The 121,896-nt window shown below is 33.4% G+C and overlaps 12 protein-coding genes across 14 annotated transcripts; 5 read left to right on the forward strand and 7 right to left on the reverse strand.

Annotated features, from left to right (window-relative positions):
• The first annotated feature begins 3,017 nt into the window (after nt 1-3,017).
• On the forward strand, nt 3,018-4,427 carry LOC133033960 (putative disease resistance protein RGA3). Its single transcript, XM_061109004.1, has 2 exons — nt 3,018-3,320; nt 3,453-4,427. The coding sequence occupies exons 1-2, from the start codon at nt 3,018-3,020 to the stop codon at nt 4,425-4,427; spliced, it is 1,278 nt and encodes a 425-aa protein (XP_060964987.1).
• Nucleotides 4,428-11,073: 6,646 nt separating this feature from the next.
• Nucleotides 11,074-15,077, forward strand: LOC115720835 (putative disease resistance protein RGA3). The gene is made up of 2 exons (XM_061109755.1): nt 11,074-14,634; nt 14,733-15,077. Exon 1 carries the CDS (start codon nt 11,272-11,274, stop codon nt 13,648-13,650), a length of 2,379 nt encoding a protein of 792 aa, XP_060965738.1. The 5' UTR covers nt 11,074-11,271; the 3' UTR covers nt 13,651-14,634; nt 14,733-15,077.
• A 41,354-nt stretch (nt 15,078-56,431) lies between these two features.
• LOC115718538 (putative disease resistance protein RGA3) lies at nt 56,432-59,972 on the reverse strand. The gene has a single exon (XM_061109756.1). The coding sequence runs from the start codon at nt 59,659-59,661 to the stop codon at nt 57,319-57,321; it is 2,343 nt and encodes a 780-aa protein (XP_060965739.1). The 5' UTR covers nt 59,662-59,972; the 3' UTR covers nt 56,432-57,318.
• A 409-nt stretch (nt 59,973-60,381) lies between these two features.
• Nucleotides 60,382-65,316, reverse strand: LOC115719364 (putative disease resistance protein RGA3). The gene is made up of 5 exons (XM_061109757.1): nt 61,929-65,316; nt 61,655-61,755; nt 61,377-61,450; nt 61,212-61,258; nt 60,382-60,720 (listed from the first exon to the last, which is right to left on the reverse strand). The coding sequence occupies exon 1, from the start codon at nt 65,312-65,314 to the stop codon at nt 61,985-61,987; it is 3,330 nt and encodes a 1,109-aa protein (XP_060965740.1). The 5' UTR covers nt 65,315-65,316; the 3' UTR covers nt 60,382-60,720; nt 61,212-61,258; nt 61,377-61,450; nt 61,655-61,755; nt 61,929-61,984.
• Nucleotides 65,317-67,256: 1,940 nt separating this feature from the next.
• LOC115719128 (putative disease resistance protein RGA3) lies at nt 67,257-70,827 on the reverse strand. The gene has a single exon (XM_061109758.1). The coding sequence runs from the start codon at nt 70,438-70,440 to the stop codon at nt 67,393-67,395; it is 3,048 nt and encodes a 1,015-aa protein (XP_060965741.1). The 5' UTR covers nt 70,441-70,827; the 3' UTR covers nt 67,257-67,392.
• A 333-nt stretch (nt 70,828-71,160) lies between these two features.
• LOC133028995 (putative disease resistance protein RGA3) lies at nt 71,161-76,467 on the reverse strand. The gene is made up of 4 exons (XM_061109760.1): nt 72,706-76,467; nt 72,442-72,542; nt 72,164-72,237; nt 71,161-72,045 (listed from the first exon to the last, which is right to left on the reverse strand). The coding sequence occupies exon 1, from the start codon at nt 76,089-76,091 to the stop codon at nt 72,762-72,764; it is 3,330 nt and encodes a 1,109-aa protein (XP_060965743.1). The 5' UTR covers nt 76,092-76,467; the 3' UTR covers nt 71,161-72,045; nt 72,164-72,237; nt 72,442-72,542; nt 72,706-72,761.
• Nucleotides 76,468-77,341: 874 nt separating this feature from the next.
• LOC115719363 (putative disease resistance protein RGA3) lies at nt 77,342-81,768 on the reverse strand. Its single transcript, XM_061109759.1, has 3 exons — nt 78,110-81,768; nt 77,918-77,985; nt 77,342-77,822 (listed from the first exon to the last, which is right to left on the reverse strand). Exon 1 carries the CDS (start codon nt 81,618-81,620, stop codon nt 78,183-78,185), a length of 3,438 nt encoding a protein of 1,145 aa, XP_060965742.1. The 5' UTR covers nt 81,621-81,768; the 3' UTR covers nt 77,342-77,822; nt 77,918-77,985; nt 78,110-78,182.
• Nucleotides 81,769-84,729: 2,961 nt separating this feature from the next.
• LOC115721424 (GPN-loop GTPase QQT1) lies at nt 84,730-88,454 on the forward strand. Its single transcript, XM_030650717.2, has 11 exons — nt 84,730-84,879; nt 85,385-85,494; nt 85,630-85,674; nt 85,766-85,845; nt 86,250-86,324; nt 86,396-86,499; nt 86,591-86,747; nt 86,849-86,936; nt 87,524-87,596; nt 87,674-87,804; nt 88,135-88,454. The coding sequence occupies exons 2-11, from the start codon at nt 85,403-85,405 to the stop codon at nt 88,193-88,195; spliced, it is 906 nt and encodes a 301-aa protein (XP_030506577.2). The 5' UTR covers nt 84,730-84,879; nt 85,385-85,402; the 3' UTR covers nt 88,196-88,454.
• Nucleotides 88,455-95,070: 6,616 nt separating this feature from the next.
• LOC115721360 (pentatricopeptide repeat-containing protein At4g31850, chloroplastic) lies at nt 95,071-98,651 on the reverse strand. Its single transcript, XM_030650642.2, has 2 exons — nt 98,513-98,651; nt 95,071-97,571 (listed from the first exon to the last, which is right to left on the reverse strand). The coding sequence occupies exon 2, from the start codon at nt 97,375-97,377 to the stop codon at nt 95,293-95,295; it is 2,085 nt and encodes a 694-aa protein (XP_030506502.2). The 5' UTR covers nt 97,378-97,571; nt 98,513-98,651; the 3' UTR covers nt 95,071-95,292.
• Nucleotides 98,652-100,618: 1,967 nt separating this feature from the next.
• On the reverse strand, nt 100,619-106,719 carry LOC115719464 (protein transport protein SEC23 D). Of its 2 annotated transcripts, XM_030648525.2 has the most exons (14): nt 106,265-106,719; nt 106,107-106,163; nt 104,679-104,732; nt 104,405-104,577; nt 104,120-104,306; nt 103,855-104,000; nt 103,610-103,764; nt 103,407-103,488; nt 103,216-103,331; nt 102,748-102,849; nt 102,270-102,393; nt 101,832-102,109; nt 101,440-101,654; nt 100,619-101,342 (listed from the first exon to the last, which is right to left on the reverse strand). In XM_030648525.2, exons 1-14 carry the CDS (start codon nt 106,590-106,592, stop codon nt 101,131-101,133), a joined length of 2,229 nt encoding a protein of 742 aa, XP_030504385.2. In that variant the 5' UTR covers nt 106,593-106,719; the 3' UTR covers nt 100,619-101,130. The 2 variants fall into 2 exon arrangements, with proteins under 2 accessions (XP_030504385.2, XP_060965744.1); XM_061109761.1 differs by having other exon boundaries at nt 103,216-103,488.
• A 1,024-nt stretch (nt 106,720-107,743) lies between these two features.
• LOC115721075 (uncharacterized protein At2g27730, mitochondrial) lies at nt 107,744-110,304 on the forward strand. Of its 2 annotated transcripts, none has more exons than XM_030650319.2 (4): nt 107,744-107,898; nt 108,090-108,202; nt 109,080-109,118; nt 109,854-110,304. In XM_030650319.2, exons 2-4 carry the CDS (start codon nt 108,092-108,094, stop codon nt 110,085-110,087), a joined length of 384 nt encoding a protein of 127 aa, XP_030506179.2. In that variant the 5' UTR covers nt 107,744-107,898; nt 108,090-108,091; the 3' UTR covers nt 110,088-110,304. The 2 variants fall into 2 exon arrangements, with proteins under 2 accessions (XP_030506179.2, XP_030506180.2); XM_030650320.2 differs by having other exon boundaries at nt 107,810-107,898; nt 108,080-108,202.
• A 1,516-nt stretch (nt 110,305-111,820) lies between these two features.
• LOC115721138 (N-carbamoylputrescine amidase) lies at nt 111,821-121,115 on the forward strand. Its single transcript, XM_030650390.2, has 9 exons — nt 111,821-111,981; nt 112,301-112,349; nt 113,014-113,105; nt 113,223-113,374; nt 113,444-113,490; nt 113,603-113,636; nt 113,894-114,060; nt 120,542-120,638; nt 120,721-121,115. The coding sequence occupies exons 1-9, from the start codon at nt 111,890-111,892 to the stop codon at nt 120,894-120,896; spliced, it is 906 nt and encodes a 301-aa protein (XP_030506250.2). The 5' UTR covers nt 111,821-111,889; the 3' UTR covers nt 120,897-121,115.
• The last annotated feature ends 781 nt before the right edge of the window (nt 121,116-121,896 follow it).

The following is a 121,896-nucleotide window of genomic DNA, read 5'->3' on the forward strand; positions in this document are numbered from 1 at the left end:
CATCTTTCCAATTAAAGTCTCATCATGGGCCATTTATTCTAAAGCCTAATGTCCAACTCCATTTCATACTATTATTTGGGCCAAAGTAAGACTTCAATTTGGGCCAATTACATGTCAAGGAAGCTCTTGCCCAACTCCAATTACCATAAAGGTGGTCTTCCTTCATAGTACATAATATGTACTAAGTTGAAGTCAATGAAAGCTTCATTAACTTGCCAAAGTGACAGTCAGACCAAAGGAAACTAATAAAACCACCCACGTATCAACATGCTCTTTTGGTGGGCCTACTCTATTCTCAAATATTAGTAGCGTGGTGAACAAGCTTGTCCAAGCCACGATTTCTACTAATCCAAGTTCCCACTTATGCTTAATTATCTCACCATTTGTGCCAACTTGCCCACTACATACATGATTATATCACAACTACCATCAGATTTTCTCTATAAATAGACCCCAAAGCAAGTGTAAAGATATCAGATTGGAGAGTAGAGAAAATACACTTTGTCATTCTATTTTTATCTCTTATTACTATTTTATCTATACTTACTTTAGTGACAAAAATGAGTGTATTAGAATAGTAATATTGGTGAGGTTAGAGTGTAACTTTTGCAATTCTTATTTCTATTATTGGTATTGATTCTTTTGTGTTTCATCTCCATATCTCATTTTTATTAAATTGTTCTCCATCTTCTAATTTTTCTTCCAAATTTAATAGTATCTTTTATATAAGTTCAGTCATGCTTTTCTTATGTAAGTTAGGCTATTAATATTTTGGTATATTTATTATATTTTATGTCGTTTGCTGCATTCTGCCAATAGTGGTATTTTGTCGATTTATGATATATAATATGATATGCTGTTAAGTTAGAGGTGAGATTCAATTTATTCAAGATTATTTAATTTGTACTCATAATATATATATCTTTCAGTTGTAATTAATGGTGTAGAATTACAACTGTGTTTTGAATTAATATCGGTATTAGAATAGGATTTGCATAACTACATTTCTACCTTACCAAACTCGTTATCTGATCACACTCTTTAACTCATCATTTTATTATTTTTACTTCATTCACATTTCTATCATTTTCTATTTATTCTAATCTTTAGTGGTAATTTACCTCCCTGTGGATACGACATATAGCCCGTTTACTACCGCGACCGCAGTGTAATTAATTGGGCGACATCACCTGGATTGCAATCCATGTTATAAAACTGTGTTTGGGGGTGTTCAACCTCCCCCAAACTTGTTGACTCCGACTAACTTTTTCTTGATTCGGCCACAACAAATGATAACCCTTACCAACATGATAAGGTTGGAAAGAGGAAATCTGACCTGCAGTAAGCTCTTTAAACTGATCTTTCAGCATTACAAGCCTCCTCCAATACAACTACCTTGGTTTGGGGACTTGTAGTGCCACCAGTTTTCATCTCGGATATACACACAATGGATCCATTTCATCCAAAGACTATCTTCCTTATTTGAAATGACCCAAATGTATTTTTCCATAACCGCCTTGTTCCATTCACGCACCTTCCTGAAACCAAGTCCTCTAGTAGCTTTAGGATAACATAATTTATCCCAAGCTACCATGCCAGGACCGGCTGCAACCTACCCTTTCCATAGAAAGTTTCTACATATAGTCTCAATATCATTCACAATTCTTTTAGGTAATATCATTATCTGTGACCAGTAGGCATGAATTGTCAATAAAAAATAAATAAATAAATATTAGTGCTTGATTTGAGTGGGTTAACCCGATCAAATCGAGCACTAATACCAACTAAAATATAACAATTGAATGTAAAATAAATAAATATTAGTGCTCGATTTGGGTGGGTTAACCCGATCAAATCGACTAATTCACTAGGGTGTTGAAGTTTTATTTTTTTTTCTTAATTAAGCATGTTGCACTTAAATTTTCATAACTCAATCTTTATGTTGAGTTGAATAAAATGTAACGTAAATTGACTAAGCTGATCGACATACACATTTAATTTTAGCAAAAGTATGAGCTACTACATTAGTTGATCGTTTAACAAAATAAATAACAGTATTACTTAAACGGTCAAACAAATCTTTACAATCTTAAATGATCAAACCAAATAAAGACATTATTTTAGTGAAGCTTTGAATTGCTTGCACCAATCCATGAAAGTGGCCCCTGTATGCACTATTGTACCTATACCCACACTTCATGGAATTGAAGCATAGTTGGTAAACATTCGGTACAAGTAGTGGTGTGCATCATCCAATCTAATCCAATTAAACCAAACCGATCAATTACAAAAAGTTAGATATTTAATTACAATTGAATTAGATTAGATGCTAAAAGTTAGATTCTAATTGGATTGGATCAGTTATTGGATGTCAATCTCAAAATCCAATTAAAAACTGATCCAATCTAATTACATTTATATATGTTAAAAAATTATTCGTATAATAAAAATATTGAAAAAGATATTCTTGCTATGTGAAATTTTATGATTTTGATATAGTAATGACTGCCAAGTATATATGTGTATCTTGTTTGTTACTTCCATTTTCCGAAAAAAATAAGCATAATAGTATTTATCTTTTCTAGATCTGAGTAGAGAATGGAAAGTTTTGTTGTAATTTAGGCTATGGCCTGTAACTTCTTATGTCTTTTTGCTTGGAATTTTAATGTCTCGGCAACTTGATATTAAGGGGGTTGAGTTGATATGACATCAACAAAATTGTTTTACTTTGAGTTGACAGTGATTGCATGCCTTGTCATTTTGAGTTGTGATAAGAATTAATAAGAGCATGCATGATTGATTATATCAGTACGTAGAGGACAATAAGTCAACTTTGTGGGTTGGGTTATGTAAGTTCCAGGAAGCTAAGGTACAAATATCTCAAAGACTTTGTTTCCAAAACCAGTCCAACTTTTGCTTGCTTCCTCACAAGTCTGAACATTTTGCTTGCTTTACTTGGCTAGCTCGATCTTTTGTGTGTTTAAACTTTGATTTTTCTCAACTGATCATCAAGAATCATGGCTGAAGCTGTTCTCACTGTTGTCCTTGACAATCTGAGCGCACTCATCCAAAAGCAAATTGGATCTATTTTGAGTGTGGAGAAAGAGATGATAACGATGTGTAGCATGCTCTCAACCATTTCTGTTGTGATTGAAGATGCCGAGGAGAGACAATCAACAAATCGTGCTATAAAGGATTGGCTGCAAAAGTTGGAAGATGTTTCTTGTGAGTTGGAGGATGTTTTGGATGATTGTGAAGTTGAGGCCTTCCGAATGGAGCAAAATCATCTACAATATGATCACCATAAGTGGATTCGTAAGGTACAATCTTTTTTGTCTTGTTTGAGTCCTAAGCATCTTTACTTTCGTCACAATATTGCTAAAAAGATGAAAGAGATTGAGGATAGATTAGACCAGATCGAAAATGAGTGAGTTAATTTTCACTTGCGAGAGGTTGATGTTGGGGAGAGACGAAATCAAATTAGAGACAATCGTCAAACTGGTTCTGTTATTACTCAACCACATGTGTATGGGAGAGAAGAGGACAAGGAGAGAGTTGTTGGGGTTCTTGTTAATGATGCCATCAATTCCAATGATACTTCTGTTTACTGTATTGTTGGTTTAGAGGGAATGGGGAAGACAACTCTTGCCCAATGGGTCTTCAATGATGAAAGGATCAATGAGCATTTTGAGCTAAAGATATGGGTTTGTGTTTCTGAAGACTTTGATGTGCATAGATTGATCAAAGCTATCATAGAATCTAAAACTGAACGTGCTTGTGAAGCAATGGAGATGGATCCTTTGCAGAGACAACTTCAGAACATGCTTCAAAGAAAGAGATACTTGATTGTTTTGGATGATGTGTGGAATGAAGATCATGAGGAATGGGACAAGTTGAAATATGTATTGGAATGCGGATCGAAAGGTGCTTCGCTGGTTGTCACTACTCGTTCGAAAAAGGTTGCATCCATTATGGGAACAACACCAATGCATCACTACTTGACTGGTTTATCAGACGATGACTGTTGGTTATTATTCAAGCAATGTGCATTTGGTAACCATAGAGAAGAGCAACTTAATCTTGTGAATATTGGAAAAGAGATAGTGAAGAAGTGGAAGGGAGTTCCATTAGCAACAAAAGCTTTAGGTGGCTTAATGTGTTTCAAAAGTGAAGAGGAGGAGGTGTGGCTTTCTGTTATGTGTAGTGAGCTTTGGAATTTACCGGAGGATAAAGCTTCCATCTTGCCTGCTTTGAAGTTAAGCTACCTTCACCTTCCAATAGAGGAGAAACGATCCTTCTCTTATTGTGCTATATTTCCAAAGGATCATAAAATAATAAAGACACTAGTAATTCACCTTTGGATGGAAGACAGGTTGATTTCTTCGAAGCCAGAATTTGAACTTGAGGTGGAAGACGTTGGAAGCTAAGTTGCTTAAAGACTTTGACAGATTTCATTGTGGATACGAGAAAAGGTTGTCAATTGGATGAATTAAAAGACCTGAACATAGGAGGTGTTCTACACATCAAGAACCTAGAAAATGTGATCATGAGTCCAATTGAAGCTAGATTTGCTAATCTATCAGCCAAAAGAAGTCTAGAAGGACTGTATTTGTGTTGGAATAACAACGAAGATGAATCTGAAGAGAATGCAAAAGAGGTACTCGAAGCTCTTGCTCCTCCCACGAGTTTGAAATGGTTGGAAATCCACTGTTACAAAGGTGCCCACTTCTCGTCTTGGTTCCGTGATGACATCCATAGAAGTGTTGTTCGCATCACTTTATCTTATTGCCATAACTGTAGAGAACCTCCGCCGTTTGGGAAACTAACATCTCTTCGATATCTTGAAGTATGAAGAATGAAGTTAGTCCAGTTCATTCACAGTTATGAAGACTTAAGAAGTAGCTTTGGATGTTTAAAAAGTCTTGAGATTGTGAATTTACCGAATTTGGAAGGATTTTCAAAGCATGAAGTTGGAAATGAAATGTTCCCATGTTTGTCTCCCTTGGAAGTGACTATATGCCCGAAATTGAGCTTACCTAAACTAGGATCTGTTAAATCTCTGAGGGTGGATGATGGGCGACAAGTGTTACTAGAATCCATCTCTAATCTCTGTAACGTCCCCGCTTCAAGCCTCCATTGGGTCCTTACACCCACAGAATGAATGGCTCTTATACACGAGTGCGTCACTCTAGCTGCTTCATGGACTGATGACTGACCCTACAGACCAACACGAGTGTTTTCAGCGTGCTTTGTCCTCACTCACACGCATCCTGGAAAAACTTCCCAGGAGGTCACCCATCCTTGAAATTGCTCTAGGCCAAGCACGCTTAACTGTGGAGTTCTTTCGAGATGGGCTACCGAAAAACAAGATGCACCTTGTTGATATAGGTAGTACCAATCAATCCATTTAAGCCCTCTTCAACTGTGTAGTCCCATACCTACACAAGCCTCGTAATCATCCCACTTGACCTTCCCCAGGCGGTGTGGGATTGCACAGCTTACCCGGTATTTCCCCTTACGGATCACGGGACTACTGACTGTCACAATCACCCCCCCTTACGGGGTCCGACGTCCTCGTCGACCACACTTTCGGCTGGGTCAAGGCTCTGATACCATTTGTAACGTCCCCTCTTCAAGCCTCCATTGGGTCCTTACACCCACAGAATGAATGGTTCTTATACACGAGTGCGTCACTCTAGCTGCTTCATGGACTGATGACTGACCCTACAGACCAACACGAGTGTTTTCAGCGTGCTTTGTCCTCACTCACACGCATCCTGGAAAAACTTCCCAGGAGGTCACCCATCCTTGAAATTGCTCTAGGCCAAGCACGCTTAACTGTGGAGTTCTTTCGAGATGGGCTACCGAAAAACAAGATGCACCTTGTTGATATAGGTAGTACCAATCAATCCATTTAAGCCCTCTTCAACTGTGTAGTCCCATACCTACACAGTCTCAGAATCATCCCACTTGACCTTCCCCAGGCGGTGTGGGATTGCACAGCTTACCCGGTATTTCCCCTTACGGATCACGGGACTACTGACTGTCACAATCACCCCCCTTACGGGGTCCGACGTCCTCGTCGACCACACTTTCGGCTGGGTCAAGGCTCTGATACCATTTGTAACGTCCCCTCTTCAAGCCTCCATTGGGTCCTTACACCCACAGAATGAATGGCTCTTATACACGAGTGCGTCACTCTAGCTGCTTCATGGACTGATGACTGACCCTACAGACCAACACGAGTGTTTTCAGCGTGCTTTGTCCTCACTCACACGCATCCTGGGAAAACTTCCCAGGAGGTCACCCATCCTTGAAATTGCTCCAGGCCAAGCACGCTTAACTGTGGAGTTCTTTCGAGATGGGCTACCGAAAAACAAGATGCACCTTGTTGATATAGGTAGTACCAATCAATCCATTTAAGCCCTCTTCAACTGTGTAGTCCCATACCTACACAGTCTCAGAATCATCCCACTTGACCTTCCCCAGGCGGTGTGGGATTGCACAACTTACCCGGTATTTCCCCTTACGGATCACGGGACTACTGACTGTCACATCTGTATGGTCTTACTCAGCTTCACATGGAGCGTTGTCATTTGACTTCCCTTCCCCAAAATATGCTACACAACCTTAATGCGCTACAGTTTCTAGAAATCAGAAATTGTCCTGAACTCACGTGCCTACCAGAGGGAATGTTCTGAGATTGTTCGTTGCGGAGAATTTGCATCGCTGATTGTGAAAAGTTAAGATCATTATATGAAAGTTTTCAGAATCTTACTATGCGCAACCATCTAGAACTTAATAATTGTCCAGCAATTGAAGAAGGGTTTCCAAGTGGTCCTAATCAACTCATATTTCTCCAACATCTATCTATGGGAGGCTCCTATGATGCTTCTCAAAGGTTGCCTGCTCTGCCCGAAAGCATACAGCACCTCTCCTCACTTGAACATTTGAAAATATTCATGTTCTCGGAGCTTTCATGGAAATTTTACAACTCTTAGGGCTCGTTTGGAACGTCGTATTAAGTCGTATTGTATTGTATTGTATTATATTGAATTGGATTATATATCATAATTTTATATAATATTATGTTAAACTTTAATTTATACTAAAATATTATATATTTAGGTGTCCATAAAAGTTAATACCACATATAGTTTTACATAAAAATATTACATAAAATACAATTTAATATAATACTATACAATACAATACGGTGTAATACTGCGTACCAAACGATACATTAAAGAGTAAACATCATATGTTGTCTAGATATGGAATGTATTCCTACGAGCATGCAAAGGCTGACCAACCTAAAGACATTGTAAATCTCTGTATATATGGTTGATTATATTGCTAACTTTTCATTCCTGGGATTGAGAAGAGATAACTATATGGTTTTCTAACAATAAAGATGAGCTGGGTTTCTTTTGAAATTCAGTATTTGAAAATGGTTTTTGGAATGTTTTGCAGAAAAGCATTGAGAATTATGTTCATGTTCATGTTCTCAGCCTTCTAAGAGAATGAAAACAAATCCTATGTTATCAGGTAAATAAAACTCAAAAGAAATATGTCTTTTCTAAAAGTTGCAGACTCATTATAGTTTAGAATTAAATGATCCAATGGAGCTCAAAGAATTCTAAATATGACATGGTTGTTTCATCTAATACAGGAAATCTCGAATCACCTTCTAAGAGCAACAGAGATGAATTTGCCCCAACTGCTACCACAAAAAAGATGAAATACGGACAATAATTTGAAACTAGGTGATTGTGTGTGTGTGTGTGTTTGTTTTTGCTTATGACCTCTTCTCTTGTTCTCTTTTTCAGCTTATAATGAAGTTGGAACACTAAAATCCTTTGGCATTCCATCATATAATCTTCCAACCCTGTCTTTTCTTGGTAACAGAACAGAATGGTTTGATTGTCCGATAGTGGTACTGAACTGCTACTTTGTAATTCAGTTGGATCCAGAAGGAAAGAAGAAGGCAAAGGGAGATGTGAGAGTAGAGTGAGAATTGAAACAAAGTCATGAGATGCAAATATGATTATGAATGTGTAAATAAGACTTGTTAATAATTTACCTTATATTATTATATACAAAAAGATGCTTCAATGAGTACTGTTTCCAATCTTACACCTTTTTTCTTTAATTAGAAATTATGACTGCTTTCCATTGTTCTATTTCACTTAAAGCTTCCCCTAAAAGGTCAAGAATTAAATATATTAAATATATTACAATATATTATAATTAACAAACTGCTGAATTTATAGACAGACAAAAGACTACTACCAATAGAGATCATCAACACCATCTTAGATATTTGTGGTTTTTAAATACTTGTAGACATGTTTCAAAAAAAAAAAAATACTTGTAGACATGAAAGTTTTAACACTAACATTATAGGTTAGTTGAAATTATCATTAGATAGCTAGCAAACTATAAAAAAAAAAAGAAATAAAAATAAAATCATTGGCCAATTTTATTTTACAAGAGATTCTTCATTAACGCTATAGAATTAAATTGAAATAATTAATAATATCAATGTATAACAATTAAGTAACCAATTACTAAAAAATCAGTTACCTAACAATATCGATCAAATTAAAGACAAAAGAGTTTGATTTGGCGATCAAAATGTGGGACATGATTAATGATTTTGGCAATAAGGAAGTGGAGCTCCGTCCTGTTTAAGTGGCTCACAACAAGGATTTAAACCAAAAGATTGTTGCTTTACATTTTGATATTGAGATATTTGCAGAGAAATTCTCTTAATATTTATAATTGTTACATATGACTCTAATTAAAAAAATTAGTGACAAAAATACTTTATCTTATAATTTTGTTGTAGTCGTATTTTTTTTTTGGCCATTATGACTTATTATTAAACTATGTATTAATAATAAATTAAGAAAATATATCACCATGTGTTTTTGAACTGATACTTAACTGACTTAATTGACATTTAATAATAAAAAAAAGAGTATAATTACAACAAAATCGTAAAATAAAGTAATTTTATCATCATTTTTTTAATTAAGATCATATATGTAATAATTACAAATATTGAAAAAGTTTTGCGGCTTTTGATTTTCTTTCTTATTATGTTAAATGTTGTGATTTTGAAATTGATATTCTAATAGTGGTCATATTTTTTAACTTCCAACTTTTTTATCATTATGATATAGATAGATCTCCTCTTTCAAACTCATGCCCTTGAATGATATCATACCCACTTGCACCAGACCATCATCACATCTAATAATGACAAAAATTAATATTTGTCTTCTAATTTTGTAGTAGAAATTTAATCAAACAATATTTACCCTTTGCATCTACACAATTGAGAATCCAAATTATAAAAACTTTATGGTAAAATTATAAAAATAATCCCTATTAAAATTGCATAACTTACTTGACAAACCATATTCCATAATTAATTGCCAAAAGACATAATTTGAAAAGTGTAAAAATTAAATATAAAATGTAAAGAAGAAGGTGGTCGGCCCCCCACAAAGAAATACATAAATTAATAAATAAATAAAGGATTATTTTACAAATAGACAAAAATAATTAAAAAATTACAAAAATTCGTTTTCAATTTTAAATATTTTTATGATATTTTTTTATTTTATTTACAGAAAATACGGTCTTTTTATGTTATACCCTTGTTAATTTATTGTTAATTTTTTTATTATTATTTATTGTTTTGATGTTATTTAAATATTATTTTCATGTTATTTTTATGTATTTTTTATTGTTTTCGTGTTGTTTCTATGAAAAGTTTTAAAAATATAAAAAAAATTCTTTAAACATAAAAATATAATTTTTTTTATAAAAAATAGTATCTTATATAATTATATATATAGCTGTTAGCTAAAATATACTAGTTTCTACATTCTAGACCCACTTGCTTTAAACTTTGTATAAAATTATAAAAATTAGTGTGAATAATAATAATAATAATAATACAACCTCAATTGATTAATATTTAGAGCAACCTTTCTTATTTTATCTTTTAAATTATATCATTAAAATCTTTTTTTTTTATTTTACAGCACATTTTATATTACACTATACATTAATTTTTTCAAAATCATCACTAAAACCTTATTTTTTTTAAAATTTTATTATATTTACTCATTTCAAATATATAATATTAATATATATACACATATCCACATAAAAAATAATTTTTAAAATTTAAAATAATTAACAAATATATTTAGACCAGTAAGTAGTATTCTATAAATGTAAAAAATAAATAGTGTATTTTAAAAAAACTTAAAAATGAAGAAAGAGTTTAGAACATCTGTTGTAGAGTATTTTTAATATGCTTCTTTAAATTTAATAAAACTTCTCTATTTTAGAGGAACTGTGTTGTGAGTGCTCTTAGATTTACTTTTATGCACTAACCTAATAAAAATAGTGTAAATTAACACTCAGATTAGTTAATAACCTCAATTAAATTATACCATATATTTTTCCTACTGTAATAATAATAATAATAATTTCAAAATAATAATAATAATGATGCTGATAATAATGATTGTTAAAAAAAAATCAAATAATATTAAAAATTAGTGTTTTGTAAAAGTTATCGATTTTTGTTAAATGACAATTTAAGTCTTATATTTTTTTAAAATAGAACATAACACACCTCATAATTATCCAAAGGTGTCATAGACTATAAAATTTAAATGAGATTGATGGTATCGAGATTGTTCAAATATCGTTTTGGTGCATAATTTTTCATCTATTAATTATGCATTTTTTTTTAAAACTTGATTATTTACTTTTACAATGCTTGGCAGCATAAGCAACTAATGTCCTAGTGGAAGACTTGACTTTTGTAATTTTACAGTAAATAAATGTGTTTCAACTTTCCAACAAATTTCACAAACAATTTCCTTGTAATTTCCAATAAATAATTATATATTTAAATAATTTCCAATTCATCATCATAAAAAAAAATAAATTACAAAAATACAAATAAATTGTATTCAGTAGTCAATATTTTTCTATATGAGTATTAGTATTAGTATATATGCATGATTGATAAAAAAGTATAATAAAATATAATTAAATATGTGAAGGAGAATAAATCTAATCTATATATTTGTGTGGATTAGATTACGTACGTAAGGTCCAAGATACAAATATCTCAAAGCAAAGTCTTTTGCTTCCTTCCTCACAAGTCTGTCTCATCACAATTTGGTTGCTTTGCTTGATTTTTGTCATCTGCTTTTTCTCAACTGATCATCACGAATCATGGCTGAAGCTGTTCTCACTGTTGTCCTTGACAATCTCAGCTCACTCATCCAAAAGCAAGTTGGATCTGTTTTGGGTGTGGAGAAAGAGATGGAGAAGATGCGTAGCATGCTCTCAACCATTTCTGCTGTGCTTGAAGATGCTGAGGAGAGACAATCAACTAATCGTGCTATCAAGGATTGGCTGCAAAAGTTGGAGGATGTTTCTCTTGAGTTGGAGGATGTTTTGGATGACTGTGAAGCTGAGGCCTTTCGATTGGAGGAGGGTCTTGCACAAGACTATTCATGGATCCGAAAGGTACAATCTTCTTTATCTTGTTTGAGTCCTAAACATCTTTACTTTCGTCATAATATTGCTAAAAAGATGAAAGAGATTGAGGATAGATTAGATCAGATCGGGAAAGAACGATCCATTTTTCAGCTGCAAGAGATTGATGTTGTGGAGAGAAGAAATCGGGTTAGAGAAAGTCGTCAGAGTATTGGTTCTATTATTACTCAGCCACATGTGTATGGGAGAGAAGAGGACAAGGAGAGAGTTGTTGGGTTTCTTGTTAATGATGCCATCAACTGCAATGGTACTTCTGTTTACTGTATTGTTGGTTTAGGGGGCATGGGAAAGACAACTCTTGCTCAATTGGTCTTCAATGATGAAAGAGTCAGTATTCATTTTGAGCTGAAGATGTGGGTTTGTGTTTCTGAAGACTTTGATGTGCGTAGATTGATCAAAGCTATCATAGAATCTGGAACTGGATGTGCTTGTGAAGCAATGGAGATGGATCCTTTACAGAAACGACTTCGGGACATGCTTCAAAGAAAGAGGTTCTTGATTGTTTTGGACGATGTGTGGAATGAGAAACATGATGAATGGGACAAGTTGAAATATGTGTTGGAATGTGGATCAAAAGGTGCTTCGGTAGTTGTCACTACTCGTTTGAAAAATGTTGCATCCATTATGGGAACAACACCAATGCATCACTACTTGACTGGTTTATCAGACGATGATTGTTGGTCATTATTCAAGCAACGTGCATTTTGTAACCGCAGAGAAGAGCGCCCGAACCTTGTCGAAATTGGAAAAGAGATAGTGAAGAAGTGCAAAGGAGTTCCATTAGCAGCAAAAGCTTTAGGAGGCTTAATGCATTCCAAAAGTGAAGAAGAGGAGGTGTGGCTTTCTGTTATGCGTAGTGAGCTTTGGAATTTACCAGAGGATAAAGCTCCCATCTTGCCTGCTTTGAAGTTAAGCTACCGTCATCTTTCAGTAGAGCAGAGACGTTGCTTCTCTTATTGTGCTATATTTCCAAAGGATCATAAAATAAGAAAGACACTACTAATTCACCTTTGGATGGCAAACGGGTTGATTTCTTCAAAGTCAGAACTTGAGGTGGAAGATGTTGGAAATGAGATGATTAATGATTTATGTTGGAGATCATTTTTCCTAGATATGGAGAAAGGTCCATTTGACAGAACGTATTTTAAGATGCATGATTTGGTTCATGATCTAGCTCAATCTATAATGGGTGACAAATGCCGTAATGTGGAGGCTGATAATCGTACCATTCACTTGCAAAAAAGAGTTCGTCACTTGACGTTAAGTGGACGGGGGCAAATTCCTAACATAGCAAGTACTGAATCCTTAAAGACATTCTTCTCATCATCAAATAATTCAGATCCCAGTGATATTAAATTAAATTTTCGCTCATTACGGGCTTTCGAAAACAATGAGAAACATATTTGTAGAATATCCATGTCATCATTAGTCAATAATTCCCAACATCTTCGCTATTTGAATCTCTCAAGAAGTGATGTTAAAGTCCTTCCCGATTCCATTTGTTTGCTACACCATTTGTTGACTTTAGACCTAAGCTATTGTGATGAACTTCGTAAGCTACCCAAACACATGATTCGCTTGAAAGGTCTCCGCCATCTTTACATTCAAGGCTGTAGCAGATTATCACACCTACCTCCAAACATTGGTAAGCTAAGTTGCTTAAAGACTTTGTCACGTTTCATTGTGGATAAGAGAAAAGGTTGTCAATTGGATGAATTGAAAGACCTGAACATAGGAGGTGATCTAGAGATCAACAACTTAGAAAATGTGATCATGAGTCCAATTGAAGCTAGATTTGCTAATCTATCAGAAAAAACAAACCTCAAAAATCTGAGTTTGTCTTGGAATAACAATGAAGACATATCTGAAGAGAATGCAAAAGACGTACTCGAAGCTCTTGCTCCTCCCACGAGTTTGAAATTGTTGGAGATTGTCAATTACAAGGGTGCCATTTCCCGTCTTGGTTCCGTGATGACATCCTTGGAAGTGTTGTTTACATCAATCTGTCTAATGGTCGTAAATGTAGAGAGCTTCCTCTTTTTGGGAAACTAACATCTCTTCGACACCTTAAAATATATGAAATGTACTTAGTGAAGTACATTGACAATCCTGGAGACCTAAGAAGTAGCTTTGGATGTTTACAAAGTCTTGAGATTAGGGATTTACCAAATTTGGAAGGATTTTCAAGGCATGAAGTTGGAAATGAAATGTTCCCATGCTTGTCTTCATTGTATGTGGATAAATGCCCAAAATTGAGGTTACCTAAACTAGGATCAGTTAAGTCTCTGAGGGTGTATGGTGTTAGCCAACAGTTAGTAGAATCCATCTCTAATCTCTGTGGTCTTAATGAGCTTGAGATGAGTCGTTGTGATTTGACTTCCCTTCCCCAAAATATGCTACATAATCTCACTAGTCTACAACAACTTACAATTCGGGATTTTTGGCGGATTCAGGAGTTGCCGTCTGACTTCCTCAATGGCCTTATTGCGCTACAGTCCTTAGAAATCAGATATTGTTTTAAACTCAAGTGCCTACCAGAGGGAATGTTCGAACATTGTTCATTACGGAGAATTGGCATCGATAATTGTCCAGCACTTGAAGAAGGCTTTCCAAGTGGTCCTAATCAACTCATATCTCTCCAACACCTATCTATAACTTCTCAAAGGTTGCCTGTGCTGCCCGAGGGCTTGCAGCACCTCTCCTCACTTGAATATTTGGAAATATCATATATCTCAGAGCTTGCGTCGTTGCCTGATTGGCTTGGAAATCTTACAACTCTTAAAGAGTTAGCGATCTTATATTGTCGGGATTTGGAATGTATTCCTATGAGCATGCAAAGGCTGACCAACCTAAAGAAATTGCGTATTTGGAAGTGCCCAAAACTGGAGCAGAGATGCGAGAAGGAAGTCGGGGAGGATTGGCACAAGATATCTCATATTCCACATGTGGATATTTGGAGATGAGGGAGAAGGAAGATGAAGATCTAGAAAATGAAAGAATGTTTCAATTTGTCTACTTCCGTTGCAACTAATTAAGGTATGTGATTTTACATCTTTGTATGTCTTTTGAAACACTTAATTTTGTAAATGAATAATTAAGTACTTGACAATAATCATGTTGATTGGTTGTTGAAGGTGGGATGATATGTTGGCAGCAGAGAAATGTGGCAGCTGAGAATGCCGTACTCATTCATTGGCTTCTATAAGGGGATCAGCAAATAATGTGTGCTCGTTCATTGGTGGGATGATATGTTAAGCATTTAAATGCAAAGTTTTGGGTATTTTTGAAAGGCTAGTGCAGTGTCAGTGTGTTGTGTTTGGGTATTTTGGCTCTTGTTTTCCTCATTCTTTATAGTTGGTGTTTGTATGAGGACAAATTAATATTGTATTTGTTTTGGAAAGACTACTCTTACTCAATAGTACTCATAATGTATTTATTTAATTAGCTTCTATAATATAAAGCAAAGCTGCATTTATATATATCAACAATAGGACATTTCTGTTTCGTTTTATATCTACAATTTTGAATAATCTCTGCAACTTGACATTAAGGACATGTAACGCCCCAGTATTTTGCCTTATTTTACAAAAATACTATTTTCATGCATAATTTGAAAAGATAAAAAATAATTTAAATACAACAGTGGATTTTAAAAAAAAATCAAAATGCAACAGAGAAGGATCCTTCATTTGTAAAACAAGATACAGTAAGTAAATAATTTTAAATAATGCATTTCCACTGTGTTAGATTTATCAACTGCTTAAAATAAAACTAAGGCACCATCGGCGTTCTAGATCGTTTGTCCGCCCGTAGCCGCTCACAGTATACGTACCAGAACTGACCATTGCTCACTATACATACTTCCCCGTCTAATACCCGTAGGGAAAGTAAGGGGGGGTGAGCTAAAAGCTCAGTAAGGAAATGCTTATCAAACAATACCATATAATATCACACATACCATTAATGTATTTATTAAGTTTTAGCAATATCATACATGCTCTTTTATAACTATAACCAAATAACTGTACATATGGAAACCTTTATCATACAAGTCTATACTATTTGTTCACACCGTACACATATACAGAGATCATAACTCCAATATCATACTCATAACATAATCATATCAATACTATAAATAATAATGTCATTATCACAACATTGGCATATCATAGCCATTACTTACATAACCCGGGCCTAGCCTGACCCTACAATATCCTGGGCCTAATCTGCCCATATAATAACATGGGCCTATGCAGCCCTACCATTGTTATAGGATAGGGTATCTCTATATTCAACAGTAACATCACTGCATCATACCCACCATAACAATCTCATACACGACTCAGTAAAATGCAGGGTAGGGTATCTCTACATTCAACGGCCTTATCCCGTATCATACCCCACCATGGTCCCCCACTTTACCTGAGACGTTAGCATACAACATACAACATATAACATGCAACATACAAATACATCATACAACACACAACCTGAAACATACAAATACAACATACAACATATGCAAGTCATACAACCATAATCTATGTATCAATTCACAAAGTCATATTGTGTCCATACCACACATTCTCAGTACCATATACATATTCATAAAAACAAATCATAAGTCATATTTCAATACATAAAGAATTTAAATTTATCCAGATAAACACATACAAAACTATCTAATTTCCTTACCTCAAATCCCGCTGCTTAAGAGTTGTTATCTCGTCACTACTACCTATAATAAGACATGGGTCAAGGCCCTAATATTAAAATTCGTACTCTTACAGTACAGCAGAAAAATTACTATTTTTGACCAGCAACTACACTAATTCAGTAAAAGTTGTCTTCATAAAAATTATAGGAAATTCCATTATCTTTCCAACGATATAAAGATCATTAAAAATGGATTAAAACTGAGAGAGTTATGATTGTTTTACTGAAACTATTTCTGAGAAGGAATATGGAGTAACGAATTATACGACTTAGCAAAAATACAAACTTTTTGTATTGAAAGGTTCAGAAATAGAAGATAACATCTTCATGAAAGTTTTAGGAAATTAAATTCCCTTTCCAATGATACCAAAATCTCTGAAATTGGAATTATATTCAAAGAGATATTACAATTTTACTAAAACAGTTTTGGAAGAACAAGATTCAAGAAACGAATTACATGATATAGAAGGAAACTAACTTTTCGACATAGTATAACTCCGAATTCACGAAATGTTTCTTCATAAAACTTATGGAAAATTGAATAAGCTTTGAAACCATATATAGATCATTAAAAATGGACAAGAATTGAGAGAGTTATGGTATTTTAAGTGAAAGTACTTTTTCTGGGAATATGAAAAAAAACGATTTACAACAATATCAGAAAGATGATAATTTTCGACATAGAATATCACCGAACTGGTGAATAATTTCTCGATAAAAATTTTAGATCATCGAATAAGCTTTCTAACGATATAAAAATCGCTGGAAACGGATCAATATTGAGAGAGATATGACTATTTTACTAAGACAATAATTTTCAGAAAAAAATAAAAACGAGATTTCATAGTTTAACCTAAAAGTTCACAACAATAAGTGGAAGAACTCTCTTACCTCTTGATGACTCTTCTTAATCAGTGCTAGATCTTGAAATCTCAAATTTTTAGAATGGTGATGATGATCTCAATGTTATGTTGATGAAAATCATGAGTGTTGTTTGGCGAAGAGAATGAAACAAGAAGGAAAATTATAAATCTTTGATAGGTAGCGAGATGGATAACTTGTAGGATATAGGATTTTATGAGTGTCCTCTCTAAGAATTGTATTCAGGCTGAAAGAAAGAGATTGAGATTGAGTTTTATTTTTCTTAGGGTTAGAGACTCTGCATATTACGTATCAAGAATGTGATAGATTTAGGTTTTATAATCTAATTAAATCTATAAAAGAAAATAATAAAATAACCCCTATAATCTGATGCTAATTTAACTCTAAATAGAATAATTAAATAAAAATCTTGTTGGTTAGATATAAGTTTTAAATTTAAATTTTAAAACTTAGGGTTTCTATACTAAATTTAACAGGTCGTCACTTAGTAACCTAATTTTGACCCCAATAAAGTTAAAATTACGATGAATCTATTTCTACATAATTGATAGATCTTTGAATTATCTTTCCAACGCCACTGAAATCACCTCAATCCGAGCTCTAGAACTCCAGATATGATCATTTTAGTAAAACAGTTTTTAATCCTGCGAATTTATCCAAACCTACGAATTTTTAACATTAATTAATTAAACTCACTAAATATATTATAAAACCCTAATGGACCTTCATATTGGGCTTTAATTAAACGATTACTTACTCTGTAAAAATACCATAATATTTTACTTTCGTAGTTAATACAACTTTAACTCTCTCTAGAAAATTGGTACAACTACTCTAAGCAATAATATCAACTCACTAACAACACAAAGAAACAAGATAATTATCCTCGCTCAATTAATATCCAAAAAAAAAAATTAAATACTATTTTAATCTGGATATTACATTCTACCCTCCTTAAAAGAAATTTCGTCCTCGAAATTTAACTTACCAACACTCGGGGTGTTGAGTCGTCATGTCTTTCACCACTTACTGCATTACCTCATTATCTACCATATATATGGACCCAATAAACATGCATTTAACCTATGTCTTATCGGTCAATCCATAACACATAAAATATACACAACTTAATTAAGTATTATTATTTCTCTATACATTACTTAAATACCAAAATGTACTCCATCATAATAACTTACATATACATGCTTTAAATACTAAGTTTTGCAATCACATGCTCGTAATATATGAAAAGTTTTCTTTCTCTTATGATCATCCTTACATGCCATTAAGAGTGAAATTATTTATTCTTCTATGAGCATCCTTACATGCCATTTAAAGTAACACTAATTATTCTCTAAATGAACATCCTTACATGTCACTTGAGAACACATTATACAATACAAAATTACAAACACAAAGAGTAGGGTAGAAGACCTTATGCAAACTTGTCTTTAATCATTCCCATTCTTTAGTTGAATGTTATTACCTATAAAAATCTTACTTCTCTACTTGATTTTCTACTATAAGGCTACAATGTCATTCTTTCAATTTCATAGGTGTTACCCACTCATCGATAGACACTTGTTCCATGACACTTGGAAATAAACATTTAAGCTCTTTAAAAGGTCTTCTATATATAAATATTTAATGATCCATTTCGACCACCTTTTTGTCTAACATTCACCTCTTGATATCCTTTATCCATGTATTCATTGCACTTGTCACACCTTCCCATTTTCCTAGGTAACCACTGTCGGTTCCTTTTGTAGTCTCTTTCTTGTATCACTATATTGTATTTTCTTTGCTAATCTCTCCTATGGTGCTTGGTCCTCCATTACCCCCTTCAATCAAGTTGACTTGATTATGAGATTAGCTAGTTTTCTATACTAACTTTTATCTACTTTGGTATTATCTTGCTATAGTGGTGAACTTTGAATCTGTAATGCCGATAGATTCTGATAGTTATGCTCAATGATTGCTTCTTCTAATATACTAGCCATCTAAGGTATCACATAATTTCATACTTATCATAGCATTGATTATCCCAGCCATATTCATGCCCTGTATATTGTAGCCTTCTTTAATTCACCAAAAAAATATCTCAACTTCTTAATTGTACTTCTAAAACTTTTAAATCTCTTAAACATACATTCCAATACTGATTATTTACTTAAGACTATACCATATATGTATTAAAACATAGAAAGCCCAATAATAACCCTTTTAAAATAAGTTCAACCCTACCATGGCTTATCGTAGCCTAACTATTTATTATATGTTGACTTTTAACAATAAGTCAACCATACCAATCTCACAATGTATCGATCAGCCAAGTTATCAGGGTAAGAATACTATATATATAATTTGTAAACTATGCCGAACAGACCTTACTCTGTCCATCACTATTATACCTCCTATACCCCTACTTGTATTTGATTTATTACTGGAGACTCACTATTTATAATTCCTTAGTCAGGAATTTTTTATTCTTACTTCCCATACTACCTTTAAGCACAAGTCAATAATTCGTTCAAGCGTCTCATTTTACATCCAAACGCCACCAAATTATCAATACCTATCTTGGTTTTTTTTCTTCTTCTAACTTTTGCACTTTCAATTGGACAAGACTTAGTAGTGTGCAATAAGTTAGTTATTGTCAGCTTGAGAGAGTCCTTCCAAAGATCTCTATTACTGGCTTTTTAGATTGAGAAAAATATCTAATATTTTTCCCTTTTTTTTTTTGCTCTTAACAATTTTAGCTTTTGACAAATCCATAGTCATTTTCTTCTCGGGCACTATAGGGCCTAGAAACACCATCTCTTTTCAGCAGGGCTGGACTTTGTGAGTTTTCCTCTTAGTTTCTCATTAGATGACACTCCAACATACTTATACTATTGCCCATAATATAAGTCGTAATTGGATTGTAGTATCCTTTGCTTACGTTGTGCCTTGAATTCCTTTATGTTGCATGAGTGTATTTACTAATCCCAACACTTATCAAAAACTTGTATAGTCCTTGACATGCCATGACATTCTTCAATATATGTTACTTTGGTCCTAATTGTGTCTCACTTTTCTCCCGTCTCTAAGTGAGGCTTTCCTAACATTTTCTCATTGAGCTATACTCCACACCATTGTTGTTGTATCAGCGAGTATTTGGAATCTAGGGATGTCACCCTTGAATGCTAATTCCTCCTCTTTCTCAAGTTTTTGAATTTGCGATCTACTCTCTATAGTTGTTTGTTGTACACCCGCCACAAAGCTGCATCCACAATCTCTTAGTTGTGTAGTTGTGATCAATTCCGAGTAGTCACCCTCTTAGTTGTCTCTCATTCATGTTGTACCCAAATTGTTAGCCGTGTCTGGACTTTTTTTGTCTTTCTCCTTTGAAAATGTCTCTGTCGAAACCATACACATTTTTCTCTATTATCTCCTCCACCAAGTAGATGACCTTGAGTTTAAAGTTTACAACTTTCCTTCGGTAATCTAATATTTGTTGATGCTCTGCTTATCTCTTAGTGTTTAAGATACCTTCATAAGTTATTACCTCTAGTAATTTTATCATGTCTCTTTCTAACTTCTCATTTTGGATTCTATTCAGCACACTACACTCCTTTCTATATGATGGCATCGTCCTCTCCTGACTCATTTCTATAACATACTTATCTCCAATGTCTTTGCATACAGTACTCATACTTCTTACCATCTAATTTAGGAGTGTGTAACTTATAGAATATCCAACAAGATAGCACCTTCTCCTTAAAGATCTATTATTTCATCCTTCTTAATAAGTAGGTTTCGTAAATTATACTGTCCCAGTCTGGTATAACGTCTACTATTCTAAGTCATCCCTACTTCCTATATGTTAGGCTTCCATTCATGGCTAGGTGTAGAGACCGCTTCTTCAACCATTCATAGATAGGTGAAAATATATGCGTCGGTACTTAGTTGGCTATTGGTACATTTCATTATGTGCTTCAAGTTCCACTACTAGTGTTGGTGATATTTCGCTAAGCCTGTGAAAACTCTTCGACAAATTGTCTTAGTCATGCTCGTAGTCCTTCCAATACCTCTATTAGATCGTTAGCCTTAACTATTATTGGGTTCTCTGGAACATCAACCATCTGTGGGTCAGCGGAACACACATCCTTAGCCCCCACCTCTATTGGTCGTTCCTTTCACATTGATTCTAACTAATCTTCTAGTTTCATGTTTACAAGAAAGGTTGATTTAAAAGAAACAAAATAGTTCAATTATTGGAAGAGAAGATTCTATGTACATATCTAAACTTAATGTTGTCAAGCTTAACTAGTAATATTCTATTTATCAAATAAAGTCTTATGAACTCCTATTATAATTTATTCTAAATTTTCAAGAAAGGAACACGGTCCTTCCTAGTTCAATTCAAGACAATAAAGAAATATAAACCTATACATCTTCTTCTTAAAAAGTGTAATCAATCATAAGAGATAGAGGGTACTATTGATGTCTCTAAGCACCACCTAAGATGAGGCTCTAATTATATGTATCACATATAAGACTATTAATGGCAATACCAAGAAAATTAAAACTAACACTTACATAATAGTGAGAGGGATCTTTTTCAGTCTTCTGTATGTATACCGTGAGTATCCTTCGGGCTAACGGACGATCGGCTCTGATACCAATTGTAACGCCCCAGTATTTTGCCTTATTTTACAAAAATACTATTTTCATGCATAATTTGAAAAGATAAAAAATAATTTAAATACAACAGTGGATTTTAAAAAAAATCAAAATGCAACAGAGAAGGATCCTTCATTTGTAAAACAAGATACAGTAAGTAAATAATTTTAAATAATGCATTTCCACTGTGTTAGATTTATCAACTGCTTAAAATAAAACTAAGGCACCATCGGCGTTCTAGATCGTTTGTCCGCCCGTAGCCGCTCACAGTATACGTACCAGAACTGACCCTGCTCACTATACATACTTCCCTGTCTAATACCTGTAGGGGGAAAGTAAGGGGGGTGAGCTAAAAGCTCAGTAAGGAAATGCTTATCAAACAATACCATATAATATCACACATACCATTAATGTATTTATTAAGTTTTAGCAATATCATACATGCTCTTTTATAACTATAACCAAATAACTGTACATATGGAAACTTTTATCATACAAGTCTATACTATTTGTTCACACCGTACACATATACAGAGATCATAACTCCAATATCATACTCATAACATAATCATATCAATACTATAAATAATAATGTCATTATCACAACATTGGCATATCATAGCCATTACTTACATAACCCGGCCTAGCTCGACCCTACAATATCCTGGGCCTAATCTGCCCATATAATAACATGGGCCTATGCAGCCCTACCATTGTTATAGGATAGGGTATCTCTATATTCAACAGTAACATCACTGCATCATACCCACCATAACAATCTCATACACGACTCAGTAAAATGCAGGGTAGGGTATCTCTACATTCAACGGCCTTATCCCGTATCATACCCCACCATGGTCCCCCACTTTACCTGAGACGTTAGCATACAACATACAACATATAACATGCAACATACAAATACATCATACAACACACAACCTGAAACATACAAATACAACATACAACATATGCAAGTCATACAACCATAATCTATGTATCAATTCACAAAGTCATATTGTGTCCATACCACACATTCTCAGTACCATATACATATTCATAAAAACAAATCATAAGTCATATTTCAATACATAAAGAATTTAAATTTATCCAGATAAACACATACAAAACTATCTAATTTCCTTACCTCAAATCCCGCTGCTTAAGAGTTGTTATCTCGTCACTACTACCTATAATAAGACATGGGTCAAGGCCCTAATATTAAAATTCGTACTCTTACAGTACAGCAGAAAAATTACTATTTTTGACCAGCAACTACACTAATTCAGTAAAAGTTGTCTTCATAAAAATTATAGGAAATTCCATTATCTTTCCAACGATATAAAGATCATTAAAAATGGATTAAAACTGAGAGAGTTATGATTGTTTTACTGAAACTATTTCTGAGAAGGAATATGGAGTAACGAATTATACGACTTAGCAAAAATACAAACTTTTTGTATTGAAAGGTTCAGAAATAGAAGATAACATCTTCATGAAAGTTTTAGGAAATTAAATTCCCTTTCCAATGATACCAAAATCTCTGAAATTGGAATTATATTCAAAGAGATATTACAATTTTACTAAAACAGTTTTGGAAGAACAAGATTCAAGAAACGAATTACATGATATAGAAGGAAACTAACTTTTCGACATAGTATAACTCCGAATTCACGAAATGTTTCTTCATAAAACTTATGGAAAATTGAATAAGCTTTGAAACCATATATAGATCATTAAAAATGGACAAGAATTGAGAGAGTTATGGTATTTTAAGTGAAAGTACTTTTTCTGGGAATATGAAAAAAAACGATTTACAACAATATCAGAAAGATGATAATTTTCGACATAGAATATCACCGAACTGGTGAATAATTTCTCGATAAAAATTTTAGATCATCGAATAAGCTTTCTAACGATATAAAAATCGCTGGAAACGGATCAATATTGAGAGAGATATGACTATTTTACTAAGACAATAATTTTCAGAAAAAAATAAAAACGAGATTTCATAGTTTAACCTAAAAGTTCACAACAATAAGTGGAAGAACTCTCTTACCTCTTGATGACTCTTCTTAATTAGTGCTAGATCTTGAAATCTCAAATTTTTAGAATGGTGATGATGATCTCAATGTTATGTTGATGAAAATCATGAGTGTTGTTTGGCGAAGAGAATGAAACAAGAAGGAAAATTATAAATCTTTGATAGGTAGCGAGATGGATAACTTGTAGGATATAGGATTTTATGAGTGTCCTCTCTAAGAATTGTATTCAGGCTGAAAGAAAGAGATTGAGATTGAGTTTTATTTTTCTTAGGGTTAGAGACTCTGCATATTACGTATCAAGAATGTGATAGATTTAGGTTTTATAATCTAATTAAATCTATAAAAGAAAATAATAAAATAACCCCTATAATCTGATGCTAATTTAACTCTAAATAGAATAATTAAATAAAAATCTTGTTTGTTAGATATAAGTTTTAAATTTAAATTTTAAAACTTAGGGTTTCTATACTAAATTTAACAGGTCGTCACTTAGTAACCTAATTTTGACCCCAATAAAGTTAAAATTACGATAAATCTATTTCTACATAATTGATAGATCTTTGAATTATCTTTCCAACGCCACTGAAATCACCTCAATCCGAGCTCTAGAACTCCAGATATGATCATTTTAGTAAAACAGTTTTTAATCCTGCGAATTTATCCAAACCTACGAATTTTTAACATTAATTAATTAAACTCACTAAATATATTATAAAACCCTAATGGACCTTCATATTGGGCTTTAATTAAACGATTACTTACTCTGTAAAAATACCATAATATTTTACTTTCGTAGTTAATACAACTTTAACTCTCTCTAGAAAATTGGTACAACTACTCTAAGCAATAATATCAACTCACTAACAACACAAAGAAACAAGATAATTATCCTCGCTCAATTAATATCCAAAAAAAAAAAAATTAAATACTATTTTAATCTGGATATTACAGGACATTAAGGGGGTTAGAGTTGAGAGACTAAATCAGAGTCCAAGGAAGGTAACTCATTCTATTCAATCTTTTATTATTATATTACATGTTTTCTTCCAAGATTTTCTTCTTTGATTTGGGTGATGAATAATGATGTTGGCTAAAACTAAAAGAAGCTGAAGCTCTGCTGTCCTGTTTTCCTATTTAAATTACTCACATGATAGCCTGTTAGTCTTGTGAGTTTCTTATATATAATAGGACATTAAGAGGGTTGAGTTAAGTTGACATGTCATCATCATATTTCTCAACCAGACAAGCTTATACAGCTCAACAGGGTGAGAAAGGTTTATATGAACATGTTTCTTTAAAATATTTTGTAATTACTGAGTAGTAAAGAATTTGTATATTCTTTCAAATATTTAGTTTCAAACATTCATTTTCATTCTCAGTTAGTTTTCACTCTTTAGAAGGTAGCAATTATTGAGGAAGAGAAAGGCATGAGACATGGAATTGTTATTGAATCAACTGTTTTAGTATGGAAACAGCACAACACATTGCACATCACTAAGCTAATATTTTGTTTTTTTCCAACATCAAACTTTTTGTTTTCAATTTTTTTTATGATTAAATTGCTCTATATTGCAGCACTGCAACTCATCCTTTGTCCTGAGTGAGTGAGTGAGTCTTTGATTATTATATAATTCTATTCAACACATCTGATGTGGGTTATTTTCTTGAATAAAATATTTTGATGTGGGTTTTCTCTAGACTCCCACATTGCTAATTACACTCTTGTTTGGGGTTTGAGTAATATATAAACTCTATTATGTATATATATTTACTAATATTCATATTTTCTATAATTATTCAACATAATAAATGTAATTAAGTATCTATCAAAAAATTAAATTAAGACAATAACCAAGACAGAGCTCTCCCTCAATCTTAATACCATTTTATTGAACTGCACAGATCACAAAAGACTACTACTAATAAATGTCAGCAACACCACCTTAAACTTTTATGATTTTTAAATACTTATAGTACTTAAAAATCATGAATGTCCAAGGTAGTGTTTAAGTACTTGTAGACATGTTTCAAAAAAAAGTACTTGTAGACTAGCATTACAGGTTGGTTGAAATTATCATTAGCTAACTAGTAAATTAAAAAAATAAAAGATAAAAATAAATTGGCTAATTTTTTTTACAAGAGATTCTTAATTAATTCAATAGAATTAAATCCAAATAATTAATAATATCAATGTATAACAATTATTATTGAATAATTTATATTAAATATCAATTATTCATAGGGAAATTTGAAAAACTATCCATAAAAATCTCTAAAATTATTTCCTTAAATCTATACCTATTAAAATTGCCCATATATGACTCCATTTGATTTTTCCCCATAATACCCCTCCCATTTGAAAAACAAAATCAAAAATCAAAAATTCTCTCTCCCTCTCAGTGACCCCGCAACACCACGCCGCCCTACCACGCCCGGCCACCGACGACCACCCACCACCACCGACAGCAGCCTCCGACCACCGTCCGACCACGCACAACCCAGCCCAGCCCCCCTCTTTCCCAATCGGACCCAGCCCCCTCTCTCTTCCTCTCTTTCAAACTGAAAAAAAAAAAAGAAAAGAACCCAGGGGTCCGATGGTCGGACCATGGGTCTGATAGGGGTCCGAACCATCGGACCCATGGTCCGACCATCAGACCCTTGGGTTCTTTTTTTTTTTTCGATTTGAAAGAGAGGAAGAAAGATGGTGGCTGGGTCCGATTGGGCCGACGGTCGGACCATGGGTCCGATGGTTCGGACTCCTATCGGACCCATGGTCCGACCATCGGCCCAATCGGACCCCTGTGTTCTTTTTTTTTTCAATTTGAAAGAGAGGAAGAGAGAGGGGGCTGGGTCCGCTTGGGAGAGAGGGGGGCTGGGCTGGGTTGTGTGTGGTCGGACGGTGGTCGGAGGCTGCTGTCGGTGGTGGTGGGTGGTCGTCGGTGGCCGGGCGTGGTAGGGCGGCGTGGTGTTGCGTGGTCACCGAGAGGGAGAGAGAGAGAGAATTTTTTATTTTTGATTGGGATTTGTTTTTCAAATGGGAGGGGTATTATGGGGAAAAATCAAATGGAGTCATAAATGGACAATTTTAATAGGTATAGATTTAGGGAAATAAATTTAGAGATTTTTAAGGATAGTTTTTCAAATTTCCCTTATTCATATATGAGGTTGTGGTTTGTAGTTGTACAAAAAACTAAGACCAGTTAACTATGAATAAGACAATCAGCAACATATTAAAGTTATGGAACTTTAATCAAGGGTTGCTAGTAAGGTTCATTGATGTCTGTTCTACGGTGCAAGTAATCTTAGTTCGGATAACTGATGTACAGTGAGATATCTAAGTGAATGTGCTGTATATAATAGAGATTATATATGACAAGAATTAATATGAATAAAGCTATCATTATTAACACGTCGTTTATCATAAAGACCTAATTCATATTATAATGATGATTAATAGTAGATCAACTTAAATCCCGAGTAATCATGAACTCCTATTCATGTTATTAGTTTTTTGATTTACTCGTTAAAGTTTCTCAGAGAAGATGATTCTTACAACTTCTGTTTTAGGAATCTAATAATATAGATGGCTTGGAACATGATCTACAATTTTATAATCCTGACTTTCTTAACAGGTCGAATGTTGGTTCGTGTTTATTTTGGTACTAGAAAGTTACGTGCAAATTTGGATGGGATCTTGAATTATACTTCCACCAGTGAATTAATAGAACTAAAGGATAAAGAAATAATTAGAAGGGTAAAATGGTAATTTGACCAAAACTAATTACGTACCAACACATGGAGGGGTAATCATTGGAATTGATTATATCAATGGACACTACAGTAAAACTCAGTAAATATAATTCTATAATTACTAAGAATTCAATTCCATATTTATAGTGGAGTAATCATGGAATTAATAAACGAGGAATTATTTGGTTGATGAGACTAAATAAATGTATAGTCTAGTTTATTGGAGCTTAAAATTATATGTCCACGGTCCCTGAATCGCCACCTTGAAATACTGTCAAGGGTAGGAATAAAGAGTTGTATAAATATGTTCGGAAAAATTTATTTTGAATTGACAAAATAGTAATTATTTATTTTTACGATAAATAAATAATTTTTTCAAATTAATTAAATATGAAATAGACAAAAATTATTAAGACAAAATTTATCGAGATAAGATTTGTCAGGACAATAGACACCAATCTTATCCTAAAGACAATGGTAGGCACCTATGCTTATTCCTATCCCTATGAGATTTATATTTTTGGGTTAATTAATTATTTAATTAATTTAATTAGGTAAATATCTAATTTGAAAAGTGGTTATACATATTTCAAGGTTGTTGAGATATTCTCTCAAGTGGCTGAGAGATTCCCTCATAAATATCAGTAACCGAATTCAGTTATAGATATTTATTTATTTAAATAATTAATAAACATGATTTAATTAAAGAGATTTAACTACTATAAATACAAGTCTGATTTGAGGAATCAAAAAACACTTCTCACTCCCAGAACATTGCTATTTTTTGAAATATAGAGAGCTGAAAAAATTATTTTCTCTCTCAAATCATTCTTTCTCATGTGTTGAGAACTCAACAAGAACAAATGTTATATACTTAATTCTAATAACCTACACTATTCTTTGTGTGTGGTAGATTGATTTGGAACACACTGATGTGAGTTCATTTGCAATTTTCTCATCATTTGAATTAAGGGATACAACGGCAACATACGAGAAATTTCGAGGATACCCTATAGATTTGAAGAGGTACACTCTAAACTTATTATTTTTATTGTTTTGATTTAATGTACAAAATTCTAGAGATCCAATGGGATATGGTACGATGATAATTAGATAATACGAAACTCTTCTACTAAGTACCTAATTTAGTACCATAAAACCAACACTCTTAGGTTTCCAGGTGTCTGCACGCTAAGATTTATCACCATTGGATCGACTATATCAGTTTGATTCGCCCTTTGAGTTTGCACAACCATCTTGTTTCTTGTAAAAGACTTAAGACAAAAAAATTGGGTGTCTTTGCTCTCAATGAAAGCACCAAAATATTAACCTCGTTTTTAGCCAACAATAGGGAGTCTTAATTAAAGCGATGAGAATAAATAATTGAAAGCAAAGAGCATAAAGTAAAGAAAACACCAAATTTATAGAGGTTTGGCCCCTTATAGTTGGTAATAGCCTACTTCCTTTTTTGCTGTATTAACTTGTGAGAAAGAATGAACTATCCTTTCTCGAAAGTTCTTACAATGATCTTTGGGTAATTCACTTTTAGTTCGAGATTTCACTCTTGAGTGTTTTCTCTTTGAATTAATTTGTGTCACTGAATAGTAAGATGAGACGACTATTTATAGGGGCTAATTACATGAAAAATAGTTTTCCTTAATCTGTAACAAATAAAAAAAGAAACTAGTTAGTATATTTCCATAATTACAAATAAAGAGATTGGAAAATCTAAGCTAATTGCCTTGATTCTTTGCATTAATCTCACAAATATAGGGATTGTCTTCGTAACATGCAAGCTTAGAAATAACGATGTCCATCTCTAAAATTTCTAACTCGTACCCCCTAGTCGGTGCATGCAAGTTACCTACGTGATCAAGCTGGTCGGATGTCCACCAGTAACCTTGTTTAACATCCTGCCATTCATGTATGACTTTGAGCTTCATATCAATCTTTTTGGCTGCTAGGAATAAAACCATCTGCCCATGTTATTATGAAATATAATACACGTGTCACCCAGTCAAGTGCCACGTCATAGTGCAAAATTAGGATAACATACAGATTCTGATTTTCCAAAAAAAAAAAACGTAATTTATATCATAAAGATGATCAATAGTAGATCAGTCTAAATCCTAAGTAATTATGAACTCCTGTTTATGTTATTAGTTTCTTTGATTTACTTGTTAAAGTTTCTCAGAGAAGATGATTCTTACAAATTTTGTTTTGGAAATCTAATAACGAGGATGGCTGGGAACATGATCTACAATAGTGGAATTCTGACTTTTCTAACAGATTGAATGTTAGTTCCCTTTATGTGTTTATTCTGAAACTAGAAATTGGACATTAATTTAGATGGGATCTAAATAATACTTCCACTAGTGAATTAACAATACTAAAGAATAAAGAAGTAATTAGAAGGGTAATATAGTAACTTGAACAAAACTAATTACGAATCAACACTAGGAGGAAAAACTATTGGAATTAATTATATCAATGAACACTGCAGTAAAATTCAAGTAAATATAATTCTATAATGACTAAGAGTTAAATTTTATATTTATAGTAGAGTAATAATAGAATTAATAAACAAGATTATTTAGTGATATGACTCAATAAATAATCTAGTTTATTGGAGCTTAGACTTATATGTCCATGTTCCTCAAATTACCACCTTGAAACACTGTCAAGGGTAGGAATAAAGAGTTGTATAATGTTGTTCGGAAAAATCTATTTTTAATTGGCAAAATAGTAATCATTTATTTTTGTAATAAATAGTTAATTTTTTAAATTAATTATAAATAGGAAAAAAGATAAAAATTGTTAAGACATTTGTGAGGACAAAAGACACCATCATTGCTCTAATCAAGACAAGGGTAGCGCCTACCCTATTGTAGGAAGTCCCTATTGATTTTGTCTTTTTAGGTTAATTAATTCAATTAGATAAATATTGGAATTTGAAAAGTAGTTAAAGATTTTTTCAGTTAATTGAGATATTCCCTCAAAGTAGTTGAGATAGTATCTCAAAATTGGTTGAGATATTCTCTCAAGTGGTTGAGAGATTTTCTCATCAGAAATATCAGTGGCCGAATTCAGTTATAGAGATTTATTTGAATAATCAAATATAATTTAATTAATTGGAAATTAACTTCTATAAATAGAAGCTTGATTTGAAAAATCAGATGATGCGTTTACACTGCTATTTTCAAAATACAAGAGAGGAAAAGGCAAATTATTTTTCTCTCCAAATCTGTTCTTGCTCATGTGTTGAGAATTCAACAAGAAAAAATTATACACTTTATCCTAGTAGCCCACACTACTCTTTGTGTGTGGTGGATCGATTTAGAAAATAACGATGTGAGATTGATTGGATCTAAATTATAAGAAGTTTCGAAGATACCCTGATAATCATCAAGAAGTATTTATTTCTTTCACGTAATTTATATTTTAGATTTAATATCTATACATATGGTGATCCTTGGAGGCATGGTATATAATGATAATAAGATAATAATACTTCTGATGCGTACCTAATATAGTAACATAAAATTAACAAATGATTTTTTTCTCTTATATGACAAGTTTCCTAAAAGAAAATATACATCTATTAACCAAAATTTTTTAAAATGAAAAGGGCAACCATACACACGAAAATAACACAAGAAAATCATATTTAATTCACAATAAATTAAATAATATTTTGACAATTAAATTGCTAAAAAAAGACTTAACATATTTAAATAGTTAAACTATTAAAAATTTATCACGTGTACATTAGGGTACATAGTAACATGTCCACTGCAGCACTTAACAAAGCATTTTAAACACATATATAATAGCTATCAGAAGTGAGGTTTGAAGAGTTTTACTATCAAAAAAATCAATTTATGTAAATAAGTATCACAAATCGTATAATTAAAACAATTTTTGCCGCCAACATCTCTTAAAATTTGATTTAATTTCTACAATTTTCACAATATATATATATATATAAAAAAAAATATTTATAACACCAAGTTGCTTTGTTTAGTTTCTCATTAATAATATAACACAGAAAAATAGATTAAAAAGTAAATTGATCAATTATAAGTCTCATAAATAAAGAAGTGTTATTTTCTGTATTATATATGTATCACATGATCACTTTGCTTTTTTTTTTCAAATATTAATTAAAGCATGCAGCACAATACAAGGAAATTAACATGTTCTAAGTTTATTTTTATTAATTTTATATGAATTCAATAATTTAAAAAATTGATAGCAAGTATGAACACACAACCCATATGTTATTAATTATTAATTATATAAGAAAGAAGACTAGATTGGCTTAATCAATAATATGTAATAAATAAAGACTAAGATTATTCCCTCAAATAATGTGTAATTAAATTATTTAATACATTAATATATACAGGACATCATTTTTCATTTTTATACATTAATCGTAGATCTTAGCTATTAGATTAGCTAATGTCATTTAATTAATAATACTCATTATATATAACTAATTCTTTTCTCTACATAATCTATCTATATACAATTTCTTATATCAACTTAATTTACCCAATTACAAAAGTATTCATTCAGTTCTAAGAGAAATAAAGAAAAAAAAAAATGTCTGAATTGCCAAGGTTTGTGGTTATCAAATCTAAACACAATGGAAAATATTTGACAAAGATAACTAAGGAAGAGAGCATCGCAAAAGGGTTGTCAGAAACGTTCGTGAATTTTCGAGGAGAGGACATTACGAGTCCTTTGGTGAAATTCGAATTGGAGAGAGCCAAGACAAAACCAGGATGGTTTCACATACGTTATTGCTACAACAACAAATACTTGACCATGCAATCCAAATATTCTTGGTATTTCTTGGCCTCAGCTGACAAGCCCCTCGAGGAAGACGAAATAGATTGGAAAAATACTATGTTCAAGCCTATCAAAACTAATACTTTTGATAATGATATCAACAAACAAGAATATCTCCAATTTCAACATGTCACCAACCGTTACGCTTGTCATTCAACGCGTGGGAAAAAAATTACGAGGATGGTCTCTATGTGAGCGATAAGAAGGTGGACGATTTCGATACTTTCAAAGTCTTGGATTGGGAATCGCTTGTCATATTTCCCAAAACTACCGTCGCCTTCAAATCGCAAAGCGGTTTAGGGTTTTATGTCAGCAACAAACAAGATCAGTATATGAGGGCGCTCAAGGATGCCAACATCTTTGATCAATGGGCATCACATGAGATCTCCACCGTTGGCGATGGTTATGTTCGCATAAGAAACCTTTCCACTAAGTTGTTTTGGAAGTCTGAGAACACTTACAAGGCCGTCGTGGCCGACTCCAACGAAACCACCGACAAGTATACCATATACCTCCCCATAAAAGTTGCTGACAACGTGGTGGTACTGCAGAATTTCGGATACAAATCATTCCTATTTGTGGATAACGATATTCCTATTAAAACACCACTTTATACAACCGAGAGTAACATTACTGATAAAACCAAGTTCATGGTGGTGGAGCAAGTCACGTCAAGGAAAATCTACAACATCAATTTTCGAAAAGAGGAGGGTAGAGTTTATAAACTCAGTGTTATAGAGAAGAGTCATGCAGTTGCTGACAACCCTGATAATGTACATAGTGTTAGATAAATTAACAATTAACCCAAGATCTATTTGTATATAACATAGAACACAATAATAAGATATAATAATTAGGTATGTGTACCTGATTGATCCATAGCAATTATCTCTGATTGATCCACAGCAGTTACTCCAATTTGATAGTGCAATACTATCAACTAAGTCTTCCTCCCTAGATCTCTAAATCAGAAGCAGTTTATTTTCTCTGATTATCAAAAGGTATACAATTGTGATGAGACAATATGTATTTATAGAGTTAGGGAGGGGACTTAGCTACAAAACCCTAGTTGGGCTGGGCCTGCTCATCAAAGGCTTCAGTCAACTAGAAAAGCCCACACTTCTGCTTCACCTAGACTTTACTCACAGATGCTAAGCCCATTAACAATTGATCACCAACAACATGGGCTAACACAGCAAAGAACTATCCAATCAACCCAAGTTTTAATAAAACCAATAAAATTTAATGTAAGCCCAAATAAAAGTCTAACATTCTCCCACTTGGGCTACATTGATTTTAATACATATATATTATATATCAAAATAATTTTGTTTGAAAACGACTCATGGGTTGAACAACAGGAAAACATTTGTGGCCACTTTAAAAAATGATAGTTCTCTGATAGCATCTCAACATACCGGTCCAATTTAACCTTTGATAATGAACTATGACAGTCATATTGTTTTTAACTCAACAAAAGACATTCATAATCACAAATACCAAAGTATTAAATCGACATGGTCAATAAGTCTAGTAGTGTGGTAAGGAATTATGTTCAACATGTGATCAATTTAAAATAACATAATATCCTTATCAGTCCTCAATTTCACTGATACCGTGATGCTTAATAAATAAGCCAGTGAAATTAAACATACACCACTTAAAATAAGTAAGTGTCACTAAACTTGCTTAAAGAATTAAGCCAACAACATATCATTGTCAATAAGCAAATAGATTTAAAAGACAATGATCACAACAATATGAACCACATGCTTTCAATTCAATCATTCTCGAGAATATAACAAAACATAATTGAAAACATATCCATTCAATAATAAAAAAATATTGAAACATAAAATGTAGTTCATAACTTTATTCAGAAAATTATAAATAATAATTTCTAAAAACAAACAAAAAACAAAACTCCCACTAACCCAAAAGATCAAAAGATTCTAAAATGCCCATATTAACAACATGTTTATTAAACAGCACGGCACTTAACCCTTTGGTTAGAGGATCAGCTAACATCGACTCGGTCTTGCAATTTTCAATGACAATGTCTCCTTTCTTGACCAAGTCTCTGACAGTGAGATACTTTATTTCCATGTGTTTAGAAGCACTACTAATCTTGTTATTCTTTGAAAAGAAAAACAGCAGCATCATTATCACAATAGATTAGCATAGGTGTGGAAATAGAATCAACCACTCGTATCTCCGAAATAAAATTCTTCAACCACAAAGCTTGCAAAGATGCCCCATAACATGCAACAAACTCAGCATACATAGTAGATGATGTGATCAAAGTCTGTTTGACACTCTTCCAAGAAATAGCAGCACCTGCCAAGGTGAAAATATAGCCAGAAGTTGACTTTAAATCATCTACACAACCACCAAAATCAATCAATAACCAACAACTCGAAGATTGTCAACCTGCTTATACACAAGCATAAAACTCTTCGTTCTTTGCAAATATCTCAAAACTTTCTTGGCTGCAACCCAATGATCGAGGCCAGGATCAGATAAATATCTCCCAAGAACATTGACTACGAAAGCTATGTCAGGTCGAGTGCAAACCTGAGCATACATCAAACTCCCTACTACACTTGCATAAGGGATGTTCTTCATTGCTCCTCTTTCCAAGTCGTTCTTAGGACATTGCTGCTTAGTGAACTTGTCCCCTTTCAGAATAGGAACGAACCCGGCTTTACATAAATCCATGTTGAACCTTTTGAGCACACGATTAATGTAAGCTTCTTGAGATAAGCCAAGAACTTTTCGATTCCTGTCACGATGGATCTCAATCCCCAAAACATAGGATGCCTCTCCAAGATCTTTCATATCAAAATTGGAAGACAGAAAATTTTTGGTCTCATTTAGTAGTGACAAATCACTGCTGGCAAGTAAAATGTCATCTACATAAAGAACAAGAAAAATATAACGACTCCCACTGATCTTCATATAAATACACTGATCAAACTTGTTCTCTACGAAACCAAACGATGTCACAACCTTGTCAAACTTCAAGTACCACTGGCGAGATGCTCCGTTTGAGACCATAAATGGATCGTTTCAACTTGCAAACCAAGTGTTCTTTTCCATTCTCCTTGTAGCCTTCAAAGTTGAGACATATAGACTTCCTCATTCAATTCTCCATTCGTAAAAGCGCTTTAACATCCATTTGATGCAACTCTAAATCAAAATGCGCAACTAAGGCCATAATAATTCCGAATGAATCTTTAGTGGAAACAGTGAGAAAGTTTCAGTGTAATCAATACCTTCTCTTTGAGTAAAGCCTTTAGCCACTAAACGCGCTTTAAACCTTTCAATCTGTCCCTTTTTATCCCTTTTAGCCTTTAAAATCCACTTACAACCTATTGGTTTAAAACCATCAGGTAATAAAACTAGCTCCCATACACCATTTTTCTTCATGGAGTCGATCTCATCATCCGTAGCTGCTAACCATTTTGAAGATTGTGGACTATTAAGTGCTTCACTAAAAGTGACAGATCCACAAAATGATCAATATCATATTCTCCTTCTCCAAGATAAACAAAATTATCATGACACTTTGTTGACTTCTTTTGTCTTTGAGATCTTCTGTAGAGGAGGTACTTCGGAATAACTTCTCTTTGTTGATCATTGTTTTGAATAACATCTTCCACAACTGGAATTTCTTCAATGACAGGATTCTCATTAACAATAGGAGCTTCATCATTAATAGGCCCTTCATCAATAATAGGACCTTCATCATCTTCGATATCGGGAGCAATATATTCATCAACAATGGGAGCATTACCAACTGGAGTAGGATGGAGACTACTATTATCATCTCTTGAAAATGACATAGGAATACAAATTCCTTTAGAGGACTCCCCATTTCAAGAGATGTTGAAGGAATTTTTTTCGGCAACATCAAATTCCGTAAATTTAGCGATGCGAGATTCAACAATTCGCGTACCACGAGTGGGACAAAGAAAAGCGATAGCCTTTTGAGCGCATTGGATAACCAATGAAATAACAGCGATTTGTTCTCGGATCTAACTTTTTCAAATTAGGATCATAAATCTTTACTTCACTGACAACCCCATACACGAAGATGATTTAGACTAGGCTTCCGCCCAGTCCATAACTCAAAAGGGGTCTTGGGAACAGATTTACTGGGAACACGATTTAAAATATAAGTTGCAGTCATAAGTGCTTCACCCCATAAAAACTCTGGAAGATTTGTTCTACTCATCATACTTCTAACCATATCCATGAGAGTGCGATTTCTCCTTTCAGCAACGCCATTTTGCTCGGAGTGAACCAGGCATAGTGTATTGAGCAACTATACCATTTTCTTGTAAGTACTCTGCAAAAAACCCCATGTGTTGTCCAGATTCTGTATAACGACCATAATATTCTCCTCCACGATCAGAATGAACAACTTTGATGACTCTTCCTAATTGTTTCTCAACCTCTTTTCGAAAAATTTTGAGTTTATCAAGGGCGTCAGATTTTTCTTTAATTAAATAGGTGAATCCATAACGAGAAAAATCATCGATAAAAGTGATAAAATACTTGTTTTACGCACAACGTGGTGGAATAAGGACCACTGATGTCTGTGTGGATAATTTCCAATAAAGATTGACTGCGATTTGCAGTCTTCTTTCTTGTTTTAGTCAATTTTCCACGAGTACAATCAACACAAGTATCCCAATCAGAAGCATCAAGAGGAGGAAGTATTTCAGATTTAATTAAACGATCAACCCTTTCTCTGGAAATATGACCTAATCTTTTGTGCCATAACAATAAGGATGTTTCCTTAATATGAGGTCTTTTACCCACAGTATTCACAACATTAAAAGAGGAATCTAAAGGAGCCAATGACAACTTGTAAAGACCATCAGAATAATAGCAATTTCCAATAATTCGAGAGTCAAGCATAATGTCAACATTATCATTTGCAAAATGAAAAGAATATCCTTGTTTAACCAAAAGCGGAAGCGAAACTAAATTCCTTTTAAAAGTAGGAACATAAAAAGTATTGTTCAGAATAATCTTATCACGAGACTGTAATTCAAGAATAAATGTTCCAACATAGATAACGTCAACTCCAACATCATTGCCAACTTTAAGCTTGGACTCCCTCTCACTTGGCTTCCTGAGATCCCTTAGCCCCTGTAAGGAAGCAGAAACATGAACAGTAGCACCACTGTCTAACCACCAAGAATCAATAGGAACATCAACTAGATTAGATTCAAAACAAACACATGTCAATGGATTACCTGATTGTGCTTGCTTCTTTTCTAACCAAGTCTTAAATTTGTGACGATTACCGTTCTCCGATGCCCCAATTTTTCACAAAAGTAACACTTCACATTAGAGTATTTGGACTTTCCATTGTTATTCTTTTGTTTATTCTTATGCTCCTTACCATTACCATTCTGTTTTGTAGCACCATCATTTTTATTCTTGAATTTTCCTTTTCCTTTGTTGGGCTTGAGGTGAGAAACATAGTTAGCAGATTCATTCTTCTCCCTTTTAAGCTTGCTTTCTTCAGCTACACACTGAGAAATTAGGTCGCTGATAGTCCATGTTTGATTGTAAGTGTTGTAGGCTGTCTTGATAAGGCTGAAAGAGGCAGGAAGAGCATGAAGAGCTCGATGAATAATGAAAGAGTCAGGAAGAGGAATATTATGATCTTTTAACTTGGACTGAACATTCACCAATTTCAGAATAAAATCACGCACTCCTTTTAATTCATCATACTTAATGGTTGTCATTTCATCCATAAGATGCCCAGCTTCAGCGTTTTCACCAGTGTCATATAGTTTTTCTACAGCATTGAAAAACTCTTTGGCATTTGTAGTGTCTGGCAAACCACTCAATAGATGTTCAGGAATGGATCTTTTCATAGTAAGAAGACTGAGACGACTTGACTTTTCCCATTGTGCATGGTGAGTTCTCTCGGCAGTTGTACTGGAGTCAGTAAGTTCAGCAGGTTTTTCTTCTCGTAGGCACAAGTCCATATCCATTATGCCTAAAGTAAATTCCACATCTCGTTTCCATGTCTTGTAGTTGGAAGCATTCAAAATATGGATGGAAGCATTATTGTTGTTCACAGAAAAGGAGACTGAAAAATTCAAAAATTAAAACTTGAATAAGCAATATGAGCAATGTATTAGAAAATATTGTAGAATCAACTGGTCATTACAAACTCCCCTTTGGGGTGAGAATATAACACACACATGATCTACCTTCATGAAGTTAACAAGAAAGAAAAAAATACATATCATTTAAGAATTTTATTACCTTTGGGCAAATAAATTTCTTAAAAATATGTATTAATTCAAACAAAAAATAATAATAAATTTATATATTTAAATTATTACCTTTGGGCAAATAATTAAAATATATACATTTAATATTAACTCACTTCATGGAATGTGAACTAATATATGTAAATACTACCTTTGGGCAAGTAATTACACATATAGTCAACCAAAAATATAATATTTTCTTCAACATGTGAAATTTGGTGATAAAACAATCATTGAAAATTAATAATTTTCAACCAAATTTCCAAAAGAGATATATAATTGCTTTTATTATATTGATAATAAAAAAATAAAAGTGTCCACCATAACACATTATTTTTATATCAAATAATCAAGTTTTATAACTTTAGAACAACAATTAATGGAAAAATGTGAAATAAAGAATATTGGTGGAGATTACATAGTCAAGACAAATTAAATAAGAGAGTGACTATGTTTTATGGAACGAGAAGAAACTCAAAAAATTTTCTATGATTGACAAATTTCGAAAAATTATCAAAAAATATTTTTAATAATTTTTAACTACATAATTATCATTAAAATAATAATAATTATTAAACGGAGTCAAAAAATTAATTAAAAATCATAGAAAAATCAGAAATTTAATTTTAAGCACGATGGAAAAAAAAACGTCGAAAACGGACCTCCCAGCCGGCCCCACGCGCCCCCACGCGCCGCCTGCGCGAGTGGGCTTCGCGGCTGGGAGTTGTCTTCTTCCTCCAGCCGGGTCTGAAACCGGGTACGCGACCCGGATCTCCTCCAGTCGGGTCTGCTCTCTTTTTCCGGCCAAAAATTCGTCGAAAAGTGGGGATTTTGGATGGGTTTTGCTCGGGATTGGATTTCTAATTCATGTACACTACTAATTTCGGGTATTAAGGTTTAAATCTCTAGATTTCATGGCAAATATCCAACCGAAAATTGAAAAACACAATAGAAAAAAAATGTAATGCCAATCTCGGTTTGAATCCGAAATTAATCATGCAAGAACATTCTTAAACAATTGATAATGAGTTATCTATAATCAATTTTAGATCAAAAACAATAAAATCAAAATACACAAAATATAATTTCATATTATAATCATATAAATCCTAAAACTTTAAATTTAAAATTCTCTTAAGATACACAATGATTTCATGCATATAATATATCAATTGAAAGAGAATTTAACGATCAATAAAATCCCTAAAGTTTTAAGATTTATAAACAAAAAATTACACATAAAATAATAACGAAATTGATATGAAATTATGGATAATTAACATATACAAATTAATTATACTAATTATAGGTTCTAAATCATATACAATAGGCAATCTGATACCACATGTTAGATAAATTAACAATTAACCCAAGATCTATTTGTATATAACATAGAACACAATAATAAGATATAATAATTAGGTATGTGTACCTGATTGATCCATAGCAATTATCTTTGATTGATCCACAGCAGTTACTCCAATTTGATAGTGCAATACTATCAACTAAGTCTTCCTCCCTAGATCTCTAAATCAGAAGCAGTTTATTTTCTCTGATTATCAAAAGGTATACAATTGTGATGAGACAATATGTATTTATAGAGTTAGGGAGGGGACTTAGCTACAAAACCCTAGTTGGGCCGGGCACTCGCTCATCAAAGGCTTCAGTCAACTAGAAAAGCCCACACTTCTGCTTCACCTAGACTTTACTCACAGATGCTAAGCCCATTAACAATTGATCACCAACAACATGGGCTAACACAGCAAAGAACTATCCAATCAACCCAAGTTTTAATAAAACCAATAAAATTTAATGTAAGCCCAAATAAAAGTCTAACACATAGCACTATGAGGTTGACACTTGAGTTTAATAAAACAAGGTCAGTTTCTATTCGCAACAGTGTTTCGCTTACATCAGATGTTAAAACAACCTTTGAAATTGATTCTATTCCATTAATAGTTAATAAGGAAAAGATCAAATTGTCGGCTGATGAGGTTACTGCCGTAGGGCAATGGGGAACAACCAAAATTTTTGAAGCTTTAACCAAGACTGACTACACCCTTAGAGTGCCTCCTAAGACTAGAGCAAGAGTTAGTCTTGAAGTGACACAAGGGACGTGCGAAGTTCCATTCTCTTATGCTCAAAAGGACAGTTTCTACGATGGTACCTCCAAAATCCTCGAGATGGATGATGGGATGTACACGGGGGTCAATATATTCAACATCAACATCAAAACCAGCCATGAAACACTGCCTTAGCTAATAGAAATATAACTACTGCATTTTTCAATATTTATGTTTTCTTTTTCCTTTTATCATCAACAAATAAAATGTAATTGTTGGGTTTTGTGACCTAAATAAAACATATTTCAATATAATCAGATTTACTAATAAAGATCAGAAATAACAGTTTATGTTGCATGGTTCACATGATTTACTTCATGATTATATTTAATGTATAAATTCTATAAAGTCCAGAACATATGTATTTGTTAATGATTATAGTGTTGTCAGCACAGTGGAATATAATCTTGATTATATGTTTGAAAGTTTAATTCCCTGATTTGTCAGTTCACTGGATTTAGAATGGCATGATAATCAGCGATAGGTATTCTTACACCTTTGATAAGTGTTATGTCCTTTCCAGGGCATTGGCAAAGTTTACCAGTATCGGATATATAGAGTATACATTGGAAGGGACCGATATTGAACTTTGATTAGATATGATAAATTTACCGTAATATCTATTCAATTCAATATCACCTAGTTGATCCTAGATCAAATGATCTTAATCCTGATATGATTAGGTTCGATCTCAAGAGTATTATACATGTTCTTTGATTTGTTAGTTAAGCCTACTTTTGGGTTAGGGGGATACATACATTTTGGGAACATGATAGTGTAATTGAGTGGGAGCGCTAAACATAGATATGGAATCTATAACTTCTATAGGTATTTAGAAGTGAAACGATGATTTCCTTCGAGCTTGGCTAAACAGAGATAAATGGTTGAGTACTCATTTCACTTCACTGAAATATCATTTATACGGAGCTAAGTGTTTTAAGAATAAATTAAATTGAAGGGTGTAACGGTAATTTAATCCCTATACAATGTAGATCATCTATTAGAGGATCATTGATCAAATTAGGATTATAACAATGGATAATTAATAGTGTATCTATATCGTGAAACATATAGAGCGTTCTATATGACTGAGAGTGCAATTCTAAGTTCTATGCGTGGATGCAACAAGGAATTAATAAGTCAGTGAATTTACTCGGTAAATTCTTGGTCTGCTTATTGGAAGCTCGGTTATATAGGCCCATGGTCCCCATACTAGTTGAGACCATACTACTTGTAAGACTCAGTTAATTGATTTTAATTAGTCAATTATAATTCTAAAATTAGATTATGTCTAGTTTATGAATTTTCACTAAGCAATGGCAAAATTGTGAAGAAAAGAGATTCTAGGTTTTATTTGTTAATTAAGAGACTTTATATGTCTAATTAATAAATATATTAAATGACAATATTATTTAATAATTAATTTTTAGTTATTAAATAATTGGAATTGGCATTTAAGTGGTTAAATTAGAAAATTGACGTTTTTGAGAAAATGGGATGAAAAAAATGACAAAATGGCAAAATTACAAAGTGGGGCCCAATCCACATCCTATGGCCGGCCACACTAAGCAATTACCATTTATTTTTCTATTATTTTAATGCCAAATAATTCTAACCTAAACCTAGGTGGTTACCTATAAATAGGTAGTGATGGCTTTAGGAAAAAGATGATGCATCTCATTCCTTTAGAGAAAAATTCTAAGCCTTCTACCTATACCCTAGCCGCCACTACCTCTCTTCAATTATTTAGCCTTGACTGAATGAGTGAGTGCCCACACACATCAAGTGGTATCTCAATCATAGTATGTAAGACTGTGAAGAATCCAATCAACAAGAAGGAGAATCAGCATCAAGAAGGAGAGAAAGAGATCCAAGTTCAGATCTTGGTGATGCTCTGCTACAGAAAGGAATCAAGGGCTAGAGATCTGAAAGTAAGGAATCATTATATTCCGCTACACCCAATGTAAGATTTTCTTAAACCCTTATGTGTTTATTTCATTGTTTTAGAATTCATATTAGGATGTTAATGAAACATACTTGTTAGTAAATCTAAATCCTGGTAAAATATTTCCAACAGTAATATGATGAGGCAATAACATTGACTCGTACACAACTCAACAAATAATAAGTTTTCTTTTTCTTTACTATTTTTCTTTCTATTTTAATTACCACATTTTCTCTCTTTTTTTTGAATGGAAAGGATATTTTTATTAGAAATTGATATCAACCAAAATAATGTTTAACAATTTAGATGGAGAATTGTTTACATCAAAGGTACGAACTGACGAATAACAAGAATTACGCGTAAGAAAATGCGCGACCTTATTAGCAAATCGCTTAAAAAACACAACTTAACATGAATCAACTCAGATAATAGTTGTTGATAGTCCTGCACCAGCATACCAAAAGTAGAAGGCAGCAATACCTGACTGTGGATGGCTTGGACTGCAAGGCAGTCGGTTTCAAGAAAAACACCATGACATGCTTTGCCATCGATCCAACTAAGTGCTTCCTTAATTCCAATTAGCTCTACAATTTCAAGGGAAACTTGGACACCCTTACTCGAAGAAACAACTTCAATTATGTCACCAAAACTTTTTCAAGCTATGAATCTGAAACCGAATGACCTATTAGCCTTAAAAATAGCTCCATCAACATTTATCTTCACCATGTTAATTGCTGGTTTAGTCTAGTGCTCCACCTCAGTTCCTAATTCATTGTGAACTAAGAGAGGTTCAAGTTTGTTTTGTTGAGCACTTTTCCATTGGTGAAGATTAGATCGTGCTGAAAAAACTACTTCTGCAACTGTTAACATGTTGAGACTTTTTGGTTCCACAGCAGGTTGTTCCTCGCATTCCAAATAGACCAAGTAACCATTAGAGCTTCTTTGGTTTGGTCACCATTGTTCATCTTCACTAGAGCTTGAAACTAGTCATGAAAATCTAGCTCTGATAAAGCTATAATATTGATGTGCGAAAAGGGGAGTTAAAGTTGCGCGTTCAAAAGGAAGAGAAGAGACTTTCAATGTCTTTGTCGCAACTGAAATTCATACTTGTTGTCGAGCGGAAGTTGTAAACGATGGTCGAGAAGTAACTACCAACAAGAAGAAAGGGAAGTCCAAAGAACACTTTCGAACTTTTCGATGACGTATGAAAAGATTGCTGTGTCTGAATTGTGAAGGTGACTCTCAGTTTAGGGATAGCCTTAAAAATTACAACGTTGGAGGACAATTTTCTTCGTTTGGTACAAGGGCCCTTATGGATGCAAGATGTGGGTTGTTTCCCAATTGAATTTATCCACCACCACCACCATACTGATGTGGCGCTCAGGTAAGTTTTCTTTCCTTTCTCTTTAATGGTACATTGAGAAATGGTTTAGTATTTTTAAAATTGATATTTATAATTCTTTTTAAAATCATCAATAAATAATACTTATTGAGAAATGTTTCTATCTATATTTTTAAAATTTTATATTTTAGGATTTAAGATAGAAGTATACATGCCCGATTTTAGGCATAGGAGGGCTAGACATGTGCCCAAAAATAACTTTTATTAATTTTAAAAATACCACATTTCTTTTTAAATAAGAGTATAACTTTTTTTTTGAAATAATTACACAAGACACTATTTTTTTGTGAAAAAAAATTACATTTTTACGTTTAAATATTTTTTTATATATATTTTTATGATTTTTCATAGAAACAACACGAAAACAACAAGAAAATTACATAAAAGTAACATAAAAATAACATCAAAACAACAATAAAAAAATAACATATAGATAACAAAAAATTAATAATAAATTAATAAGAGTACAACATAAAAAGATCGTATGTTTTGTAAATAAAATAAAAAAATCATATAAATATTTAAAATTTCGTAAAACTGTATTTTTGAAATTTTTTTATTATTTTTGTATATTTGTGAAACAATCCCTTTTATTTTTATAACCCATTAAAATTTAGGGTCCTGGCAATATATTCCACATTATATTCTTCTTTCAAAAATTAAAAAAAAATCAGAATTGATGCAAATATATTTATACAAAATATTGAAAAGAGAAAAAGTTGTGGCATATATGCATAAAGCCAAAACAAATATCTCAGAAATTTGATTGTCATACAAGAGTCCACATCCTTCCCATCAAAAATCAACCCCTTTTCTATACGACCCAACTCATATATAATATTATAGGAATAATTACATAAGTTACCATTTTTTTTTTGTAAAATATTTACATTTTTACATTCAAAAAATATTTTTTTACATTTTTACGGTTTTCCAAAAAATAACACTAAAACAACATAAAATTAACAAGAAAACTACATAAAAGTAACATGAAAATAACCAACAAAAAATCAACAACAAATTAACAAGATTACAACATAAAAATATCGTATTTTCTGTAAATAAAATAAAAAAAAATCGTAAATATGTTTAAAATTCCGTGAAACCGTATTTTTGTAAATTTTTTTTGTTATTTTTATGTTTTTTTGAAATAATCCCATAATTATATATCAATAAACCAGAAAAATACAATATATATATACTCTATTTATATTTATATAGTATTTAGAAAACATTTTTGATTGGTGCATCATTTTTATCATTATTGTAGAAGCATATATAATTATGAGCGGACCTACATACAGGAAACTCGTTATAATTCTTATCCGTTATAATAACCATACAAATGACTATTTTAAAATCTAGTTTCCACATAATAAATTATTAATAATTTTTCAAAATCTACTAAAAAATTTGCTATTATAATCTACATGGTCATATAAAAAAAAATCAATTATAATTTCTCTAAGTTTTAATAAAGGCAAAAAATCAAGACCCCACACAATAATGGCAAAACAAATAGTAGTCACAACACAACCTAAGAAATTGCCTATAAATACATACATATAAAAAATTTGAAAAAATAAAATAAAAATAATTCTCACTATAGGACAATGGACACAATTAATATCCACCCCATAAAGAAAACCCTAATGAAGCCAAAACACTATATATTCAAAAATAATAATTATTACTCACTCATCATCATCGATCATATCCAAACAATAAAATCAAAACCACACAAAAATAAAATATTAATATTAATAAAATTTAATACAATAAAAAAATTAAAGTGTAACCAAGAAAAATAATAACATGAGACGTAGACAAATGATTCACCATACGTTAGAATCTCCATGACGTGTATTCCAAGTCTCCCAACCATGCATTAATTTATATATATATATATATTAATAATTATAATAAATAATAATTCTCTCTTTCCATATTACTCTCTTTCTCACTCTTCATCATAATATTCTCTCATCTCTCCATGGAAGAAGAAATCATCACTACAACCTATTATTTTCCCAAGAAAATGAGATTTTCTCACCAAAAACCCTCACAAAGTTGCCCTAACCCTAACCCTAACCCTAGTAATAATACTACTTCTTTATTATTATTTTCTTGCAATAAACCAAACAGAAGTTGTGTGTCATTACCAGCTGCTTTTGATGATGATGATGATCAGAAGAGTTGTAGTGGAAGAGAGAGGTTGAAGAGACACCGAGATGAGGTGGCGGGACGGGTTCGGGTGCCCGATAAATGGGGAAAGGAGGAGTTAATGAAGGATTGGATTGATTACTCTTCTTTTGATAAGCTTTTGGCTCCAATTGGACTTAGATCAGCTCGTGAAGCTCTTGTTGTTCATGCTAGACGACGTCGTAATGGGGCTTCTACTTACTAATTAATACTAAACAGGTTTTATTAGTTAATTAATTAACTTAATTAATTACTTTTGTTTTATAATTATTAGATAAGATATATATAATTAATGTATATGTAGCATAGAGGTTTATGGTCATCATATCATATTATCATTATTTTTTGTTAACTAAAAAGGATCACGTGGTGCAGATCCCTTTATTCCCACTTATTCGGTTATTATATTATTATTATGAAGTGTAATATATATGTATTTTGTAGTTTGCGGAAAATAATTAATACATATAAATTATGAATAATTTTAAATGCTACAAAAAAATATATATATATATGATGAGAGAATAAATTATAGTGTTTTATGATTTTAATTATTTTATTATTTTTTTGAGTTAATGATTCTCTATGTACGTACTTAGATATGTTAAACAGTGGTTTTCAAAAAAAAAAAAAAAAGAATATATGTGAAACAGTGATTAAATTTATATATGAATTTTCTCAATTTTTATTTTTGGAAAAGGTTTGTAATATTACACTGAAAAATTATATACATTATTTGCATGAGGATGATCTAAAATTTTGAGTTTTGTAAACAGCATAGGTCTAATAATTTTTAATATATAATAAAAGTGTAATTTTTCTTCAATTTTGTAGCTCAGACAATTACGTTCAAATTATCTTTTAATAAATTCAAAAAAATTAAACAAAAAATTAAACGAAAATTATAATTTTACAATTGGATATGCTACTAAAAAACTCGTTTTACAGAAGGGAATTAATGCAGTAAAAGAGTATGTTAAACACAGAGTAAGTAGTATATGGCCTAAAAAAGTTAAAGTGGAAGATGCAGATCGTGATTTTTAGCTTTTTGTAAGCTTTGTTTGTAAGATGCCTTTGTTGTTATAATATATACTGTATAGATCACAGCCTTGAGGTCCTAAAATTGGGGTGTTCTTTGCTTGTAAATTAGTATATATAGTGGAGTAATAAAATCAGGAAACTTACAAAATACTGTTTTTTCCCAAATTTTACAATAATACTGCCACACGGCAATTATTTTTTTTTTACTGTCCAAGCCTTTTTTTTTTTTTCTTTTATACTGTCTAGACCTAAAATATTTACTTTTATACTGTTAACAGTAACAAAGCACAAACGGCACCTCCTTCGTGGTTGGGGACGGACAAATCAACACCAGAATCATGAAAACACCGGGAAAAAACCATAAAATCTGGCAAAGAGAAAAATATACTAAATCAACAACAAATTACTGTTTTGTAGTGTTATTTTACTATTGTTTTAATATGAAAAAAAGGCCACATAAATGAAATATTTTTTAAAATGGACAGGATATGGAATCTATATCAGTTCTCATAAAGAGCAATGGTCAATGGGAAAAAGAACATAATTATTTCAAGAGAAGGTGACAATCCTATAAAAAAAACATAAGAAAACACTACTAAAACAACACAAAAAAAATACAGAACATAAAAAAATAAGCATAAAAAAACTTTGGAATGGTAGTATTTCGATCGGGTGTACTTGGATTCCCATCCTATAAAAAAACATAAGAAAACACTACCAAAACAACCAAAAAAAAAATTAAAGAACATAAACAACAAGCATAAAAAACATTAAAAAGACTAACAAAAGAAAAAACATGCAAGAAAAAAAAAAGAAATAGGAAATATAATCAACTTGAAAAAACTCTTAAACAACACAAGAACAATAGAAAAAAAACCTTATCAGATTTGGGAGACTTTTGAACTTTCTTTCGGCTGTTTGCATCTTTTACTTTGTTTCAAACATCTCATGATTTGATAAATAATAAAACACACAAAAACAAACTAAAGTTTTCAACTTTACACAAACCAGATTATAACTATTGCTTATTCATATGTGGGCAAATTTTACATTAACAAAATAAAAAGAAAAAAAAAACAAACAAACAGCTGCCCACACAAGAAGAAAACGATCCATCATAGTCCACACACACCATTATTATTATTATTATTATTATTATTATTATTATTATTATTATTATTATTATCAATAATAACAAAATTAACCCAAAAAAAAAAAAAATTGAAACTTGAGTTGTATATACAAAAGGGTAATGATTTGAAATTGAAAATTCTGTTGTGTGTGTGTTTTTTCTACCTTGTTCTTCTTCTTGGTCCACAAAGAACCCAAGATAAGATCCATGACCATACACGGCGAGCTCTAGGGAAGAGTCTATCAGTGTAAGGTTTGGACTCTCTGAGAGCATCTTCCATGGTTTCAACAAAGAGGTTGAGGTTTCTTGGGGGAGGGATGTCGAGAGTCAAAGGGATTGCAGAGAAAGCTGCTGTGAAAAAGAATTGTAACATGGTTTTGGTTTTTGTTTAGAGTGGAAAATATAAATAAATAGATAAAGTTGATGAGAGGGTTAGCTTTATTGAGTAGTGTGTGTGAGAGTTGTCACATCTCACATCCAAATCAATCACTTTAATAAAACAAAAAAATTTAAATTTTGATGTGGGGAGACACAACTACTCATTATTTCCTATTTTATTATTATTATTATAAAATATTTTGGAAAAATGAATGACACAATAGAAAAAAAAAACGTGGAATAACCCCAGCATGACACTTTATAGCCATAAAACCATTATTAATAAAACTTACCAAAGGCAGTATACTGCCAAAAATATTTAAAAATAAAAAACAGTATAAAAGTTAAAATGACCGTGCGACAGTACAAATGAAAAAAAAAATGATAAAGGCAGTAATGGGTGTAAATTTTAAAAATCTAATTCATAAAAAAAAAAAATAATTAGAAACCTAATATGGAAAGTTTGAAAACTATATATCTGGATCGAATATGGGGTGGATAGTATCACCCCTACCCCGTCCCGAACTCGCTTCAGGTATATAAAAGGAAATTTTGCAAAAATACTCATTTTTTTTTTGTTATTTTTACATTTTTTAAGGGGTAAGTTGAAAAATACCTCTTTTTTGTATCCATTAATCAAAAATACATTTATATTGTTTTTTTTATTAAAATATACCCACTTTTTTGAGTGGATTGCCTAATATACCATCACTCTTTACTTAAGTCTAGCATATAATTTACATAACCTAAAGGGTCTAATGGGGACATCATCCATAAAAATGGGTATATCTAAAAAAATATGAAAATGGAGGTAAAATTAAAACAAGTTAAGTAAAGTGGGTATACAATGTAATTTTCTCTTTTTTTTTTAATGTCATGTTTTTACACTTTTATTGTTCAAGTTTTTAAAAATACTGTGTTAAAGTTTTAAAATTACTAAAATACTTGTATTTCGGTAAAATAAAAAAACAAGTTAAAAATAACTAAGACAACTAAAAAATAATTTTAGAACAATTTAACAAACAACACATACCACAAAAAAAAAATATCAAGAATAAACTAAGAGTATACACAAAAAAATAATTGTTCAACAAATTTTTTTAAAAAAACCACTTAAAAATAACTAAAAAACAAAAACAAAACAAATACACATATATACAATAAAAAAATTATCTGGAATACTGTAATATCCCGATAAGCCTAATGGTAAATAATTAGGGTTTATATTTATATTATGAATTAATCAGGTAATAAGTGGGATTATGATCCTACTAATTTATTTCAGCATAAAATTTAAATTTTGCTATAAGTGAGTAAATAATCGTAATTTGTTAATTACGGAGATTTATATAGCATGTGTGAATGTAATATGAGCTATACGTGGAATAAAAATATTTTCAGGTTGGGCGACCCTGGAGACTCAATAAGTGGATACATAAGCGTAATTTGTTAATTACGGGGATTTACTTGAAATACGTGGATATAATATGAGTTATTTGTGAAATAAAAATATTTTCAAGTTTGGCGACCCTGGAGACCCGATTGGAGGCCAAAAATGTCACAACAGTTTTAGTTAGAAATATTGATGAGATTATTGGGATAAGTTGATTTTTGAAATATCGGGGTATTTTAGAGTACTCGAAGTTGACCAAATACCCTAGAAATAGAGATTTCTTAGTGGCTAAGAAATAATAAGATAATTATTAATAATAAATTTTTTTATTAATATTATTATATTATTATATTATTATATTATTATTATTATTATAATATATATATAAAAACGAAACAGAAGTTTCGTTTTATTTAAATATATATATATATATTAAGTTTTAAGTTATAACAGTACAGAACAGAACAGAACGAACGACGAACGAAACTCTCGTTCTCCCTCCTTCGATAAAACTTTCTCCCCTTATATCCATTTTCTTAAATTTTCAATCCAAAACTTAGCGATCTAAGCTCTGGTAGTAGCAGGATAGCAAATCCTTGAAAAAGGAAAGCTTAAGGTATGGTTTAATTTCGTTTTAAGTTTAAAAACGATTGGTTTTATATAGGGGCTTTATGATTTAAAAAGGTTATGGAGATTCTGACTTCGTAGCATTGTTCTTTGGTAACTATGGGACTAGTTTATATGTTTACTTGTTGAATTTGAGGTAATTTTTGAGTTAGAAATCGAGTTTGGAACTTTTTAAAGCTTAGTCCGAACGTTAATGGCGTTTTTCATTTAAGGGGTCGATTTTTATTTCTGTTACGTAAGGATGGTAGTATTTATGGCATACATGCACCCTGTGAAGTTTGGAGTGATTTGGATAAGTTTTGGTAGTGTTTCGGTGAGTGCGAAAATTGAAATTTTTCGTATTTCACAGTTTATAGAAATTCCTAAGAGATCAGAAATCGTATTTTTGTCATAACTTTTAACTCAGGTGTCCGTTTTGGACATTCTATATACCGTTTCGAAGCTTGCGACGAGCTCTACAATATGGTGTATGTTTTAGAGCCAAAATATAAGTTTTATTTTAGTGTATTTATACTGCGGGGTTTGGTAGAAAACCCTCGATTGTCTTATGTGAATATAAGCAGTGTTTTGGGATAAACACTTATTGGTTTATCGTTGTTGTGACATAGGGCCGAGATCATCGGGGATAGTTCTCCACTTGGGTTGGTCGAAATATATGAATCTGGATTAAAGGGCCGAGATCATCGGGGATAGTTCTCCACTTGGGTTGGTCGAAATATATGAATCTGGATTAAAGGTAAGAAAAGTATATTGTACTGAATAGTACGCTGTATGTAATACAATTAGTATTGTTATGAATTGATCAATATTGAGATATAGTTAATATTGTTATATATAGAAAAGTATATTGTCGCATAGTACGTTGTATGTAATACAGTTAGTATTGTTATGAATTGATCAATATTGAAATATAGTTAATATTGTTATATATAGAAAAGTATATTGTACTGCATAGTACGTTGTATGTAATACAGTTAGTATTGTTATGAATTGATCAATATTGAAATATAGTTAATATTGTTATATATTGAAAAGTATATTGTACTGCATAGTACGTTGTATGTAATACAATTAGTATTGTTATGAATTGATCAATATTGAGATATAGTTAATATTGTTATATATTGAAAAGATTGATTGGTTGAGTATTGATAATGTGATAATATTATGCATGTGATATGTGGGCTCACCTGATTAGGTGATGCAATTTTTCTGGTAACGTACTGGGCGTAAGTACAGGCGTTGGTGATATATGATGAGTACCGAGTGTAGGTACGGGCTCACCTGATTAGGTGATGCGATTTTCCTGGCGACGTACTGGGCGTAAGTACGGGCGTCAGTGACATGATAAGTACCGGGCGTAGGTACGAGCTCGTCTAATTAGACGATGCGATATATTGGTGCCAGATTGTGGCACGGGCTCACCTGATTAGGTGATGCAATTATATGATATATGGTGCAGGTTTTTAGGCATAGGCTCACCTGATTAGGTGATGCAGTTATGCGACATATGGGTGCCAGGCTATGGCACGGGCTTGCCTGATTAGGCGATACAATATAAGATCATCAGATTTAAGCATCGACTTGCCTGATTAGGCAGCATGATGTCATGAAGATGGTTGCTTTATAAGGTAACATATATATTATTTATATGATTAAATGAATATGAATTCCATTATTGGTATAATGGTTTTGTATTACCAAATATCTGTATACTAATGTTTATTCGTGACAGATGCCAGTAATGATTTGGATTTCATCTTATGAACAAAGTGTGATGGTTTGATTCTTATTGTGTATAAATGACAATATTCAAATAATAAACTATATGATTGTTATTATTACTTTTCTTGCTGAGTCCTTGTGACTCACGGGTGTTATGTGGTGCAGGTAAAGACAAAGAAAATCTAGATCAACCATGAGGTGACAGTCTTCTCCAGCAATGTACATATTGACCTCACTGGCCTGCGTGCCGAGTTGCCAGGAGTTGTTTTGGACTGGTTGTATCTGCTGTGTATTTTGATTTTTTTATATTAAAATGGTTGTCGTATATATTTTTTTTTTAGCAAAACTTTTTATAACAGGGATTCCCGGAACACACTTTTTATGCCGTTATAATGTCCGTTTTTAGTGTTTTATTTTAGTCAAGTTTTTAATATTATCACAGTTTTTAATAATTAATTATTCTATTAGTATTAAACTAGTTTATAAAATCACACACGTGGCGTCCCTATAGATTAGGGCGTTACAAATACACTAAAAATATACACTCCAAAAAATGCACATAAACTAAACAACTATATATACGAAAAAAAAATACCTATAAAATAACTATAAAACACCTAAGCAACAATATAAAAATAATTATAAAACAACAAAAATACAGCTATAAGTGAATAGAAAAATAACAAAATATCAACCTCGTTGAAATATGCAAATCATTCATAATAAACTCCGAATAAGCTACAAAACATTCAAAAAAAAATACTTTTATTAATCTTGCAAGAGGAAGAACGATATAGGAGGAGTGTTCTTATTTTTTCTTTTATAAGAGAAAAAGAGGATTAAAAACATGAGAAAAAGTGTGAAAGTAAAAAAATCTTATTTTAGTAAAGGTTAAAAGAAATTAATTAAAATTCTTTTATAATATATGATTAATTATGAAGTATTTTAAGTGTGAGTAGTAAGAAAATGTAAAAGAGAAAAAACGATATAGAATAAGTATTTGTAATTTTTTTTAAAAAAATATTAAAACAAAATTTTGTGAGTTTTTATGTTTAATTAAATTTTATCTGATTAAAAAATCTCTCATTTTATATTATATGCACTGGAGTTATTTCATTGGTTGAAAATAAAAGTGGCATAAAAAGAGATATTTTTTGATTTTTTTTTTAATTAAGTAGCTAAATTAATTAAGCATAGAAATTCAAATTTATCTTTTATTATATTCGTATTAAATCAAAATCTAATGGTTTAATATTTTTAAAATTAATATTTATAATTAAATTTGTTTAATAGGCAATATTCATTGAATAGTGTTCTATATATAACAATAAAAAGATTTAGTGTGAGAAAAAAAAGATAGAAAAAAGAAAGAAAAGAGGAAAAAAAATGAAAAAGAAAAAAGAAAGAGAGGGAAGAGAAAAAAAAAAAAAAAAGGTCAAGTCACGTTATTGGAGAAAAAAAGACAGAAAAAGAAGAAAAAAATAAGGAAAAAAACAGCTTTATAAAAGCTTCAATAAACAAAAAAGAAAAAAGAAAAGACAAAAATGAAATAGTATAAATGTAAAATTTTCTATGTCACACTATAAATGTAAAGTTTAGATAAAAGTTAGTGTTTTAAGTTAATTTTTTTACATAAAACTGCACCTCATCTCGCCCCATTATCTATTAAGGTAGGTAATTCTCGCCCGCCCCATTTAGGTTGGGTACCTTACAAGTCAAATTTCCATCACTACTTGTAGTGTTACTACTTACAAGAGTATTTGCTTAGAAAGTAGAAATAACCATTAAGTTGTATATTGTTGTAAATCAACCATTTTCTTTAACTATATATGTTGCTTTTTCTTTACAAGAGTATTTGCTTTTAGTTTATCATGTTGTCTCTTAATGCCTGCCTATGAATTGAGTAATAGTTTGTTAATTATAATGCTTTTAAATTATTGTTGTCTTTTTTTTTTAATGTATGTGATTTGATGATATCTTTAACTATATATGTTGCCTTTTCTTTAATAATTTTTTTATCAAAAAGAAAAAACTTCATTAATCGAACAAACAAAATACACCATCAAGCACTTCTCTGAAAAAAAGAAAGCTCAACCTTACTATACTTTTTGGATCCTTTCTTATCTTTAAGCATATACAACCTATATTTAACATCTCTTTTAATTTGTTCACTATACTAGAAGTTGTGTTTAAAAAATTGGAAATCAAACAAATTATTCCTATTCCTCCAAATGTGATATATTGTGGCAGCCAAGCACAATACTCTAAAATTAAAATATTTTTCAGAAATTTTGTGGAAAGATGGTTGGTAAATTCAAACTCATTTATCTCAAAAAATTAGCGAGATGATACTGAGGTTCAAGAAACATGATGCTTTCTCTATGTCTACATTTTTTCTCTCAGAATTGCTACATAATATTATATTATATTTACTATGAAAATATGAAACTTAATTTTTACATATAAGAGAATTTATATAATACTCAAAACCCAAACAAGAGAGTGTAATTAGCAATGTGGGAGTCAAGAGAAAACCCACATCAAATAACTTATTCAAGAAAATAACCAAATTAAAAAAATTGGCAATAGCTTCGTTCTAGATTCACCAAACTGATCTCAGTACTCTCACATGTGGAATATGGGATATGTATTGTGTCAATTCTCTCCAATGAAAGCTCCAATCAAATATTCAAGTGAGGAGCAGAGCAACCATTGCATGACAATAACTGAGTTGTAGATAGTTAAGATTCTGAAAACTTTCAGATAGTGATCTTAACATTATACAATAGAGATTAGAGATGGATACCACAACCAACCATCCATTTAAACACATGCAAAGAAGACAAACATGGGAACATTTCATTTCCAACTTCATGTCTTGAAAATCCTTCCGAATTCGGTAAATCAAATTCACCATTGCAGAGTTGTGAAGACCCAATTTGGAAGATCCCATAGCTGTTAAGGATGTCTTTGGCAAAAAAACCATGAGGGGTTCTTAGTAATTGTTTGAATTTTATTTTTAGCAATGTAAACTATGGAAGTTTATAGATTGTCCGGAAAAATAATTAGACTATAAAACTCTCTTAAATATGTTATGAGGACTATTGAGTAACCCCCTAATCTAAACCAACCATACAAAACAATAGAATACAAGTTTCATTACAATTGGATTGATAAAAACCCAACAACAATTCATACAATCACACATACATATATTAATTTGTTCTAATTTTATTGCTGAATTTTTATTTCTATTCCAACAAAACACTTGTTAGTTAGTTGGCTTTGTCAACTGTATTGTATTCTGTTATGTTGCAGCATTGCTTTTACTTCATTTGATCTTCTCTTGTATATATTTGACCAATTCAGTAATGAAAATACTCTTCATTCTTTTACTCTCTCTCTCCTTTTCTCTTCTCAAAAACACACCAACTATAAAGAATTAGAAATGAATGAGCACAAATTCTCAGCTACCACATTTGTCAACATATCATCCCAGCTTCAACAACCAGATCACCATATGATCTCACCAGCACGACCCAAAGTCACTCCAATTCGATTTGAAAGGCAACCCAAACTAGCTCGCCACAGCAAATTCTTGACCTTTGGGGAAAGCATTAAGTTACAAAATTGAAATCAAAAACCAGATTTATCCTCCAAGAAAATATGATTGTATATAATAATGTATGAAAATGCAACATTAGTTAGAGCAATAAAGTACTCATTGAAGCATGTTTTTGTATCTAATAATATAAGGTAAATAACAAGTCTTATTTACACAAACATTCATCCTATTGGAATCTCATGACTTCGTTACAACTTTCAACTCATACCTGATCAACACCTTCTTCAATTATCTCACTACTCTCACATCTGGAATATGGGATATCTTGTACCAATCCTCCCCTACTTCCTTCTCACATTTCTGCTCCAGTTTTGGGCACTTCACAATAAACAATTTCTTTAGGTTGGTCAGCCTTTGCATGCTCATAGGAATACATTCCAAATCCGGACAACCTTTGATCTTGAACTCTTTAAGGGTAGTAAGATTTCCAAGCCAATCAGGCAATGATGCAAGCTCCCTAAGAAACGATAATTCCAAATATTCAAGTGAGGAGAGGTACTGCAACCCCTCTGGCAGAACAGCCAAGCTTTGAGGAGCATCATAGCTCCCTCTTATAATTAGATGTTAGATATGAGATGGTTAGGACCACTTGGAAAGCCTTCTTCAATCGCTGGACAATTACGAAGTTGTAGAGAGTTAAGCATAGTAAGATTCTTAAAACTTTCAGATAGTGAACTTAACTTTTTACAATCATATATGATAATACTCTGCAATGGACAATCTCGAAACATTCCCTCTGGTAGGCACTTGAGTTCGCGACAACTACTGATTTCTAAATCCTGTAGCGCATTAAGGCCAAGGAGGAAATCAGTAGGAAACTCTTGAATCTTTCCAAAATGAGAAATTGTAAGTTGTTGAAGAGATGTTAGTTTGTCAAAACGGGGAAGTTCTTGGCAGTTATGGCAATCAGTTAAAGTGATGCGAACAACACTTCCAAGAATGTCATTACAGAACCAAGATGGGAAATGGACACCCTTGTATTCAAACTCGTGGGAGGAGTAAGAGCTTCGAGTACGTCTTTTGCATTCTCTTCAGATATGTTTTCATTGTTGTTCCAAGACAAACGCAATCCTTTAAGTTTTCTTTTGGCTGATAGATTAGCAAATCTAGCTTCAATTGGACTCATGATCACATATTCTAAGTTGCTGATGTCTAGATCACCTCCTATGTTAAGGTCTTTCAATTCATTCAATTGACAACCTTTTCTCTTATCAACAATGAAATTTGTCAAAGTCTTTAAGCAACTTAGCTTCCCAATGTTTGGAGGTAGGTGTGATAATTTGTGACAATAATTAATGTAAAGATGGCGGAGACCTTTCAGGCGAATCATATGTTTGGGTAGCTTACGAAGATCATAGCAATGGCTTAGGTCTAAAGTCAACAAATGGTGTAGCAAACAAATGGAATCGGGGAGGACTTCAATACTACTACTTGAGAGATTCAAATAACGTACATGTTTCAAATTATTGACCAATGATGATATAGCTTTACTTGACATGGATAACTTAAATAAAAGGCCATTGTTATTGAAAGCGCGTAATGAGCGAAATTTCCAATCATTATCACAAGAGAATGAACCATTTGATACTGTCATGAATGTCCTTAAGGATTCAGTACTTGGTATGTTCAAAAATGGACCTGGTCCATCAAACATACAGATCAAGTGACGAACTCTTTTTGACAAGTTGACAGTAGTGTGAGTATCATCATTAACCAACACATTATGACATTTTTCACCCATTATAGATTGAGCTAGATCATGAAATAAATCATGCATCTTGACATGCCTGGTGCTTCCATCATACTGATCTTTCCCCTCTTGGAAAAATGATCTCCAACATAAATCATTAATCATCTCATTTCCAACGTCTTCCACCTCAAGATTGAGTTCTGGCTTTGAAGAAATCAACCCATTTGCCATCCAAAGATGAATTAATCGTGTCTTTTCTATTTCATGATCCTTTGGAAACGTAGCACAATAAGAGAAGCATCGTCTCTGCTCTACTGGAAGATGAAGGTAGCTTAATTTCAAAGCAGGCAAGATGGAAGCTTCTTCCTCTGGTAAATTCCAAAGCTCACTACGCATGACAGAAAGCCATTCTTCCTCGTGACTTTTGAAACACATTAAGCCTCCTAAAGCTTTTGCTGCTAATGGAACTCCCTTACACTTCTTCACTATCTCTTTTCCGATTTCCACAAGATTAGGTCGCTCTTCTCTATGGTTACCAAATGCACGTTGCTTGAATAATGACCAACAGTCATCTTCTGATAAACTACTCAATTCTTGCATTGGTGTTGTTCCCATAATGGATGCAACCTTTTTCAGACGAGTAGTGACAACAAGTGAAGCACCTTTTGATCCGCATTCCAATATGTATTTCAATTTGTCCCATTTCTCATGATCTTCATTCCAAACATCATCTAAAACAATCAAGAACCTCTTTCTTTGAAGCATGCCCTGAAGTCGTTTCTGCAGAGGATCCATCTCCAATGCTTCACAAGCACTTCCAGTTCCAGATTCTATGATAGCTTTGATCAATCTACGCACATCAAAGTCTTCAGAAACACAAACCCACATCTTCAGCTCAAAATGAATACTGACTCTTTCATCATTGAAGACCCATTGAGCAAGAGTTGTCTTTCCTATTCCCCCTAAACCAACAATACAAAAAACAGAAGTATCATTGCAGTTGATTGCATCATTAAGAAGAAACCCAACAACTCTCTCCTTGTCCTCGTCTCTCCCATACACATGTGGTTGAGTAATAACAGAACCAATCTGACAACTTTCTCTAATCTGATTTCGTCTCTCCCCAACATCAACCTCCCGCAAGTGAAAATTCATTCGCTCATTTCCAATATGATCCAATCTATCCCCAATCTCTCTCATCTTTCTAGCAATAACGTGACGAAAGTAAAGATGTTTAGGACTCAAACAAGATAAAGAAGATTGTACCTTACGGATCCATGAATGGTCATGTGCAAAACTCTCCTCCAATCGAAAGGCCTCTACTTCATAATCATCTAAAACATCCTCCAACTCAGAAGAAACATCTTCCAATTTTTGCAGCCAATTCTTGATAGGAAGATTTGTTGATTGTCTCTCTTCAGCATCTTCAATGACAGCAGAAATGGTTGAGAGGATGCTACACATCTTCTCCATCTCTTTCTCGACACCCAAAACAGATCCAATTTGCTTTTGGATGAGTGAGCTCAGATTCTCAAGCACAACAGTGAGAACAGCTTCAGCCATAATTCTCAAATGAGGAAAGCAAATGATAACACAGATCAAGAGAGTGAAATTAAGAACACGAGTGGAAGAGCATGAAAATGAGAAAGCTTAGACCAATGGTTTTGGTATAATTATTACAAGAAGAGCAACAAAGTCAATTCTCTGAATTGCTTTACACCTTTTTTGACCAAGAAAGTGAGTGTTAGGTGCTTATCATTATCATTGTTGGACTGTTAACATAATTGGTTGTTAGTTTCTTGGTTCTTTCCAATTAAACCATATTCTTATATAGTTCTCTTCTCTGTTCACAAAAAGCATAAAAGTCTTAACGCAAGATATATATGCATATACATATATATCTACAAATCTTGGAAGAAAACATGCAATTAGAATGGCAGTAATCATATATATTTGATGTATAATTTAGCAATAATAATAATCAAACACTCAATCAATCCAATGTAATGCAATAGACCAAAATTTAATCATAAAAATTGGAAATCAGAAAGTTTCTGTTTGACCCCATCTTTTGATTTCTAAAGATATAATATTTTTAAATAATGTTTCTACATAATTTGACTATTATGTGCACTGTGATGTGACTCATCAGAATCTATAATTTTATTTATAATTATTATTTTTATTTGTGCATTGTTAGAGAATTTTTATTCCAACCAAACACCAAACTACAAAGAATGAGAAAAACAAATATATTATGCAATACAACAGAGCCAAAAGGCATAACACAAACACACTGACACTGCAATACCCTTTCAAATATACACAAAAGGCTTTCCATTTAAATCCTTAACAGTACAAAGAAGGAACACCATCAGCCATTAACAGTGGCATTAAGTCTGAGGGAAGATCACCATCTACAAAAATACCATCAGTGAAAGTATAAGCAGCTCAGGCAAGCCAATGAATGTTTAACTAAAACTGGGACCTCATAGAAGTCTTGAACCACCAAAAGGGCAGTCTGTCTCCACCTCAGCCGGCTGCTGAGAACCTCTCTAATCCCAATCGCCTCGGCCAGTGCTGGTTCATCTCTGTTGCTCTTAGAAGGTTATTCAAGATTTCCTGTATTATATGAAACAAATATGTCATACTTAGAATTCCAAAATCTCAATGCTTTTCTGCAAAACATTCCAAAAATTGTGTCACATACCTTAGACAAATCAACATTAATATCATATCGGTATGGTATTGGACCCTTTAAAGTGCTTCACAGCTATGCTTGTGGCAAAAATATTGGAATTGGAAGGCAAAAAAAGGTAAATATTACTATTTATTTATATACTAGTTTGGAATTTCTTTGTGAACACAACTCCTTTGGTAAAAAGATTAATTAATTTGTTCTAATTTTATTGCTGAATTTTGTGCTGTATTGACAATTCATACTATACACAAATTAAAACTCATAAGATACACTGAGAATGAGAATGAATGTTTGATACTAAATATGAAGTTAGATGCAAAGAGGGACCTCATACAAGTCTGAGATTGACCATTAGATATTAGATTTAATGTCTAACCATATAGGGTAATGAACAAGTCTTGTTTTCACATACATTCATCATAATCATGTTGGCATCTCCCTTTGGCTCCTTCTCACCATCTGAACACAGAGTAGCAATGCAATGGTTTAGTACCACAGTACAACAGTCTGACTATATGATGGAATGCCAAATGATTATGATTTTCTTCTTAATTGGAATACATAAACAGTTTCTTACCACTTATTTGATAGTTCTACTGTACAACAATCTTGATGAAGAAAGGATTTTAGTGTTCCAACTTCATTATAAAGCTGAAAAAGAGCACAAGAAAGGTATAAGAAAAATAATTTTAATCTTGTGGATAAACATAGTAGAAGGTGATTCGAGATTTCCTGTATAAGATGAAACAAACATGTCATACTTGGAATTCTTTGAGCTCCATTGGATCATTTAATTCTAAATATTATGAGTCTGCACTTTTCAGAAAAGAGAAATTTCTTTTGAGTTTTATTTACCTGATAACATAGGATTTGTTTTCATTCTCTTAGAAGGCTGAGAACATGAAGATTCTACTCCTGTTTTGGGGCTATATATCATCCAAGATCTCAATGCTTTTCTGCAAAACATTCCAAAAATCATTTTCAAATACTCAATTTCAAAAGAAACCCAGCCCATCTTTATTGTTAGAAACCCATATAATTATCTCTTCTCAATCCCAGAAATGAAAAGTTAGCAATATAATCAACCATATATACAGAGATTTACAAAATTACAGTAAAAATCACATACCTTAGTTGCAGTATTTTAAAGTTTCTTCTTCTCTTTGTAGATCATCCTCTGCTGGATCATCTCAGTACTCTCACATCTGGAATATGAGATATGTTGTGCCAATCCTCCCCTACTTCCTTTTCACATCTCTGCTCTAGTTTTGGGCACTTATGAATATACAATGTCTTTAGGTTGGTCAGCCTTTGCATGCTCATAGGAATACATTCCATATCCGGACAACATATGATGTTTAACTCTTTAAGAGTTGTAAGATTTCCAAGCCAATCAGGCAACGATGCAAGCTCCGAGAACATGGATATTTTCAAATGTTCAAGTGAGGAGAGGTGCTGCAAGCTTTCGGGCAGAACAGGCAACCTTTGAGAAGCATCATAGGAGCCTCCTATATATAGATGTTGGAGAGATATGAGTTGATTAGGACCACTTGGAAAGCCTTCTTCAATTGCTGGACAATTATCAAGTTCTAGATGGTTAAGCATAGTAAGATTCTGAAAACTTTCAGATAGTGATCTTAACTTTTCACAATCAGCGATGCAAATTCTCTGCAACGAACAATCTCGAAACATTCCCTCTGGTAGGCACGTGAGTTCAGGACAACTTCTGATTTCTAGAAACTGTAGCGAATTAAGGTTGTGTAGCATATTTTGGGGAAGGGAAGTCAAATGACAATGCTCCATGTGAAGCTGAGTAAGACCATAGAGATTAGAGATGGATTCTAGTAACACTTGTCTCCCATCATCCACCCTCAGAGATTTAACAGATCCTAGTTTAGGTAAGCTCAATTTCGGGCATATAGTCACTTCCAAGGAAGACAAACATGGGAACATTTCATTTCCAACTTCATGCCTTGAAAATCCTTCCAAATTTGGTAAATTCACAATCTCAAGACTTTCTAAACATCCAAAGCTACTTCTTAAGTCTCCATGACTGTGAATAAACTGCACTAACTTCATTCTTGATACTTCAAGATATCGAAGAGATGTTAGTTTACCAAAATGCAGAAGTTCTCTACAGTTATGGCAATAAGATAAAGTGATGCGAACAACACTTCCAAGGATGTCATCACGGAACCAAGACGAGAAGTGAGCACCTTTGTAATAGTGAATTTCCAACCATTTCAAACTCGCGGGAGGAGCAAGAGCTTCGAGTACCTCTTTTGCATTCTCTTCAGATTCCTCTTCATTGTTATTCCAACATAAATACAGTCCTTCTAGACTTCTTTTGGCTGATAGATTAGCAAATCTAGCTTCAATTGGATTCATGATCACATTTTCTAGGTTCCTGATGTGTAGAACACCTCCTATGTTCAGGTCTTTCAATTCATCCAATTGACAACCTTTTTTTTTATCCACAATGAAATTTGTCAAAGTCTTTAAGCAACTTAGCTTCCCAATGTTTGGTGGTAGGTGTGATAATTTGTCACAAAAAATTATGTAAAGATGGCGCAGACCTTTCAAGCGAATCATGTGTTTGGGTAGCTTACGAAGTTCATAACAAAAGCTTAGGTTTAAAGTCAACAAATGGTGTAGCAAGCAAATAGAATCAGGGAGGACTTCAATACTAATATGTGAGAGATTCAAATAGCGTACATGTTTCAAATTACTGACCAATGATGATATAGACGCTTTATGAATAACAACATAGCTCCTATCAAACGCTCGTAATGAGCAAAAATTCCAATAATTATCACAAGCGGTTGAATCATTTGATAATGTCATGATTGTCCTTAAGGATTTAGTACTTGGTATGTTAGAAAATGACCCCAATCCACTAAACGTGCATGTCAAGTGACGAACTCTTTCTGACAAGTTGATAGTATGAGTATCATCATTAACCTCCACACTACGACATTTGTCACCCATTATAGATTGAGCTAGATCATGAAATAAATCATGCATCTTGAAATAGTAGATACTTCCGTCAAAACCCATCACTGTGCCCTCATCAAGAAATGATCTCCAACATAAATCATTAATCATCTCATTTCCAACATCTTCCACCTCAAGTTCAAGTTCTGGCTTCGAAGAAATCAACCCATTTGCCATCCAAAGGTGAATTAACATTGTCTTTATTATTTTGTGATCCTTTGGAAATATAGCACAATAAGAGAAACATCGTCTCTGCTCTACTGGAAGATGAAGGTAGCTTAACTTCAAAGCAGGCAAGATGGAAGCTTTATCCTCCGGTAAATTCCAAAGCTCACTACGCATAACAGAAAGCCACACCTCCTCCTCTCCACTTTTGAAACACATTAAGCCTCCTAAAGCTTTTGCTGCTAATGGAACTCCCTTGCACTTCTTCACTATCTCTTTTCCGATATTCACAAGGTTAGGTCGCTCTTCTCTGTGGTTACCAAATGCACGTTGCTTGAATAATAACCAACAGTCATCGTCTGATAAACCAGTCAAGTAGTGATGAGTTGGTGTTGTTCCCATAATGAATGCAACCTTTTTCGAACGAGTAGTGACAACCACCGAAGCACCTTTTGATCCGCATTCCAATACATATTTCAATTTGTCCCATTCCTCATGATCTTCATTCCACACATCATCCAAAACAATCAAGAATCTCTTTCTTTGAAGCATGTTCTGAAGTTGTCTCTGCAAAGGATCCATTTCCATTGCTTCACAAGGACGCCCATTTCCAGATTCTATGATAGCTTTGATCAATTTACGCACATCAAAGTCTTCAAAAACACAAACCCATATCTTCAACTCAAAATGCTCATTGAGCCTTTCATCATTGAAGACCCATTGAGCAAGAGTTGTCTTTCCCATGCCTCCTAAACCAACAATACAGTAAACAGAAGTATCACTGCAATTGATGGCATCATTAACTAAGAACCCAACAACTCTCTCCTTGTCCTCTTCTCTCCCATACACATGTGGTTGAGTAATAACAGAACCAGTTTGACGACTTTCTCTAATTTGATTCCGTCTCTCCCCAACATCAACCTCTCGCAAGTGAAAATGAACTCGCTCATTTGCAATCTGATCTAATCTATCCTCAATCTCTTTTATCTTTTTAGCAATATTGTGACGAAAGTAAAGATGCTTAGGACTCAAACAAGACAAAGAAGATTGTACCTTACGAATCCACTTATGGTGATCATATTGTAGATGACTCTGATCCATTCGAAAGGCCTCTGCTTCGCAATCATCCAAAACATCCTCCAACTCAGAAGATACATCTTCCAACTTTTGTAGCCAATTCTTGATAGCACGATTAGTTGATTGTCTCTCCTCAGCATCTTCAATGACAGCAGAAATGGTTGAGAGCATGCTACACATCTTCTCCATCTCTTTCTCCACACCCAAAATAGATCCAACTTGCTTTTGGATCAGCAAGCTCAGATTCTCAAGCACAACAGTGAGAACAGCTTCAGCCATGAAGCCTGGTCAGTTGAGAAAAAGCAGTTGATATATCAAAGTTTAAACACGGTTAGAAAATCGAGCAAGCAAAGTTATCAATCAAATTGTTCAAACTTCAAACTTTTTGGATCCTTTCTTATCTTTAAGCATATACAACCTATATTTAACATCTCTTTTAACTTTGTTCACTATACTAGAAGTTGTATTTAAGAAATTGAAAATCAAACAAATTATTCCTATTCCTCCAAATGTGATATATTGTGGCAGCCAAGCACAATACTCTAATTCTCTCGACAGACCACAACCAAGAAACCAAGAAAACCAGCTGTTGAAGACCAAACCTTGAAGCCCAGCCACCTGAAAATATCCTCTAACACCAAAGAAGTTCTGGGTTTGACTTAGATTTTCAAAATTCTTTAACTATATATGTTGATTTTTTTTCAATAATTAAAATATTTTTCAGAAATTTTGTGGAAAGATGGTTGGTAAATTCAAACTCATTTATCTCAAAAAATTAGCGAGTTAATACTGAGGTTCAAGAAACATGAGCTTTCTCTATGTCTACATTTTTTCTCTCAAAATTGCTACATAATATTATATTATATTTACTATGAAAATATGAAACTTAAAATTTACATATAAGAGAATTTATATAATACTCAAAACCCAAACAAGAGAGTGTAATTAGCAATGTGGGAGTCAAGAGAAAACCCACATCAAATAACTTATTCAAGAAAATAACCAAATTAAAAAAATTGGCAATAGCTTCATTCTAGATTCACCAAACTGATCTCAGTACTCTCACATGTGGAATATGGGATATGTATTGTGTCAATTCTCTCCAATGAAAGCTCCAATCAAATATTCAAGTGAGGAGCAGAGCAACCATTGCATGACAATAACTGAGTTGTAGATAGTTAATCATAGTAAGATTCTGAAAACTTTGAGAGAGTGATCTTAATTAACATTAATTATACAATAGTTTATATGATAATATTCTCTGTAATGAACAATCTTTTGGGGATGGGAATTCAAACCACAACCAACCATCCATTTAAACACATGCAAAGAAGACAAACATGGGAACATTTCATTTCCAACTTCATGCCTTGAAAATCCTTCCGAATTCGGTAAATCAAATTCACCATTGCAGAGTTGTGAAGACCCAATTTGGAAGATCCCGTAGCTGTTAAGGATGTTTGTGGCAAAAAAACCATGAGGGTACACACTCTTTGGCGTTTTGGTTTTTAGTAATTGTTTGAATTTTATTTTTAACAATGTAAACTATGAAAGTTTACAGATTGTCCGGAAAAATAATTCTATTGAATATGTTATGAGAGGACTATTGAGTAACCCCTAATCTAAACCAACCATACAAAACAATAGAATACAAGTGTCATTACAATTGGATTGATAGAAACCCAACAACAATTCATACAATCACACTTACATATATTAATTTGTTCTAATTTTATTGCTGAATTTTTATTTCTATTCCAACAAAACACCTGTTAGTTAGTTGGCTTTGTCAACTGTATTGTATTCTGTTATGTTGCAGCATAGCTTTTACTTCATTTGATCTTGCCTTGTATATATTTGACCAATTCAGTAATGAAAATACTCTTCATTCATTTACTCTCTCTCTCTCCTTCTCTCTTCTCAAAAACACACCAACTATAAAGAATGAGAAATGAATGAGCACAAATTCTCAGCTACCACATTTGTCAACATATCATCCCAGCTTCAACAACCAGATCACCATATGATCTGACCAGCACGACCCAAAGTCACTCCAATTCGATTTGAAAGGCAACCTAAACTAGCTCGCCACAGCAAATTCTTGACCTTTGGTGGAAGCATTAAGTTACAAAATTGAAATCAAAAACCAGATTTATCCTCCAAGAAAATATGATTGTATATAATAATGTATGAAAATGCAACATTAGTTAGAGCAATAGAGTACTCATTGAAGCATGTTTTTGTATCTAATAATATAAGGTAATTAACAAGTCTTATTTACACAAACATTCATCATATTGGCATCTCATGACTTCGTTACAACTTTCAATTACATACCTAATCAACACCTTCTTCAATTATCTCACTACTCTCACATCTGGAATATGCAATATCTTGTACCAATCCTCCCCTACTTCCTTCTCACATTTCTGCTCCAGTTTTGGGCACTTCACAATAAACAATTTCATTAGGTTGGTCAGCCTTTGCATGCTCATAGGAATACATTCCAAATCCGGACAACCTTTGATCTTGAACTCTTTAAGGGTAGTAAGATTTCCAAGCCAATCAGGCAACAATGCAAGCTCCCTAAGAAAAGATAATTCCAAATATTCAAGTGAGGAGAGGTGCTGCAACCCCTCTGGCAGAATAGCCAAGCTTTGAGGAGCATCATAGCTCCCTCTTATAATTAGAAGTTGGAGAGATATGAGATGGTTAAGACCACTTGGAAAGCCTTCTTCAATCGCTGGACAATTATGAAGTTGTAGAGAGTTAAGCATAGTAAGATTCTTAAAACTTTCAGATAGTGATCTTAACTTTTTACAATCATATATGATAATACTCTGCAATGGACAATCTCGAAACATTCTCTCTGGTAGGCACTTGAGTTCGCGACAACTACTGATTTCTAAATCCTGTAGCGCATTAAGGCCAAAGAGGAAATCAGTAGGCAAGTCTTGAATCTTTCCAAAATGAGAAATTGTAAGTTGTTGAAGAGATGTTAGTTTGCCAAAACGGGGAAGTTCTAGGCAGTTATGGCAATCAGTTAAAGTGATGCGAACAACACTTCCAAGAATGTCATTACAGAACCAAGATGGGAAATGGACACCCTTGTAAGTGTCAATTTCTAACCATTTCAAACTCGTGGGAGGAGTAAGAGCTTCGAGTACGTCTTTTGCATTCTCTTCAGATATGTTTTCATTGTTGTTCCAAGACAAACGCAATCCTTTAAGGTTTCTTTTGGCTGATAGATTAGCAAATCTAGCTTCAATTGGAGTCATGATCACATTTTCTAAGTTGCTGATGTCAAGATCACCTCCTATGTTAAGGTCTTTCAATTCATTCAATTGACAACCTTTTCTCTTATCAACAATGAAATTTGTCAAAGTCTTTAAGCAACTTAGCTTCCCAATATTTTGAGGTAGGTGTGATAATTTGTGACAATAATTAATGTAAAGATGGCGGAGACCTTTCAGGCGAATCATATGTTTGGGTAGCTTACAAAGATCATAGCAATGGCTTAGGTCTAAAGTCAACAAATGGTGTAGCAAACAAATGGAATCGGGGAGGACTTCAATACTACTACTTGAGAGATTCAAATAACGTACATGTTTCAAATTACTGACCAATGATGATATAGCTCTACTTGACATGGATAACTTAAATAAAAGGCCATTGTTACTGAAAGCGCGTAATGAGCGAAATTTCCAATCATTATCACAAGAGAATGAACCATTTGATACTGTCATGAATGTCCTTAAGGATTCAGTACTTGGTATGTTCGAAAATGGACCTGATCCATCAAACATACAGATCAAGTGACGAACTCTTTTTGACAAGTTGACAGTAGTGTGAGTATCATCATTAACCAACACATTATGACATTTTTCACCCATTATAGATTGAGCTAGATCATGAAATAAATCATGCATCTTGACATGCCTGATGCTTCCATCATACTGATCTTTCCCCTCTTGGAAAAATGATCTCCAACATAAATCATTAATCATCTCATTTCCAACGTTTTCCACCTCAAGATTGAGTTCTGGCTTCGAAGAAATCAACCCATTTGCCATCCAAAGATGAATTAATCGTGTCTTTTCTATTTCATGATCCTTTGGAAACGTAGCACAATAAGAGAAGCATCGTCTCTGCTCTACTGGAAGATGAAGGTAGCTTAATTTCAAAGCAGGCAAGATAGAAGCTTCTTCCTCTGGTAAATTCCAAAGCTCACTACGCATGACAGAAAACCACTCTTCCTCGTCACTTTTGAAATACATTAAGCCTCCTAAAGCTTTTGCTGCTAATGGAACTCCCTTACACTTCTTCACTATCTCTTTTCCGATTTCCACAAGATTAGGTCGCTCTTCTCTATGGTTACCAAATGCACGTTGCTTGAATAATGACCAACAGTCCTCTTCTGATAAACTACTCAATTCCTGCATTGGTGTTGTTCCCATAATGGATGCAACCTTTTTCAGACGAGTAGTGACAACAAGTGAAGCACCTTTTGATCCACATTCCAATATGTATTTCAATTTGTCCCATTTCTCATGATCTTCATTCCAAACATCATCTAAAACAATCAAGAACCTCTTTCTTTGAAGCATGCCCTGAAGTCGTTTCTGCAGAGGATCCATCTCCAATGCTTCACAAGCACTTCCAGTTCCAGATTCTATGATAGCTTTGATCAATCTACGCAGATCAAAGTCTTCAGAAACACAAACCCACATCTTCAACTCAAAATGAATACTGATTCTTTCATCATTGAAGACCCATTGAGCAAGAGTTGTCTTTCCTATTCCCCCTAAACCAACAATACAAAAAACAGAAGTATCATTGCAGTTGATTGCATCATTAAGAAGAAACCCAACAACTCTCTCCTTGTCCTCGTCTCTCCCATACACATGTGGTTGAGTAATAACAGAACTAGTCTGACGACTTTCTCTAATCTGATTTCGTCTCTCCCCAACATCAATCTCCCGCAAGTGAAAATTCATTCGCTCATTTCCAATATGATCCAATCTATCCCCAATCTCTCTCATCTTTCTAGCAATAACGTGAAGAAAGTAAAGATGCTTAGGACTCAAACAAGATAAAGAAGATTGTACCTTACGAATCCATGAATGGTCTTGTGCAAAACTCTCCTCCAATCGAAAGGCCTCTACTTCACAATCATCTAAAACATCCTCCAACTCAGAAGAAACATCTTCCAATTTTTGCAGCCAATTCTTGATAGGAAGATTTGTTGATTGTCTCTCTTCAGTATCTTCAATGACAGCAGAAATGGTTGAGAGGATGCTACACATCTTCTCCATCTCTTTCTCGACACCCAAAACAGATCCAATTTGCTTTTGGATGAGTGAGCTCAGATTCTCAAGCACAACAGTGAGAACAGCTTCAGCCATAATTCTCAAATGAGGAAAGCAAATGATAACACAGAGCAAGAGAGTGAAATTAAGAACATGAGTGCAAGAGCATGAAAATGAGAAAGCTTAGGCCAATGGTTTTGGTATAATTATTACAAGAAGAGCAACAAAGTCAATTCTCTGAATTGCTTTACACCTTTTTTGACCAAGAAAGTGAGTGTTAGGTGCTTATCATTATCATTGTTGGACTGTTAACATAATTGGTTGTTAGTTTCTTGGTTCTTTCCAATTAAACCATATTCTTATCTAGTTCTCTTCTCTGTTCACAAAAAGCATAAAAGTCTTAACACAAGATATATATGCATATACATATATATCTACAAATCTTGGAAGAAAACATGCAATTAGAATGGCAGTAATCATACATATTTGATGTATAATTTAGCAATAATAATAATCAAACACTCAATCAATCCAATGTAATGCAATAGACCAAAATTTAATCATAAAAATTGGAAATCAGAAAGTTTCTGTTTGACCCCATCTTTTGATTTCTAAAGATTTAATATTTTTAAATAATGTTTCTACATAATTTGACTATTATCTGTACTGTGATGTGACTCATCAGAATCTATAATTTTATTTATAATTATTATTTTTATTTGTGCATTGTTAGAGAATTTTTATTCCAACCAAACACCAAACTACAAAGAATGAGAAAAACAAATATATTATGCAATACAACAGAGCCAAAAGGCATAACACAAACACACTGACACTGCAATACCCTTTCAAATATACACAAAAGGCTTTCCATTTAAATCCTTAACAGTACAAAGAAAGAACACCATCAGCCATTAACAGTGGCATTAAGTCTGAGGCAAGATCACCCTCTACTACAAAAATACCATCAGTGAAAGTATAAGCAGCTCAGGCAAGCCAATGAATGTTTAACTAAAACTGGGACCTCATAGAAGTCTTGAACCACCAAAAGGGCAGTCTGTCTCCACCTCAGCTGGCTGCTGAGAACCTCTCTAATCCCAATCGCCTCGGCCAGTGCTGGTTCATCTCTGTTGCTCTTAGAAGGTTATTCAAGATTTCCTGTATTATATGAAACAAATATGTCATACTTAGAATTCCAAAATCTCAATGCTTTTCTGCAAAACATTCCAAAAATTGTGTCACATACCTTAGACAAATCAACATTAATATCATATCGGTATGGTATTGGACCCTTTAAAGTGCTTCACAACTATGCTTGTGGCAAAAATATTGGAATTGGAAGGCAAAAAAAGGTAAATATTACTAAATATTTATATACTAGTTTGGAATTTCTTTGTGAACACAACTCCTTTGGTAAAAGATTAATTAATTTGTTCTAATTTTATTGCTGAATTTTGTGCTGTATTGACAATTCATACAATACACAAATTAAAACTCATAAGATACACTCAGAATGAGAATGAGAATGAATGTTTGATACTAAATCTGAAGTTAGATACAAAGAGGGACCTCATACAAGTCTGAGATTGACCATTAGATATTAGATTTAATGTCTAACCATATAGTGTAATTAACAAGTCATATTTTCACATACATTCATCATAATCATGTTGGCATCTCCCTTTGGCTCCTTCTCACCATCTGAACACAGAGTAGCAATGCAATGGTTTAGTACCACAGTACAACAGTCTGACTATATGATGGAATGCCAAATGATTATGATTTTCTTCTTAATTGGAATACATAAACAGTTTCTTACCACTTATTTGATAGTTCTACTGTACAACAATCTTGATGAAGAAAGGATTTTAGTGTTCCAACTTCATTATAAAGCTGAAAAAGAGCACAAGAAAGGTATAAGAAAAATAATTTTAATCTTGTGGATAAACATAGTAGAAGGTGATTCGAGATTTCCTGTATAAGATGAAACAAACATGTCATACTTGGAATTCTTTGAGCTCCATTGGATCATTTAATTCTAAATATTATGAGTCTGCACTTTTCAGAAAAGAGAAATTTCTTTTGAGTTTTATTTACCTGATAACATAGGATTTGTTTTCATTCTCTTAGAAGGCTGAGAACATGAAGATTCTACTCCTGTTTTGGGGCTATATATCATCCAACATCTCAATGCTTTTCTGCAAAACATTCCAAAAATCATTTTCAAATACTCAATTTCAAAAGAAACCCAGCTCATCTTTATTGTTAGAAACCCATATATAGTTATCTCTTCTCAATCCCAGAAATGAAAAATTAGCAATATAATCAACAATATATACAGAGATTTACAAAATCACATACCTTAGTTGCAATATTTTAAAGTTTCTTCTTCTCTTTGTAGATCATCCTCTGCTGGATCATCTCAGTACTCTCACATGTGGAATATGAGATATGTTGTGCCAATCCTCCCCTACTTCCTTTTCACATCTCTGCTCTAGTTTTGGGCACTTATGAATATACAATGTCTTTAGGTTGGTCAGCCTTTGCATGCTCATAGGAATACATTCCATATCCGGACAACATATGATGTTTAACTCTTTAAGAGTTGTAAGATTTCCAAGCCAATCAGGCAACGATGCAAGCTCCGAGAACATGGATATTTTCAAATGTTCAAGTGAGGAAAGGTGCTGCAAGCTTTCGGGCAGAACAGGCAACTTTTGAGAAGCATCATAGGAGCCTCCTATATATAGATGTTGGAGAGATATGAGTTGATTAGGACCACTTGGAAAGCCTTCTTCAATTGCTGGACAATTATCAAGTTCTAGATGGTTAAGCATAGTAAGATTCTGAAAACTTTCAGATAGTGATCTTAACTTTTCACAATCAGCGATGCAAATTCTCTGCAACGAACAATCTCGAAACATTCCCTCTGGTAGGCACGTGAGTTCAGGACAACTTCTGATTTCTAGAAACTGTAGCGAATTAAGGTTGTGTAGCATATTTTGGGGAAGGGAAGTCAAATGACAACGCTCCATGTGAAGCTGAGTAAGACCATAGAGATTAGAGATGGATTCTAGTAACACTTGTCTCCCATCATCCACCCTCAGAGATTTAACAGATCCTAGTTTAGGTAAGCTCAATTTCGGGCATATAGTCACTTCCAAGGAAGACAAACATGGGAACATTTCATTTCCAACTTCATGCCTTGAAAATCCTTCCAAATTTGGTAAATTCACAATCTCAAGACTTTCTAAACATCCAAAGCTACTTCTTAAGTCTCCGTGACTGTGAATAAACTGCACTAACTTCATTCTTGATACTTCAAGATATCGAAGAGATGTTAGTTTACCAAAATGCGGAAGTTCTCTACAGTTATGGCAATAAGATAAAGTGATGCGAACAACACTTCCAAGAATGTCATCACGGAACCAAGACGAGAAGTGGGCACCTTTGTAATAGTGAATTTCCAACCATTTCAAACTCGTGGGAGGAGCAAGAGCTTCAAGTACCTCTTTTGCATTCTCTTCAGATTCCTCTTCATTGTTATTCCAACATAAATACAGTCCTTCTAGACTTCTTTTGGCTGATAGATTAGCAAATCTAGCTTCAATTGGATTCATGATCACATTTTCTAGGTTCCTGATGTGTAGAACACCTCCTATGTTCAGGTCTTTCAATTCATCCAATTGACAACCTTTTTTTTTATCCACAATGAAATTTGTCAAAGTCTTTAAGCAACTTAGCTTCCCAATGTTTGGTGGTAGGTGTGATAATTTGTCACAAAAAATTATGTAAAGATGGCGCAGACCTTTCAAGCGAATCATGTGTTTGGGTAGCTTACGAAGTTCATAACAAAAGCTTAGGTTTAAAGTCAACAAATGGTGTAGCAAACAAATGGAATCAGGGAGGACTTCAATACTAGTATGTGAGAGATTCAAATAGCGTACATGTTTCAAATTACTGACCAATGATGATATAGACGCTTTATGAATAACAACATAGCTCCTATCAAACGCTCGTAATGAGCAAAAATTCCAATAATTATCACAAGCGATTGAATCATTTGATAATGTCATGATTGTCCTTAAGGATTTAGTACTTGGTATGTTAGAAAATGACCCTAATCCACTAAACGTGCATGTCAAGTGACGAACTCTTTCTGACAAGTTGATAGTATGAGTATCATCATTAACCTCCACACTACGACATTTGTCACCCATTATAGATTGAGCTAGATCATGAAATAAATCATGCATCTTGAAATAGTAGATACTTCCGTCAAAACCCATCACTGTGCCCTCATCAAGAAATGATCTCCAACATAAATCATTAATCATCTCATTTCCAACATCTTCCACCTCAAGTTCAAGTTCTGGCTTCGAAGAAATCAACCCATTTGCCATCCAAAGGTGAATTAACATTGTCTTTATTATTTTGTGATCCTTTGGAAATATAGCACAATAAGAGAAACATCGTCTCTGCTCTACTGGAAGATGAAGGTAGCTTAACTTCAAAGCAGGCAAGATGGAAGCTTTATCCTCCGGTAAATTCCAAAGCTCACTACGCATAACAGAAAGCCACACCTCCTCCTCTTCACTTTTGAAACACATTAAGCCTCCTAAAGCTTTTGCTGCTAATGGAACTCCCTTGCACTTCTTCACTATCTCTTTTCCGATATTCACAAGGTTAGGTCGCTCTTCTCTGTGGTTACCAAATGCACGTTGCTTGAATAATAACCAACAGTCATCGTCTGATAAACCAGTCAAGTAGTGATGCGTTGGTGTTGTTCCCATAATGAAGGCAACCTTTTTCGAACGAGTAGTGACAACCACCGAAGCACCTTTTGATCCGCATTCCAATACATATTTCAATTTGTCCCATTCCTCATGATCTTCATTCCACACATCATCCAAAACAATCAAGAATCTCTTTCTTTGAAGCATGTTCTGAAGTCGTCTCTGCAAAGGATCCATTTCCATTGCTTCACAAGGACGCCCATTTCCAGATTCTATGATAGCTTTGATCAATTTACGCACATCAAAGTCTTCAGAAACACAAACCCATATCTTCAACTCAAAATGCTCATTGAGCCATTCATCATTGAAGACCCATTGAGCAAGAGTTGTCTTTCCCATTCCTCCTAAACCAACAATACAGTAAACAGAAGTATCACTGCAATTGATGGCATCATTAACTAAGAACCCAACAACTCTCTCCTTGTCCTCTTCTCTCCCATACACATGTGGTTGAGTAATAACAGAACCAGTTTGACGACTTTCTCTAATTTGATTCCGTCTCTCCCCAACATCAACCTCTTGCAAGTGAAAATGAACTCGCTCATTTGCAATCTGATCTAATCTATCCTCAATCTCTTTCATCTTTTTAGCAATATTGTGACGAAAGTAAAGATGCTTAGGACTCAAACAAGACAAAGAAGATTGTACCTTACGAATCCACTTATGGTGATCATATTGTAGATGATTCTGATCCATTCGAAAGGCCTCTGCTTCGCAATCATCCAAAACATCCTCCAACTCAGAAGATACATCTTCCAACTTTTGTAGCCAATTCTTGATAGCACGATTAGTTGATTGTCTCTCCTCAGCATCTTCAATGACAGCAGAAATGGTTGAGAGCATGCTACACATCTTCTCCATCTCTTTCTCCACACCCAAAATAGATCCAACTTGCTTTTGGATCAGCAAGCTTAGATTCTCAAGCACAACAGTGAGAACAGCTTCAGCCATGAAGCCTGGTCAGTTGAGAAAAAGCAGTTGATATATCAAAGTTTAAACACGGTTAGAGATCAAGCAAGCAAAGTAATCAATCAAATTGTACAAACTTCAAGCTAATCTACAAAATTGGTTGAAACAAAGTCTTTTTGTTTTTTCATTTATTTTTTTTTTTTAGGAAAATGGAAACAAAGTCTTTGACTAGGCTGAGACAATATGACAAGGCAACCTATCATGGCCATGGTAGGTAGGATTCAATTTGTTACATTATTATACTCTTAATTATTTTAATTTGACCTTTTTATGTTATATTATTTATCACTGTAATGATAACTTACACTCACCAGTCACCACTATTGAGTATTAGTTGGTTTAGGAACGTCGTTATTCATTATTTGTGAGCCAAATCAAAGAGTCCACAATTTGATACGACAGACAAGTAAAAAACAACAGTACACCACCAGATGATCTTGTAAGAGAATATGCGATAATAGAATAAAATAGAATAATAATCAAAGACTCAACCACAAGGGACAAAGGATATGGAAATATTTAAAAAATTCAAAGGAAGGTACTAAATGACTAAATACACTTTGTTGTGTTGTGTTGTGTCTATAACAATTTTTATAAGAATGGAATGAGAGTTACCAGCAGCATAATTTGAATCCTACTACAAACAAGCCTTGGAATTGGAAAACATTACCAGCCAAATCATGTGTGAGAGGCATTTTGTCGAACATCTTCTCTCCAAATCTTCCATCCTCAAACAAACTCAACATTCCCAAACCTGTATGTATGGAACCAAACTAATAACTTCAATTCAAATGAGATGTGATGATAATGAGGATAGCATAAATATAATAAGAACCATTGCAGAGTTCTCAACAAGTTTCTTCAATGGCAAAACTGAAATGCTAACTACCACCTGAAATGACACATTTTTAATTAAATAAATAATAAGAGAAACCCCTAACTATTTACAACATATCATATCAGTATTGTGTTAGACATTTTAAAGTGTTTAACAGCTATGCTTGTGGCAGAAATTTTGGAATTGGAAGACAAATGTGGGATAAATAAAGGTAAAAAATTTCACCTACTAAATGTTAATATTTCTTTATATACTAGTTTGGTTAAAGATTAATTAAAAGATAGAAAATAGAAAATTGAGACTATTATGTGTACTGTGAGTCCATAATTTTATTTATAATTTTGCTTTATTTCAGCTTTGTTTTATATTATAGAAGCTAAATAAATATATTGAGTAAGAGTAGTCTTTCCAATATAAATACAATATTAATTGGTTTCCTTTTTTTGAAAGAGATTTCTGTTCCAACCAAACACCAACTATAAAGAATGAGAAAAACAAGAACCAGCCTTGGCCTTAACTAAGGCTGTTAATTAACAAACAGAGCCAAAAGGCATAACACAACACAGTGCAGCCCTTCAAGTACAGCCAAAGCTTACAATAAGAGTAGCACAAGACAAGGAAGGCCACTCAAATACTTATTAGCACAATACACAAATTTCAAAGTAAGATGCAAAAATACGATCGGTGATGTCAAAAACACCACGAACACCACCCAAAGTCACTCACATTCGCTGTCAAAAACACCAAGCCCAGACCTTCCCCAACAATGCAGAATAGTTTCAGCTGCCAAATTGCACAAGGGACAATGATCAAACCCAACTAGCTCGCCATACAAAATTCATCTGTGTTGCTCTTAGAAGGTGATTCAAGATTTCCTGTATTATATGAAACGAAATATGCCATAATTAGAATTGTTTGAGCTCCATTGGATGTTTTAATTGTAAACTACTTTTGTTTGAGTTTTATATACCATTTGTTTTCATTCTCTTTTACAAAGGCAGAGAACATGAAGATTCTACTCCTTATCTCATTGATTTTCTGCAACACATTCCAAAAATATTATTGTCAAGTACTTAATCATTCATTTACAATATTAATTGTTTCAAAAGACACGCAGTATAATCAACTATACAAAGATTTACAAAGATGTAAAATCACATACCTTAATTAGTTGCAACGGAAGTAGACAAATTGAAACATTCTTTCATTTTCTAGATCTTCATCTTCCTTCTCCCTCATTTCCTAATATCCACATGTGGAATATGAGATACCTTGTGCCAATCCTCCCCTACTTCCTTCTCGCATTTCTGCTCCAGTTTTGGGCACCATCCAATAGACAATGTCTTTAGGTTGGTCAGCCTTTGCATGCTCATAGGAATACATTCCAAATCCGGACAACCTTCGATCCTTAACTCTTTAAGAGTTGTAAGATTTCCAAGCCAATCAGGCAATGATGCAAGTTCCGAGAAATAAGATATGCCCAAATATTCAAGTGAGGAGAGGTGTTGCAAGGCCTCAGGCAGAACAACCAACCCAGAAGAATCACGTAATGAACTACTATAACCAAACCAATCAGAGGAGGTTATGGTTTTCCCGGACATATTCAGACGTTGGAGAGATATGAGTTGATTAAGACCACTTGGAAAGCCATTCAACATTGGACAATCCTTAAGTGTTAGATCTTTGAGCATAGTAAGATTCAGAAAACTTTCAGATAGAGATCTTAATTTCTTACAACCACTAATGCTGATTGAACTCAAGGAACAATTTTGAAAAATACCTTCGGCTAAGAACTCCAGTTCAGGCCAAAAAATGATTTCTAAAGACGCTAGTGCATTAAGGCCAATGAGGAAATCAGTCGGCATCTCTTGAATCTTTTTGAAACCATAGATTGTAAGGTTTTGTAGACTAGTGATGTTATTTAGCAGATTTTGGGGAAGGAAGGTCATGTCATTGTTATCAGCAATTCGAAGATCAGTAAGACCGTGGAGATTATTAGAGATGGAGTTGAGAAATTCTTGTCTCACTTCAACCACCCCTAAGGATTTAACCGATCCTGCTTTAGGTAAGGTCAATTTTGGGCATTTTTCCACATTCAAGGAAGACAAACATGGGAACATTTCATTACCAACTTCATGCCTTGAAAATCTTTCCAAATTCGGTAAATTTGTAATGTGAAGACTTTCTAAACGTTCAAAGCTTCTTCTTCTTAAGTCTCCATGACATAACTCATTGTCAATGTACTGCACTAACTTCATTCCAGATACCTGAAGATGTCTAAGAGATGTTAGTTTCCCAAAAGGCGGAAGTTCTCTACAGTTACGGCAATTATACAGAGTGATTCGAATAACACTTCCAAGGATGTCATCACGGAACCAAGACGGGAAATGGGAACCATTGTAATTGACAATCTCCAACCGTTTCAGACTCGTGGGAGGAGCAAGAGCTTCAAGTACGCCTTCCGTATTCCCTTCAGATTCATCTTCATTGTTATTCCAAGACAAATGCAGTCCTTTGAGGTTTCTTTTGGCTGACAGATTAGCAAATCTTGCTTCAATTGGACTCTTCACATTTTCTAAGTTTCTGATGAGTAGATTGCCTCCTATGTTCAGGTCTTTCAATTCATCCAATTGACAACCTTTTCTCTTAGCCACAATGAAATCTGTCAAAGTCTTTAAGCAACTTAGCTTCCCAATGTTTGGAGGTAGGTGTGATAATCTGCTACAGCCTTCAATGTAAAGATGGCGGAGACCTTTCAAGCGAATCATGTGTTTGGGTAGCTTACGAAGTTCATAGCAATGGCTTAGGTCTAAAGTCAACAAATGGTGTAGCAAATAAATGGAATCGGGGAGGACTTCAATACTACTCCATGAGAGATTCAAATAGCGTACATGTTTCAAATTACTGACCAATGAAGACACAGATACAGCATTAAGACAACCATATGGGATATCAAATGCTCGCAATGAGCGAAAATTCCAAGCATTATTATCACAATATGTTGTATGATTTTGTAATGCCATGAAAGTCCTTAAGGATTTAGTGCTTGATATGTTAGAAAATGGTCCCTCTCCATTAAATTGACACATCAAGTGACGAACTCTTTCTGACAAATGGATGGTATCACCATTAACCACCACATTATGACATTTATCACCCATTATGGATTGAGCTAGATCATGAAATAAATCATGCATTTTGAAATAGATGATACTTCCATCATCACGATCTTTCGTGATGTCTTGGAAAAATGATCTCCAACATAAATCATTAATCATCTCATTTCCAACGTCTTCTACCTCAAGTTCTGGCTTTGAAGAAATCAGCCCATTTGCCATCCAAAGATGAATTAATCGTGTCTTTTTTATTTCATAATCCTTTGGAAATATAGCACAATAAGAGAAGCATCGTCTCTGCTCTACTGATAGATGAAGGTAGCTTAACTTCAAAGCAGGCAAGATGGAAGCTTCTTCCTCCGGTAAATTCCAAAGCTCACAACGCATGACAGAAAGCCACTCTTCCTCCTCGTTACTTTTGAAGCACATTAAGCCTCCTAAAGCTTTTGCTGCTAATGGAACTCCTTTGCACTTCTTCACTATTTTTTTTCCAATTTCGACAAGGTTAGGTCGCTCTTCTCTGTGGTTACCGAATGCACGTAGCTTGAATAATAACCAACAATCATCATCTGATAAACTACTCAGCTCCAGCATCGGTGTTGTTCCCATAATGGTTGCAACCTTTTTCAAACGAGTAGTGACAACGACCGAAGCTCCTTTTGATCCACATTCCAATACATATTTCAACTTTTCCCATTCTTCATGTTTTTGATTCCACACATCATCCAAAACAATCAAGAACCTCTTTCCTTGAAGCATGTCTGGAAGTCGTTTCTGCAAAGGATCCATCTCCATTGCCTCACAAACATGTCCAGTTCCAGATTCTATAATGGCTTTGATCAATCTACGCACATCAAAGTCTTCAGAAACACAAACCCACATCTTCAGCTCAAAATGCTCATTGATCCTCTCATCACTAAAGACCAATTGAGCAAGAGTTGTCTTTCCCATGCCCCCTAAACCAACAATACAGTAAACAGAAGTATCATTGCAGTTGATGGCGTCATTAACAAGAAACCCAACAACTCGCTCCTTGTCCTCTTCTCTCCCATACACATGTGGCTGAGTAATAACAGAACCAGTCTGACGACTTTCACCAACCCGATTTCTTCTCTCCACAACATCTACCTCTCGCAAGTGAAAATTAACTCGTTCTTTCCCGATCTGATCTAATCTATCACCAATCTCTTTCATCTTTTTAGCAATATTGTGACGAAAGTAAAGATGTTTAGGACTCAAACAAGATAAAGAAGATTGTACCTTTCGGTTCCATGAATGGTCTTGTGCAAGACCCTCCTCCAATCGAAAGGCCTCAGCTTCACAATCATCTAGAACATCCTCCAACTCAGCAGAAACATCTTCCAACTTTTGCAGCCAATTCTTGATAGCACGATTAGTTGATTGTCTCTCCTCAGCATCTTCAATGACAGCAGAAATGGTTGAGAGCATGCTACACATCTTCTCCATCTCTTTCGCCACACCCAAAACAGATCCAACTTGCTTTTGGATGAGTGAGCTCAGATTCTCAAGAACAACAGTGAGAACAGCTTCAGCCATGATTCCTAATGATCAGTTTAGAAAAATCAAAGTTTGAACTCAGAGAAAGATGAAGCAAAGCAAGCAAATTGGTCAGACTTGTGAGGAAGCAGCAAACAAAAGTTGGATTGGTTTTGGAAACAAAGTTTGACCTTACGTACGTAACCCAATCCACAAAAATAGATTTATTCTCGTTCACAAATTTATTCTTTTTATCACAAAAAATAAAAAATATAAAAATTGAAACTTTATTATACGTACGTACATACTGATATAATCAATCATATGCATGGTCTCTACTATATATATACTAATACTAATACTGATATTTTGTATGAAAAGGAAATAAATGAGGACTATTTTGTATATAATTATTTATTGAAAATTACAAGGAAATTGTTTGTGAAATTTGTTGGAAAGCTGAAACACATTTACTTACTACAAATTAAATTACAAAAGTCAAGTCAAGTCAACAGATAATATAGTTAAAAACCGCTAACCACAAGTAACGCGCGTCATGGGTTAAGCCACTAAGGCTAGCTTAGTGGTGAGGAAGGGATGGGAAAAAGGGAGAGGTCATGGGTTCGAACCTAGGACCTTGAAGCTATTAAGTTATTAACTGATTGTAAAATACTATTACGCTATACTCAAAAAAAAAAAAGTAACGCGCGTCGTATCAGTATATAGTGTTAGGTAAGTTAACTCATAATAATTTTAAGAGAATTTAACATAACTATACACTATTTACAAAGTAATTATAAAAAAGACGTATAAAATATAATATGATACAAATATATACAATATTTATCAATATACCTTATTTTTAATTACATTCTATAATTACTCCTATAATAACTAACAACATTCTTAGAGTTTATATTTATTATTATTACTATATTGTTTGGATATATATATATGATATTACTACATATTTAATAAATTAGTATTTAACATGACAAATTAGTGTAATTTTATTTTTACCTAGTATTTGATTGTCCATTGATTTTTTTTATTTAGGTTTGACCATCTAATAGTATCTATTACTTGTTAATATATATAAAATTTTAAACATATATGAATTAGTATATACAATTTCAAAATATATGTCGGATAGTATCTTTTACTTGTTAATATTTTATAATTTTAAATTTATACCAATTAATATATAATTTTAAAATATTTATAATATATTAGAATTTATTCAGTTTTAAATATATACCAATTAGTATTTTCGATTTCAAACATATACCTAATAGTATCTATTACTTATTTTTTTCTATATATACAGTTTTAAATATAGACTAATTAGTATGTACATTTTCAAATGTATACCTAATTGTATCTATTACTTTTTAATATTTATATAATTTTAAATATGTACTAATTAATATGTACAATTTCAAACATAGTATTAATTGCTTCTTACTTATTAGTAGTAACTATTATATATTCTTAACATATACTAATTAGTATATATATAATTTCAAATATATATCTATTAGTATATATTATCTGTTAGTATTGATTACTTGTTATTTGTTAATAATATTTATTAATATATTTACCAAATGAGAATATCAAAAGTTGTAAAAAAATAATAAGAAATGAATATTATATTTCACATATTAATTAGTAAAATGAATAATTAAACATTGAAAGTTATCTATTTCAAAAAAAAAAAAATTAATGTAGAAAAAATAAATAATTTATATTATAATAAGAAAATACATAAGAGAATAAGTTATTGTTGACCGAGGTTTTCGGCAACCAATAAAATATTATAAGATTTGAGAACTGTAAGAAAATTAGAGAATGATTTTTACGTGGTTGGGACGTTAATGAGCCTTAGTCCACGAGTCTGTATTATTTATGGATGTATTTAATACAGAGAATGTCTTTGGTGAGGATTTCACTCTTATAAATACAGAGAATGTTCTTGGTGAGTATTTACTCTTCTTGCTCTTATGCAACCCAAGATTCTCGACCCCATTTAATGAGCTTTAAGGGGGTATTTATAGTATTTTTGGTGGGGTGATTCCTAGAATTACTGTACATGTGTATCTGTAAGTATCTATAAAGTTGGGCATTCCCAATGAATATACCATGAGTAATGCATGGTCAAATCCCTAGGTGCTGTAGGGCTTTTATGTGGAATGTCCTTATTGTCTTTTGACTGATGTGACTCTTCACAGTGTAGCCGTCAATAGACTTAAATTATCATTACTTCGTAGCTGCAGATTGGGGGTTGTGGCGTCAGACTTTATTGCGTGTAGCAGTCCCAACACGTTTCCTCCCATGCGGCATTAAATGCGACTTGATTGCTCAGGGGAAGCCTGACACCTCGCGGAGATGCCTTAGTATTACTTGGGCTTCCGGGAGCGTATGGGGCTCCCTATGTCTTCTCCGGGAGGCATATCCCGGATGCGTCCTTATTACATAAGAACTTAGCAAATAATTCAAATGTTAAGTTGTTTGATCTACGTGTTCTTGTCCGGTTGGTCCACATATATTGAGCAAAATCAGGGGCAACAGATATGTTATATTATTCTAATTTTTTAAAAATAATAACAAGATTACAGTATAAAAGCATATGAGAACGAGAACGAGAACATCATTAGTCTATATTTTTGTAAATAAAAACTTAATAAACTGTAAAAATGTTCAAAATTCAGTAAAAACTGCACTTTTGTAATTATTTTAATTTTGTTGGGTATTTATAAAAATATCTCAAAATTTAAGGAATAATTACATAAAATACTAATTTTTGTAAAAAATTTACACTTATACGTCTAAAGTTTGTTTTATATATATTTTTATGATATTCTATAAAAACACAAAAAAAATAACAAGAAAAACACATGAAAGTAATACAAAAACAATATCAAAACAACAATAAAATAATATATAATTAACAAAAAATCATTAAAATTGATAACAAGAGTACATTATAAAAAAAACTTTATTTTATTTATAAAATTTAAAAACCATAAAAATATTGAAAATTCCGTACAGACTAATTTTTTTTTTTTGCTGTTTTGGTGTGTTTTTCAAATTATCCGTGAATTAAATCAGATTTAACTATGATTAGCCCAATGTGAGAAGTCCAGGCCCATGCCCAAGCCCAAGCCCAAGCCCAGTTACTTAGTCACATTGTTCTTTGCTCTCCCTTACTCAATCTCTCTGTAAACCCTAGAAATATAATCAACCTCGTTCTGATCGGAGATCGGAGGAGAGTAGGAATTCCGTTTCAATCATTGGCTGGTTAACACAATTACTTCAGGTATCATATTTACTTACTTCACTCACTTCCCAAACTTGCATAGTTTTCTGATTTTGCTTTGTGAATCAATCTCATTTCCATGCTATTTGTACTGTTCTTACTTACATAATATTTTTACTTTATATTTATAAGTTTGGGATGATTATATATATATATAGATACTATATGTATTGGTGTTGATGATGAAGTGATTCTATAGCTAAGCTAGGCAATTTGAATTGGAATTATTTTAACTACAAATAGTGACAATTAAGAACATCCCTATAAAGCAATATGCTCAAAGTTACTGTAATTATTGTTGATTGATGTATATTTTAGAAGCTTCATTTCTAACTAGTTTTTGCTTGATGCTCTCTTATTTTGATTCAATGGAGATTTTTTTATTTCCGAAACTATTTCGATTCATCTTTACTCTCAAAAATTGTTATTAGTTTCGGATGTAGATGTATAGTTCTTCTTCTCTACACTCTCACATTTTTGTTAACATTAAACTTGTAATCCATAGCTAATTGAGGAATTCAAAATGGTGTTCGGGCAAGTTGTGATCGGTCCACCTGGCTCGGGAAAAACCACCTACTGCAATGGCATGTCTCAGTTCTTGCAACTCATCGGAAGGTATATACTATATTGCATTTCTAAAATTGGGTTCTTTTTTCAATCTTTATCATTATTATTATGCTGTTATTATGACCAAGGAGGTGAATTTCGAGTCAGTGAATGATAAAGTAATGTATATGTTGTTGTGTGCAGGAAGGTTGCTATTATCAATCTTGATCCTGCTAATGATTCGCTGCCGTATCCTTGACCTCTTTTACAAGTTTTCGGCTTCTGATTTTTTGAGTATTTTTTTGTTTGAATTTCGAGTCTCCTTAATGGGTACCTATAGATATGAATGTGCCATTAACATTGAAGATCTTATAAAACTGAGTGATGTGATGACAGAGCATTCCCTTGGTCCTAATGGAGGTGAGCTTGGTTTTTTATATGAATATAAATATACGAATGTATATATGTATTTATAGGATAAGACTATGGTAGTGATATCTATGTTTTTAGCATTTCAAACAATTATAATTCAATTCTTTTTTTATATGACGGTATCTGTTTTTGAATAATTACAATGTCGAAAACAGATGCCAAAGATTCAGTTGCACATTTGCTTCACCCGTGTAACTGAATGTTCAAACTTTGTTTTTGATTATAAAATAATTCTGAAATTTTTCGAAAACAGGTCGAAGAATATCTAATCTAATTACATTTTACAGTCATATAAGAAAATTTTAATTATAATTTCTCTAAATGCTAAAAGTAGAGATATCCCTACCGGTAGGATCTGATTGCTATGTTTCAACTTTGATCATGTTCTTCAGGACTGGTGTATTGTATGGATTATCTAGAAAAGAATATCGATTGGTTAGAAGCAAAATTGGTACCTCTATTGAAAGGTTGGTTATTCGGTTAGATATTTAGTTATTTAGTTGGGAATTGTCGATTAATTATTCTTGTTAATTTGCAGATCACTATCTTCTTTTTGATTTCCCTGGCCAAGTAGAGTTATTTTTTCTCCATGCCAATGCCAAGAATGTTATCACGAAACTCATAAAAAGCTTAAACCTTCGGGTGTGTATGATTATTTTTTTGATTTCTAAGGCTTTGAACAACTTTCTAGACTTTTGCTCGTTATCTTAAATGGGAGTTTTGTTGGATGCAGTTGACTGCTATGCATTTAGTTGATGCCCATCTCTGCAGCGATCCCGGGAAATATGTTAGCGCGTTGCTTCTTTCTTTATCGACGATGCTCCATATGGAATTGCCACACATTAATGTTCTGTCAAAGATTGATTTAATAGAGAATTATGGAAAGCTAGGTGAGTTTTAAGGGCTTTTATTTGACACATGTTTCTTTCTTTTTGATCAGTACAGATTCTTGTTTCGTTCTAATTATTTTTGTCGTTTTTATGTGTTGCAGCCTTTAACTTGGATTTCTATACTGATGTTCTAGATTTATCGTACTTGCAACACCATCTCGATCAAGATCCACGTTCGGCTAAGTATAGGTGGGGTTGATTGCGTGTTCTTAATGTTTTTTTCGATCTTGGTAAGTGCATCAGATAAAACTCGATATACGAATTTATTAGAAGCACTTTGTTACCAAACATTAAAATTGAGGTCTTAAGATCTTTGCTGAGTAAAAACACATACATCATTTGTGAAGCGTGAAATTAAACTGGAATTAGATCCAGTGTTTTATAAAAGTTACCGACACTCTGTTTTTCAAAATGGTAACAATAATAGTGGGAGCTCAATTTTTGTCAAAATAGAATATAATAATAACTTAATTTGGAGGTGTTATGACTAGGATAGTTACAAATTTTGTATTCATCCGAGCTAGAAATTGTATTTTGAAAAATATGATTTGTGATTTAACAAAAAATAAGAAGGTTTTATTGGTAATTTTACAAAATACAGATTCTAAAACTGGTATTTAATGAGTCGAATTTCATTTTGATATTCCATTTGTCTTGTTGATAAGCCTTCAGCAAAGTCATTGTTATAAATTGCATGTTGAATTTTCATTTGATTATATAAATTTCGTCTTACTTATGTATAGGTCTAGTCTAAATGCAACTTATTTTTATTGCAGAAAGCTTACCAAGGAGCTCTGCGAAGTGATAGACAACTACAGTATCGTCAACTTTACAACCCTCGATATCCAGGTGTGTTTGTCAATTTATTCTGTGTTTCGATCATCGACATTTAAATTTTAGTAATGTGGTTGTACTCGTTTGTTCAGGATAAAGAAAGCGTAGGGAATCTAGTGAAGCTCATAGACAAAAGCAATGGATACATTTTCGCCGGAATAGAAGCAAGTGCAGTTGAATTTAGCAAGATTGCTATCGGTCCCACTGATTGGGATTATTACAGATATCCTTTTACTCTCGTCTTTTTTTTTCTTTCTTCTAACTCTTCATTTTACCGATTAGACTCTCTGTTTTGTTATATGGTAAAATGGAACCTGTATTTTTTCAAAATGATACAAAGTAGTACCCTAATTTCAATTTTCAACAATTTAAATCAGGTTGTTAATAAATTGTATTTTGAGAAAAAAAAAAATTAATTCAGGGTACTATTTTAAAAAATACACGGTTCAATTTATCATTTAACGAAACGAAAGATTTAATCTGTAACTTTTGCGAAATACATAGTTCAGAATAATATTTACCTATGAAGTTTTTTCTTAACAAAACTGTTTACAGTTGCAGCAGTGCAAGAAAAGTATATGAAGGATGATGAAGATTTTGATCGAAACAATTGATATCGGGTAAATTTTAAAAGCTCCATTTTGTGTAAGAAAGATTGTGCTTATTGATTTGATACAATTTTGGTTACATGTGAATGTGATTAGAGGTGTATTGAGGAAATGAAGTGAAGAATTATGAGTCTAACTAATTATAGAGTTTGTAGCCTTTGATTGGATCAATTTACTAGTTAAAATAGTTATTATGAGTTTTGTAAAGGAAAAAATTTTAAACTTTTATTTTTAGAATATTGTGATATTTTTCTTTTGCTTGAAAGTTTATCTTGATTTGAATGGATCTTTTCAACAAAAATATTATTGAGTGATTTTCACCTCTTGCTTTAGTTCGATTCTTGGAGTTCGTACTATTGAATCTTGAACTAAGTAAGCATCTATAGACAACATTGCATCCTTAATCCATATAGATGCTGATCTTGAAGTTATCACAACCTTTAAATTATACTCATTGTAATCTGCAGAATAAGAGAAAAACAGTTTGAAACATACTTCTACATTGTCACACTCTAGTGTTGCAGTGATAATAGGAGGAACTCCAAGTAACATCTAAAGAAAGAGTTAAAGAACACATGATGAAACAACCTTGTTAGAAAATAGAATGTCCTGTCAAAGGATCAATGCAGTTCATTGTAGTTTTAGACCTTGCAGACCAATAGAAAAACATATGAATTTTCTGTGTTTATTAATCTATATTTAATTTTACAAATCTAGTGATCAAAGGGGTACAAGTTGAATAATAAGCCAGACTACAAGGAATGTATTTCGTGCCAAGGAATTCTAAATACTTGATCGACCATTTTAAGCTACCGAAGCTAACTTAGTCGTGAGAAAACTTCATTCCTCTCTTTTCTTTTTTATGCCCCCATGTCGCCACACGGGAGGGACATGGGGACGTAAAAAAGGAAATCCTATCAACTTGTTCCGATCGAGTACATCTTCATTATCAAACACATAAAAATCTACTTTATTGATATTACATGATACTCTTTTAGTTATAGAGCTACACTAAGGGTAAAAATTTAAATTTGAAAGTTATCCTTAAAAGCTTCAGCTTCATGAAAGGTCAACTAATTAAATAGTTTAGTCATAGCATGTGATAGTATTGTGAGAATTATAACAATAGAGAAAAATGTTTGGGTACATTTAGCAAACGATATTGTTTAGTAAAGATATACAACTTTGCAAAAATGCATTCTCAATCCCACATAGTGTGATCATTACCATTCTATAGATTTTGAGACATATATATATATATATACTAACAAAAACCTACATGCGAGGCACGTACATTAAGTTTTATGCTAGGTTTTTTCTATGTTATTTGAAAGTGATACGATTAAAAATTAAAAAAAAAAAATATTATTAGTTATTAGGTGAGATTATTATTATGTGTATCTAAATATTATAGTTTATAATGTTGTCAAATCTTCTCTTACTTGTGAACGAAAGAATATAGAATACGAATTGATTTGAAGGACACTCATGAGTTGAGTTATAACAGATGGATCCAGTCTGCATTTTGAATCATTAAGTCGGTTCTCCAATTCATTCTCGGTGTCGTAAAAATATAGTTGCAGATTAGAGGGACGTCCATCAGATGGTGGTATTTATTGTGTGATAGATTTGCCCTTGGTTTCGAAAAATATATATTCCTTTATTCCTTCGACACATCGATTTGTCGTAAGTAACTTTCATTGATGTAAAAGTAAATTTATTGTTGTAAGTTCGAATGTATGTTCGAAAATGTGTAGATTCTTCGCTACTGGAAGTAAGCAATTCATAAAGTTTATTCGGCACATTGTTTGTTGCGAGATAAAATTTTCATCAGCACAACAAAAGCCTGTTGTTTCATAAATGAAACGCTTTGCTTTGCAATGTTTGCATCGAGGGACGGATGGTAGAGAAAAAGCTTCAGATGGCACCTCTTTTAGCAATTGACGAAATCGAGGTGAGGAATGAAGATGGAGACCTTTTTTATTGTAAAAAAATAATTAAGTATCAAATTCCAACTCACATAACATATTGATTTTAATTATAAATTGAAAGTGTCCCTTACCCCTACGAAGTCTTGTTATTCTTTTATTGTAGGTTGGTCCCCCAGCAAATTCATTTGGGTTCTGATTATATATTAATATTAATCAAAAACAACATCCAAAATAATCATATGGAGTTTCATCACGTGAAGGAAGTAGCAGAGTTTTGAAGAAAAAAAATATGGGTCAAATGCAAACCTGATTGAAATCGACATTGCCCGAAGATGATGGATTTACAAATAAATTAGTTTCACAATCGACATTGGTAGAAACATTATCTCCACAAGAAGATTCATCTTCATTTATGGTAGTGTGAGTGAAATCATTTCGCAGTCTTTTTGTTTGTTGTTGACTTGACGTTGCCGTATTCTCGACAATATATGGTGAAGATCAATATGACTAGGATTACTACTTACACTAATCGGATTGATCTTCAATGCTTTGTATTTAGCATATCTCTCTCTTTATTTTTTACATATTGCTTTCTTTTTTTCGATTGGAAAATCTTTATATGGAATCCTCTTTGAAGGTTCTCGGTCACGATCTTGTAAAATTAAATTATGAACATTAATTTCATATGTATTAGTTTCTCTTAAACAAAACACATTTTTAAGTTTTAGGTATTTTGTGTATGGCATCTTACCATGTGTCGTTATGCTAATGTAGAAAATGTATGTTTCAATTGTAAGAATCCAATCTACACAAGTAAAAAAAGATGGTGTAATAAAGTAATTGCAAATATTAAATTTAAATAATAATAATTCAGAAAATCCATACTTACATGAAACGGTTAGATCAAAAAAGACTTGGTCTATGGCTTTAAGAAAAGACTTGGTCGAAACTAAAATATGAGCCTGAGATGAGTTAGGTGTTGGGTTTTATGCCCTAAATAAAACTCATTTCAATATAATCAGATTTACTTATTAATATAGATCAGAAATAACATTTAATGTTGCATGGTTCACATGATTTATTTCATGATTATATGAACATAATGTATAAATTCATTTGAAATCCTTTTCACATACTTGATCCTGTTTATTGTGCCGTCAACACATTGGAAAGTAAACATGACTATGTGAATAAAGTTTCCTAGATTTATCAGACATAGGGTTTTACTGATATGATAATCTACAACAAAGTTTACTTGCATTTGGAGAAGTGCTATGTTCTTTCCAGATCATTGGTTAAAGTAAAACTCAGGTTGGATGCATGGAGTATGCATCGGAAGGGACCGATATTGAACTTTGACTTAGATTAATTAAACTTACTGTAATATCTATTCAAGTCAATATCACCTAGTTGATCCTAGATCAAATGTTCTTAATCCTGTTATGATTAGGCTCAGTCTTGAAAGGCTATTCGTGTTCTTTGATTTGTTAGTTAAGCCTACTTTTAGGTCAGGGTGATACGTACATTTTGGGAACACGGTAGTGCAATTGAGTGGGAGCGCTAGCATAAACATGGAATCTATAGCTTCTATCTGGCGAATAGTAAGCAAAGGATGATCTCCTTCGAGCTTGACCAAACGAACATAAATGGTGGAGTACTCATTTCACATAAGTTGAAATATCATTTATACGAGGTCAAGTGTTTTAAGGAATAAATACATTGTAGGGTGTAACGGTAATTTAATCCCTTTACAGTGTAGATCATTCATATAGAGGATCATTGATCACATTAGGATTATAACAATGGATAACTAATGATGCGTCTATATGGTGGAACATATAGAGCATTCTATATAACTGAGAGTGCAATTCTAAGTTCTATGCGTGGATTCAACGAAGAATTAATAAGTGAGTGAATTTTAGTAATAAATTCTTGATCTACTTATTGGAAGCTCGGTTATATAGACCCATGGTCCCCGCACTAGTTGAGATAATATTGCTTGTAAGACTCATATAATTGGTTTTGATTAATCAATTATAATTCTCAAATTAGACTATGTCTATTTGTGAATTTTTTCACTAAGTAAGGGCGAAATTGTAAAGAAAGAGTTTTAGGGGCATATTTGTTAATTATGATACTTTGTATGGTTCAATTAATAAATATGATAAATGACAATATTATTTAATAATTATTTATAGTTATTAAATAGTTAGAATTGGCATTTAAATGGTTGAATTAGAAAATTGGCGTTTTTGAGAAAATCAGATGCAGAAAAGGTAAAACTGCAAAATTGCAAAAAGTGAGGCCCAAATCCACTAGTATAGGACCGACCACTTTTGTAGGGAATTTAAATTGATATTTTCATTATTTTAATGCCAAATAATTCAAACCTAACCCTAGTGGAATGCTATAAATAGATAGTGAAGACTTCAGGAAATTTACACTTAAATTTTCTATTTTTCCTTCAGAAAAAACTGAGCCTTCTCTCTCCCTATCTTTGGCCGAACCCACTCTCTATCTCTTCCTCATTGAGATTTCGAAATCCTTAGTGTATGAGTAGTGCCCACACACAGCAAGTGATACCTCAATCATAGTGAGGAAGATCGTGAAGAAAGACTTTCAGCAAGAAGGAGTTCCAGCATCAAAGATTTAGAGAAAGAGATCCAGGTTCAGATATTGATAATGCTCTGCTACAGAAAGGAATCAAGGGCTAGATATCTGAACGGAAGGAGTCATATTATTCTGCTGCACCCAATGTAAGGTTTCTTTAACTTTATATGTGTTTAATTTCATCGTTTTAGAAAGTTCATATTTAGGGTGTTAATAAACATACTTGTGAGTAGATCTAAGATCCTGGTAAAATAATTTCCAACATTAGGGCCCAGTACCATGACTTGGTCATCATAATGCAAATGAATTATTTTAAGTGTGTATAAACATAATTGTCACTTCTCCATGGACTCTTATTTAAAGCTATGTAAAATAACAAATGAAAGAAATTTTAATATATTAATAAACCAATAAGCTTTGCTATTAAGATATTAATATATTATTCAGAATCAGCACTTCATCGGCCGAGAGTGGAATTTTCAGCAACGATGAAATAATAAATTACAATAACGAATTAAACGACGAAGAAGAAACTGAGACTTTGATCTCATCTTCTAGAAGCTTCTTCACCACAACTGATTATTCCTCTTCAGAATTATTCAATACACAGTTGAAAACCATACGCGAGACCACACTGGGATTGAGCGGATTGTTTTGGGGGGATTGGTATGGACCATTCTTGATCATTTGGTGTGAACTTTAGAATCAATGTCAATGGAAAAGATGATGCAGCAAGAAAAATCAATTTCAAGAATAGAAAACACAATTTATGGGGATAGTAATTAAGAAAATCCTACAGTGTATGTTTTTCAAAATAGAACTTAAACAGACAACAAAAGTAACATTAATATCTATTCATTTAAATGGTAATACTATAAATATTTATATATATACATATATTTAGAGTACAACATTGCAGCCTAATAAAAGTTCCATGATAACAGATGTCACCACAACTATCCACTGAAATTTTGCCTGCCTTGCATTGTAAAAAGAGTAACCACACAAACAACAATTAAGTTAAGTTGCATCTAAATATTGGTATTTTTAACAATATTTTTCTAATTAAAATTTTGCCAATTCCATTGCCTCATTTAGAAAAGAGTTATTAGAGAATTACCTTGGTATTGTTGATTCTTCACCTCTCCAACTTATGTACCCAAATTATTTTCATCAGTAATACACGATCATTGTCATCTATCTTATAACCATGCCACTCTTCTTCCGAATGTTAGCTTCCCCTATTACATGCGTTCTGCCTTTGGGAAAAGAAATCAAATTAAATTTTTAGAATGAGATTGAAAACAATAAGAACAGAGTGCAAAGAATCAAAACAGAGAGAGAGAGAGAGAGAGAGAGAGAGAGAGAGAGAGAGAGAGAGAGGAGAAAAAGTGACAGGAATGGGTTCAGCATCTAAGAACTGAATTATAGACAAGTCGAGTATTTAGTCTTACACTACAGCAAGTTACAAAGTGGGCAGATGAAATAGAGTTCAAACATTCTGTAAAAGAAGATTAATTATTTTGTACACATTTAAACGTGTAAGCCAAACCTTCAAATGGAATGGAATGGAATCCAATATTAATTAATACACTGTTCACACACTTACACAATCTATCTATCTTTGTCGTCATCTTCGGAGAGCAGTAGTAGTCCGACGAGGCTTTCGATGTTTCAGAGAATAGAAAAAATAAAACAATCACATCCCACATCCAAAATCACACAAAATAGAAAAAAAAAATCTAGAATTTCATTCTCAATAACATAACAATTGAACCTAAAACCTAAAATCAAATTTAAAATCTTACCTTGCTCGTTGTAGGCTATGGAGGTGACGGTGGAGGCGGAGGAACGGCTTCGTGTGGTGGCGTAGAATAGAGAAAGCTCAGGCCTTTGGCTATGATTGTTTGCTCAGAACGAAAAACAAAAAATCTATAAAAGAGACAATATTAATACCTGATAAATCTTGCTGTCATGGTTGGTTGAGTTGAGAAGCTCCTTAGTAGAAACCAAAGCAATTCTCAGAGTCTCCAGTGATTTCAATTTTCTTCGGCATTGCTGTCTCTCAATTCCTCAAACAGAGGACTCAGAAGCTTCACTCTCCGTATCAAATTCCGGGTTGTTTTCTTTTGAACTTTATTTTTGCCCTCCTGTTTTATAAAAAAAAAAATTAGTCTCCCTCACTTTAAATGAGTTGTGATTCTCGAATAATTAGCATCAAATATCAGTTCAATGTTAATGAGATTTGTTTTATTATTATTTTATTCTCATAAACCAAGAATTCAATTATATAAACACACTTTATATAGAATAGATATATATTAAAGACTACAATTCATATGAATTTAAACATTCAAAAAAGACAACAAAAAGAAAATTAAAATTTAGATAATTTTTAGATAGTATGAAAAGCATCTCTCCAATTAACAACAAAAATCTATGATATTTTTAAATTACTTTTTGATTACACATTATAGTATAATTAATAACTACATTTGAACTCTCATACCATTACAAGAAATTTTATGTTTATCCATAATTTTTTTAAAAAAAAGGAATCACTCATGTTTGCATAGGAAGTTGTTTAAACGTTTCTTCATTCGGGTTGCAACCACCAACTATCATTTTCTCATAAATTGCATAAGCACGATCAGGATTACCAGATAAGCTGTAAGTTCGAATGAGAGCATTGTAGGTAGAAACATTAGGTTCAAAACCTTTACTTTGTAGTTCTTCATATACAACCACAGCTTGTTCAACCATTCCTGCAATCCCAAGACTGAGTATTAGATTATTGTATGTGCAAAGATCAGGAAAAATCCCTCTACTCCACATTTCGGTGTAGAGCGATAGAGCTTCCTCTGCTCTTCGTGATCTTCCAAGTGCGTAAATCAAATGGTTATAGCAAATTAAATCCGGACTAAGGCCAGTTCGCTTTAGTTCTTCAAAGTAAAACAAAGCGTCATCAATTTTTCCTAAACGACATAAAGGTTCCAGTAGAATTGTGTAAGTCTTCAAGTTTGGTCTGATCGCTTCTTTAACCATTTTTTCAAACAATTGACACGCAGTTTCGACATCTCCTATTTTCCCGAATCCATTTATAAGAATATTGAAAATCACTATGTTAGGTTTGCAACCATATTCCGCCATCTCCTCGAACAAAAGCATTGCTTCTTCATGTCTTCCTAACTTACAAAGTCCATCAATGAGCGGGCCGTACATATGAGGAACGGGGGAGAAATCGCGACCTACATGATCATAGTAAAAGTCTATAGCCTCATCCACACCATTAAATTTTGCCAAACCCGAAATGAGAAAACTATGTGTAACTGCATTAGGCATGACACTTGAAGATTTCATCTTATTGAAAAGTTTAAGAGCCTCATTCAATCTACTTTCCCTCGATAGACCCCCGATCAAAGTGTTGTAAGTAAGAAGATTCGGTGAGATACCTTTCTTCTTCATGACATCCAAAGTATGAAACGCTTCATCAACATTGCCTGCTTTACACAAACCTTTAATAAAAATGGTGAATGTAACTACATCATGAGCAAAACCATTAACTTCCATTTCATTCCAAATTTCTTTCAATGTTTCCAGCTCTCCACAATCACTTAACTTGTTCAAAAAAGTAATGTAAGTTACCCGATTAGGTTTGCGACTTCTACTAGCTTTCATCTTCACAAACAACGCCTTTGCAATACCGAGTTTACCTGCTTCACATAGAGCACCAATTAGAACAGTATAGGTAATAACATTTGGCTCGCATCCTTCTTTCTCCATTCTCTTGAATACATCATAAGCTTCATTGATTTTCCCGGCTCTTCCAAGAACTCTAATGCAAATGGTAAATGTGTAAGTATCAGGTCTCAATCCCAAATGTTCCATCTCTTTTAACAACCCCATTACAGTTTCTGTATCACTGCAATTCCCGAATGCCACCATAAGTGTTGAATAAGTTTTCAAGCTTGGCTTCATCCCTTCCATGACCATTCTGTTAGAAACCTCCAAAGCCTCCTTACAAAACTTAGACTGGAGAAGCAAATAGATCAACTCATTATACGAACAAACATTCAAAACAAACCCCGCCTTTTTCATCTTCTCAATCGCAGTTGGTGCTTGTCGAATTCCACCGTTGATGTCAAGACTTTTGAATATAGTAAGATAAGTGTTCAAATTTCGGTAAATGGTTTTCTTTTGCATGAAATCAAAAACAGCAGTCATATCCTCCAGCCTCTTATGAGTTAACAAGACTTCAAACATGTAATTGCACGTTTCGGTGGTGTGAACAACATAAGGTAACCCGGCAACAACCATAAAATATGAAAAAGCATAGTTTGGATCCGTTGTAGACTTAAGAACCCTCATAACATCTTCTGAAAATGTCACAACTTTATTCTTCTCCTTGGCTAGTTCCTCCCCTTCCTTTCGGGTTTTCATAACACACCCACATAAACCTATTTGTTGTTTCCTCAATGCCGACCTACTTCTCATGTACCCATTTGTGCAAACCTTTAAATTTCCAAAGCTACTTTCTTTAAATGACTCTCTATGACTCGAAATAGCTAATACAGTCTCCGAAAAAACACAAGTATAACTGAAACTACAACAGTAAGTAGCCGGAGAGCAAACTGCTAATAGACCCATAAAAAGAGCATGTGAAAAAGGAATGAAAGATACCGACTTCAAGGCATAAAATCTGTGAAGATACGTTGTTAGATGCTCCGCTTTATTTTCTCACACTGAAGTCGAACCTAGACCTGTGCTCGAGAGATAGCTATCCATATACCGATAAGGGATGTATGGATTTTGGAAAAAAGAGGAGCCGCGGTCGTCCCAGCCTACAAAGATAACACTCAGATCAAGTTAACACAATATGGAATTGTACGGATACCAAATAATACATATGCTCATATACCTCTGTTGGTGAAAATGTGATGTAGAATCAAAAACTTTTGAAACTATTTGACATTGTTTTCTGATTTCAAAATTGAGTTTTTTATAGAAATGAAAATAGAAAATAACTTATAGTTTTCGAAATCATTGGTGTTTGGCTAACATTTTCTAAAAAGAATTTTCAGAAAACTAAAAACATGTTTGGATAATAAAAGAAACTTGTTTACAAAAAGCAACATTATTAAAAGGTACTGTCATTAATTTCTTTTAAGATAAAAAAGTTACATCTCAAATGCATATATAGAAGTCCTTATTTATAACTTAACTATGTCATTATTATGAAATCTGGAAATCTTTTCATGGAACAAACTTACAGTTTTAAATTTAACAAACAAATAACAGATAAATGGATTCATTCTCTTAGATAAGAATTAACTCAAATACATTGAAACATAGAAAGAAATGTAAGAAATAGTAAATAAAATTGGGCATAACTCTCATTGTTATGTGCTTCACATTCCTACCTTGAGATGCCCATTTGGTTAAGCGCCCACACACACATATATATAGATATATAAAATTCAAAGAGATGAGTATTTTTACAGGCAAAAAGGCAAAAGAGCCTTTTATGATTGATGAGTTCATGCCTACTAAGCTCAGTTCAATCTTTTATCTCCAATAAACTATAAAAGTAGAGAACTTTATCACTACACTAGCCCTTTTCTATAACAACCAACAATTATTCATTCACACAGACATTTTATCAAACATTATATATACATACCATGATTAATACCATACCACCGCATAGATGTTAGCATAATACCAATTTTGTAGGAATATATTCATACACAACAACATTAAGATTAAGAGAAGAAGAACCCACCAGTAATAAGACCGAAGAAAGCTCAGAAGCTCACTTCCCAAGTACCCAACTGGAAGAGAGAGAGAGAGAGAGATGAGGAGAAGTTGGCTTGAAAATGCCTTGAATTTCTATAACATTTATCTCTTTCTATTTTCTTATTTATTATTTTGACTAATTTTGTTTTTTTAAGGAATTATTTTTTGAGTAATTAAATTTGAGTTAGATTTTGTGAGTTGTAAAAGTTATTGACTAGATTATTTATTTTATTAAATGATAAAATAGTTCATGTGTTTTTTAAAATGGTAAAAATAAGACTTTGAGCTCAATTTTCGATAATTTTTTTTAATATAACTAATTTTAAGATAATTTTTAACACGAGCAAATACAGAAAATATAATCAGTTTTGTCGTAACACGTTTTATTTAATAAAATAGAAAATCCAATTAGTAATTTTTTCAAAACATATGGTTTAAAATAGTATTTAGCCATTAAATATTATATTTGTTAGTTATCATTTTCACACCAAACATTGCTAGGCACTAGTGGTGCTCACTAGCATCACCTAGAGGTGGTATATTGCAATTAGTTAACGATATTTTACAAAAATTATTATATTAAATTATATGAGACCCGATTTTCAATTACACTGATATGACACTTGAAGGGTGCTAAGCACTACTATTAACTTTTAGCATTTCTCCTTTTACAGTTTCATCTGTTTCGATATCTACCAAAGTTTTTTTTTCCATCTTAGTATACATTATAATTATTTAAAATTAACTATTCAAAAAAATTTTAAAAAAATATGTGAGGCCTAAAAAATGAAGAGAAGAATAGTCTGTCCTAAAAATGTAAAAGCCATTCACAATAAATCAATGGTTAAAGAGTAAATTACATCAAAATTAATTTCTTTTATGGAATACCCTATAGTTAGGGAAATTTCATTTTTAATGCTTAAAAAAATATCCTTTAACAAAATTTAGACTCCTAATTAATTTATACAATTTAATGCTATTGTTTTCAATTTCTACCCAAAATACCCTCCCTTTTATTTTTCTTCTCTCTTTGTCTCTTTCTCTTTCTCTTCCTTACTCTCTCTTCCTCTTTCTCGCACCACTGAGACACTCAAACTCAGGCACCGACACCACCAACCACCACCAATGAACCTCTTCTCCTCCACCACCAAACCTCCTCATCTACCCAAAACTTAATCCAACAACCCCCAAATCTCACCTACCCAAATCTTTCTCTCTTCTTCCTCCTCGGCTTCTCTCAACCACCATCGTCATTCGCCACCGCCCACCTAACCCTCCCCCAACCAGAAGCTCATTGAATTCGTATTTTTTGACACATTAGATGGTGGTGGAAGGTATGATTTTCTGGCCAAAATGGGATTATCGATGGGTTATCGATAGTTTATCGATGGTTTTGTCTGTGCACTGCTTTTCTTGTGTGCAAACAGAAATCATCGATAACCTAACGATAACCTATCGACAACTTATCGATAAATGTCATCGATATACTATCGATAACCTATCGATAACTTATTGATAACCTATCGATAAATCCAATAAAAAAATAAACACGAAGATGAAGATGAAGACGGAGACAGAGGTTCGGGGCCTCTGGGTTTTTTGATGCTTGAGTGCTATGGAGGTCCGACCGGTCTTGGGCCTCTGGGTTTCGTTTGGGTTTTTGAGTAGATGAGGAGGTTCGGTGGTGGAGGAAAGGAGGTTCGGTGGTGGTGGTTGGGTGGTCTCGGTGCCTAGGTCTGGTTGGTCTCGGTGGTGCGAGGAAGAGGAAGAGAGAGTGGAGAAGAGAAAGAGACACAAAGAGAAGGAAAATGAAAGGGAGGGTATTTTGGGTAGAAATTGAAAACAATAGCATTTATTTGTATAAATTAATTAGGAATCTAAATTTTGTTAAAAAGTATTTTTTAAGCATTAAAAATGAAATTTCCCTATAGTTATTAATTTTTTTATAATAATTATCAAATTAAATTATATAAAACTTTACACACTACATAACTTTTTAGGTAATGATTTGATAACAAAATGGTAACTCAAATATGTGAGGACAAAAACAAATTAACAATTGCCCTTTAATATAGGTAACAAAATATAGAGATTATAGATAATGAATGGCCTTAAAAGTAAAGAACAACAAATATTCAATATTCAATATTCAATATTCAATATGTTTTACAAGTAAGAAAACAATACTACATAACATTTCTTCTAAAACAATCAATATTGAGATCAACAAACACCACTAAATCACAAATAACAAAATCTTTAAGAATGGAAACAAAAAAGAAGGGAAAATTATTACAAAAACATCTACTTTCACCTCCTCATGTTCGAACATCTATATTCCCGATCTGATCAAAAATAGGACCAGTACTTATTTTTGTTTCACATTTGGCTAACGAAAATTTCGTCGGTCTGTAAATATTTTGAATCATAAAAGAGATCTCGAGAGCAGCAGATTATCAGAGCAGTTTTGCTCACTTGATTTGACAATGAGAATCGAATCGAACCTCTCAACCTTGGTAGATCATCGAAAGGATTTCGTTCTTCATTGTTGAAAAATGAATGTGGTCCTTTATCTTGTATTAGGTTTCGAATTTGTACCTTTATCTATTTCATGAATTCCAAGACGCTCTGTGTGATATCCTCGAGAAAGGAAACAAAACCCGTGACACTGGTCAAACCACTTCCGTCAACATCTTGTTCCTCGATGAGAAAGTTCTCGAAAGCAGAAGCATCTTCCTGCCCTCCTCGGATGAATATTAGTTTAGGGGTAATACATCTCTCTTGCTTCAATTTGTTGATGGTACTTCTCAACAAGCCTAAGAGATTAAGAAAGATCATCAAAAGCCTAAATCATTTTTCGCGAAAAAAATTGGTTGGATAGTAAATGCAGCAGCGATAAGTACGCATACTTACAGTCATGGGGTGGAGGATAAGGAAGTGTAGGGTCTGCTGTTGAAGAATAAAACACAACTAGTGTTGTAAATGCATCGAGGAAGAATATGGGACTTCCGCTAGTGATTAGAGCAGCACGGCTCAATGAGTGGCGTGGATAAGCTTGCTTATCTGGTGTGGAATACGAGGTCAGCATTGGGTACACTGCACGGTGTAGGGAGCTCGGTTCCAAAGCACTGCACCAAAAGTTTTACAAAACATTTAAGAGATGGCTAAAAGTTCTTAATCATCGGTTGGAAGAACATGGAAATTAATGGCTAGACCATGATGCAGGTTTAGTCAAACTCTAGATAAGACAGTATTCATGGAAAAAATGCCACAATGTAGGTATAAGTAACTCTATTCGGTAATACCTGAAGAGGCATTGCAGGTAGATCCGGTAGTCAGGATGTACACCTTCTTCATGAAATCGAAGAAGAGGATTCCGAAGCAAAGCAAAGACTAGGCGAGGCAAATGCTGCATTTCTGGGCATTGTGAGAATGCAACATCGATCTGAGAAGTGATTGAGCTTCCATTCTTGTATTGAGCAAGTTTATAAGCATTATTGTACTGTGCCGTAAGGATCACTAGCCAATCGTGAAGCAATAGTCTACCCTCTCGAACCCCTTGCTCCAACGAAGCTAATATAACCTAAAAATGGAAAAGAACAAAATATATTTTATATCCCAATGAACCTTTATTCAATCATTACATTACTATCTAGTACAAAAGTAGAGACTTTGTACGATAATAAAAAAAATGGCTCGGTAAGATTTACACCAAGGACAGGAAAGTGACCAGTGAGAATTACCTTGTGAACAAGTAATGATAAAACAACTTCGGGAACAACACTGTCGTAGATTTCATTGATGTTTTGGGCAGTTGCAAACTGCACTGTTCGAATCCTTAGTCGACGTTTGAGGGAATATTTTCCTCTACAAAATATATACATATATAAAAAAGAATTATAAGCATGCTCATATCAAGCTCTGAACAAAGACTAAATATAATGCATAAATATTAAAATAACATTGTCAATAGAGAAAAATAAAAATAATTAAAGAAAATAACTACAAAAGCAAGGGTAGCATAGTATGTAGATTACACACTACCGAAATCATTAGTTGAGGCGCAAAAGCGAAAACATGTTGTCTACAATACAAAGTAAATGGCAAAAGCTAATTTTACAGCATCTTCATTTCATTCTCAATGTCAATTCAAAATACTATTCTATTTGTTACAACATCACAAAAGAAGGCATAATCGGTGATAAGTAGAACAAACCATACCTACTTGAAGTACGTGACACTGAGTTTTCTAGCTCCTCGGGAGGCACAACAACTGTGTATTGAAATACAGTTTGTACGATAGGAGGAGGTTCTGATCCATGTCTGCAGGATTACAATAAGAATACGTCAACCAAACACATCGGTAATAGCTTGCAGAAGGGAAACTGCTTAAATCACTAAAATTCTGAAATGTAATCTGAAGATCCAGTCAAACAAAGAAAAATTAATAATTGCAGGCAGGGGTGCTTGACACCAATACAATGCAGATGAGAGTTTTCTAAGAATTTCTTAAGTGCGATCATGCCGTGCATCTTATTTTCATCATTTGAAATGTCTTCCAGAAAACCAATAAAGGACAGATATGGTCTTTAAATCTATACACACACACACACACATATTTTTACTGTCAATCTAATCTAGAATTTGATATCTATTGACCTTAGGGGTAAATAGTGAAAGATCTCCTACCTTGAAAAGCCATCGACACCAACAAACTCAAAGTCATAAGCATATGTTGCATAAGAATCACAACAAATAATATGTTGAACATTCTCATACTGCGGATCTGGAAAGAAATGACCATACTGCAGAAAATAGAGATATTTAATAAGAAACAGTACAACGTTAAATATAAATGCAAATGAAGTTGCAATACTCACAGAATGACCGGGCTTAAATTCAGTAGATGTCCTCATTCGCAATATACAATTAAACGCATATGGTCGACTTAGCATTCGATACCTGAGAGGACACATAAAGGCTTGATTGAATTTTTCACTTTAAAATAAAGATCTGAAGATTTAAGCTTAAGGGCTTCATCCAATGGTAAAATAATTCTGCTTCGATACCATGAAATACTTACATGTCCTGAGGAAGGGTTGAATCATCAGTGCTTGAATAGAAAAACAACGATCCTCCACTTTCAATGCTGAGAAACTTCAGTGAAGCCAAATCTGTATACTCATTTGTAACAGCGAATATATCTACACAAACACCTGCTTGAACAGCGACAGCAGCCTGTAAAATCCATTTGAAAGACTTAATATCCATTAAAGGATAAAGGAGACTGAATTAAATTTACACAAACATATGTAAAGATCATTTTACCAGATCTTTGTAGAAGGGTGTCTGCTCAGGAAGTAAAGCACGATCTGCATCCTCTCCTTTACTAGCATATTGTTCCCCATACCGTCTGGTATCTAGTGTACCAGCTCCGTAATCAGGAGGACCAGAAAGAAAAGCAAAGACTCTAGCTGCACTTACATTTTAAAGTAGACAAGCTATCACCATTTTTTATAACAATATAATCACCCAAATATTTACTAAATTGCAGCAGTATAATTACTTGATCTTAAAAATTGTTCCAACCTACCTAATGCAAATGTGCTTCCATATTCTGATCCAAGGTAATTAAACAGAGCTTCCATTGCCACCCCAAATCCCCGACCGCCCATCAAAACACCATCCATTCCTTGGCCAGCTGCTGTGGTTCTCTCCCATGAAGTTGTCGGTCTTAGTGTTTCAAGTGCAGATGCAATTCGGTCCTTACAAGTTTCTACCTGTAAGGCAGATATAGTTCAGGACTGAATGAAAAATTTAGTTCATAGACACGATAGTGAATTTTTAAATTAAAAAGTAAATAAAAAGCAAGCCATACAGGAGCTAAGAATTGTAACAAAGGCATGACATCTTCGAGTTCAACTGCAAGGGTGCCTTCTGTGTCTGGGGGAATAAAAACATTCTTCACAACTGGTATGGGCCCTTGAACATCATACAACCCCAGTTTGTGGCTAAAAGTAGCAATGCCGAAGAGTGAACCGGGCGCAAGAGCTGGACATGAAACAATGATTATGATGATAGTCTTAATATTCAAAGAAAGAGATTTAAGCCATAAATAATTACAGTTATTACATTAATGTATAACTATTGACCTTCTAAAGCTGCTAGAAGTGCGCTCTTAGTAAGTTCCAGAAATTCTTCGGAGGCTGCAGATTAAATAAAGGAAGAAAAGAAAAGTTATATCATTTGGAAAGATTACTTCGCATGAATATAAATGAAGCTTCAAAATGTATTCACTGATTGAGAGAGACATAGTGCAGCCAAAATACAAAAAGTGCAGCTCTGACAAGAAGAAAACGGAAAGGGTCCAAATTATGAAAATAATGTTTACAAGTAAGTTTGACTGGAAAAGAACAAATAAGGAAAGACCATATGAACCAAAGCTACATACATTTTTTTTATGTTAGCATGATTATATAATTCCAAAGCTACCCATGTGATGCCATGTCACATATGCTACTATGTAATAGAAAATCTTTGACTTAAAAGCCAAATATTTAGGTTTCATAAGTTCTAAGTGGTTCAATTTGATACTTGTTTAAGTGGTTCCCCTCTCTTATCGAGCTACCTGAACCAGGCCAAAAGTTATACACAAAAGTTCTTCCCACATATATCTATCCACCTTCACTGAATCTTTTAGTTCTTGAAACATTGAAGAATAAACCAGGCCAAAAGTTATACACAAAAGTTCTTCCCACATATATCTATCCACCTTCACTGAATCTTTTAGTTCTTGAAACATTGAAGAAACGGTAATGAGCATAGCCAATGAAGAAAGCCAGCACCTAGGCACAACACTCCAATTAAGTGTTATTGCTTGTATACACGACGCTTAGGAAACAATTCCATAATTACCCTAGGAAACAAATTTTCTATCATCTTTGAACAATCATCAACAAGCTTAATCTAATGTAGACTTGTTCAATGCTTACTGATTCCAAACCCAACAAACTTCTCACAAACGATACCCGTGAGTAGTGACCCAGAAGTAAACCCCAAAACCTAATCTAATTAAACTATCTGCCTAAAATTCTTATTGTAGACTTGTAATTACAGTGGATCTCCAAAAAAAATTCTTATGATTACAACAAAGTGCACTTGAAGTTTTGGAACTGTTACACCATTAGGTATTTTCAATGATTAATCAATAATATGAAAACTATCTCTTGTAATCAAAATCCCTTATACAAATATTTTCATTTTCATTCCTAGCAAATCCTTGACAATCAATATAATCGAAAGTTCGAAAATTTCTAATTTATTCACAGTTAATCTCTTCTTACACTAATCATAATGCCAATTATCAGAGAAATAATACTAACTTGAATAGAAAATTCAAAATAAAACTACCAAATTACTAATATTTAATATGAAAATAACAAAAAAGAAATGAATTTTCAAGATTATCTCTAATTTGAAAATATTGATTATGAAAACGAAACACAAAAGTTCACTATGATCACTAATTTCAAAACCGTAGATTAGTCAAGAAAAGCTAAAACCAGTCAATCAAATCTTACAAGACAAATCAATGGCAGCAACATATACCGGCTGTGGCTGCAATCCTTCATCTTCAGCTGAAAAAAAAAATGAAACAAGAAAAATTAAATTTTGGTGATTTATCAAATTCTCTTTCTTCAAATCCAAACATAAATGCCGAATAACATTCCACACTAACCAGGCAACTCGAGATCTACAAAAGAAGACTTCAATTCAGGGCATGACTCAGGAAGAGAATAGCGAGCAATGCTTTTAGTTGTTAACCCATTGAGTTGCGAACAAAGGCAACAAGTCCAGCTCCATTGATCCAGACTACAGTAGATATTGAAATAAGCCCAGCAATTCTCACACCGAGGCAAGAGATCGCCATCGGTTCCATACGCTGGCGGCCTATCTTCCTCGTCCTTGGTTGCGAATGGTGTCACCGTCACGCCCCATGGAAGACCCGAATTCTCCTGGGCGTCTGAGTCGATAGGGAATCTAGACACAGTAGCTCTCACCGCCATGGACTCGAGTCTGTCAGTAGTAAATTTTCTTTTTTCCCTTGGTGCTGCTTTTCTCGGGAAACAAACAGAGATGGGGAAAATGAGGGGTGTGTAGATTAGAGGGAGTAACAAGTGCCAAGCGCATGTTAGCACAGATGACTGTTGTACACTATATGGTGCCACATAAAGCGAGCCAATTCTGGAGTGCCACGTCAACAGTTACAGTTGATTACGTGGCAGTATTGTGCCATATCTGATGGTCCTACAAGGCCAAAACGGTTGACATTTTCTTTATTTATTTAAAGAGAGAAAAAAAAAAAGAATAGTTGACTTTTGAATTTTGACTTCTTTTTTACTTCAATTTTAATTTTAAGAAAGAAAAAAGAAAAGAATGAAATCTTAGGAGATTTGGATGATGAATTAATAAAAAAAAAGAGTATTAGCATGGTTTTGGTGTGGTGGTTAGAGATTCAAATGGTATTGTTCTGGAAGCTTTGCAAGGGAGTTCGTGTGGAACAATTAATGTTATTATAGCGAAAAGTATAAGACTCAAAGAAGTTTCGAGTTGGATCAAAAGTAAAGAGTGAATAAATATAATTTTAGAAACGAATAGTCTTACTTTAGTGAATGATGTAATTGTTAATAAATTTATCCTCTCTTAATATTGTGTATAAACTTATCGTCTCTTAATAATGGGAAATTTACACAAAGTACTTAAAATTTCAATTTTTTTTTTTATATTTTTATGAATTTTTTTCCTTTTACATTTTTACAGATTTGTAATTTTTAAAGGGAAACAATGTTGTGTTCATATTACCATAACATTATACTATATTTCCACAACTTATAAACAACAGTCCTTTTTAGAATAGCTCAAAAATGACTAAGAAAAAAAAAATCTATAAAATTGTAAAAACTTAAACTTTTTGTAGTTTTTGGGTATTTCTAAATAATTCCTAAAGAGAGATGTTAAAAAAGCATAAGTAGTATTTAGCACTATTTTATGTGTTAATATCGCTATTGATCCAATTAAATATCGAATATCACTTAATTTAATGTAATAATTGTTAGAGTATCACTAGCTAATCACAATGCGATGTGTAGAGGTATTGTCTCCAAGTAGCAATGCTCATCCCTAAAACAATCACATTATCCCACAATGATGGGCCTGGCCCACTATTCCAAAAGCCCAATAAGAAGCCCAATTTGATTCCAGAAAAAACTCAACACGTCTGATTCCCAATCCCAGCCGCATTGCTAAGCTTTCTTCTCTAAACAATCTCTAACTCTCAAAACCAATCCAATTTCTCTTCCTTTCAATTATTCCGTACGCCATTTTCTCTAATCAATTTTCTCATTTTCTCTTTTCAATTTTGTGTTGTTTTCAATCAAATGATTTTATGAAATCTTGTTAATTAGGGTTCATAATTTCATTTTTTTTTTCCGGATTCTCAATAGTCAACATTACGAATTAATCAATTGCTAACTTTTTTTTTTCTTTTTCTGAGTCATTGGCAGAAATGGCGTCGAGGATTGCTTCAAGAATTGTATCTCGGACTCAGAGGAGATTCTCGAGCAGTGGTAAAGTTCTAGGCGAGGAGGAAAAAGCTGCTGAAAATGTTTATATTAAGGTCATTTTCATTATATTTTCACTTTGCTGTGTTTGATATATGTATATATATGTATGTATGAACTTGAGGGATGATTAATAATTATGATAATTTTTGTGTGAATTTATTGACATTGTTAGTATCGCACTAAAAACTAACACATTTTTTTTTTATTTTTTTTAACTAAATATGACTTTAATTTGTCACTAATTTATTAGTCTATTGTGATTAAACACACAATCTTTAGCCAGGAACTTTATAATTACAATATAGATTTGATGACTTATAATTAGTCACAATTTTTTCACTTCTAATTTTTTTTTTATTATTAGTCACAACTTAAGTAAGTAAGATTTTTTCTAGTATTTTTTTACTGTAGTTTCAAGTAATTTTTGGCGAAAACATTCATATACATTAGATATTCTTTTAGCTTATTTGATGAAAAAAGCAATTATTATGTTCTTGAAATTTACAGGCACTTCGTTTACATTTCTATATACATAAAATTGTTTGTTAGTGTAGTTTTCTGAAGCATGACATTGCTCAGAGCTGTTTTTGCTAATTATAAACACATTTTCCCCCTTATTTTGGTAACTAATTTGAACAATGAGCTTATTGGGTTTTATGATAAATTTAGTATATACTTTGTTGATAATTAAGAACTTTAGAAAATGAAATCTTATGAACTACAATGAATTACTTATGTAGTTTATCACTTAAGAATTTTTTGAAGAAGGTTCTGTTACTAACTAACATGATTAATTCAATTGTGAATACTACATTTGGGTTCAGAGCCCTATGCTCATGTGAATTTGAATAGCTTGTGATATTTATCTGTTGCTTCAAAGTTTACAGTAGATATTGTCTTATTGTTTCTGTATAATCTTTTATAATTCAGAAAATCGAGAAGGAGAAGCTTGAGAAGCTCGCACGCAAGGTATGACTATGGCTTAGCGTACAATTTACTTGTATGTGTTTTCATTTTAAAATGTATGCATGTTCAATTTGGAAAAATTTAGGACAATTATGCTGTCTAGATTCTTGGGAGGAACTATTTTTAGTGCCTGTAGTTATAGGTGTTTCAAAATTAAACCTTGATCATGTGGGCATTCTTTCTTCTTTTTTAAGATTTTCAACAAAAGCTGATGAGCGCCAAACTATTATTTCGACACTATTAACATCTTTGTTCTTTCTTTTACTTTGTTTGGAATTTGGATTTTTGTGTGGGAAATGATTAGGAGAAAGAAAGAGCAATAGAATTTTATAGTATTTCTTTTGGAGCTTCTCTTTTCTAATATATGTTTGTAAAAGTTTTCACTATAAAATTACATCAAATTGAACTCTCTTAACCAGCCAAGTGAAAGTAGAGCACTAGGATTTCTTAGACCTTGTTTAGACTTTGAATTTTTAGAAAAATTAAAATTTAAGTGTAGTATAATTTTATGACATTTAGAACAATTACACATATATACAGATTTGTAGAAATTATTTTCCTCTTTATTTTCTCGATTTTCCAGTCCAAACAAAGCGTTAGATATCATTTTATTTCCCTCCTAAAATCTAAGTTTCAAACATGGCCTTGATTTCTTTTGACAGTTTAAGTCTAGCAAAGGTCAAATTCACTTATGCTTTGAGCTTGTGCTTATACTTAATAACCCCAAAATCTTTCCAGGGACCTAAACCAGAAGAAACAGCTACCGCAACCTCTGAGGCTGCAGCCAAACCAGTCGAGGCAACTGAGGCTGCCAAACCTGCTGCCTCGACTACAACCACTGCTTCTGGAGAATCAAAAGTATCAACCGACAAGCATCGAAACTACGCTGTTGTAGCGGGTGTGGTTACCGCTTGTGCTGCTCTGGGATGGTATCTTAGAGGCAGTGAGAAGAAGCAAGAAGTTCAAGACTGAGAATAACTCGGTTTTGTCCCGAAAAATTACACAATAACCTCTGCAAATCATATCTCTTCTGGTTTTCGAAAATCGGAAGTGGTAGAGACACAATAAATCTGACTTACATTGTTATATCTCTTTGTTGTTCTATAGATATATTGAGTTGGCAATATATCATGACCTTTCTTTTCTCTGTTTTTGAAAATATTTTTTTGATTGAGGAGTTTTTTGTTCATATTCAGTTCAGCTAGGCTAGATAAGTTAATTCATATTATGATTAATATAAACCAGCAATTTAGGAGTAATTTAGGAGTGTTCATAGATTGGTTTGGTCTGAATTTTTATATTTTTCAAACCAAACTAGTATAATTGTTTTTTGAATATTAGAAACCAAACCAGACTAATTCTCAAACTACACCAAATCAAACCAATAAGAACGGTTTGGTTTGGTTTAAAACTACAGTTTAAGCGGAATTTATAATTATTTATTTTAAGTAATTATATTATTTATAAGGTTTTTAATTTTGTTTTTCAAAATATATATATTTAATGTGATGATAATAAGTTATAAATGATAAATAACAATATAAAAATAGTTTAAAAAGTTATAATTCAATCATTTTGGTAAGTCAATGTTTTAGGTAATTAATATGTTAAATTATAATATAATTTTTACATCACAGATTTTAGATCAAAAGAAGAAAAATTTTAATAATAAGAAGATGATTGTATCAAGTAAAAATGTGATAATAAATTATTAAATTGGACTTTTTGAAAGAAAATAAATTATTTCTCAAAAAAAAAAAACATTGTACTAAAATAGTCCTTACAAAAAAAAATGTATTTCTTTAATAAATCATAGAATTTTATTAATAGTAATTACCTAAAATAATAGTCTGCAATCTAATTGGAATATCTCTCCCCTTAGAGACATGACGATTAGTCGTCTAATTCTAAAATCATTTGACAAAAAAATTAAAATAAAATCAGATGGAAAAGATTACAACATCACATTTAATCTTAAGAGCAATTATATTCTGTTTCATCTACCACTCAGAAGATACAACAGTAGAAACTGCTCGTAGCTTAGGCACTCAACTATTGTGTAAAGTACGTAAATGTACTAAATACTCCTTCAGTTGAAAAACTTTATTATTCGCAGCTACTAACAACAATGTAATTGTGAGTCATTGAAGAACAAAGAAGAACCACCAACGAAACAAAACAAAATAAAACTACGTCACATAGACAAGACTAAAAACACTCAAAATTATGTTACACACAAGACCAAAACACTCAAAAATATGTCACAGAGACAAGACTAAAAACACTCAAAATTATGTTACACAAATAAGACCAAAACACTCAAAAATATGTCACAGAAACAAGACTAATCATATTAATAAAAATCAAATGATAGTAGCAAAACACAACTCCAACCAAGCCGTACTTAAGCCCAAAGGCTTACGATGGCCGGGAACAAAGGTAGCCTTCGATAGCTATAGATTTAAGAATGAGAAACTCTAATTTTTCCCTTGAATTTAATTTATGAAAAAAAGTAAAATTATTAAACTAACAATGTAAAATACCATAATTTGTAAAAATTTTACCTAATTTACTCCATGTAACCATTAGTTTAAATTTGTGATCGTTTGTTAGTTTGTTAATTAAAAAATGTTATAAAGAATACTTTTACTTAAAACAAAAAAATAATGAGAGAAAAAATGTACTAAAATAGCTTGTATTATTAATTTATTCGTAATAATTAGAGGGAATTTTCTCATAGTGTAACTGAGCTAGAGAGAGAGAGAAGAGAGAGAATGGAGAAGAAGGGGAAGAGAGAGGTTGTGGTATCGGCTCTCCAATTCGCTTGTACCGATGACCTCACCACCAACGTCGCCACCGCCGAAAGGTACTGCTACTACTACTACTACTACTGCTGCTGCTGCTGCTGCTTAATCTCAAACTCATAATTTCTTGTTCAACTATAAAGATCTCACTTGTTCAATTAACTTTTATTTTCTGAGTTGATGAAAACTTAATCTCACCTCCATCTGATCCTTTTTTTACTGATTAATTGTGCTCTGTAAAGCTCATTTTTCCAATGGAATGAGTTTTCACTTCTGAAAATGGAAAATTGAAGAAAGAGCATTTCATTTCATGCTAAAAAGTTGGGTTTTTTAATGTGAGTTGTTTGGAGTTAAATTTATTTCCCTCTTCTTACTTTTCAGGCTTGTTAGAGCTGCTCATGCAAAGGGTGCAAACATCATTCTCATACAGGTATAAATTTAGTATATATATATATATATATATATGTAATTTTCATAAGCTTATTTTGCTCAATAAATAAAAAATTTCATGTATTCTATTATTTTGCATTGTGTATTTAAGAATGCTTAATCTACAACACCAATAAAATCCTGTAATGTATTTTAACTCTTAAAATTGACTTTCTAGGTTGTCTATGGAAAGCTAATTAACATGTTCCTGGAAGAGAAGTGAGATTACTTTTACTTTTAATGAATGTAGAGACACGGTTTTATATAGACAAGAGGCTGGATCCACTTCTTTGTGGCTTGAATTGGACATTGAGTGAGAGTTAAATATTATAATATGTAGTGTAAATGCATTAGATATATTATACCCTATTGATGTTTCACACAAAAATCAACTCCTTTCTCTTGTATGCCATATGAACGACTTTTGGGATGGATTTACAATGCTATTCAGAATATTGGTGAGCGAATTCCATTAGCATTTGAGGGTCTTACTGATGAATGTATTATGTTGATTTGTTATGTAATGGTTTGATTTCACATATTGATGTAATATTACTTGCTTAAATTATGCGTATAGTTCTCTGGGAATTGTCTTTTGCTCGGTCTCGATGCTATTTATTAGATTTATTTCTATGTTTGCTCAGTAATTTCATTGATTGTGTTAGGAACTTTTTGAGGGATATTACTTCTGTCAAGCACAAAGAGAGGACTTCTTTACGCGTGCTAAGCCTTATAAGGGCCATCCAACGATTCTCAGGTAGAAATAACTAGTGATGGCTTTCCAAGTTTTATATATTTACTTTTCTAAATGCTTTTGCTGTGCTATCTGTCATACTATGCTGATACCCTACTTATTCATTGGCATGCTTTATAGGATGCAGAAACTTGCGAAAGAGCTGGGTGTGGTGATTCCAGTTAGCTTCTTTGAAGAGGCAAACAATGCCCATTACAATTCAATTGCCATAATTGATGCTGATGGGGAAGATCTTGGACTTTATCGAAAATCTCATATTCCAGATGGACCAGGTACTTAAAACGGCGTGGTTCATCCTTATGCGTTTGCTATTCTGTTTGCTTAGTGATTCTCTCTTACAGGTTATCAAGAGAAGTTTTACTTCAATCCAGGTGACACTGGCTTCAAGGTGTGTGTCAAATACAACTGCAGAGTGCAATAATTCTAATTCTAATTGATATTTTTGGTTTTTAGCGATTTATGCTATCATCTGGAACTTATAGCATGTTGTTTGCAAACAGGTATTCCAAACAAAGTTTGCAAAAATTGGAGTTGGTAAGATCTAATGCTTAGCTCTTGACATTTATTTGTTGTCATTACACAATCTTCTTAAAAATCTTACTTCATAACTTCCGACCTTGAAGGATGGCATATCTCTATTTCTTATTGCAATTTCGACTTAAAACTTGCAATCTACTCATAGCTATCACAACATTTGTGGATGGTATCCATTTTGGCGGATTTGCTTGTTTCATTACGCTTGCAAAGCCGGTGATATGGGAAACTAATAAATCTTCTGTATGTTTTGTCAGCTATATGCTGGGATCAATGGTTTCCAGAGGGAGCCCGGGCTATGGTTCTTCAAGGTGCAGAGATACTGTTTTACCCTACTGCTATAGGTTCAGAACCTCAAGATCATGAACTTGATTCTCGTGATCACTGGAAGAGGGTTATGCAAGGGCATGCAGGAGCTAATCTGGTAAGTGTCATTTAGACTGGTAATCAAACCTTGAAATCAATTTAAAATTGAATTTGTTTCTTTTACTCAGCTGACTTCTGCTCTTGTTTTCATGTGACTTAATTCGGAAGAAGTTTATTTTTCTGTCTAATTGATGTAGGAGAATAGTTATATTATGTATCTTCTAGAATTAGTATAATTTGTTAGACTAGTTGTTTGTTTCTTTTATGTTATTTCTATTATGATGCCATATTTGTCGGTGGGCCTATATAAGCTTATGAGTAGGATTGTAATGGACACGCTATTGAATATTGAAATAGCGTCTTGTGATAGAGTTTGGGGGTTTTCTCCATATGTTTGCTATTGATTTGGCTTGATCTTTGCTCATCCTTTCCAGTCCTCTGCATCACTAGTTGTGAGAAATTCCTTCAACACCGTATTAGCTATCCAATACTTCAAACCATAAAAACTCAAAGAAAATGAGATATTTAACCCATTTATATTTTATGCTATGAATGAATTGTCACTAATTTGTGAATATTGTATAATTCTAATATTGAAAAGGGAAAACTAAGTCCCATCTATCTTTTCAAGATAACTCTCAATATCCCTTTCTTAATTTTTATTTTTTTGCTTTTGATAAGAATCAGCATCTCTTACTTATAGCCTTACAGTAAGAATCAGTATCTCTTTCTAATAGCCTTACAAAAAGAAAAAAAAAATCTTGCTAATAGAAAGAAAAGTACAGTAAGGAGACGAGAAGTCATCCGAACAGAAATTAGGTACATGAAGAAGCCCAATCCCTTGCCAATTCAGAAAACATTAATGTCCCGAAATCTGTATCAACCTTAATTAGATACCATATGGTATCATCCTTCCCTATATCATTAAAAAAAAGATATTTGTTCTTTGTAATTATGATTCTTGAAGATCCTTGAATTCCAGCATTGCCCAATTATACAAATTCTATGTCTTCTTATGACATTAGCAACACCAAATTGATCAAGTTGTATGAGCAAATAGTCAAAAATCAGAGTGTATTCAAGGTGTAAAAGATCAGCTCAATTGAGTCTGATGCAGGCCATTCTATTTATAAGGTTGCAGAGTACAAACAGAGGAGAAATGGCTAAAATCTGAGCCTTACACGTGGAGCTAATCAATACAACCAATCATTACAATCATTGCATAACAGAAATAGAATCTCTAAAAAATCTGTGCTAACGGTAAGGAATTGACAGCTGTGATATGCATAGGGATTGCCATTTTTCCAACAACTTGGGAGACCATAAAGACTGAAGTGCCCCTGCCTATTTTATCCTGTAACACCACCCCTCAAACGAGAGGGTGATGAAGTCACTCCGAGTTTGTCAACCAGGAATTGGAATCTTGAATGTGCAAGACCTTTAGTGAGACTATCGGCAATTTGATCATGAGATGGTATATACCTGATTTCCAACTCCTTCTGTAAAACTTTGTCTCTGACAAAGTGTACATCCAACTCGATATGCTTTGTTCTAGCATGATAGACGGGATTGGCAGCAAGTGCACTCGCACTCATATTATCACACCAGATTATTGGTGCTGCAGGGAGTTTAAATCTCATTTCCTTTAGTAACTCCTGAAGCCAAGTGAGTTCTGCAGCAAGTTGAGCCAAGGCTCTATATTCCGACTCTGTACTAGATCGAGCAACCACTGTTTGCTTCTTAGAAGACCAGGATATAAGTGAGTCACCTAGGAAAACACAATAGCCAGCAATAGATCTTCGGTCATCTGGACAACACGCCCAATCTGCATCTGAGAAACCCGTGAGAGAGAGTCTATCACTTGGAGTTATGTGTATGCCATGTTGCATAGTTCCCTTGAGGTACCTTAGTACCCGTTTGGTGGCATTCCAATGGACATTTGTGGGGCTTTTCAGGAACTGACTGAGCTTATTTACCGCAAAGGAAATATCTGGTCTTGTATGACTCAAATATTGTAAAGCACCTATAACACTTCGATAGTGAGAAGGATCGGCCATTGGTTCTCCATCTCGAATTGACAGTGGTTTATTTGCTGTCATAGGTGTAGGACTTGGTTTTAAATTCATCATGTTGACCCGTTGTAAAAGTTCAGAGATATATCTCCCTTGTGATAAATAAACACCTGTGTTATCCCGAAATACCTCAATGCCCAAGAAATAGTGTAACTCTCCAAGATCCTTCAATGAAAAGGTCATGTTTAGTCGAGCAATGAACTTTTCCAATTCTGTAGTCTTGCTGCCTGTAACAATGATATCGTCGACATAAATCAAGACCATGATGACATATTCTGAGTGTTTTAACATAAAGAAGGAAGAGTCAGCTTTGGAGTTCACAAAATGCCACTTCAGTAATGTACTTTTAAGCTGTTCATACCACACTCTTGGTGCTTGCTTCAAGCCGTAAATGGACTTCTGCAGTTTGCAGACATAGTGTGGTTTAGAAGGGTCTTCAAACCCTTGTGGTTGGGCCATATAAACATCCTCATCAAGCGTACCATTTAGAAAAGCGTTGTTAATGTCCAATTGCCTTATAGTCCAATTATAAGCCACGGCAATAGTCAAAACAACTCTTATGGTAGAGGCTTTAATTACCGGACTGAAAGTCTCACTAAAATCTACCCCGGGCCTTTGATGAAATCCTTTAGCGACAAGGCGAGCCTTGAATCGTTGAAACACACCAGCTGCATCAAACTTTTCTGTGTAAACCCACTTATTCCCAACTACATTGTAGTGTGGTGAGGGAGGCACTAACACCCATGTCTTGTTTCTACGCAAAGCACCCATTTCAGTATTCATAGCCAAGTTCCACCCCTCATGGTGGAGTGCCTCATGAATGGAAAGAGGAATACCAGACCCTGTGTGAGAAACCAGAACCCGTGGCTTAAAAATCCCAGCCTTGCCACGGGTTATCATGGGATGTTGAGGAGCAGTTGGTGGTGGTTGTGGCACAGGTGAGGGTGATTCAGGAGAGGGAAAAGGTATAGGAGAAGCAGCTGATTGAGAATGAACAGAGGCAGAACTAGTGACAGAGACTGCAGGAGTATGCAACAATAAATCTGAAGTAGAATTTTGTGCACCAGTTATGGGAGTGTCAGAAATTACCTGGTCTTGTGAGGAAGGTGACTGAGAGTGTGATGCTGCAGGAGACCGAGATGGAATTGTATTAAATGGTAAGCCAAACCAGGAATGAGGGATAGTCACAGTGACTTCATGTTCAGGTTGGTAATTGTTAAAGAAACCATGTTGACATGGGAATTCCTTTTCATTAAAAACAACATGTCTTGAAATGTAAATTCGGCCATGTGAGCTAAGACATTTATAACCCTTGTGAACATCACTATACCCTAAATTCACACACTTTGTTGAATGGTATTGAAACTTATGGGTTTGATAGGTACGAAGACAAGGAAAACAGGCAGCCCCAAACACTCTTAGTAGTTTATAATCAGGTAGTTTAGAGTATAGAACCTCAAAAGGAGTTTTATGGCTAAGTACAGTGGTTGGCAAGCGATTAATTAAGTACACTGCGGTCTGAAAAGCATCAGACCAGTACTTTTGTGGCATTGCTGCCTGTGCAAGGAGGGTGAGTCCCATCTCAACAATATGACGGTGTTTTCGTTCAGCTCGACCGTTTTGAGCTGAAGTATTGGGACAAGAGTGATCAAATAGTATGCCATTTTGTGTTACAAGGCTCGAAAAGGCCTGATATTCACCACCTGAGTCACTTCTTAGTTTCTTTATTTTTCTACCAAACTGAGTTTCTACCATAGCTTTGAATTGAACAAAAGCTGTTAGAGCATCAGACTTGTTTTTCAACAGGTATAACCATGTATACCTGCTGTGATCATCTAGAAAGTGTATATAATATGTGAAGTTAGTGTGTGATGATATGGGGGCAGGCCCCCACAAGTCTGTATGCACAAGATCAAACAAACCAGCAGCTTTAGAATGCGATTTTTGGAAAGGTAAAGCATGTGATTTCCCATATTGACATGCATCACAAAAGTGTGGAATTTCATTCAAAGGAAACTTTACATTTGACTGTCTTAGAACTTGATTTAAAACATTAATAGAAGGATGTCCTAGACGCCTATGCCAAATGTCTTTTAGGGAATGATGATTAACATGTGTACTGTGTGGTTTGTTGGGTAAGAATGTACTCGAGAAGACAGAGTGAGTTTGTTGTGACTGTGGTGAGGAGTTGAGTTGATACAATCCATCTTTAAGGGTTCCTTGCAACACCACCTTCCCTGTGCTTTGGTCCTTCACACAACAAGAACCAGAGAAAAATTCGACAGAAACATTATTATCAGCCGTTAGTTTTGAAACACTAACCAAGTTTTTAGATATACTGGGAACATGTAACATATCATTGAGCAGTAAGGAATTAGTAGTAGAAGTTTGGATTAAACCTGTGCCAATGTGAGAAATTGGTAGCTGACTACCATCACCAATGGTAATTAGTTCCTTACCCTCATATTCTGTCTTGTTTTGCAGTTTGTTTGCATCAGCAGTCAAATGATTACTCGCACCACTATCGGCATACCACGAGTCATCATTAATCATTTCGGGTGTTGCAACAAGAGCTGAGAACTGCTTGTCCTGACCTCCAGTAGTGTTGGGTTGATTTCCCATGTAGCTTTCATCGTATCTGTTATAACAGATCGCAGCCGAGTGCCCATACTTGCCACACACTTGGCAAGTCGGTTTAGGCCCATTACTTCTTCCTCGACCTCTTCCTCTTTGACTTCCTCCTCTTGTGTAACCAGTATATTGTTGTTGTTGACCCCTTCCTTGATTTTGATTTGAACCAAATCTCCTTTGGCCTGCTGTGTTAGACGACCCAGGTTTTTGTGCAAAGTTTGCTGAAGCGTTTCCCACCAGTTTGCTACTAGCAGAGATGGTGTTAAGTCTCTCGAGCCTACCATCAAAGCTAAGTAGCATACTCTGTAATTGTTGCCAAGATGTACTCTCCTGGGATTCGATTAGGACAACAATAGACAAGTATTCTACATCTAAACCAGATAAAACATTAGAAACAAGATGTCTTTCTGGATAGGGTTCACCTGCAAGTGCTAAAGAATCAGCCCACATTCTCTTCATCTTCAAATATTCCGCCATGGACTGAGACCCCTTGCGAGTGGTCTGGATCTTGGTTCGTAACTCATCCATATTTGCTCGAGAGTGTGCACCATATAATTCTTCAAGAGCATTCCAAAGAGCAAGAGCAGACTGGCATCCCATGACCTCAGATGCGATTGCTTCTGTCATTGATCCATATAACCAGCCCATTAAGAGCTGGTCATGAACCAACCACGTTTCATATTCTGGGTTGATGTCCATTCCAGATCCAGGTGCATCAACGTTTGGTTCTCCTGTGCGAATGAACTCAGGCGGTGCTGGACGGTTCCCATTGATAAAGCCATCCAACCTATGTCCTCTTATGATGGTATTCACCATCGTTTTCCACAAAGGGAAATTATTACGGTCAAGCTTCAAGGAGAAGGGTTGGCTAAGTGTATTGCTGAAGGGAGTAGAAATTGGAGAAGGATTTGAGGAAGAAGGTGTAAGAGTCATGGTTGAAGCTGCACCAGTGTTCTGGCCAGCAGGAGTCTGACCGCCTTGATTGGTTGCACTTGCCTGGTCCTGTGGAGTCGACATTGCGTAGGCAGATTTGGCTCTGATACCAAGTCAAAAATCAGAGTGTATTCAAGGTGTAAAAGATCAGCTCAATTGAGTCTGATGCAGGCCATTCTATTTATAAGGTTGCAGAGTACAAACAGAGGAGAAATGGCTAAAATCTGAGCCTTACACGTGGAGCTAATCAATACAACCAATCATTACAATCATTGCATAACAGAAATAGAATCTCTAAAAAATCTGTGCTAACGGTAAGGAATTGACAGCTGTGATATGCATAGGGATTGCCATTTTTCCAACAACTTGGGAGACCATAAAGACTGAAGTGCCCCTGCCTATTTTATCCTGTAACACAAATTAACTCAGCTTAAACAGGGACAGTAATTTTTCCCATAATATAGTAGAATTAATGACAATGATAGATTAATGATTTGAGTCTTAGCTCCTTATGTATAATGCACCAGCTCGGTTTTAAGTCAAAACAGTATTTTTCTTGCGCAAAACTTCATTTGTATTTTCCTGAAACCAATAGCATCTTTAATTGTGGATGCCACCAATCAAATGAGGGGAAAAAGTGACTTGACATACTTGATACTTCTCTCTATTAAAATTAAAAGCTATAATTAGGAAGTACAATAAAAAGAACTATTTATGAAGTTTGGCTAATGGAATAGTAAATAGAGTATTCAATGTCACCTTTTACATGGTCTAGGGTTATAATATAAATTGAAGTGAAACATAATTGAGTATTTTTTTTGACAAAATTATGGCATGTTTTGGTGTCATTTCTGTTTGAAAATTTGAAGCAAATAGGAATTTATTTGTTGTTGATGACCTCAGGTTCCTCTAGTTGCTTCGAATCGCATAGGCAAGGAATTAATCGAGACAGAGCATGGAAAAAGTGAAATAAAGTTTTACGGAAACTCATTCATAGCAGGTATCATTCGTTGGTTTGTTGGCGTATTCTTATGCCTTCTTTGTATATTACATATTAACAAGTCTTCATACATTCATAACAGGACCGACTGGAGAAATCGTTGCAGCTGCTGATGATAAAGACGAAGCTGTTCTCATAGCACAATTTGATTTGGATCAAATCAAGTCAAAAAGACACAGTTGGGGAATATTTCGTGATCGACGTCCAGAATTATACAAGGTGTTACTGACGTTAGATGGCAGCAATGCATCGTCCTGATGACCATTTCCAATCAGTATGATGCCTATCTTAGAAAACGGTTAATAAAAATACATCTTATAAAGTTATCTTTGTCATATACTATTTTTCAGGTATGGCAAAGAGAAATATTTACAGATGCATGTAAGTCATAATGCTTGATATGAACAATCAATAGACTTCATTCCTTAATAGTACTGTCAATTTTCACCCATTAATTGGAAGATTAACTTTACCAAACTTCAGTGTGAAGTTTATACAGAAAGTTACTTTAGTGAATTAGTTTTTTGTTCATGTCCACTTTATATATTCTCTTAACTGGATATCATATGCAGTTCATTTTCTCAATAAGCTTAAATTGAGCTAGGTGGAAAGAAAGGCGGTGCCGAACTGTTTGTCATGTAGTATTAGGTTCAGGTACTCCTTAATCCTATCCTTATAATAGTGGTTCGTATATTGTTTTACACTTTTTCACAATGGAAAATACACCACAGGGTCTTCCAGTGCTTGTAGCTATCTGAAAATGACATCCTTTAAGCTAGTCAAACTTAATATAGAATATTGTATGGTTGAAGTCAATTTATGCATGCAGGTTAGAGATATCGATCTAGGATCTGACAATAGTAGTTTTGTTATGGTTCACTCTTTCAACAAAGAAAATTATTCTATGAAATAGACCAGCTTATCATTTTTGAATAACCATTCAGAAGAATAATGTAGTGTAGGGTTATTATTAGCCAGCTCAGGTTTTGATTGGTATATCTATGCTGGTATAGGAGAGCCGCAGGTATAGACATCTCTATTCTAATTAGCCATAGCTGGTTTCAGTGAACTCCATTGTTTCTTGAGATCAAGACAAAAATGGTGTCTCAATAAATTGTTAAATTCCAAAGACTTTGGGACAACTGTCATGTCTTATTGTGCTTCTAGTGGGGAAAAATAGAGAGAGAGAGAAAAGAGAAGAAATTCTCTTGGTGCTCACAAAAATGTCTTTTTAGAAAAACAAAAGCACCTATATTCA

This window comes from Cannabis sativa, chromosome 2 (genome assembly GCF_029168945.1).
Source record: "Cannabis sativa cultivar Pink pepper isolate KNU-18-1 chromosome 2, ASM2916894v1, whole genome shotgun sequence".
In the NCBI taxonomy this organism is placed as follows: Eukaryota; Viridiplantae; Streptophyta; class Magnoliopsida; order Rosales; family Cannabaceae; genus Cannabis; species Cannabis sativa.

Coding starts and splice junctions, on each gene's coding strand:
- LOC133033960 (XM_061109004.1), top strand. CDS start 3,018: ATGGCTGAAGCTGTTCTCACTGTTGTCCTTGACAATCTGAGCGCACTC. Junction 3,321..3,452: donor ACCATAAGTGGATTCGTAAG/GTACAATCTTTT, acceptor CACTTGCGAGAG/GTTGATGTTGGGGAGAGACG.
- LOC115720835 (XM_061109755.1), top strand. CDS start 11,272: ATGGCTGAAGCTGTTCTCACTGTTGTCCTTGACAATCTCAGCTCACTC.
- LOC115718538 (XM_061109756.1), bottom strand. CDS start 59,661: ATGGCTGAAGCTGTTCTCACTGTTGTGCTTGAGAATCTGAGCTCACTC.
- LOC115719364 (XM_061109757.1), bottom strand. CDS start 65,314: ATGGCTGAAGCTGTTCTCACTGTTGTGCTTGAGAATCTGAGCTTGCTG.
- LOC115719128 (XM_061109758.1), bottom strand. CDS start 70,440: ATGGCTGAAGCTGTTCTCACTGTTGTGCTTGAGAATCTGAGCTCACTC.
- LOC133028995 (XM_061109760.1), bottom strand. CDS start 76,091: ATGGCTGAAGCTGTTCTCACTGTTGTGCTTGAGAATCTAAGCTTGCTG.
- LOC115719363 (XM_061109759.1), bottom strand. CDS start 81,620: ATGGCTGAAGCTGTTCTCACTGTTGTTCTTGAGAATCTGAGCTCACTC.
- LOC115721424 (XM_030650717.2), top strand. CDS start 85,403: ATGGTGTTCGGGCAAGTTGTGATCGGTCCACCTGGCTCGGGAAAAACC. Junction 86,937..87,523: donor CCACGTTCGGCTAAGTATAG/GTGGGGTTGATT, acceptor TTTTTATTGCAG/AAAGCTTACCAAGGAGCTCT. Junction 87,597..87,673: donor TTACAACCCTCGATATCCAG/GTGTGTTTGTCA, acceptor TCGTTTGTTCAG/GATAAAGAAAGCGTAGGGAA.
- LOC115721360 (XM_030650642.2), bottom strand. CDS start 97,377: ATGGGTCTATTAGCAGTTTGCTCTCCGGCTACTTACTGTTGTAGTTTC.
- LOC115719464 (XM_061109761.1), bottom strand. CDS start 106,592: ATGGCGGTGAGAGCTACTGTGTCTAGATTCCCTATCGACTCAGACGCC. Junction 104,307..104,404: donor TGTTACAATTCTTAGCTCCT/GTATGGCTTGCT, acceptor TCTGCCTTACAG/GTAGAAACTTGTAAGGACCG. Junction 101,343..101,439: donor TTATCCTCCACCCCATGACT/GTAAGTATGCGT, acceptor TTAATCTCTTAG/GCTTGTTGAGAAGTACCATC.
- LOC115721075 (XM_030650319.2), top strand. CDS start 108,092: ATGGCGTCGAGGATTGCTTCAAGAATTGTATCTCGGACTCAGAGGAGA. Junction 108,203..109,079: donor CTGAAAATGTTTATATTAAG/GTCATTTTCATT, acceptor TTTATAATTCAG/AAAATCGAGAAGGAGAAGCT. Junction 109,119..109,853: donor TTGAGAAGCTCGCACGCAAG/GTATGACTATGG, acceptor AAATCTTTCCAG/GGACCTAAACCAGAAGAAAC.
- LOC115721138 (XM_030650390.2), top strand. CDS start 111,890: ATGGAGAAGAAGGGGAAGAGAGAGGTTGTGGTATCGGCTCTCCAATTC. Junction 111,982..112,300: donor AACGTCGCCACCGCCGAAAG/GTACTGCTACTA, acceptor CTTACTTTTCAG/GCTTGTTAGAGCTGCTCATG. Junction 113,106..113,222: donor GGCCATCCAACGATTCTCAG/GTAGAAATAACT, acceptor CATGCTTTATAG/GATGCAGAAACTTGCGAAAG.